The following is a 120,133-nucleotide window of genomic DNA, read 5'->3' on the forward strand; positions in this document are numbered from 1 at the left end:
TGTCTGTCATAACATAATTGTTTATAATTCATTTGTCTGTCCTTTCTCTTCCTTTCCATTGGAAATTATTTGCACTGAATTCAGTGGGGCTTATTTTCTAAGGTGTATTACCTAAGTGGAATATAGAGCAATTGCTGTTAATACCATATTCATGCTTTTAATTGACCAGCTAATTACAAACACACCAGAGGAGATTCAACTGAAGGGATTTCTTTGCTGGAGAAGCGTTATTTATTGCTCACATGCTGATTAAAATAAAAACCATTCTGGAACAAAGGTCTTAAAACCACGAACAATTTAATGCTTGAAATGTTCTACAAGACAAGAAGACCTGGCTAAATTCAGAACATACATTTACAGCACAATCCCTTAAGTACAGTGATCACTTTACATGAAACTTTTATGCCTTGTTTCTTACGTCACAAGTTCATCCTAAATCCAGTTCTAGGAGGTGTGGTGTGGGACAGATCTATGGTCTAAAAACACCTAAAAATTTAGATTTGTTTAATGACAAGTGTGAAACTTCATTGGAGGCCAAATTCACTCCTCTTTCCAACACTGACCTTTTAATTCAACATCACTCTTGTTACTTGGGCCTTTTCCTGCATTTTCTTTTTTTATTGATTTTATAACAGTGACAACAAAACTAACACAGGAAGGTAGACATTAGTGAACCAGTCACTCTGTACAACTAAAACAACATAAGTAAAAACAACAATTGTTCACTGTCAAAATTAGCCCCTGTATAGTAAATTTTTCATTGGTATCAAAGTTTTAAAATGCTAACAAATAATTTGAACCCAGTTCAGATTTTTTTTTTTTAAAAAAAGTACAGACATACCTTGTTACAGCCTTATCTCCCTAACATAGTTCTCAAAATTGAAGGCTTTTATACAATATGTTTCCTTTCCTCCTAGGTCATCTCCTCCAGTAAATTATCTAATTGAAACTGACATCTAATGTTCCTCTATTGCTTTTAATATCTAACATTTTAATCTATTTTATCAATTTTCTCTTACATTCCACGAATTCAACAACTAGATATTTTTAAGCAAATCCTTATTGTTCTTGTAGAATTCCTTGGCACTTGCTATAGTGGTGATTCTCTGCTGCTGTCTTTTGTACATTGGATGGATTAGGCTCTTATGGGCTTAACTTGCAAAGATGCAGCTAGCCACGTGGGCCGTGGCCTCCTGGCCATTTTTCCAACAGAAGTCTTCTCCTGTTGCATAACGTGCCCGTACCACTGGAGCTGTGCTTCCCTCATTTTCTTTGTTATTGGTGTAATTCCAAGTCTTTGTTGTATGTCTTTGTAACACGATTGAAAAGTGTCAGGCCAAGCATCCACCGGAGCATCTTCATTTCTATCACATGAAGAGTTTATTCATGTTTCCGAGTTGTTGGCCAACATTCTGTTCCATAGGGCCACAGGGTGGATAACTGTGGTGTACACTTTTGCCCTCAGATGTTCAGGTATTCTTTTGTCACACAGGACTCTTGTGGTTTGCCATTACTTCATCCATTAGCTCTAGATCAAGCATTTGGTAGGGCATCCCCATCTGCTGTGGCCAGGGATCCGAGATATTTAAATTGGGTGGTCTTCTTCAAGTCCTAGCCATTTTGCATTGTTACATCTGTTTGAGGGCCACATTTGAGGTATTCTGTTTTTTGTAAATTTAGCCATACTCCATAATCAGATAATCTATTGTTCCACTCATGTGTTTGTTGTTGAAGAGCTGTACATGATTGGTTAGCAAGAGCCACATCATCTGCATTAAGTAGTGTCCAAGGATGTGGCATTTGTAAATCAGCTGTTACTGTATCCATGCAAAGAATAGTTAGCAGAGGCAAAAGTGCTGAGCCCTGGTGAACGCCAACAGTTATAGTGAATGGTGGTGAAATCCCTGCTGGACATTGAACTTGATTGGTGGCTTTACAGTACAGTAATTGTACCCATTGAACATACTCTTCAGGAATACCATGAGACTGGAGCGCTTGCCATATAAGTGCATGTGGCACTTGCTCAAATGCTATTTTGAGGTCAAAGTTGATGTTATCTGTAGGTATATATTTTAAATCATATTAATAACAAGGAACGTTACTTCTGTATATTAAATTTTGTTTTGTGTTATGAGATGTTGTTTTAAATCTGTTCACTGCCCTGAGCCTGGCCTTAGGCTAGGAAAGGGTGGGATAGCAAACCTAATAAAATAAAATTTAGAAATAGCAATAAGGGCAGGGTAGGAGAGATGCACTAGAACCTTCTAGTTTGATTGGTGGGTTCTCTGCAGCCAAGACATAAATAGTAAGGAAGACAGGTGACAGATTAAGGACAGACAAAAGGACATTCTCCTTCACTCAATGAGTGATTAAACAGTAGAATTCACTGCCAGTGGAGGTACTGATGGCCATGAGAACACAGGGCTTTAAAAGTGGATTACAAAGATTCATGGAGGAGATGCCCATCAATGGCTACTTGCCATGGTGAGTTAGGGGAGCCTCCATACTCAAGAGGCAGAAAACCACTGAAATTCAGTGTTAGGAGGCCATATCGAGGAGGGACTTTGCCTCTACACCATCTTTGTTGGCAGCTGTGTAGAACAGGATGTTGCACTAGAGCAGTGGTTCTCAACCTTCCTAATACCGCGACCCTTTAATACAGTTCCTCATGTTGTGGTGACCCCCAACCCTAACATTTATCCATTTTACAGATGGAGAACACTGGTGCAGAGTCTTATGCGACCCCTGTGAAAGGGTCGTTCGACCCCCAAAGGGGTCCCAACCCCCAGGTTGAGAACCACTGCACTAGAGGGACCACTGGTCTGATCAACCGGGGATCTTCATATGTTCCCGAGATCAAGCATAGTGACCTCAACATCATAATTTCAAGAGTGCAAGCCATTTCCCTGTTCACTCCAAAGTGGTATTGATACAAGCCCTGCAATATCAGAAGCAATGCACATCTTTACAAAAGTACAGACTTTTGACAAAAAACAGTCCATATATACATATAACAGGAACTATAAGCTGCCTGTATAAGAGTAGCAAAAATGTTACTACTCATTGTGCCACTTTCTGCCCACCCACATGGAAGGGAGGGGGTTTAACATACCTCCCCCCCTACATTCACAGTAGCCTACATCCCGTAATACTTTCCCACAGCTCACACAGCAGTACCTAAGCAGATCTCATGCTACATGTCTTGGTTTGAAACCCATTACTAAAACTGAGCATTCCATCTTAGCCATGCAAAAAACCCCAGGCTTCCCACCACCACCACTGAAATCAGTAGGACAATTTTGGCTACTTGGTCTACTGCTAGCCACGCAGAACGAGATCCAGTGTTTCAGATTCATTCAAGTACATGTAATATTTTACAGTATTTTTCAACTGTGTCTAGTAGTTTCCCTTTTAAGATGACCAGGTTTCCAGATGTTGAGGTTATACAGTAATTGCAGATAGAAAACGTTTACATCTTTTCCAGAAAGACATGACATTTACAACAGCAACAAAAAAAATACTGATAATGGCTCAGTCTAGCAGTTTCCGGCCCCAGTGTTTTCCCTTTTAACCATGTTTTCAGCAGTTAAAAATATTTTCAGCTGTTCCAGCTGTAAACTAATCCATGACTGAGATGCAACCCAACTCCTACATTCGAAAGCTTCTCGTTCTTTGAAATGGCTGGAAAGGTCTTTTAAATGCCCACATCAGCAGCATTGGTTTCCGTTTACTTTTTTCAGGAAACAGGACAGCTTCACTTTCAGGGGTAGGAAATCGCTCCTTGTATACCTCAGGGTAGGATTTCTGAAACTACAAAGGAATATAGCAGTATTAGTCATTAGTCATTAAAAGCAGTAAGGTTTCAGTCTTCGATAACAAGAAGAAATGTGTTTATAATTCCATTTATTTCACTAGATTATTTCTACAAAGCAGCTTAATTTACAGTCATTTTAAGTTCTTGAATTCTATATCTCTGGCAGTACAAAATATTCATATTTGCCCCAACAGGTTATGTTTAAAGAAAACACACACATGCACGCAAACCAGAACGTGGTAACACTACTGCGCCATTCCAAGGAATCCCATGTATTTACTTATGATCACCAAAATGCACCTGGACCTCAATCATTAAAAAAATTACAAACTTGTTGAACCAATTTTAAAAACCACATTTACTGACCTGGCAGCAGTTTACAACAAAAAGCCCCAACGTTTGTGACTCTCCACAGTTTGAGTAGGGACTTCATACGCTTTAAAAACTGGCAAGAGCCCTGCTATTTCAATGAGAAGTAAATATTTCCAGCCAGTAAATATTTATCAAGGAATAACACAACTGTGGGAGGGTTAACGTCTGCCATCCGAAGTCTCTGTGCCACAACTGCTGTTGCTACCACTAGAACCTGGTTTATTTCCAAGTTGAGAGGGAAAGATACCATTGAGAAATCTGTTTCAGGACCTTCAAGGTCTCAAGTTGAGATCTTTTACATAGCACCTGAACCTTTTAACTGCCGGGATTGAACCTGGGAACTTGTGCATGCCAAGCAGATGCTCTACTAATGAGCCATGGCCCTTCCCCAAACAAATGTATACACTTTTTTTTGGCATTTACATCAAGGGAGCTATTTACCCATACAGCAAGTTTATTTTCCCATGCATGGTTTAGATTGTTCATGGACTACAATTCCCATCAGCCCCTGCCACCATGGCCAATTGGCCATGAACATCTGAACAATTGGTCCATGAACATCTGGAGAGCTGCAGGTTGCAGACCCCTGGTTTAGAACATTCCAAGGCTACAAATATTTGCAAACCTATTAGTCTCATCATAATCTTAGAAGGGTCTATAGATCAAGAGCTCAAACATATCAAAAGTAGATTTGAAGAAGCAAGGGTGCATAGAAAATAAATGAAACCAGAGGCTTATTGCCCTGCCAGCTTATCTTTTTGGAATAGAAGAATTCACTTGGTGGTCCTCAGCCCTCCATTTGCAAAAGGGAATCAGTACTGAATACTTACCTTACAGGGATAACAACTGCAAGACAAATCAGACAATAAGATGCGAAGCTCTCTAAACAGTTAAAATGCCACACAAATGATAAGCATTTCCTTTAGAAATTGTATAGAAGGAAGATAAAGTTTTTCAAGGAAGTCTGAGAATTTCCTTTACCCGCTTCAATTTCTTCTTCTTCTCTTTGACAGACACTCCTGTATCCTTTGCAATTTCTTCCAGCAAGCTTGCCAGTGGCTCTTGATAGCCATTTGTTCTCTGGTATTCAAATTCATCAGTGCTGATCTGATGACAAAATGATGGTGGAGGTACAGTGGCATCGGTATCTGCTCCTGGATATTTTATCTAGGTAGAAAGACAAACAGCTCAGATGTTTCATTTCAGCATTAAAAGTTGTATACGCGCATTTCGTTGTGGGTAAAATTGGTGGGAGGATCGTTAACAATTTCAGTTAGGCCAGTCACACCACATTATGGTCAGAAAACAGTGAAGATGACTACGGACAAAGGTTCAAGCAGAAAGTGCCAAAGTGGAATTACAGACGGACATCAAGAAGACAACAGTACTGACTGCTGAGGAATTACACAACTTTAAGGGTAACAGTGAAGAGATAAGTTATAAAGATTTTCTATTTCTTGACTCAGTCATCCACCAAAAGGGAGACCGCAAACAAAAAAATCAGAAAGAGATTGAGACTGAGAAGGGCAGCCATGAAAGAGTTTAAAAAGATCCTCATGTGTAAGAATGTGTAACTGACAACCAAAATCAAAATAATTCACGCTGTAGTATTCCCCATTATTATTTATAGGTGTGATCGCTGAACAGTGAAGAAAGCAGACAACAACAATAACAACAACATTTCCTTTATATTCCACCCTCCCCCATCAAGAAAGTCGATTCATTTGAAATGTAGTGTTGGAGGAGAGTTTTATGGATACCAAAAGACAAATAAACTGATTGAAGATCGAATCAAACCTGAACTCTTCCTAGAAGCTGAAATGACTAAACGGAGGCTATTGTCCTTTGATCACATTATGAAAAGACATGAGTCACTGGAAAAGAGAATAATGCTGGGAAACATTGAAGGCAGCAGGAAAAGAGCAAGACCCAACATGAGTTGGATTGATTCTACAAAGGAAGCCGTGGCCCTCAGTTTGCAAAACCTGAGCACAGCTGTTAATGACAGGATGTTTTGGAAGGAAACTGAAGGATAGGGTTGCTGTAAGACATACCATGTACAACTTTTAAGCAGTGTTTTGAAGTAATTTTAGAATGCAGGACTTGCAAATTGAGTTCCTGGAAGCTCAACATGTTTTAGATATCAATTCTTGTTTTGCAATATGTTAATATGGCATTTTAGAGGTTTATTGTCCTTGGGGGCATTACTAATAGTAGGATATAAGTTTAGTAAGATAAATAGTAAGATAAATTACAAGGGTATTACAATGGAATTTCCCCTTATCTTGATTCCAAAATCCGTGGAAAATCTCTTTTCATTTTTTTTTAAATTCATGAGAATAAATTGGAGGAAGGATCCCCGTAACTAAAAACTGTAAGAAGAGATCAGCAATTGTTTCCTGACCTTACAAGTCTCAGGAGAAACTTTTGTGAAATCTGGTTGGCCCAAAGAAGCTTTCTCAAAAAAAAGGACAAATTACTATCCAGAGACTCAGTCTTAAGATAATAATAGTTAAAATGAGGGAACAAAAGGTATTTGGTAAACTTCAGCAAAAAAATACAGAAATAAAAGATGAGCAACACTAAGCTATTTGGCTATTTCTTGGACAAAAATAATGTGTTTAACTCTAATAGTCTGGTAAATGAGTGTTCTTGGGAAGAAAATTTACAGCTTTACCTGGACTCTTCGAAGGTGGGTTACATGCTCCTCAATCGTAGCTTTTAAGACACAAGGGACATTTAAGATTTCCTGATAATTGTCCATCAAAAATGATACTAGTTTAGTCGCCAACAATTCATCCAAGACCTCTTCATCTTTGGAATAAAGAATAGAGCGAGAAAAGGTTTGAACCATCTGAAACAAAAAAAAAGGGGGGGGAGAGGAATTAGTTCTCAAAGTAGCTTCCAGGGACCACAACACATCCAGTCACTTTACACAGGATTGTACCGTATGTGTGATAATCAGTTGCGGAGCTACAAGGGGACAGGGGGTGTGCCGTGCACATGCCTGGGGGGCGCAGAAAATTGCCCCATGCCCCTCCCCCTTTCCCCCGCCCTGCAGCGCCCCCCCACCCCCTTTCCACACTTAGCTTAGTTCCTTTCCCTTTTCAGAACTTTTTCAGGCTGCAAAAGGCCTGTTTGCAGTAAAAATGGCCTGAGGAACTACAGTTCCCAGGAGACCTTGGGGCTCACAAGGTCTCCTGGGAAGTATAGTTCCCATCAGTCTGTTTTTACTGTGAACAGATATTTGCAACCTAAAGACTCCTGAAAGAAGGAGACTAAAACAAAGATAATGGGAAGTGAAAGAGGAAGAGCTCTCATGGGGGGGGGGACAAAATTAGAATGCGCACCGGGCGCAGTTTGGTCCAGCTACGCCTCTGGTGATAATTCAATAAAAGTATTTCTTTGGAAGGACATTCTCAGCCAGCTGCTTTTTGCCTCTCTCTGATGCCCCATCAGAAGAAATGGGAAGCAAGAGTGAGAAGGCTCTCAAATGGAACTTGACCCAGGCACATAACAATGTCTGGTTTTTTCCTGCCCTCTCTCTGGTTACTATCTTGTTTGTATGCTGGCGCTGTTCAAATGGATAGTCTTGTAATGCAGCAAACAAGGTTATTTATGTATACATTTAAATTTTGTGCTGCCTGAGTTTGAAAATCAAATACTGAAAAACAACTTTGTCAAACGCATAGCTCGAAATATTTTCCAGAATTTCTTCTTCGTATGAGCATAATTCTATTCACAGATTAAATACTATGCATTTTACTTTACTGTGATTTTTACCCCACTCAGCCAAAGACTGGACTCAGGGTCAATATAATATAAAATACACGATTCAATAAGCAATATAGATTAATCTAATTCAATAAAAATAGTTAAAATACTCATCCCTATCAACATGAAATTTGTTATATATACATACATACACACTGCCAAGTCGCAACAGATTTGCTAAAGAAAGATGTCAGAAAAGCTTAATTTTTTGCTTCTGTGTTCACTGCATTAAGGGTGAGGTGTTAAGCATGTCCCTATGCTACAGCCACTACTTGTAAGAAGGGAATGTAAAGAACTGAGTCAAATGGGGATGATGACATATGAAGCTCTATTCCCATTGGAGAAACTAAAATCCAATAATTCTTCAGGCTCTGATGACATACACCAGAGTTCATGGGAAACTCAAATGTGAGATAGGTTATATATATATGGGTTAGTAGATCAACTAGCACTAAATTCAACCACTGCACCAGAAAACTGAGAGTAGCAGATGTTACATGGGAGGGCAACAAATCATCTGGATGTTTCCAGATGTGGTAAAACCATCACCAAAGCAATTCCAAATTATCTTCACAAGACCTGACTAGGTCTTTCCATTCCAGTGCTGGAACATACCAGTGCTCTTGTTCCGACTGTATCGCAGAGAGGTGGCAGATCCTTATTCATATTGATCCTGGCCATCATAGTCATCAGCAGCTGTACTTTCCGGCGATTTTCCGGTGGCAGAAGTAGACAGCAAAGCTGCAGGGCTTCGGTGGCCAATGTCTCCTTCTGGAGGAGTCCTGAGTCAAAAGACAATTTCAAAATGATGACATCCCATTCTTAGGCACATCTCTGTATTGAGAGAAGCGTTTCATTTTACCTTCTTTGTGGTCAATAGTTCAGTTAGTAACAATTTGAAATCAAAATGTGTAATTCAGTGGAAAACATCAGTTACAAAAGGGACAAAGAAGACTTTTTTTTTCATTAGCTGCACTTTAAAAGTTTGATCAGTTCACTTAACACCTCCACTCTGGACTACCTTTTCTTTCTTTCCTTGTTAGAAATCTGTTTACTGATACGTATATTTATCTTTCACAGAATAGCAGAAGTTTGAATGTCCTTCTCCTCTTCTATGTTCCACAATAGCACAGTTTTGGAAATATTTCCACGTTATCCCCTTCCTGTCAAAGGTGTAAAATTGCCTCATTAATTACGACTCAGCTGTTTCTCCAGTGTTTCCATTACTTCCATATGAAGGCCATTCACGTTCACTGTATGAATCACGAGGATACACTCATAGCTTCTGAAGAAGCCTGCTCTAGTCCACAAAACCTCGTATTGTAATAAAATTTTGTTAGGTGCCATAAGACGCCTGTTTTTGATTCATATGCATTCAGCCTCTAGTTTGCATACCATCTGTTGGCTCATTTGCCATTCCGTCTCTTACTGATGAAAGGCATTTTTTACCCGACCCAAAGGAAGGAGCTCAAGATTTTCAGATTTTGTAGTTCTTGGTCAAATGAGCTATATATGAGCTTGTGTTCAGATTACCCAGGCATAGATTGATTTATTCAAAAGCTGATTTTTGTTCTGTGGAAATATGCCACAATATCCATTCTGGAAATGATTTGTCAAAATGTCTGGTAACAAAAAATAAATTTTAAGGGTCCTTATCTATCAAGACAAACTAGGCAGCCCGTGAAAGAAAATACTTGCGATCCTGCATTTGCTATTTGCCTTTTTCCTTTTAGAAAAGTTCAGCTTTTTAAAGATCTATAAATTTTATTTTAATCTATTACAACTTTATCTATGGTTTTAGCTGGGGATGTCTGTAACCATTATTGTATGTCCCCTTGAACCATGAGGAAAGGAGGGACATAGATGTGTTAATAAATATGTAAGTTTTACACTCTCATCTATGACTGGCATCTTCAGAAGCATGTCACAGTGAGATGTGACATGCCTTTGAAGGTGCCGGCCTTGGATGCAGCCAAAACGTTTGGAGCAAAAACCAGGTCCTCAGGACTGCACAATCCAGAAGGGTTTGGAACTAACCAAAAGGATGCTTGCCAAGATCAGAAGTCGAGGTCAAAGCAAGCACGATCCAGAACTGACCCAAGGGAAACTGGAAACATGAAAAAGTATGTATTCAGTGCAGACATCAAAACCCAGCAGTCAAAATAGAACATAGTGCATGATAACAGGATTGATTCCAGCTTCCATTATAGGAGTTAAAATCGAATGAAAGTACAAAAGGATGAATTGGGAAAGGTGAGGAAAATCCAGTTGATCTCAGAAGATAACTTCCAGACTGGCAGAGGGTGTAGCAGATGGAGTTCCTAGTCCCTTGGAACCTCTCTGAATAAGAAAGGTGAAGGAAAACTTTATAGCAAGAAGGAGGCAAGTTACCACCAAGTCTTAGTTACCGAACCAAAATGTGGAAAACTCAAAAGTAACTCCTAGCTGTCCAATCACACAAGAAAAATCCTTATTAGCTAAAAGTGCTGATTAACCAAAGAACTGTGTTAAAAAGTCTTTGTGTCAAAATCTACTTTGACTCAGAGGTCCTAATTAATAATCTAAAAGTCTTAATGCTTAGATGGGTCCATATCACTCTGGGTTGATTCCGTCATTCCCAGAAGCACTTTATGGAATCAGATTGGATAAACCCCACTCTTGCTGCCTCCACTGATTCTATGCCTTTGTTGTACAAGTGACTCAGAACTGCATTTTCTGGAGCCCGTGTGGCTGGCAGGCATGAGCTAGTCACAGAGCTAAGACACAGAGGGAAAGAGAAAGACCAACAAAAATGAAGGTCTGCTGGCAACAGGTTGAACCTTCAATGAAGTGGGGCTGAAGAAAAGAACATGGCCACAGAAAAGGGTGAATCTACATGCTGCAGCCCTGACCCAAATTAAGATTCTTTTGTAGTTAATAACTTTTTAAAAATACAGGTGATACGTGTCTGCCATGGATTAGAATGCACTACGTTGGCCCACATTGTGCAAAGAGACAGCTTACCTAACACACTGACAAAGACATCAAAAAACTGGAAAGTAAGAAGAGGCTCTTTCATGTGGCCATAGTAATCAGCTATAGTTCTGAAGACATCTCTTTCAAATCCCAAGTAAGTAGGTTGTTTCAGATCTGGACACCTGGGCCCTAATGAAAGAGAATATTCTTATTGAACTTGTACTGGTTGAAGAAATACCACCAAGCACAGTTCTGCTAAACAGCAGAGCCAATTTCAGGAAAAGATTTAAGACACTTTACTTTTTAAAAATCGTTAAAAGTTGAGAAGCATGAAAAATTATAAATATATGCCATGCTGATGATTACATGTTCTTACCTGTCCCATCCAATCCCTATTTTGCCAATCCATTGATTCCTGCGCTAAGAGACAATTCAAAAGCGAAGAAGCCCTATGAGATAGCGTTCCCACTCAATTTGCACTGCCTCAAAATACACGTGGGGAATTTGCACTGCCTCAAAATACACATGGGGAAGGGGGAGCGGTGTCACATGTCTGAAAATGCTCCTATAGCAGTGATGGCGAACCTATGGCACGGGTGCCAGAGGTGGCACTCAGAGCCCTCTCTGTGGGCACTCGCACACACATCTAGGCTGGCCTGGGCCACTGAGCACGACATGCATGCACTGCGGTGAGCAGGAAGGACTCGGCTGGCGGGCCTGGTGCCTGTGCTCTGGGTGGCTGCTGCCCAAGGGGGGGGGGGCGCAGAGGAGGCAGAGATGCTAGAGAGGCACAGAGCGGTGCGCGCGGGACTTGCTGGAGACTATAGCAGGCTGGCCCCTGCTCGAGCAGGTGGGACAGAGGAAGAGGGAGCCAACCAGTTTTTTCTAAACTAAGACCTCAGCATTCAGGTTAGTTTAGTCAGGTTAGCACTTTGCGGAGATAAATAAGTAGAAGTTTGGGTTGCAATTTGGGCACTCGGTCTCAAAAAGGTTCGCCAACACTGTCCTATTGCATAATCTCTGCCCACAAAAGCCTCTGAGCCTTATCCAAAAAGGGGTGGGTGGGTTTGAAACTGCTGGTGGAAGCGGTGTGGGCTTCCACTGGTGGAAATGCCCTCCCTAGGGCACTTACGCTGATGGGAAGGCAATCCTGCTGCTGTGCAGGTGCCGCTGCCCTCCACAGTGCTGGTGCATGGCATTGGACAACCGCAGCATCATAGAGCCATTGCTGATAACGTAGCAAGAGTGGGCTGCGGGAGGAGCTGACATTAATCAGCTTCCTCCTGCTCAGTCACCGTGTTATACTGGCAACTGGGAGTCCCACCTTATGGGACCTAAGCCGGCAGCGTGAGGCACTTGTGGTACAATCGAGCTTCTTGGCGGCAGTGCTGACAGGAAGCTCTTTTGGGAGTAACGTGTGGCTGGCCGGGCGGCTTATTGGCAGGACAGTTAGTCTCTCAAAGGTAAGTCTGAGAAGCAAACAGGTCAGCAACTCAACTTTCACAAACCAACATGTTTGGCTCTTAAAGTGCCACTTTCTCCATACATTTTTTTCCTTTTGACTGGCAGTGGACGAAGTTGGCAGCCTTCCAGGCAATACATTTATTTTAAACATTTTCAAGACAATGTTTCTGTAAGGCAACAGGGGGGGGGGCCCCAGTTAAATGGGAGGAAGTTCCAGAAACGCATCAATTGCGGTAAAACGCCTTGCAATTGGATACCCTTATAAATAGCATCAATTAGCTGCCCCCTAACCCTAAAAACCAACATATAGAGTCCATCAAGAGACTCTGAAGGCCGCTGTGCCTTCTCTCAAAAAATTATTTCTTGCAGCTCTTACAACATTACAAAAGAGATGGGTCCGTATTAATTTCTTCTGGAAAGCTTTAACACAGAACCAGAAAGGATATAGAGAAAACCAGCATGTGGATGGCAACAGTATGGCCCATTATGCATGGAACGCTTATCTTGGGGTTCTTCGATGCGCAGTGTGGTCTCCTCATGCTTCTCCATTTACACTGCCTACTGCGCAGCTTGTCTACTGAACTCTCCCAGGTCTGTGCTTTTTCCTAATTCTCTTAATTCCACCCACCACTTTTAAAAGCAAGATTGCTGGCTTTGTTAAAGCTCTTTAAATTGCTGTTATATCGATATCGCTGTTATTGCTATATTGTAGCCCCTTTCCAAAAATAACCCCCCCCCCAATAAAGGAGGCAAAGCAGTTCCCTAGACCACACTCTGCTGAAGGGGGTCATATCCTAGACCTGATATTCTCTCCCACCACCACTGCTGCCGCAGGAGGAGAAAGAGGTTTGTTATTTCAATATTTCTTGTTACTTCAATAATCCCATATTAGATCTATCATTATTTCAATGGATCTAATAGGATACAAATGCTTGAAGTTTAAATAAAGTTTTACAAAGCCCCAGAGGCGTAGCTGGGCCAGAGTGTGCCCAATGCACACTCTGTGTTTTCCATTATCCCCCTCCGTGGCACCTTGCCCTCCACTCCCCCCCCCCTCACTTACCTTAGTTCAGCCTGGAAAAAGTGGCCTGTTCCCTTCAGGCTGAAAATGGCCTGGTGGGAACTACACTTCCCATGAGACCTTGGGGCTCGCAAAGTCTCCTGGAAAATGTAGTTCCTGCCAGGCCGTTTTCAGCCTGAAGGGAACAGGCTGCTTCTCCAGCCTGCACTGGATTCAATAAGGTAAGTGTGAGGGTGGGTGGGGTGCCGTGGGGGGGATTTTCTGCACACACACCCCAAGCATGTGCCTGGTGCAATGCGCATCCCCCGGCCCCCTGGTAGCTCCACCTCTGCAAAGCCCTCCCAATCAGCGGGAAGGACAGAAGTAGAGCCGGGGAGGGAAGGTGGAGAAAAAAAGGCCAATGCAAAGAATAACGCTGGGCCATTTCTTTTGTCTTCCCTGCAAAGCAGGGGAAAAGGTTGCTCTTTGCCCGCCTTCAAAAACCGCAGAGATTATGGGCTCTGCCATTCAGTGAGTGGCGGGGGCGGGGCGGGAGGTGTATGCCCCAAACAGAATCTCCCTTCAATGAGAGGCAGAGAAAAAGCATGTAATTAGTCATATATCCTCACAGGTTTGGGGATAACTGTTAGGTGTTGCTGTGCTGAGTAAAAGTTCTGCAGGTGGTTATACTGGGAGACACAGTCCAGTTGCTGTTTTTAATTTTAATTTCTGTGCAAATTCTGGGTCACTACGCTTGTGCAAGTGAATACCTGAAACATTTGAATCAACTTTGGGAGACCACAGAGTAAACCAAAACATGACAGTAGGACAGTATAGAATATAGGAATCAATATGATTTCTAGTGATAGAGTATAGACCCCTATTAGGTCTATTACACAATTGTTGGACAGAAATATACCCAAATAAGCAGCAATTTATTTGCATTGTCTCACTTGGTCTCTCTTAATTTGCTAATTCTCAAGTGCCCCTGACTATGGAATCAAAACCCCCAAGATATTTAATGCCACCTCATTTAGCAGCACAGGCTCCGGCCGGTAACCTCCGGACATTATAGTATTCCAATAATTCATGAAGAGGAGGATTCCAATCTATTACCTTTTCTTATGAACTCTTGGAGAAAAACCTTTACAGTTTCTGTGTGTTTTGCCACCAAGTCACATCTGACGTATGGCGACCGCTAGTGGGGATTTCAAGGCAAGAGATCTTCAGAGGCTGTTTGCCGTTGCCTGCCTCCTCAGGCAGCAATTCTCTAGGAAATTTAGGCTGTACCCTTCCAACACCATTTAATAATATCAGAAGTTCAAGGTCATTTGGGAAGAGGCCGAGTTTCACCAGTGCTTCTGTTTACAGCAGGGGTAGGGAACCTGCGGCTCTCCAGATGTTCAGGAACTACAATTCGCATCAGCCTCTGTCAGCATGGCCAATTGGCCATGCTGGTAGGGGCTGAAAACTTGATGGTCCTGGTATCTGAAAACCCACAATTCTACAATTCCCCCGGTTTACAGGAACTCAGGCAATGCTGACAGAAGCCTCAGTCTTGGCTCTTCCCAAACAACCTCAAACTTTCAATGATACTGGGGTGGATTCAAGCATCCTCCAAGCAACCTTCCTCTATCTAGCCTGTGTTGCCTTCCTCTAATGCAGTGGTTCTCAGCCTTTCTAACGCTGCGACCCTTTAATACAGTTCCTCATGTTGTGGTGACCCCCAACCATAACATTTATCCATTTTACAGATGGAGAACAATGATGCAGAGAGTCTTAGGCGACCCCTGTGAAAGGGTCATTCGACCCCCAAAGGGTTGCAACCCATAGGTTGAGAACCGCTGCTCTAGTGTAAGTGCTCTTCTTTCGACAGAAGAGCCACTTAATCTGGAGAAAGGCTTTACAACTGAGCTAAAAGGAAAGGTGAGGTATAAATATGTTAAGAAATGAGAAAAGAAATTTTCCTCAAGGGAGTGGTAGGATGGGGTAGAATCCACCCCACTGAGCAGAATGGGAAAGAATTCTACAACTGATGCCTCTCATTGGATGAGAGGTTTGACCTTTCTTTACATAGAAAGGGAAAAATCACTTCTCACTTCACTGCAGAGATCAATACTTACAATTTGCCAGACACTTCATTGCCGACAACACCCAGTGAGGTAGTTCTTCTGCATTTAAAAAAGATTTTAAAAGTTTAAATTGTGAAAAAGTGTCAACGCAGATTACCCAAAGCACAGAGAGCAAGCAACAGACACAGGGAAGGCTTAATGCTATGGCAGCCTGATTGCATCCCTCAGACAATGTGTAACAGAGCAGACCTTTAACACCACGGCTTGAAGAATCTCCTTTCAACTCTTCTGTCTTATTAAATTTTGAAACAGCTAGCTTGATTATGAATTCTGCTACTCTTCAAAGCTAGCACAATTTTTGTGTCAATTAGTGCTAATACAAAGTATTATACAGATTTCCTTCTTGTTTTTGAATTTTGTAATGGCCAATTTGGCTGTAAAACTTTTCCATATTTAACATGGCCTTTCAAAGGAGTAATGCCTTCAGCTTGTAAGTGCTTCTGTCAGAGATGAGTCATATGGATTTGGTTCAAACTCAATAGGCAAAACATCTGGGTATGTTTTTCTACTGAACAATAACATTGGTGCTATAACAGAATCAGTAGCTAAATGCCTATATCAAGTTGTTAAGCTATGCTCCGAAATGAAGGGGAATGCTGGACAATGTTTTCCTTTCTGGTTGCAGTTCTTTTGATACTCATGTCTATCCTATTATTGATATACCAGTACAGGTTTGATTGATTGAATATCATCTTCAATCAAACAAAACCTTAAATATGCATTAGAATACATTTATTCCTTTTATACTTTCTGCCATTCATTCCTCCAAGGTCAGCATTCAGATTTCAGTTTACTTAGAAGAGGGGCCTGTCTTTTAAACTTATGCCTCTGTGAACTTTCATGTGCACTAATGGCTCTATTTAAATACTCTGTTCCCAAAACATCTCTTGACAATCTTTTATTACTTCTCTAATAATTTAGATGTCTGTTTTACTGAGCTAAAAAGTCAGCACAACAATTGGAAAAGCAACATCAGCTGGCTCTTCTTACTTGATTTATCTTCTAAAATGACAACTCCTTGCTTGTTGATATGATACACATTCTGGATTATATGCTTCGGGTTCACAAGTTTGGTGTCCAGCACATCTTCTAGGGAATCCAAGCCTAAAATTTTTTGCAAGCTGTGTTAAAGAAAAGGATCAGACTAAAGATGCAATTATTTGGAGGCATACTACGACTAACTACTTTACAGTCTCATTGCCACAGAGAACCTAAAACTAATTGTACAGTTTTCATCAGCAGCTTGAAGCCGCATTGAGCCATTACTACTGTGTTTCCCCGAAAATAAGACAGGGTCTTATATTAATTGTTGCACCAAAAGATGCATTAGGGCTTATTTTTGGGGTAGGGCTTTTTTTAGGGGAAATACAGTACCTTCACAATTCATTAAGGTGGGCTCTCGGCAGCCCCATTGCTTCCCCGTCACATGTGATGCAAGCTGCATCCTCATTGGCAGGGAGCACCCTGCTGGATCACACCATCCTGATCTGTAACTACCAGTAGGGCTTATTTTTGGAGTAGGGCTTATATTATAAGCCTGAAAAATCATGACAGGGCTTATTTTATGGGTAGGTCTTATTTTCGGGGAAACACAGTAATTAAAATAGCAATGCGTTGGACAGAGACAGTTTTCTCCATGTTTTACTTCCTTCATCAGGCCCCTAAGATGCCAAAAAAATTAATGCTCAATCCAAAAGATTCTCACTGACAACATGCCATGAGCAAGGGGAACCACCATGAAGAAGATTTGGGTGAAACTGTCACCAACTTCTCCTCCTACCACAGAGCAAGCTTTCCACTGGCACAAGAGGGGAGAAGAATAATTTTACCCAATCCGTCCTCTTCACTACAGATCTCCAAGACTTGCAGGATTCTGTTGACGTACCTTCCTGAATTCTCCTGCATCAGCTTTTCTGGGGCCCTGGGAAAGGCTACCACTATGAGTACCTCTCAAACACAATTCATAGGATCCTACCCAGTAAGTCATCTTTAGAACAAACAAAACCTTGCCATGTTCCATCAAACAAGCAGCAATACTCATTTTTGCAAAGCTTTGCTTTTAGGTTTGGGTTGATTTTGCTTTCTGTAATATCTAAAGATTGACAGTCAATGTGGTGTAATGGTTAAGGTGATGGATTAGGATCTGGGCTGTGGGGGTTTATTTGTGCATTTCTGTGTAGCTACGCATGGGTAAATTTTTTTTTTAAGGGACTTGTCTCCATGCGAAGGCACGACAGCAACCTGGATTGTTTCCATGGGCTCCTATTGCTGCCTGCACAGATGCTTGGGAACGAGAAAACAGGAAAACGGGTTCCTTTATCACCACTGCAACCCATTATACATTTGCTGTGTAGAAAGGGCCTCAGCATAGAAACCATTCCCAAGTAGTGGAATAATAATTTACTTGTGTGGGGATCAGCAGTGCATGTTGTTAAAGAAGTGTCAGCATTTTTAAAAGGACTGAAATTGCAAATCAGGGAGTAAAATCAATAAGCAATTCTATTTACAGATTCTGTACTTGGTATGGAACCGCTGTTTCTTGGTAAAGCACTGCCTACTGCTTATTATACCACCTTAGTTTGAAAAGCAACTTACTGCGATAGTGTCATGGATTTCCATATATCTTCTATATTTGCCTCTGTTAACTGTCGACGGTGTACAAGTCTACACACTGGTACCTCTCCAATTGCTATACTGTGACGTTTGAACCACATTTCAGAGTTCTAGAGAAGTAAAGTTTTTTTTAGTTTCTGATACTTTCATTTAATGAAGACATTATTTCTACAACAATTGCAACCTGATCCTAGTCCAAATAAATTTAGTCACAGTTATGTTTCATTGAAATCAACGGTACAAGTTCTCTCTAATCAGGGAACTGTTGATTCTACCAATATGCATCACATTTCCAAACAACGCTGCACTGAAAATAATATTCTTGGATTATTATAATGTATTTCTTGAGAGTTAGTGGTTGTTCCACCAGTATAAACACTGATTTGCCATAAGTCTTACCAACTTGATTGGATTCATTGGTATGTGTTCTTGGAAAGTATCTTTTTCAATATCATCCCAGTTTGGAAACTTAACAATTCCTTCTCGGAACAGGGATCGTTTCGGGTATGGTTTCAATGGTGAGAAAGGAGGAAATCTACAATAAAAGGGCACTGTCAAATTATTGTGAAATCCATCTGTAAAAACAATGGGGGGAAACCCCTCATCTACCTCTGGTTATTATAATCCAGCTTGTTTCAGAAATACATCACACACAACAATGGCCATACTAACCTCAAACAAGATGCTGAAATAGGAAAAGTGCTGCTGTTGATTTGTTAGTGTGGATTCTTATGCAATGGGTTAACCAGCACAAATATATTTAAATGATAAATTAGAAAGGTCCATACAGAGAAATGGAAGTGCAATGCTAGAAACAAATATGCTCTTCAAAGAAACAAGTCCCTATTTCTCTTCTCAAGTTGCTTACAGACTTACACGTTTGCTCTCAGTTAGCATAACTCCAACAGAATTGTATGCTCTGAGCTTGAAATCAGTTTGAGTACAACCAGGGACGTAGGTATAGATTTTTTATGGCGGGGTTCGGGGGGGCCACACCCCCACCCGCCCCTAGGGCATGGCCATGCCTCCCCAAGCCCCGCCCCTGACCTAGTGCTTATAAAAGCAGCTCTCCGAGGTCGAGGATGGCAGACTCCCCTGCCCTGCCCCACCCCTCTGGGCAGAGGCATAAAGGGAAAATGGAGCCTGGTGCAAAATCTGAGTTTTGCGCCCCCCACCCCCACCCAGGCAGCCACTGTGATGCTGGAATCCACCCCCAAACAGCATCACTTTCAATGGTGTTTAAACTACAGAGCCCAAATTCTCCTTTTAAATCCACCTTAAAGGGAGAATCTGGGGTCCCCAGTTAAACAACATTGAAAGTTATGCTGTTTTGGGGTGGATTATCCCCCACCCTGAAACAGCATCACTTTCAATGTGGCTTAGTGGTTAAGAGCAGAGTGCATTATTCCTAATCTGGAGGAACCGGGTTTGATTCCCTGCTCTGCCACTTGAGCTGTGGAGGCTTATCTGGGGAATTCAGATTAGCCTGTGCACTCCCACACACGCCAGCTGGGTGACCTTGGACTATTCACAACTTTTCGGAGCTCTCTCAGCCCCACCCACCTCACAGGGTGTTTGTTGTGAGGGAGCAAGGGCAAGGAGATTGTAAGCCCCTTTGAGTCTCCTACAGGAGAGAAAGGGGGGATATAAATCCAAACTCTTCTTCTTCTTCTAAACTGAGGACCCCAGATTCTCCTTTTAAATCCATGCCCGTAAGGGGGTGGGATTTAAAAAGAAAATCTGGGAAATTTGGGGGGTGCTGTCAGTGGTGTAATGGTTAAGCTTAGAAGCACCAAACTTTCCTACGAGGTATCTTTAGGAGTCTCTCCTAATGATACTCACCCAGGTTAGGAGTTTGGATTCAGGGGGGGTCCCAAAGTTATGGGAACCCTCAAGCGAATTAGTAGCCAACCTATTAGCTTTCCCATTGGAAGCAATGAGGGATGAGAACACCCACTGTTGAATCCATGGCTGGTCCCTGTTGACACCAAAATCTGGGTATCAACAAGAGACTCTCTGATAGTATCCAAGGATTGGTGAGATTTGGTTCAGGATATCCAAAGTTATGGACCCTCCCAAGACTAGGCAGCTATCTCCTATTAGCTCCCATTGGAAACAATGGGGGATGGGGGCAACCCCTTTGTTGAATCCATAGCTTTGGACCCCCTGGACCAAACTTCACAAAACCTGGGTGGTATCAATAAGAGACTCTTCTGATAATACATCCCAGGTTTGGTGAAGTTTGGTTCAGGATGTCCAAAATTATGGACCCTCAAAGGTGTAGCCCCCATCTTCTATTAGCTCCCATTGGAAACAATGGAGGATGGGGCACCCCCTTTGGGAGTCCATAACTTTGGACCCCCTGAACCAAACCTCACCAAACCTGGTTAGTGTCATCAGGAGAGTCCCCCAAACAATCCCTGAAAGTTTGGTGCTGCTAGCCCAAACAATGCGCCCCCTGCAGGCCAAAAACCAAAAAACACTAAAATGTTTTTAAACCCCACAAACGGGTGGGCAGAGCTTCGGACATGAATGGGGGGTTTCAAACCCAAGAACCCCCACTTACCTACGTCCATGAGTACAACCCCAATGAATGGCCTCGGACTAAGTCAACACTTCTCATTCTTTTTCTCCATTTGTGAAACTGTGAATGACTAGCACAACCAATTATTTTGAAAATAAATGAAAAACCTATTAGACTTCTGGCATCAATGTCTGCTATGCAAATAAACTTCTAAAATGTACCACAGAAATCTACATATATTTGAGGAAATGTCTAAAGGGACCCTTTTAAAAAAAAAGAATTCAGAAGATTAAACTTTGTTTGCACAATAATACAACAGTCCAGTAGGGAGAGCTCCAAATATATTCACTATTTTAAACTAAAATCTGGAATACAGCCCGCATTATGACTTTGTTTTTGTCACCAAAAAGTACAAGAAATGTATTCATTCAACATGACAATCATACGAAGAATGGAAAAATCTTGTAAAAGCTGCATAGTTGAAACCAATCTGTTAAACAGTTGATAGCAAACAGGGTTATCAGTGCTGAACATTAAACATTTTTGTCGAAGGCTTTCACGACCGGATTCAATGGGTTGTGGTGGGTTTTCTGGGCTGTGTGGCGATGGTCTGGCAGATCTCGTTCCTAACATTTCATCTGCATCTGCAGCTGGCATCTTCAGAGGTGTATCACAGAGGGAGTCTGTTAAACACTGTGTCCAGTGACTAGACACAGTGACTGGGAAGTCTGTGACACACTGGACATAGTGTGTAACAGCCTTCTCTCTGTGATACACCTCTGAAGATGCCAGCCGCAGATGCAGGTGAAACGTTAGGAACAAGATCCACCAGACCACGGTCACACAGCCCGGAAAACCCACCACAACCAATTAAGCATTTTTGTTTTTTAATGTAGGGTTAGTAGAGAGCTAAAGTTTGAGTTTTTACCATAAACGCAAGTTGAAATCATAAAAATGTTCCTTAAATGCACATTTTAAAGAAAGCTACATACTTTAAGTATCAAAAATGTATTTAGAAAGTAGAGGGTTTTGTCATAAGAAAGGCTGTTGAGGGTCAAAACAGTGAAATGGGTATAAATCCAGATGTCAACACCTGACTCTGCTGACTTTCTTAGTTCCTTTCACCCAGCTTCATCATTGTTTATATATAAGGAACTGGTTTGTATAAAGACTATGCAGAGACTGATCACAAGTTCACAGCTGTTAATATTCGTCTTTATCTGGTGCTGGTACTCTGCTATAACTTGCTTTTTGCCTACAGGCAGGAACTAGATGCAGGTAAGCTAATGAAAGATCATTCAGTGACTTATGATTCACATGTGCATTCTAGGAAAATTAGAAATATTTGACAGAGCTCAGTTTCCCCCAAACATTCCAATACACAGCCTTAGGATCTGCTATTGCTGTACCATTAATTCCAGTCACCTACATTTACAACCATCATCAAGCTTGAACTGCTGCAGCACCCTTTGCCTAGTTTGTTACTGAATTACTCAGAAGTGGCATGTCAAAGACTGGTTGGGTTTTAGAAAGATTAAAAAAACCTATGTGTGCTTTATCTATATACTAACAGTAAAGTCAACCTAACCTCAGGATATTTAAATCCAGAGACGGGAGCTGTTAACAGGAAAGACATATTTTTCTACAAACCTGGAAATAACCCTAGGTTAGCAGAAAAATATAAAATCTAAAAAAAATGGGAGGTTTAATTTTTTTTAATGATAAAAAGAGTGTCGGTAGCTTTGAGCAACATTGCCTCAGTGGGTGTTGCTAGGCAACCACAGTATTCCGGCCTGGGTTTCTGTGAGTAAAAAGGCAGAAGGAGAAGAAATTTCTTTCTAGGCCTATTTTGTGACCTTTGAAGGACTCACTGAAGTCACAGCTCTAGGTTGGGAAATTCCTGGAATTTAGGTGTGGAACCTGGGATGGCAGGGTTTGGGAAGGGAGATACCTCAGTGGGAAATAATGCCATAAAGTTCCAATCCATAAAGCAGCCATTTTTCCCAGGGGGACTGATCTCTCTGTCATCTGGAGTTCAGTAGTAATTCCAGGAGATCTTTGGGTCCCCCCTGGAGGTTGGCAACTGTAGGCCTGGCATTAACCACTGGGTGACTTGATACCTCCTGACTTGCATGACTAAACTAAGCCTGGCTGCTTGCTACTGTTCAACAACACCCCTCCTATGAAAGTCAGTATGCTGTAACGGTTACAGCTTCAGTGTACAGTCTGGGAGACCCAGGTTCACATCCCTATCTGGAAGCTCACTGGGCGGTTTTGAGACAATCACATACTTTCCTCCTAACCTACCGTACAGGGTTGTTGTGAGAACAAAATAAGAGAATAATGTAAGTTACTTTGGGGGTTGCAGGGAGGAGGAATAGTGCAGGGAGAAGGATACAGGAGAAAGTGAAGTTTCTCAACCTTCCTAATGCCGTGACCCTTTAATACAGTTCCTCATGTTGTGGTGACCCCTAACCCTAACTTTTATCCATTTTACAGATATAGAACACTGATGCAAAGAGTCTTAGGCGACCCCTGTGAAAGGGTCATTCGACCCCCAAAGGAGCCGCGACCCCCAGGTTGAGAACGACTGTTCTAGGTAGAGGCTGATGCAGAAGGTGGAAGAGGGAAAGCTTAACATAGAGGGACATGTAAAGTAAGTTGGCTGTTGGGTAGGGAGGACATGGGGTTGCCAACTTAATTTTAGGACATTCTTAGAGATTTGGGGATGGAGCAGAGGGTGGGGGAGGTTTGGGGGAGGGGCTAAGAAAGATAAAATGCCAGATTCCATCCTCCAAAGCGGCCATTTCTTCTAAGGGAACCAGGGTTGCCAATTTACATATGGGGGCCTCTTCCCACCAAGGCTCCACCCCAAAATCTCCAGGAATTTCCCAAGCTGGAGCTCTCTACATGGGGGAGGGGGGGTACTTAAATCTGTTGTTAGGAGGTTCGTTGTGATTCCAGGAGACTTCCAGGCCCCATCTGGAGGCTGGCAATACTATGAGAGAAGGAAGCTGGAAAAGGAAAGTCTGTGGGGACTTGTAGGAAACGGCAACAGAAAATAATGGGGGAGGGGGAAATGAGACGCCTCCCATACATCCTGCAGTATCCCACTTGTTTCATTTTATTCTCACGCTAGAAGTAGACTATAAAATGATCAGACAGCATCTTCGATCATTTTATAATCTGCTTCTAGCCCAAGGAGTGTTTTTAGGGTTATTTAAGCTGCCCAACATGTTATGCTAGAGTTTTATGTGCTTTTTTGCTTATTTTAATGGTTGTTAAATAATATGTTATGTTTTATCTTTTTAAAAATCACCTCAAGCATGTCTGTAAAGAGGAAGCATATTATTTTTAATCTATTTAAATATTTTAAATAATTATTAAATATCCTGATTTTGGGGGGACTGGGGAAGAATATATTGGTAGTGATGACTATGTTCTGTTCACTTTCAACTGAATACTTAACAGTGCACTTTATTGGGACAGCCCCCCCCCCCCCAATAGAATTGAATCTGCTTAGATGGTTCTGTTATTTTGTTGAAGGTAATATTATTTAACCTAAATGCTCAGAGATTACTGAAAAAAACTCAGCAGAAAAAGAATAATGAGGTCGTGTCTATAAAGTAGGGTTGGAGATTCAGACGGTCCAAATCTGGATTTTGACCGAATCTGCATTGATTCGGACGGATTCGGACGAGCAGGGTCTGAATCTGAGCTGTCCGGATCACCAGCCAAATTGCGATTTAAATTTTTTTGGTGTTTTTTCACATTTTGGCCTGCAGGGGGTGCATTTCGAAACATATCAGCACCATAAATTCAGGGTATCATCAGGAGACTGTCCTGATGATACCCCCCAGGTTTGGTGCAGTTTGGTTCAGGGGGGCCAAAGTTATGGAGCCCCAAAAGGGGTGCTCTTATCCCCCATTCTTTCCAATGGGAGCTAAGGAGATGGGGGCTACCCTTTTGAGAGTCCATAACTTTGGCCCCCATGAACCAAACTGCACCAAACCTGGGGATATCATCAGGACAGTCTCCTGATGATACTCTGAAATTTTGGTGCCGATACATCTAAAAATGCGCCCCCTGCAGACACCCCCAGAAATTTGCCCAAGATTCTTTGTTCTGCAGTGACTTAGCTGCATTGCTGTCAATGGGGAATTTCTGATAGAGGGCTGTGGAGTGCACATTTCTCATGGTTAGAGCTTTTTTCAGAATTATCTTCAGGAGAGTCTCTGGATGACACCATCCAGGTTTGGGGAACTTTGCTTCAGGGGACAGTGGGAGATGGGCCCTACCCTTTTTGGGTCCCATAGAATTGAACATGCGGGTGCCTGCAGAGGGCGCATTTTTTCACTTGGTCACCCCAAAATCACCACTACATCATGGCACAAGTTGTTAGGCACATGTCTGCACAAAGCAATCACACATCCCAAGCTTCATGGCCCAACAGTGCCCAAAAACATGGTCAAAAAGCATGGATCCTCACGGATCCTAATGATTTTTTCACTTGGTCACCCCAAAATCACCACCACATCATGGCACAAGTCCTTAGACACATGTCTGCACAAAGCAGTCACACATCCCACACTTCATGGCCCAACAGTGCCCCCAAAACATGGTCAAAAAGCATGGATCCTCACGGATCCTAATCCTAACTTTGGTCCCCTTCAACCAAACTTGGGGGATATGATCAGGAAAGTGTCCTGAAGATACCTTGAAATTTTGGTGTCACTAGCTTAAAAAAAATTTGTTGTAGACCCTCCATGTGCAAGAGCATTGAAACACACAAAACTTTTTTTAAAGCTAGTGACACCAAAATTTTAGGGTACCTCCAGGAGACTCTCCTGATGATACTCCCCAAGTTTGGTGAAGTTTGGTTGAGGGGGCCCAAGTTATGGACTCCCAAAGTCCTTCCCCCATTGTTTCCAATGGGAGCTAAGCAGATGGGGGCTACCCCTTTTGAGGGTCCATAACTTTGGCCACCCTCAACCAAACTTCACCAAACTTGGGGTGTGTCATCAGGACAGTCTCTTTATGATACTCTGACATTTTGGTGCGGATAGGTCCAAAAATGAGCCCCCTGCAGGCACCCCCAGAAATTTCTCATTGAGAGACATGGAGCAAATTCACAGAGAAACGACAAATCTTGGGCACATTTCTGGGGATAGCCCCCATCTGCTTAGCTCCAATTGGAAACAATGGGGGATAGGGGCACCCACTTTGCAGGTCCATAACTTTGGCCCCCCTCAACCAAACTTCACCAATCTTGGGGAGTATCATCAGGAGAGTCTCCTTAAGATACCCTGACATTTTGGTGCCGATACCTCTAAAAATGCGCCCCCTGCAGGTCGAAACACAAAAAACACCAAAAAAATAAAAACGCATCCGAGAATCTCGGATGCTGCTGTAATTTCGGGTGGATCCGACCCCACACACCTGAACTGGGCCCGAATTTTTTTCTAATCTACCAACCCTAGTAAATAGTAGCAATTCACATTCCACAAGACCAGAGCGACAGATAAGAAAACCAGCAGGCTACAAAACAATGAAATGAACTAACTAATTATATAGTTGGTTGGTTGGTTGGTTGGTTGGTTGGTTGGTTGGTTGGTTGGTTGGTTGGTTGGTTGGTTGGTTGGTTGGTTGGTTGGTTGGTTGGTTGGTTGGTTGGTTGGTTGGTTGGTTGGTTGGTTGGTTGGTTGGTTGGTTGGTTGGTTAAAGCGTTTATATATAAAAGCCTTTATTGGCATATAAAAAAACTAACTAGAGTCGGTTCCATTATTTTCCAAACAGGGAACGGTCGTGTGACTATCAGTCACGTTGATTTGTTGTTCAAAATAACATGACTTTCAACCAATAATATTCAGATGATACAAGATGGTAACCATGGTTTGTGCATGGAATTATGTTAACCATGGTTTGTGCATAGAAAAGCTAGAATTCCATGCTGCATGATTTTTCTTATATTCTTCACCTTATGATGTTAAAAAACATTGTTGTTCATATAACCCAGGGTGGTGTTCGCTTAGTTATATATTAAATAGCACATTGGTGCTTTTATGTCCCAGCTCTTTTAGCCTCTTCACAGTTTTTGGTAGTCTTCTGACTAGTCTTTGGTAGTCTTCTGACTGAAAAGAATTGATCAGCCAGCCCTATATATCACTTTTTTCCCAGCCAAGTTTGTGCTCTGAGCTCTCTCTTGGTCCCACTAGTGAGACCCAGATTCATATTCTGAGCCGATGACCAACCTTTGAACCATCATCAAGCATGGATTACTGTAGTGCTCTTAGCATGCGCTTGTTTTGAACAAGTAATTAGAGGGAAATATGCAAAAGACTGAAAATGTTCTGGAAAAGTTTCAAAACAATCAGAGCTTAACCTTCAGATCTGCCCCCAATATCTGCAAAGGCAAGAAGGCCAAGTTCACTCCTGAAAGGCTCCTAAGTGCCCATCAAGTCAGCTGTTATGGAAAGAACAGCAGGGCAGGCACAACTCTGTCCACTGTCTCAGGCATGGTTTATATTCTATTCCCAGACGAGTGTAGATGCTCTGGGAAGAGCTCACTATTTTCCTTACTGCCACGTTGATGCTAAAAGGTGTTGACTCAAAAGCATTCAGGTTTGGTGAACTTTCCTTCAAGAGGTTAAATTTTATGGACCCCGAAAAGGGAGAAGATGGGAGGCATGCAAGGGAGGGGAGGGAGGGGGGCTGGCATCTAGACCTGACCCACCCACCTTAGCAGAGGGAGGGAGGGGTGTGAGGGGTGGCATGCAAAGGAGGAGGAGTGAGGGGTGGCATGCAAGGGAGGGGAGGGAAGGGGCATGCATGTAAGGGAGGGAAGGAAAGTATCTTGGTTTTCTTCTAAAGTGTAATATTCCATGTGAAAGCCCACCTGGTCCCAGGACTACAACCAATTTTGTTCAAACCTGTTTCGAATCCATCTGGAAAATCTATAACAAACAAATGTCGCAAATTAAATCTGGCAGCTTTCCTGCCTGCCAATGTCAATAACCTTAATCGGATTTTTCTTACTGTTTTAAAATACATATTTTTGTAATAGATGACACATTTCAATTTTTCCCCCCTGCTTGTAGCATTATATGCAGGAATGCTAGCATGTCTTGCCCGTCTCAATAAAGAAATCTTAATATTTATTCTTTGTATTTAACATGTATAAACATCTCTCTTTAGTCATTTGATATCTTCTGGAACAGAATACCTACTTTTACAGCCTAGGTGCACGAACTGGTGCTGACTTGGGAAAACCTTAGGGTATGATACTGGTAGTACATTCAACAGGAGCCAAAATGCTGTCCTATTTTAAATGATTTCTCCATGAAGGTATTCTTACAAACAAGTTTGAACTAATAAACTAGTGTGTGAGACTGTCTCATCAGATGCCTGATACTCCCAGCACTATATATACATTTACAATCCTGTAAATGCAAGGATTCTCAGTTTAGAGCTTTAAAGCTAAGTACCAGCACCTTGAACTCCCCTCCCTTGCATGCCACCCCTCCCTCCCCTTCCCTTGCATGCCTCCCCTCCCTCTCCCTCCGCTAGGGTGGGTGGGTCAGGTCCAGATGCCGGGCCCCCTCCCTCCCCTCCCTTGCCTGCCACCCCTCCCTCCCTCCCCTTCCCTTGCATGCTTCCCCTCCCTCCTCCCTTCCCTTGCATGCCTCTCCTCCCTCTCCCTCCGCTAGGGAGGTATTCATAGATCTGGTATTCAATCTGGAGCCAACACAATCTGGAGCCAACACAGCTGTCAGGTCGTGTGTGCTCTCCATGGGGTCCCAGCAAAATTGGCCAAATCTGAGGACATGTAAATCTGCAGATGTGAACCATGAAGGGCCAAGAAGGATCATTAGACAAACCTTAAAAACATTCCAGGTGTGCAGAAAAATCAGAAACCTTTTAAAAAATGCATGGAGGGTATTATGAACCCCCAAAATGATAAAAGGAGGGCCTGTAGCTTTTAAAAGATACGCCCTTAGTAGCCCTTTTTAGGTAACCATAAAGGCATGATTAACCCAGGCAAGGGTGCTTGCTACTGTTCAACAACAGCCATCCCACAAAAGCCAGGGAATTGTAGTTTCAGACTGGGTCCTCAAATCTCTATTCTGCTGTGGAAACTCACTGGGGGCCTCACTGAACTGTAGTGAGGATAAAATGGAGGGGAAGAAAATGATGTAAGCTGCACTTGGTCCTCAAATTGGGTCTTTCTCCTGTGGAGAAAGGCGGAACTTAAATGAAGGAAATAAACAAGATGGAGGGCAAATAAAAAGTAGATTAGAGGGTGGGTGAGAAGGTATCAGAAAATTCTAATTCCTGTAGTTATTAGGATGAGGGAGGATTTATTGCTGCAAAGTGATAAGCTGTACTACTGCAGTCAAAACTCTGCTCACAACCTCAATAGAAGTTAGTGTCAGGCAGCCAGCTCATGGTTGACTCAGCCTTCCATCCTTCAAAAATGGTAAAATGAGTACCCAGCTTGATGGGGGTAAAGAAGATGACTGGGTAAGGCAATGGTAAACCACCCTGTAAACAAAGTCTGACTAGTAAATGTTGTTATGAGACATCATCTCATGGGTGAGTAATGAACCAGTACTTGCATAGGGGGCTACCTTTACCTAGGAGGGAAGGAGGAAATAGGGTGGGGAGGGGCTACAGAACAAAGTTTGGATCCAGCCACCCAAGTTCCTTATAGGTTCCCGCCCAGTGCAATTGAACCCAGCTCAGCTGGCACCATGAAACTGGGCTGCCAGGGGGAGGAAAGGAAGGAAAACTGAAGGCAAAAGGACAGGTAAAGATAGGTTTGCTGGTGGTTAATAAGAAATGAAGGAAGCAGGAATAAGTGAGAGAAAAACGTGAAGTACCCTGAAAGACCTACTACATCCCCCACTTAACTGAGGATATTTAAATCCAGAGACTGGAGTGCTGAATGCACAAGATGGATATTTTGCCAAATTTGAAAAATGCCCTAGATTTGCAGAAAAATCTGAACTGTTAAAATACATTGTGTGGTGTCTAAAAACCTAAACACTGCAAGAAGAGTACCTTCAACTTTAATAAACAGATGTGCTGAGGGGCTGTTCCTAGACAACCATAATAGTTTGCCTAGCAATCCAGGCTTGGGATATGCTTTGTTTCTGCCAGTAAAGGACACGGGGGGCTGTTTTGGTCTTTGAGGGGGGACTTGTTGCAGCCAGCCCTGGCAGCTGCCACCAAACAACTTGACACCACCCAAACTGCTTCGCTCATCCAAGCTTGGCTGCCTGCTACTGTTCAGCAACAGCCACCCCACAAAAGCCAGGGCAACGTAGTGATCAGAGTTTCAGATGGGACCTCAAATTCCCATTCTGCTGCAGAAGTTCACTGGGTAACTTTGAGCCTGTTATGCATTCTCAGCCTAACCTACCTGCAGGGTTGTTGTGAGGAGAAAATAATGTAAACTTCATTGAGGAGAAAGGAAAGAAGTAAATTACAGCAATAAGATGGGGAGAAAATAAAATGTAGGCTGGTGAGTGGGTGTGAAGGAGAGAAAGAAGTAGAGAGTTGCTTGGATGAGGGAAAGATTAAATAAGTGTGGGGAGATGCTAAACAAAGTGAGGTGTTCCTGCATGTCCCACCCCCTTATACAAATGGGCCCTGCTCAGCTGGTACCACGCAACTGGGCCACAGTTTTCCTAGGAAGAAGCTGCCAGAGAGAGGGAAGGAAAACTACAGACAGGGAGCAGATAAATGTAGGTTGACTGGTAAGTGGAAAAGACAGAAGGAAGCAGGAAAAGGGGAGATGGTATGGAAGCTTTGAGTAAAAGAGGATATAGTTAGGGAAAAGAAAATGAGATGCCCCCACAAGTCTTTGCACATCTTCCATTTGTGTGTATTACACACACCACCACCATTCTTCCAAGAAAATTGGGTCTTTGCTACCACCTGCTACCCAAGTTCCTTTAACTGGAGCAAATGTCAGGACTGAAACTAGATTGGTTGTGGTGGGCTGTGTGGCTGTGGTCTGGTAGATCTTGTTCCTAATGTTTCACCTGCATCTGTGGCTGGCATCTTCAGAGGTGTATCACAGAGAAAAGTCTGTTAAACACGTCTGTTACACACTGGACACAGTGTGTAACAGACTTCTCTCTGTGATACACCTCTGAAGATGCCAGCCACAGATGCAGGCGAAATGTTAGGAACCAGATCTACCAGACCACGGTCACACAGCCCAGAAAACCAGTTGAATCCAGCCGTGAAAGCCTTAGACAACACATGAAACTAGATTCTTCATGTTCTCCTCTACTGAGTCACAGCCCCTAATTAGTCAGTATCCAGGAGAGGGTTTGCTAGAATTGTCACATTGACACTTTATACAAGTCTGAGCTAGCTCAAGTAATTAAATCTTAGACTAAGCCCCATAATCTGCACTTATAATAATGAAACACTGAAAGAACAGAATATTTGAAGTGAAGAACTTTCTCCCTTATAGTGAAACAAATAAGATTTAAGATACTAGAGGCATTTAAGTGGTGCCTCCTCTCAAGAAGAAAAAAACTGTGGGAGAATTCAAAAAAGACTGTATTTATTAATTTCATTTCCTACATCTTTGTTATTTCCAATCAGTTCAGTGGTCAGTGTGTCAAAAAAGGTTACATTTTCCATCGTAATCATGAATAACCACCAGGCCATGCTATGCCCTCTGTCAGGCATGCATACATTTCTGGGTTTTTTGTGAAGTTAATACAGAAACAAAACATATGTCTGAAGCTTTCTGGGAATACAACTGAAATAAAAAGCAGTCTGGAAAAGAGGACAACTGAAGTGGAATTAAAAAGTATAGTCACTGGCTCACCAAAGGCTGAAATGAACAAAGATCGTTAACAGTGCTGTCCCTTAAGCATTACATTAAGAATATAATCAAAACACATTGAGAAGGCTGAGAGAAGATGGAAGAGTATTTCCTTGCACTGGGTCCCAGTCTTCTAGTACTGGAACTTTCTTCAACAGCCTTCAGAGATGAGGCATGCTCCACCAGAGGAAGGCTCAATTTGACAGACCTTTAGATCCAACTGATAGACATCACAATAATAATAATACCTTTCAGTTATATTTCCATTTATCAGAATATCACTATAGCTGTAAGTTGCAGGAACACATGATCTGCGATTAGTGAGCAGTAGTTAAAAATATATAGCTGGCTCTTTATTTACATTTCTACCCAGACAATACTGCTGGTCAGTTATTTACCTGTACAAATGACTGTTGTCTTCAAAATCCTCTTTGCCCCATCTTCCTTTGATATCTTCAATTACATGATTCTTCAGGAACTTTTTAAGGAGCTGAACTGTTTGAGTACGGGATACTTCTGGACTAAAATTCTGGTTGTGCCTGAGCAGGCTGTGCAGCCAGTCTACTGCTTCAGATGCTGTGAAGCAACGCTCATAGCTTCTGAAATGACAACGATGCTTTCGTAGCGGCATGCCACCTCGAAAGAGTTCAATAGTCTCATTCCACTGAAAGGAGAAAACAGAGAAACACAAAAGCCTTAGAAAACTATTTCCAAGTATTATTTAGCAACTATACTGTGAAGGCTGGCTAAAGACCCCTGCCCAAAACTGACCTTCTGCTAATTTGGGGGGAAAGGGGAAAGGCTGATATCCTGGTTTCTTTTACTGAATTTAATATAATTCTGTATTTTGTCACTCGTCATTTGAATTGTTTTACTGCTGCTATTTTAATAATTTATGTCATTCTAAATTTCTCCTGCTTCTTCAGCTTTCATTGAGAAAAGGAGTTTGGATTTTATACCCCACTTTTCTCAACCGCGAAGAGACTCAAAGCAGCTTGCAAACTCCTTCCCCTCCCCTCAACAGACACTTTGTGAGATAGATGAGGCTGAGAAAGTTCTGAGAGAACTGTGACTAGCCCAGCTGGCATCATATGGAGGAGTGGGGAACAGACCTGGTTCACCAGATTAGAATCCACACTCATGTGGGAGAGGGGAATCAAACCTGGTTCTACAGAGTACACCTGCTCTTAACCACTACCCCACATATTGGGAGCTTTAATTGGTTCTTAATCAATAAGAATGTGGGAAATGGCCTTAAGATAGATAGGAAGACAATCACCTTTCCTGCTCATCTAAGGTGAGCACAGCTGGATTTCTAGCAAAAGCCTTTCTTCCCCAGGAAAACAATTAGAGGTTTTATCGATATGTTGTGTGTGTTAAGTACCATCAAGTCGCTTCCAACTGATGGCAACCCTATGAATCAATGTTACACTGATAAATATTTTACCTATGTCCATTTCTTTCTCTCATAAGATATCTCTTACTGCCAAAAATTTAGAGAAGTCTGTAGATCTGTCATCTGATTGGTTCCTCTCCCCCCCACCCCACTGGTACATATTTCTGAAAGGTGCTACTACCCCTAGGTGATATGCCCCCTCTTTCCCCCCTAGAAACGCCATTGGGGTGGACTGCAGTGGCCGCCTGCCAGCGGATCCTCTCCTCTGCCAGTGTCAGTGCCAAGGGAGGTCAAATCCACCAGCATGGCTCCACACTGCTCCCAGTGGCGGATTTGGATGGGGCCATAACAGCATTATAAAATCCCCCACAACATATGTATTGTCATAGGCTAGTGGTGGTGAACCTATGGCACTCCAGATGTTCATGACTACAATTCCCATCATCCCCTGCCAGCATAGCCAATTGGCCATGCTGGCAGGGGATGATAAAGAATTGTAGATCATGGTATCTGGGTGCCAGGTTTCCTAGCGATCATAGGCTTTCATGGTCGGGGATCCAACTGGTTGTTGTGGGTTTCCGGGAGAAACAATATTGGCGTGGTCTGGTAGATTCCCCACAACAGTTTGTAGTTTTCGGCAACTGTTCCAGGGCTGCATCATGATAATTTCATATTCTTATAGGAAACTGAGGATCTCTATCAGCTGTACCCTCAATATGTGGGGGAAAGTGTTTAGTGATGCATGTTATAGCTGTCTTCATCTGGAAATGTAGCAACAAGCTTATCAAAAAACACTTCTCATATCTTCAATTGGGACAAAAGCTAATTTGGGACAAAAGCTAATATCAATTGGGACAAAGCTAATGCTCTTTCAATTTAGGACAAAAAAAAACTTTGAATTAATATGTTGATATTTGTTTTATATTTCAGTCTTCAAGCCAATATTTTTTTTATTTTACTGGTAGGAATGCTGCGGCACAGATGCAGTACAATCTTACCTTTTGTCTCAGTGTGTGGAAAGGCAATTCTCACAGTCATACCAGTCTTCTCAAAAGTGTGCGGGCATTTTTCTTGCGGGCTTTTTTTTATGGTCACCACTCTTATCTGGTCAGCACCACAGTCAAACAAAATACTCAGAAACCAACAGTTATCTCGTTTGATTCACTAACATCAGAACTGCTACAAAATATACAAAATTCCCCTGAACTGTAATGTGTACTCTAAGTTCAGTGTCTGCTGGTCTTGAAATTCGGTTTAATGTTTATTTCCAAACTTTAACATAAAACTTGTCTCTACTAGAGGCAGGGGAGCAAGTAAAGAGATTTTAGCTCAAGATTTACTTATTTATGCCATCATTTTGTACATGTATATCCAAAGAGCCATTCAAGGCAGGTTATAACGCAGTTATAAAAACAATATAGAATAATAACTAGTAAAATTGAACAGCAATAACAGAAGTTCCCAATTATATAAAATTCAGAGTACAATTCCCTTCAGACTGTTCCAGCAATTAATGACTACTTTAGAAACAGTCGTTTACTTACAGGTAAAGAGGGATATCCTATTGGCAGGGGAGAATCTTAGTAAGGTTTCAAGTAAGAATTGAAGAAGAAATAAGAAGGCATAGATACAAAAAAAATAGCAAATTACCACCAGCGAAATCTTAGTATAGCAGCAACCTTCTGTAATATTGCGTAGGTGACTTCCTGCACACTACAGCTATTAACTAGCGTGGCATTGTTCAGTGAGCACTCTATATATTTCTTCCTTAGATTTGACTGTTACATGATTATGTTTCCCTTTGTAGTTACTCTTTCACAATTCCTCAACCATGATTTTAATATCTATGTTCCCCTTCCACAATAAAACAAATGCAACGTAAACGCATAAGATTACATAAGTAAACCCAATATGGGAAAAAGTACAGTCAGGTTCATGGAAGCTTCTGCTGGAATCAGATCAAAGGTGCCACAAGGCTCCTGGTTTTATTACTATACAGCAAATCCTCAGGAATTGTTACATGCAATCATTTGATTGCTGGTTAGAAGAGAGCCTTGGCAGGCTGGTAGAATTCCAGCTGGTGAGAACTTCCTCCTCTTTCCTTTGAGTTCTGAAACCCAGTCAGCAATATCAAGAAGAGGTGCCCTTGCACATGTAAAGAGCAGACGATCACTGGGAAGCCAAATGGTCCTGCCTCTCCTGCCACCATGCCCTATTCACCACATGAGGGCACACAGACCTTGTTGGAGAGAAAGCAGGCACGACTGCCTTCTTTCTTGTTAGCTGTGTCTTGATCTGGTGGGCAAAGGTGCGCCAGCAGGACAAAGGCAGATACTGCCATGCTTTTCCACTTCAAACACACCATGATTCAGTCAGCACAGGGTAAAGTTAGACATTGCTGTCTTCCTCTCCAGCCTGGTCGAAGCCAGGCACCACTGCACTCAAGTTCACAGGTCACCATTTTTTTACTTCTTCCAGCACTGGGAACAAAGCTATAGAAACACCATTGTATGCCATCTTAGCTGGGCACAAGCACTCTGTAGAACCACCAAGAGCACAGTTGCTGAGAGCATAAGGCAAAGCCAGGTGCTGCTGTGACCATTGCATTTATTTATTTAAAACATTTCTGTGTTGCCCTTCCACCTAAATAAGGTTCCCAAGGCCTTTTTGCAGGTTGATGCCACACAGCACTATACCCAAGCTCCTGGTAACCAGGTACACCACAGCTGAATCAACATGAAGCTAAGCTGGGCCACCTCTGTTCCCACTTCACAGGGCTGTAAGCAAAGTGGGAACCGCAGAGAAAATGAGTGCTGCTATACTCTGTCCCACCAGAAGATCTCAGGAGATTTGTAGATTAATCTACCATTTCCTAGACCATCTCTGTTCTAGAGTGCTTCGTTTGGGTCCTAGTGCTTACCAAGTTCTGTCCCCAAGGCAAAGGACCAGAGCAGAGCATTCTAGAACAAAGACAATCCAGGAAATGGCAGATTACTTCATAAATCTCTTGAGATCTTTCGATGGGAAAGAGTATACCGGTAGCATACAGTAAAACAGGAGTGCTGAACTCATTTGTTACAAGAGTTGGATTTGACACAAATGTGGACAGGCCTGGGGGGGGGGGAGATGGCTGCCTCTAGCAGACTCACTAGCTCCAATTAGCACTTGGGAGGGGAGGTGGCGACGTCAGCTGGCGAGCTTGCAGTGGGCCTCGCTAGCAAATAACAGCACTGGAGAAGGTGGCCAGCATGGGGGGGAGGGGGCGTGTTGTTCAGCCAGCAATCCCACAGCAGACTCGCCAGCCCAGAATGATACTGGGGGGAGGTGGTTGGCACTGGGGGGGTGGTGGCAGACACAGCAGTCAATCCCATAGCAGGCTCATCAGTCCAGAAAGGTACTGGGTGGTGGTAGTTGGCTCTTGCAGGGGGGGCTGCCACAGCTGGAAAGTGCCAGATCAGCACTATGGGGGGGGGGTCTGCTGTTTTAGATGGCCACAGCAGGTCACCATCCCAGAATGGCACGGGGGGGGGGGGGGGGTGTGGCTATCACAGTTTGTGAGTCCACAATGGGCGAACGTGCCCAGATGGGCATGGGGAGGGTGGCAGGCCAGCCCAGACTCCAAGTGGGGTGGATGCCTGGACTGACAAGGCCGCAGCGGGCTTGCGAGGCCAGGTGATGGTGCCTGGACTGGCAAACCTTCAGAGTGATGGTGCCTGGACTGGCAAACCTTCAGCAGGCTCCTGAGACCAGATCGGGAGCGGGGTGTGAGTGTGACTGGCGAGCGAGCAGTGGGTAAAGGCAGCTGCTGCTGTGCCCGTGTCCCTTCTCCCATAGGCTACTGTGCTCATCTTTGCTAGCCTGGGCTCCCAGCTTCATCTTGCGTGCCATCGACACCCGTTACCTTACCTGGTCGCCTCAGTTTGGGCGGAGCTTTAGGGCGATTCAGGTGAGTCAATGGCCAACCTGCCCCTATGAAGAGGCGTGCGTTGATCTCCCCCCATTCTCCTTCGGCTCTACAGACGCGATCTCCCCCCCCCCCCAGCGCCCCTTCTTTGCAAAGCCCCCCTTCCGCCACTCACCAGGCGCGTCGCTCGGTAAGGCCCCGGTCCCACTAGGCGAGGCTCCATCGGCCGCCACGACGGGGCTCCCTCAGCAGCCTGTCTCCACGGAGACCGGCCTGACACAACGAGGATTTGAATCAGGGGCCGCTTTGCTCTGATTGGACCCGACCAAAGTCACGTGGTGTCTGGGAAACTTCCGATTGGAGGCGACCCTTTGAGAGACGCGCTTTAATCCCGTCCCATTTTTTTTTCCTTGCTGCTCCTCCTCCTTCTCCCCCTCAAAGTGTCTGGAAAGTGCTGCTGTCTTAGTTAAGTCTCTTGATCAATCCGCTTCACGTGTTAGCCTATACTGACGACAGAAGGCAACTTTGGGAAGGATTTCTGGGCAGTGGCTCAAGTCGCAAGCAGGGCACGCGCGCTCTGGGCTTGCATTGTCTTTCAAATGAGTATAGCTGGGACAGCTTGCTTCCCAAGGCACACCTTATCTCACCCCCGCCTTCACACGTATGTGTTGGGCGCTGTTTTTAATTCATTTAATTCACAGACGCAACAGGTGAGGAGTTTTGCCTGGAGTGTTCCTGTTCATTTGTACTAGCAGTTTGTAAGAGAGTACAGAGATAGGGAGTGTCCCCTACTGTACAAGCGGGTCTCGAACCAGCAGCACCGGTTTGTTTAATTCAACCTAATTTCATTCCACTTAACGGTACAAGGGATTGGTTAGCTCTGGGAGGAAGGCAGCCGACTGCAAAATCACCGTGAAAAGGAAGCCTTGTAGCATTTTAACAAAATTTCTACTCCAGCGTGAACTTGCATGAACTAGAGTCACGCTACGAAAACAGGCACCATGGAAGGCAGAAGAATTAGTAATCACACCTCTGTTCTCCCGGCCCCACGCGCTGCTTTTGGCTTGGAGGGATTTTGTGGCCTATAATAATATTTTGAAGACAAAATAGTGTATTGAAAGGGTGCGACCTTTTTGCCCTTCTGGGCACATTTGGGACTTTCCCATGCCATGGCAGCCAGCCGCAAGACGATTGCCATGGCATTATAAACCTATTGCTGCCAAAGCAACCTTTTGAATTATAGACCAGCCAATGGAATCTCCAGTAGTCAGCCCAGCTGGCCAAAAGCCATACCTGGCCCTGCTCCCTTTCTGAAAACACAGGCAGCATGTTTAGGACCTGGTGTGATGGGGCTGTAATCTGTCCCTTTCTCATTCACAGCACTGGACCCCTGCTATTGAAACTGTTTTGTATATTAATGGCTATATTTATCATTAAATTCCACTCTTTAACACAGCTTACTTGGCGCCTTTACTTTGCAAGGTAATTTATAGTCTAACCTTTTTCTAAGGTTTCTAGGTAATAAGCTATGTTCGTAGCCCTTCACCATTAAAAAGTATCTCCCCCCACCCCCATACTGTAAGACATCTTCCCACAACACAAGAATGAAACACACTTAAGAATCATGGACTTTAATATGGTACAGTTTGTACAAAATACATTAATGTTCACAGGCAATGTACTGACAGTGACCTTTATGGTCCATTAAGTTTTCATTACATTTTACTCCATGTCAATTAAAAACAGCCCACAACCTAACCTATTTTGTATCTTGTCAGTGTTCAAAGTACTGCCAAATACTTGTCAGATACACTTCATTTCTACAATGAATACATAGGCACGTCTTTCCAAGAAACGGCCATTAAGTACTCATTTCTTTGATCCATAGGAAATATTTCTCATATGTGCAAAGCTGCTAAAAATGACAGGCCAGTGTTTTCCAATCAGTAGGCTTTACCTTCCCTCCCACATCACCATTACAACCCAAATAATTTATAGTAAAAATACAAGGCTTTTGTTGTTGTTTAGGAAAAACATGTACAAAACATACAGGGTGCTGAGCACCTAAGCATCTTGATTGTCAAGTAGTACAAGTCAGAAAAACTCAGGTTTGTTGTAGCAGTGTGCTTCATTCAGCTTTGTTTTTGCTAACACCATTTTTAAGAGACTTGGGCGGTCTCTTGCCTTTAGTGTAGGCATGGTACCAGAAGTGTAGAAACAGGATTAAAAATACCAGTCCATATAGCCCAATAATGAACATAAAGATGGGGTACTGATATTGGCAGTTGTCCATTAAGTAGATGTGTCCTATATGGGAGGTAACCATAATGAACTGGATCTAGAAGAGAAAAAGTGCAAAATGATTAAGTTGTGCATTTGTTTTAGTCAAACATAAGGCACAGGAAAAAAAAACATCAGTAGAAAGTTTCCCCAAAGAATGGGATTCCAGAATAATTCTACAAAACAAACTTTTCTTGCAATATAGGACAATTAGACAAATAATTTCACTTTACACCAGGGCCAACTGTGGCCCTCCAGATGTTCATGGACTACGATTCCCCTGCCAATTGATCATGCTGGCAGAGGCTGATGGGAATCATAGTCCATGAACAACTGGAGGGTCACAGTTGGACACTTCTACCTTACCCTGTATTCCAAGAATGCTAGGATTCATCTTTTCATGTTATGCTAAGATGTTTGTTTGTGCTGCCTTTAGGAGTTCATTAAACACATTTTTAAAAAAAGGTAGCAAGATTTTAAAACTTGTAAAGACACAATTAGGAACAATTCACTGGAAAAAGTGAAACATATCGAAAATATTTTAAAGAACACATCAGATTCTAGTGTGCAACACTTCCACAAATATTTATTATACTTCCATCCTGGCTATGGAATCCTGGAGTTAGAAAGTAAAGCTGGCTCCATACACTTCACCAAGCTCTTGCCAAGAAAACACTTCCATGCAGGAATTGGTAAGAAATGCCACACCTGGGTTTCTTGTGTGTCCAGATACTGAGAATGAGGGAGCAACAAGCTGCAGTTTCTCTGCACCTGCATGCTAGATGTACATTCCACCTGTTATAATCGATTTATGTATTTCATGTTAGCTCTTATAACACCCTCAAGCAAGTGAAGAGTAAAAGCCACATATCTATTTAGAAAAGCCTAACAAAGGCTCCCTCTTATTTGCCTTGCACTGAGCCACACCATTAGACCATAAGGGCTAGCGTGGCACGGTGGTCTATGGTTGTATAGTGGTTAGAGAATTAGACAAGGATTCAAGAGACCCAGGTTTGAATCGCCACTGTGCCATGGAGGTCAGTGGATAACTTTAGGCTAGTTACTTATTCTCATCCTAACCTGCTTCAAAGGGTAGTGATTGTGCCGCTAAAAATGGAAGATGGTCTGGGAAGACACCTAGGGGGCCCCACTGGGAAGAAAGCAGAATATAAAAAACTACCTGGTACTGTCTATCAATGGGGCAATGGCCCTCCACAGAGAAGTTGTTTCCACTCCTGCTACATCACAGTCTTTTCAGCAACAAGTTCCTGGGATTGAACTTGGACCTTCACCAATGGAAAGTTTATTCTCTACTACTATGACCGGTCTCTTTGGGTCAGTATGAAGCAAGCCTCTTATGTCAGAACTTTTCATTCCTCTCCAACAAGCAAAATGGGCACAACTACCACATACTGCAAAAAGCATATAGGATTTACAGGAACAGAAATCTCACACCAGAAAACCCCCCAAGGATACACTCCAAAACAAATAAAGATGGACAAGCATCCACCATTTAGAGCACAAACCCTTCCATATATTGAGGTCTCATTGTAAGTCTCTAGCTAAATGATCCTTGGTTGGTCTGTTTAGCTGTCATAAATAGCAGCCAATTATAAATCTCAAAATGACGAGTTGCTCTTTTGTGGAGTCACTGTTGTACATACCAACAGACCAGGGTGGGTTAAGATCATCAGTCCATACTGTTTAATCGGAAAAGCTGAACTCTCCAAACTTTGAAGCAGATACTCTTCCTTTCCCTGCCATTTTTAACTTGGAAACGCCAGGCATTACCTGGGGCTACCTACAGTCAAAGTATGGCTGGCTAGTGATTTACAGCTTTTCTCGCCTAGTTACTGCACCACTTCAAAAGGACTTCAATATTAAACTTCATGTTTGAAGCTCTTTTATAGCTTTAGGTTAAAATCTCCAGAGCCAAGTTGGTGAACAGTTAAAAGTATGACCCATCATTGGTCAATTAAAATTGTGTGTTGTCTTAATGAGAACTTCCGTGATTGCTTATTATAAGCAGGCCACTATCCCACAGAACTTCCCTAGATAAATTTGTTACAATGCGCTACACACGAGGCTGCCCTTGAACACAGGTCAGAAACTTCAGTTGGCACAAACTGCTGTCTGATGATGATGCAAGGGCATGTTGTGATGATGATAAAGACGTAAAATTTCCTGAAATTTTCTAGCTGGTGAGGTGGAAACTAAAATATATGCAATGCTCAATTTCTCCCAAACCTAAATTTCTTTCCCTGGTTGAACATAACATGCATCATCTGACAGCATATAAAATTGTCCTGTTTCAGTGGTGGCAAACCTATGGCACGCGTGCCAGAGGTGGCACTCAGAGCCCTCTCTGTGGGTACGCGTGCACAGAGTTCATCATGTAGGGGGAGTGGAAAATCACCCCCCCAAGACTTTTTGTCTGTAGTAGGAGAGTTTTTTCCTCCAGTGTTCCTCCAGATTTATCCTAAAAACTTTTCATGCTGTACATTCAGTGTGCGAAAACCTTGCCTTAAAAAAACATTTTAACTACGGTATTTTCAAAATAAAATGATCTTACAGGAATTGCTTTTCATTTTTCTCCCAAAGTTTCCAGTTTTTCTACTGGAAAAATTGGAAGAAGGGTCTCAGATTCATTTTTTATTTTTACATTTCAGTTTTTACCTGAAGTCCTCACTCAGAAAAGATATTTACCCATTATAGAAAAAGCTATACTGGCTTTCTGAATGTTTCTGGACCAACCTTAAGCTGTTGGCTTTCAGACCTTAGAACTGTGATACATAGAAGCTTATAACTGTGAACTGTGAGACAGACTCTTTTCCCATAGGATGCCTCCCCCCATTTTAAGATCAATTGGTAAGGTCTATACATGATGCAGTCCCATATTGGAAAGATTTCCATTGCCCCATCTGTCTAGTCAAAAGATTTTAGAAACATTTAAATTCAGAATTGTATTTATAGGTCCTGATTTCAAATGCATATTATTAAAAAGTGGTACTTTATTGTTGTTTATATTAGTTTTTATTCCTAATTGTAAGCCACTTTCAAGTTGTCAAAAAAGTAAACTACAGATTTTGATAAGCTTCTTAAATCTGTGCATAATACTGGAATGCCACTGGCCTGGTCTTACAGGTTTAAAAACAGGATTTGAAAAGAGTCCTATATGATTTAAGTTTGTATTTACATTCAAGACCTATACTTTACAGAGATGTGATCTTTTTTTCTGGAAGAGCCAGGTTAAATGGTAGAAGCCAAGGGCATACAATGTATTCAGGCATCTTAAGGTCTCACATGGCATGCAGACAAGATATACAAAACACTGACAGACAGGGATCCAATAATTATTTCTGTCAGAAGAACATTGCTGGCTTGGCTTGCCTCCCCATCCCACTGCAGCCCAAAATATTACTCCTGTGGGAGAAGAGAACCTGAGGAACAGCACAAGAGCAAGTTGGAGGGTTGTGCAGAAGAAAGGGGGAAAGGTTGCCTGGCTTTCCAATAGCACAAGCCTATCACTGGATCCAAACCACAGGTAGACAATACTTATTAAAAAAACACAACCAATACATGATTTGAAAGGTACTTACAAGTTGTATAGATGTCATATGCTTTTTCCACCATAAGTACTTATGAAACGATGGCCCCAAGGAACTGAGGGCATAGTAAGTATACATAATTACATGCACAATGGCATTTATCATACCATGGAATGTTCCTAAGCCACCTGGGAGAGAAATGATAGAGTCTGTTGCCAATGGTGTACCTATCAAATTTATAGAACACATCATCATACAGACAGATAGCTAAGAAACAATCAGTTCACCTCAGGGAACCTAAGAATCTCTTCATATGATTCAAGAGTAGTCCAGTTACTGACAAACGCAGGGGAGTAGTAACTAGTTGCAAACAGAAAGAGTTCTAGAGAAAGTGAAATACCAAAATAGTTTGCATATTTATTTCAGGGAGTTGGTAAGTTTTTATACAAAATAGTTTTATAAGTAAAACAACACAACAGGAAAACATCTCATTGACATGCAACTTGATTAATTTAATCTGGAGCGCTGTAGTCACAAACAGCTCCCAGGTTCAAAACTAGGTAACCAGACCTGTTTTGATTATTTACTAGCATCGTGTTAGCCAAATGTCATTTGGTTCTTTTCATTTTTTGCCTCTAACAAATCTATTAGACAAAGTATCAGTTGCTCATCACAATTGTTTGTCTCAACAGAACTGAGTCATAGGTGGCATTACATGAATAAATATTAGAAGTTGCTTGGTTAGAAGTTAGAATGTTAGAAGTCACTAGGCATGTGATAAAAGCAGTCAAACTGCTTTAAAAGAAAAGATTTGGAAGATGTTATTTGAAGAAAAGCAATGCCATCTCAAGAACCAGAGACAATACTAGCCCAGGCATTGATGTCAAGACAATAGTGCAGTTCACGTGTACTTTGTGACAAGGGCAACAGCATCATTTGAAAGGTGGGAAATATTCAGACATTGTTGATGGCCGATGTGAATGCTGATACCACATACAAAAAGAAGGATACAGGTTTCTTCCACTCTAAAGTTTTGCTTTGTGTCCCCCACCTACCCCCAAACCCAGCAGCTTTTATGAGAGGAGGAGCGGTTGCTTCCATACAACATGATCATGCAATCATCCACCTTCCAAGCCTTCCCTGGCTTCACTCATTATTTGCCAAAATGTGCTTTACTGAAGGATTGTACACAAAATAAGTTTGCTCATTACACAGATAGGAAGGTGCAGACTTTCAGATTCCCCATCCACATTTGGTACCATTCCCCTTTCCACAAGCAGGCTTTTTGCTAGCTTTTAAAAATAATAAGTGTACTGCTTTAGTGCAACAAACCTATAGTAATATATTTACTACCAATTAAAAAGAGGCAAGCAAAACTTCTTGCACTGGATGGCAAGAAGGGGCTAATACAGGGAACGGCCCTGTGTGTATCCTCACTGCGTTTGCAGAAGTAATGAGAGAATAATGGAGGATTCTACCATTGTACAGTTATGGGTTTATCTTCAGGCAATTACAGCCTCAGACTCTCCGGGATGATTGATCCAGATCAGCTCACTAGAGAATTTCCTAATAAGCTTAATATCTGCGTTTGCCCGGTCAAAATAATTTTCCATGAAAGCAGGTAGGAATTTTGTGCATCTTAGATGTCAGCTCCAACTGGATCTGAAACCCTAGTCATGGCAATGACTACAACCTGAAGGAATACGTATTGCAGAAAAAAGCAAAAACGTTATGACTTTCTATGTTGGAAACGGATTTGAAGGGACAACCAACCCAGATGTCTTAATTTGGGGAAACACTGCAGGGGGAACTCTCCAGTGCAGCAGGGTTGTTTTTTGTTTGTTTGAATGAGTGAAATGCTTTTCAATATAAGGTTCTTGTCACTCAAAATGACAAGTATTGTGAAGATTTCTATGCAAGACATCTACAGCAGTTGATAACTATCATTCCAGTATATACTGCAGGCGTACATCTTCAGGGATAGGTTCACTTACAAAAAAGGCCAACTCGGTCCATAATTAACAAGCATTTGCTATATCATTTGTCTCTCCCGTTGCTGCCAGTAAGGTGGGCCACATGTTAAAGTTGCTTTTTAAAAGGTGAGAAATTCCCTTAAACATACTGAATTGTTTTTAAAGCACACTTTACAGTTAAGTACACTGTTTCAACTCTCAACTACCTGCAGCAAATTTGACTCCAAACCACCAGGTCCAAGGCATGATTGAGTGATGGAAGACATGTAGGAATGTAACTTGGCCATTTTTCTTTCGCAGGACAAAGAAGACCTGAAATAATTTAAACAGATCTTAGTGCAACTTGCAACTGAAGTTAAATGCATGTACTAGAATAGACTGTACGATCGGATGCACTGAAAGACCATTCTCTCTCAACTTTCATTTCACCCATGAAGATGCAGACATACAAAAGAAATTTATGAACTACTGAAGACCTATAAAGCCTGTATAAAGTGCCATCTGATCCGATGTCAGGACTATTCAGTCTCACAAGAACTAGGCTAACTCATTTCATCTCTTGGGTTGGATCCAACTATTTTTTTCTTTGGTTGAAACTGAAGGAAGGAGGATTTCCTTGCACACCCACCATGATTAGGAGGGGGATCATGGGATTTGCATGTACAAAGGTCATCTGAGGTGTCGGCTGAAGTAGCGAGGGAAAGTGGATGAAATAAAATGATAAAGCTGGCTGGATACAACCCCTGATAGCCTCCATTTCTAGAGGACAATCCGGTGGGGGGGAGGGGGGGAGGAGAGAACCAGAGTTGCTTTTGCAGTTTTGCTGTTCATTAGGTTCAGATCTACACATGTCTTCAGCATCATGTCAGGTCTGAGTTTTCTTCAACTTAAACTCTGGGAGAGAAGAAGAACTAGCCTCACAATGCTTTATTAACTTTCAGTAGTGCTTTTTATGTAAGCTTGAAACCTGTGGTACAGATAAAATTTCACAGTAAACAGAGTTGCATGTAGCTTAGACTTTCTCTTTTTTTACATAAGCTGCTACAGGAACACAGGCAAGAAAATGAATGTCAAAAGGCAACATGTAATACGGTACCTTTTTGCTCATTATCATTGGTTGATTTCACAGTTGCCAATTCTTTAGCTGGTTGTTGGCCTTTCAGTACAATTTGAGCCTTACCCAGAGGCCTAGGAAGTTGTAATGTATTGGCATAGTATTCTGTTATTATTATTATTATTATAAAAAGGCACAAGTTTTTGCACAAGAGGTCTGAGAAGCATTCTTAATGTACCATCTCTCTTCCTGGTTGTTACTCTCTATGACTGGCAATTTTTTCTGGAAAGGTGAGAGGATGTGTTTTTAACATCACACTTATGTACCAATACCTACCTCCCAATTTACCAATTTCTAAAAAACTATTCAGGAAAGTCTCAAAGAGGCCTGAAAACCAGGCAAATATGGAACTAAGTAATCAGGGCAACCACAGCAAATGGCTAGTTAGAGTGTACAAAAATTTTAACTGCTATAATGAATGAGGGAGAGGAAGTCAGGAAAACACTGACCTTTACACGACACTATTTTTTTCCCTTTATATTGAACATATACACAGAGCAGAATCTCAAACCGCACTAAGTTTATTAAATTCTGAAGCCACAAACTTACTGTGTCCAGCAATTCGATGAATTTGGAGAAGTAATATAGCCAGCAGACTCGAAGCATCTGCAGAGAACAGAAATAATTCCAGTCTAAAAACAGCACCTTTGAAAGCAGGAACTTTTTTGTTGCAGTTTGAAAATCTTCATTAAAAATGTCAACTGTAATTAAAGAACTTAGTGATTTCAGCACATTGTAGAAAAGCATCAATAAGGAAATCTGCATGCCCGCTTTTTGTTTACTTTCTGAATGATTGTACCTATGCCACAGGACACTTGTAAAGCTTCAACAGGTTTAAAAAGGCAACATACACAGTTATCCCTTTTACATCCCTTGTGACTTTCCCCATTGCAGTTTTGCTGTATTGCAGGTCAGCATAAGAAATGGAAATTGTTTGGGAGTGTTGTGGAAGGGGCAGGTGACATGAGAAGGCTAGCAGATGACACAGAAAAAGTTTGGAAACTCAGAAATGCATAAAATATATGTAGAGTTCTGTATAATGTCAACCTATTTTATCTTTTAATACCACAAATATACACGATTTCTTTTTAAATGTTAAAATAAAGGGGGGGGGGAATCAAATGTATTCTCTGGTACGAAAGGAGGACCAAAAGAATTTTCACAGATTTCTAGATCAATGGGGGAAAGCGGCGTGCTCCAACTTTCTGTAATGCTCTGAGTGGCTTGGGCTCATGCCCATCATGGTCAGTCACAGTTTTTATTATCCATATCCACTCATTTGCAGCTCCTTGCATTTTAAGTGGTAAAGCCAGATAACTTTTTAAAAAAGAAATCCTGGAACATAATGGAGCACAACAATTCTGCCACTTACCCTTAAAGCCATAGGTGATGAAGAGTAATCAACAAGGTCACAACCATATGAATAACCTGTGGCCCAGCCAGACATGAGAAACTGCAGGAAGAGAAAGATATTTCAATTTGCACTATGTTAGAATGAGCATTGCGGAGCAGTATGATGACCTGTGCAGAATGGCACATGTTGTATCTGCCAGTAAGAGGTAGTACAATAATAGTAATAATAATTGAGGTACAAGGCAAGGAAGGTGAGAATGACCATTCGAAAAAGTGAGCCATGAGTCTCAGCCCTGATGGCCTTTGTAAGAATGGGAGTGGCCTTTTTCAATAGAACAGAAAACTCCTTCACAGTGGACAATAAAACTGGCCAAGTCTGTGGGGGTTGGGGTGTTGTGTTACTGTGGCAACCAACATCAACAATGGTCTCTTCCCAGGCACCTGGTGGAGTCTGGCTAGAGTCTCCCCAACCCACAGTGTCTTTGGAGCAAAGGAGAGCCCATTGCACTGTTTCGAGCTCTCCCTCAGCCCTCTTCCAAGATTTAGGCATGCTTTGCCACGCCAGAAGGCAATGTCTCCCCTTGCTTCACCAAGACCGGTGCAGTCTGATATTAGGACTGGCTGTCTCTGTTTGCAGTAGCCACCACTTCAAGCATTTCCTTGTCATCTTCCAAGAGGAAGGTAATTTCCTCATCTTTGCCTTCCATCATCATGGAGGCAAGTGGCTCTGGAAAGGTGGCAGAACAGCCAAACAAGGGTTGAGCCTTTTCCCATTCACAGGCAACAAGACAGAGAAGGAGAAACAGAAAGAAAAACACAGCTAGGACAGACACAGGGGAACAAGCAACAAAGGAAAGGAACCAAGCACTGAGGAAGAGGAGGAATGGAAGTTAAAGTTCCTGAAGCAGGAACAGAACTGAGGGATGGAATTACCCAAAAGGTGTCCTCCAGCTCAGTGGGAGAACAGTTGAGGTACAGGGTATAAAATTCCAAAAAGAAGGGAGAATTGTTGAAAAAAGGAGTTTTTGTAGATGGGGTTTTATTCACATTCCTGCAGTAGCAACCCCACAAATGATAAGCAAGGATTGCCTCTGCAGTATTAGACGTGAGATTTCATATTCAGTGAAGTGGAACTGCTTTTACTTCTTTAAGCTTTCTATAGCACAAAAGCATGAACACGAGTATATACAGTCAGGCAACCAATTAAATGTATTGTCAAAGGCTTTAACAGCCGGATTCAACTGGTTGTGGTGGGTTTTCTGGGCTGTGTGGCCGTCCCACCACAACCAACCAATTAAATGTTTCTGTGGGCTAGTAAAGCTTGTAAACTTACAGTCCCATCCAAAGTGGGGGGGGGGGGGCTAGAAGGCCTTGACGAAGCAGCGCAGCCTTGCACTGGCGCATTCACCATCCTGCCAGAGGTCACGGATCCCACAGCCTCACCACCACAAAACACAGAAGTTTGAGTCACAGCAGGACTGTGTTGGCATCCTGTGGGGAGGCGGGGATGGAGCTGACATCTGGCAGTTCCGTCCTGGGGTTTAGGGCTGGCTGCATGATGCACCTGATCTTGGACATATGCTGTCCTTTTGTCAGCATATGTAAATCCTGTGGTGCTTTCAGGCAGTGGGAAGGTTTTGGGGCTTTCCTGAGCTCCTTGTGCCACCAGAAGGCCCCATTGGCGGGAGCAAGGCAGCTCCACAATTGTGGAGCATCCTACCACCTCCAGATTTGGATGGGGCTGCCCGTCACATAGACATTCATAAACCAGAAGACAATATAACATTACAGAAGTGATGATGTGTAGGTCTTTGTGAATCACTTCAAGCACACGTACCACCGAGCAGAAATCAAGCCTTTTAAAATAATTCTCATAAAATTCGTATTAACTCTTATCAAATCAAATCTATATTGAAAATACATGCAAGTCACCTCTGAGCATTTTCACACTCTAATCAGAATATAAAATAAGCCCAGCAGCACCAGCTTAATTACAAAATTTGTAGTCTAGTTTATGGAGGATTTATGTGAGTTCCTTTAGTAGATATGATGCTAATTTGAAGCCAGAAACCAAGTTTGCTGTTGTTGGCTCAATAACCCTTTTTGAATGGATGATTAGCATTAAGAATATTTTAGTAAGCAAAACTGTAGAATATGCATTTCAGTCATGCTGAGCAGACATTTGATTGCATTCTGATAGGGGTCTTAGACCAAACTAGTTGGGGAACTCTCATATGCCAACTCCACAGTCTCTTATCTGTGTATCAGAAGTAGGCAAAGTGGTGATGATATTTCACACCCCAGGATTTCTCCCAGAAGAGGTTCACAGGAAGGTCTTGGGTGCTCACATCCCGCTCCAAACAATATAGAGTGAAATGAACAAACCAGCCTGCGGGATTCAGCTTAGTTAATGTCTTCATTTGCCTTCATAGTAAATGGGCTTAAAGGAGAGAATGCCCCAATTCCAATCAACCATATTGGGTTGTATCCAGGCCAAGTTTTCAGCAAAGATAAGGAACAAAACTTTCCTGCCTCGCCCTTTCCTGCTACAGCCCTGTTATTTCCCACAAAACACTGTCCCTGAGGGACAAAGGGACCTTCGGAAAGGCACAAGGGGCAAATCACAGCATCTTGAATCCTCTGGAGCAGGAAGACGGAATTAGCAGAAATTACAGAAAATTTACTCTGGATACAACCCACAGTGTGGGGGGTGGCAGGAAACATCGCCAGTAGAATTAAAGCCTCTGTTTATACTGATTATATCTCACAGAGTTGGCAAAGGAAACTTTTAATGGCAGGGGCTGGTCATCTTATTGTCGAGTGAACTCGGCAGTCCCAACAGGACTTCTGCTGCCACGGCATGATCATGAAGAAGGTGAGAGATAGAGCTTTGGCCCTTCTAGCTCCTTTCCCAAGCGTGGAATGGGCTCTTTTCTCCTTAAATGGCTTAGCCAGGTGGAAAAGTGTGCACTGTCATTCCCAACTGCGAAGCTGAGGTATGAGGTGCTGCCATTCAGAAGGCAGCCCCCCCCCCATTCCGATCTCTGCAAGAAAGGTCAGTTCTGCCAGACAAGTGAAATAAATAATCTCACCCATCTATTCCCATGTTGTACTTACTTCGTAAGTCATATAAAGTGAAAGAGCCACTACACCAAAGTTGTAGGCAACCATTAGTTCTCTTAGTTCAAAAGGCTTCCTGTTCTCCATGAGCTTTGGTCCCAAATTAGTGACAAAATATATATAGGCTGCAATAATAAAAGTCTGTGGAAAAGGTGAAGCCATGAGCGGGTAACCTTCAACTCGCGGATCTAGAAGAGAGAAGGAAAAGCTCATCTTAGTGCTTACCAGTTCTCAACTATCTAACATATTTTCCACTTAAATGGGCTGTATATTTTAATAAGGTCATAAATCACTAAAGGTGCAGATGCATTCACTTAGGGAATTTATAACAAACTTTTCAGCAATATTAAAATCTAAAACAGTATAAACTGCCACAACCAATAAAAACAGTCAAAATAACTAAAGTTAATATTCTGCAATCTGAAATATCTGTACGCTGAATGCACATGAAACTACTGATGGTCTGTAAGAGAAAGACAAGTTTATCTAGGCTGTCTTACAATCACCCAGATCGCAGGTTTCACAAACTGTTTTCCATTTTTGTAATCCTAGCCTTACTGCATTGTTTACTGGAGGCCCTCCTTGCCTTGGAGGCCCTCCTTGCCTTTAATTGAATTGTGTTCCACATTTTGTAAATCTCCTTGAGTCTTAGGGAGAGGTGGGCTCCAAATTAAGGTAAGAATAACAGTCTCAAAAACAAGATGGAAAAAAGAGTAAGAGATGCACCAAATGAACTATGAGCACACAGTTTCCCACACACTGAAGGTGAGAAAAACAAAATTATTCATCAGTTGCAGATGAAAACAAGTCAAGAGAACCTCTTAAACAAGGTTTTCTAGCCCACCTCAATACTTAATAATGCTGCCCTTTCCACCCACGCTTCATCTTGTCCAAGTTTTCCAGCGTTGTATTAAGGTCTTGGATAGATAAATGGGTTAATCCTTCAAAGTGGGAAGTGGCTGTATCATCCTCAGCCTTCCCACAAGACCACACCCTTTTAATCATACTACACCCTGTTAAATCCAGTGAGAATTGCAGGGTTGCACAATGCAAGAACAGTAACTGAACTTGCTTTGTGCGTCACGCTGCCAACAGCACTGATATGACTACTCCAAATGCAAAGTTTATTACCTCACTCTTGGGGTGCAGCTAACTGTGTTTTTGCTTTTTTTCCCCCCTACCATAATCAGCTTTTAGGCAGGTTACACATTCAATGTAAGACAAACTATAGTTTTTAGAAAATCAACCTAAAGATACCTGAAAACAAGTAAATCAAAATAGCTGCAGTGAAAACCAGATAAATCAGTGTTCATGATCATTAAATGACTGAGCAATTAGAGGGGTTTAGCCTGACATGCAAAATAGGTGCGTGCACCCAAACATGCTTAGCAAATGTACCAAAGTATGAAGCAACTACTACAGTCTCTGTCAGCAATAGTCAGCACCTATATCCCATTAAAGGCTTTTGATATGATTTGAATATTCGGCACCACACCTGGCTTAGGATAGCAGCCAGTAGGAAAGAGTGTTGGACAAAAATTTCAGGTTCATATGGGAGTTTGCTGTTTTTGTTCACCCTAATCATGGGGCCCTGTACCGATTTCTTCATTTGAAAGCATTGTGTTCCTAACAACACAGAGAGCAAGTCGGTGGTGAAAGCTTTGCTTCTGACGCATGACATGAAAGGGCTCAGTCACACTTCTAATTCACTATGCACTGTAGAGTGATAAACATAAATGTGTGGACTTCCCACAACATACTGAAATGCTACTATACTAAGTTACAGGTAAAATGAATATACTAAAATACAGGTGTACATTTTTCTAAACTATTCAATTTGTATTTGTGGTAAATTAGGTTTCACAATTATACCCAATATTACTAAAACACCCGAATCTTTCACGTTTGGGCCAAAAAAGGATATTTGTTCCAATCATTTCTCTCCCCATCAAAATTATTCCTATTAATGGGAACACCATTAGAATAATGTGAAAATGCGTCTCTTTCTGAGCTGGTATTGTTTAACATCCTACACTGATACACAATAGAAATAACACAAACAGCAAATACTAAACAAGTACTGATGTATAGTGGTTCAGAGGAGGTGGATTTTAATCTGGAGAACTGGCTTTGATCCACATGAGTGGCAGAATCTTATCTGGTGAACAAGATTTGTTTCTCCACTTCTACATTCCTGCTGTGTGACCTTGGGCTAGTCACAGTTCTCCCAGAACTCTCTCAGTCCCACCTACCTCACAAGGAGTCTGTTGTGGGAAGAAAAAGGGAAAGGAGTTTGTAAGCTTTTTTAATCTTCTTACAGGAGAGAAAGGAGGGTATAAATCCAAACTCTTTTTCTAGTGTTAAAAAGTTCTATCATACCTCATCCAGTCTTCCCCCAATAGTTACAGTATTGTCAATTCTGCCTCTTTTCTGTAATCACTGGAGTGGAGTTTCAATAAACTATAGGGCATAAGCTCTTGAGCAATGAACAGGGGCATATTGCCCTAGGGACATGGAGACACCCATGTCCCCGGGCGCATGCTTTTCAGTCATGTAGGGGGGCGCCGGACACCCTCCCCCACGTTACGAAACAGCATGTGTAACCCCTATGCCCAGAATGGGTTGGCCCAGAAAATGCACCCGAGCTGCCCACCATGGCACCCTGCCCCCCTCTTGGCCTCCCTGAAGGGAGAGCAGGATCTGGCCTCCAGGGGCACTGGGGGTGCCCCCTGGCCTATTTGCTTTCAAAAGCTGACCTTCATGGAGCCCGGGGGGGGGGGTGCTCAGAGGAGTTGTCTCCGGACGCCATTTCCACCCCAATACGCCTATGGCAATAAACACAAGTTAACTTCTCTGTATACACAACTTTCTTTGCAAGAGATTTATGTTGAAGGAAGGGGCACAACTTGGCAGCTGTTTAGAATGAGGAAGGTGGGAAAGGATTTATAATATTGGGAAAATTGGCAGCACAAGGGGACAGTTTTGGTGAAAATATCAGAAGCATATTTCTCACTATCTTGAACTTCAATTGCAGACAGCATGTCCAAAGACAATATGTAACATACAGAAGATGAGTGATCAAGGATAAAAAAGCAATCCTATAGCAGCAGTACTGGGCATCATTAAAAAAGTGGGGGGGAAAGGACAGAAGACACACATATAGTAAGGATTGGCTCCCATAGACGCATTCCACTAGTGGAGGTACTTTTTTTCCAGAAGAAGGAATCTTTCTCCAGTGGAAGAGACTCGAAGTCTTTCACATTAGTGGAAGAAGGTTTCTCCTACTGGAGGAAACTGCTTCTGCAATCGGAGTAAAACTGTGAGATTCAATTCCAAGTGTTGCAGGGAAAAGGAAGGGACACTCTAAGACCGTGGTGGCGAACCTTTGGCACTCCAGATGTTATGGGCTACAATTCCCATCAGCCCCTGCCAGCATGGTTCGCCACCACTGCTCTAAGAACTAGGAACAGTCAACATCACAGTACTTCAAGGAGGCCCCTATCAAATGGACTAGAAGTTGACTCTTCAAAGCCAGAAAATATGACATAGTGTCAGGAGAAACAGAAGTCTGGAGTTCAAAACTGAAATGAAAGAAACAATTGTGGCCTCCATACTTATTATTGCACCCATTTCAGAATATGTTTGCTAAACCTCTATGTCCCCCTCCCTTATGCTTCAGCAATTTCCTGTTTCCTTCTTCAGTCTCTGCTTTTATGGTGCCTTTCCCCTCTGCAATTTTGATCCGTTCTCCTGCTAGTATTATATCAGTTTTCTTTTCTCTATCTCAATTATGTACTATTTGTCAAACTATTTCCTATCACTGGAAAAGTGCCCCCTTTCTAAATTCAAATTGAAGAAATTAAAATTTCTTTCAAAATTCACTTTTGTGCAAACAGATTTTGCCAGCTATTGAGATGAACTACATATGCAAAAAAACCCCACCCAAACAACCCCAAAGCCATACAACCTAGCTCAGGAGTCTGCAACCCGTGGCTCCGGAGCCACATGCGGCTCTTTCAGCCTTATACTGTGGCTCCGCGTGGCCTGGAGGTTGGAGGGTAGCATGGGTGTGTCCCTCCAGGAAAGGTGAGTGGAGGGGCTAAACTCCACATGGAGTTATCTCTCTGGCTCGGGAGATCTTTGGGGCCGTGGAAAACAGGTCCAAGTGGCTCTTTGGGTGGTAAAGGTTGCTGACTCCTGACCTAGCTCTACCTCTTACAAAAACAGATGACAAATACTATTTAATCAAATACTTCTCCTCTGTAAAAGGTTCCCTGCTTGATGAAAATCAGGATGTCAAACAGAAGTGTCGGGTAGAACCTTCTCTGTGAATACAAGAGACGTCCATTTTCCGGATTCTTTTGAAAAGCAGGAGCATTAAGACATGGGTCATTCCACACTTGTATAATAGTCTGGTTGAAAATCACGAGTACCGTCATGTGTACTCTAATCAGCCACTGCCTCAGTCCTATATTTTATCAACAGGAGGCAAGATAGGTCACAAGTGATAGTGGAGAAACTGATTGGGTATGCATACAAACAGCCATTCTCATCACCCATGTAGGGGATGGATGTGAGGCCCATGAACCTTTGTGACAGGGGGAGATACAATCCTGATCTCTCTGGATAGAGGTGTGACCATGGCACTCTATCCAGAGAGATCAGGACTGTATCTACCCCTGTATCTACCCACAAATATTACATCTAGTGTGATCTGAGCCATATCTACCCCTGCTCCGCCCCTCCCCTTCCCTCCCAACCCTTTGTCTGGGACTGATGAGGCTTATCTGGTGAACTAGTTTGTGCACTCCAACACATGCCAGCTGGGTGACCTTGAACTAGTCACAGATCTTTGGAGCTCTCTCAGCCCCACCTACCTCACAGGGTATTTGTTATGAGGGGGGGAAGGGAAAGGAGTTTGTAAGCCCCTTTGAGTCTCCTTACAGAAGAGAAAGGGGGGATATAAATCCAACCCTTCTTCTGTTCCACCAGGCATTTGGTTGAGGCTGTCACATCAATTAGCCTTCTTTATAACATCAGACAGTCTCTCCTCAGGAATGGAGGGGGAGGGTTGTGAGTAAAGCCACCAGCCATTGGGTTTTAATGGATTGTAGTCTAATTTATTAGAGTTTCTTATTTTATGGGGAGAGTATATCAGTTTAATAATAATGATAATAATAATAATAAAAAATTGTTAACAAGACCATTTCCTTATGGAATAGCATTGCATAAAAATTAACTATGCCCTGTTCCACATAAAGACCGAAGTAAAACAGGAACTTCATCCACCATTTCCTTCTGCCCCTCTCATGTGCTCTAGAACCACCACCCCTTCATTGTAGCCTGGTTTGGACTAGATAATAAGTGTGGGGCATGGAACACATGGGGGAGAATGATGGGTAAGTTACAATTTTATTTAGGTTTTTATGTAGAACAGGGATGAGCTTATCATTCAAATAGATCGTTTATAAAATTCCACACTCTGTTCAGCTACACTTGAAAGTTTATTATATTTTTCTTATACCACACACAATTTTATGTTAGAGTAAAGCAACCTTTATTGAAACAAAAATGATTTAAATCTGATAATTTGAATACCTATCTTTGATAGCAATTCAATAATAGTTATATTTGCAGATCGTTTCTTCTTATCTGTGTAAATTTCAGAGGAAGAACATGATTGACTCCTGTTTTTGCTTAAATGCTCTTTTTTAAAAAAAAATCCTTCAATTTCTTTACTTGTTACAAATGTTTTCAATGTATCAGAAATAATGGGACAACTTGTATCAGAAGTAACATTAAAGTGAAAAAGTTAATATCAAGCCTCTTGAACCTCATCTTTAGTTAACAACCAATATTTCATACCATCCCCACACCTCAGACAATGTATCTAAGTGGCACTATACAAATAACTAATGTGATGTGTGAGTTAGAATGCTAGTCAAGGTGTGAAGAGACAGAGTCAAATCCCTACCTGCCATGATACATAATGGGTCAATTTGGACCTATCATTCTCTGTTTAAACTACTTCACAGGATTATTATAAAGTTAAACCTGTAAGAATGCCTTCAATGGAAGAAAAGAGGGATTCATATGTGCTAAAATAAATGAATACATTTTTTCCAATATCACATAGTATTCATGAATATCAGGCTCAAGACTCACCAGCACTTTTAATCCATTCATCGTAAAGTGACACAGCCGTTGATGTAAGATTGCCTAAAGCCATTTTCGCCGAGGTAAGTTGGATTTACGATTTCTCCTGATGGAAAAAAAGGGATATTTAGTATCTGTGCAGAAAAGGGATATAAGGTTATTTTTAGGGAAGTGCTAAGAAAGCTGAGAGGGTGAGAAGCTACCTTTAGCACCCTAACTATACAACTGAGTCACATTATCCCATGTGCATTTCCGCATAAACCTTAACGGTGACTAGCTAATGAAAAGTAGGCCCTGTTGGCTGCGGCTGCAGCTCCTTCTCAGTTTTCCAGTTCACACCGTCATATTAAATGGTAACCAGTCTTATAATCAAATAGCATTTACAAATCCCACAGTGGTAATATTATGGACAGAGGAAACTTCTCAACAGTTTAAACACATGCATTCCATTTCCATCTCCTGAAGCAACAAGATGGGATTCAGATTTAGTCAGTTCCTCAGCAGTTTGCAGGGCATAGTCTTCCCACAATGCAAAGGTAATAAATGCATTTTGTAAACAGGAAGTTAGTTTATAAAGCATCGAAATAAAGTATACGCTTACGCTCAATGTCTTATTCATTCTCTAAGTAGTCATCCCAGTTATTCTCATTACTTCTGGCCACAAGCACGAGTGCAACAGCAAGGCGCACACAAGCTCAACTGCACATCTGTCCCTATAATGCAAGTAGCATGGGACCCTGGAAATCCCTAATTACAGCACAGGTTTCTGGAAAGGTTAGTCAGCCTATTCAATTCATTCTTCATTTATTGTATTTGTCCGAGAATAGCCATACCATCAGAATAACATATGAATCTGTCTGCTGGTGCCAAGAACGGAGTCTAAGCACACCTGCATTGAGCTGCCCTGGTCACGTTGGTCAAGCAAGCAACTCAACCATCACTGCAAGCAAAACTCATGAAACTGAACCTTGTCTCCCCAGTTCACTCATGACATCATCGTTATGTGATGGTTATGTGAACACAAAGCTCTCTTTTGCCTCCAATTCTGAATGACAGTCAACTCAATGCACACAGTGAACATATACTTAGGGGATGCGTATACATTACTCAGTGGCGTAGGAGGTTAAGAGCTCGTGTATCTAATCTGGAGGAACCGGGTTTGATTCCCAGCTTTGCCGCCTGAGCTGTGGAGGCTTCTCTGGGGAATTCAGATTAGCCTGTACACTCCCACACACGCCAGCTGGGTGACCTTGGGCTAGTCACAGCTTCTTGGAGCTCTCTCAGCCCCACCCACCTCATAGGGTGTTTGTTGTGAGGGGGGGAAGGGCAAGGAGATTGTAAGCCCCTTTGAGTCTCCTGCAGGAGAGAAAGGGGGGATATAAATCCAAACTCTTCTCTTCTTCTTCTTCTTCATGCACTAGCATAAAAAACGGAATGTGTGTGACTGTTAATTCTCCTAGACTTCTCAACAGATTTCAATACTATCTTTCATGGTATCTCCTGCTACCATGATCTGGGAGCTGCACAAGGTATTGAGGACTTTTGCTACATTCCAAAGCTTTTGTGATACCAAAGTACTTCACGTATTGCAGCACTTAAAGCTTCTCATCACCTTTTACTCTGTCTCCAGACACAGTTCCAAGCAGCGTTCTCGCCTTAGAACGTTCTCAAGGGCCCAAGATTGCCTTTGCCATGATTGCCATTTGAAGTCTTGCTGGGTGTTCCTGACATTGGAAACCAGATGAGCAGCTATCAACAGAGGAAGCACAAATTGTTGAACACCCTACCTGTTCACTTTTTCCCCCTTCAGGTACTAGAACCAGATAAAACTTACAAGAAACTTAATATCTGTGAACGTCCATGCCTGAGAACTTTTTGCAAAATCTACCTGCTAAGACCAATTTTTTTGATATCTTTGCCAAACTGGGATACCTGTGAGCTTTTTATTGATGTTTATTTATTTTTGCAGGAAGGAGGAGCTGTCAGTTTTTCAAAAAATCTACCTTGAACCTCAGAGGAAATATTGTTAACTAGCTGAACTGGACAAAACAGATAGTTTTGAAAACTCTTTCTGTATTCTATCATCTTTATTGTTCAACAGCAATAAACTGGATATTCAATGGTAACAGAAACAAATTGGATAAGGTGTACAAGAGGAGCTGGTAGCCAAGAAAACTTCTAGCACTTAATATTTTCCTCTGAGTTTTCACAAGCACCCTCACCAACCTTACTAAGAACAAAACATCCTCCTTGATCTCAGATTGCAAATGCCTTAGCAGACCAGGTGCTCAAGAGCAGCAGCAGCAGCAAAAGGCCATTGCTTTCACATCCTGCATGTGAGCTCCCAAAGGCACCTGGTGGGCCACTGCGAGTAGCAGAGTGCTGGACTAGATGGATTCTGGTCGGATCCAGCAGGCTCTTTCTTATGTTCTTAAAACAGATTTATTACAGTCTACTGAAGGAAAGCTTCCCTTTTCAGTTAAGAACAGACAGCTTCTCCCACCTGTGCTCAGCCCATTCCACTGGCTTAATATGGTTGATGGCAAGGGAAATCAGTGCCTCATTAAAAAGACATACAATTACCCTGCATTTAAAGATCTGAATACTTTCCTAGGAGGGTAAAGACCAGGAATGTTTGGAACAGCAGATCAGCATTGTATTAAAAGGCCCTTGATGGCAGATAATCACATATCTGTGGCCTTTTAATGTCTGCAAAAACATAATTTATCTGAACTGTGTAGTTGTAGATGTCATCTCTGAAGGGTTTTTGTTGAAACAGTCCAAAAAATACAGATGTGCCGTGTGTTGGAAGAAGGTAGCCTGCATTTGTGCTGGATGAGGTGGGTCAAACCCTCAACTAATGACACCCAGACACCCTCAGCAGAACAACGGAGGCAGATGGGTGTGCTGAAAAGCCTTAGAATACAGATCAATCTTTATCCACGCCCTTGCTTTTCCTGATGGAGCGCTATCTCTTTCAAACATGAATTATCACATGCTGAAATATAAACAGCTAATGCAACAGTCCGTAGGCATGAAGCTATCACCACTACTTGATGTCTTAAATGCAACATGAATATCTATGGCATGAACATGTGTAGATAACTGTCAGAAACAAGTTTCAGATAGCAGCCAGGTTGGCTTGAAGCAGGACAGCCAGATTTGAGTCCAGGAACAAGACTTTTGGGGATATGAGCCTTTGAGAGTCAAAATTCCCTTTGTCAGAGGAGGAGGAAGGGAAGAGTTTGGATTTATGGCCTGCTTTTTTCAACTGTAAGGAGTCTCAAAGCATCTTATAAACACTTTTCTCCCACTCTCCAAAACAGAAACCTTGTGAGGTAAGAGAATTCTGAGGGAACTAATTAGCCCAAGGTCATCCAGCAGGTTTCATGTGTTGGAGTGGGGAAACAAACTAGGTTCACTAGATTAGAGTCTGCCACTCATGTGGAGGAGTGAGGAATCTAACCCTGTTCTCCAAAGAAGAGTCAGAAACTAAAGAAATATGGAGCATTGGACTCAAACAAGAGGAAAGATTCATATTATTATTATTTATTATTATTATTTATTATATTTATAAACCGCCCTCCCCCGAAGGGCTCAGGGCGGTGTGAACAAACAGATAGAGCACAATAAAATCAATAATCATTAAATAATGGCTCTATATACTTAAAACCAACCCCATTAAAATGCAGCGTTCTAACATCAGATATATCGATGGTGTCCTTTTAATACATCCCCTAACGGAAGAGGGGGAAGAAGAAAAGATAAGAGAGACAGCAGGGTCCACAGATGTTAAGAAGGGGGGGGGCATCAGCGGCCAGACTCCCCAAAGGCCCGGTGGAACAACTCTGTCTTGCAGGCCCTGCGGAAATCATTAAGATCCCGCAGGGCCCACATAGCTGGAGGTAGAGTGTTCCACCAGGCAGGGGCCAGAACTGTTAAAGGCTCGCTGAAAGCCTGGGTGGAGGCCTTGCCGCTGTCGATGAAGCGCCAGGGATCTATCAGTAATTTGTCGGTGTACTCTGCCGTCAGGCATGAGGTGATTTAGGTTTATATGGGTTGCAAGGCGGTCCCGTAGATGCAGGGAGGTCCCAGGCAGCACAAGTTCGCCTTAAAGGTCCAATACCAACACTCCTTGATGATGATCCTGAATTCAGCCGGTAACCAGTGCAGGCGGTAGCAACACAGGTGAAATATGATCTCTGAATGCACCTCCTGTGAGCAGGCCGGACGCCGCACATTCTGGACCAACGTTTTAATTTCTGGAATCAGCCGCCAAGGGAAGGCCTAAATGAAGCGAGTTGCAATAGTCTAGCCTGGAGGTGATCCGTTGCATGGATCTGAGTAGCCAGATCCCGTTTGGGAGAGGAAGGGGGCCAGCGCCGTCGGGCCTCAAAGCCGGAGTTTATGAAAAAAACGCAAGCCGGGGAGCGAGTACATAGGCTTTCACCTGGGTCTCCATTGAAAGAGATCGAATCCAGTGTGGTAATCCCCCCAGGCTCTGACGTAGATGGAGGAGGCCGGTGCCAATGTAGCCCCCTCCCACACCGGCGGCTGGAAATCCCCAACCCCTCCTCCCCGGCCTAGCCAGAGGATCTCCGTCTTCGATGGATTCAGTTTTAACCAGCTCTGCTTCAACCAACCAGCGACCGCCTCCAAGCAATGCTGGAGAGCTACAGGGGCAATGACTGTTCCCCCCTCCATCAACAGAATGAGCTGAGTGTCATCAGTATATTGATGACAGGTCAGCCCAAAGCTCCATACCAACTGAGCAAGGGGTCGCATATAGATGTTAAATAACAATATATGTACAGTCACCTTATTAACACTGGTCAGATTACTTTCTCATTATAGTTTCATACCACACTACTAAGTATCTTGTTTAAAATTCTACAACATCCTCCTCTTTGAAACACTACAACACCTTCTTCTGATTAGAAGATGTTACACGGGATTATATGCTGGGTGTGTGGACCCTTTTGGAATGTAGAGAGGACACCATAACAAACTGGCTTTGATGGAAGGTGTGAACAATCACAAAATGATGGTCATTGGATACTAGTGTGCCAATCTTACACAAGTTTGCCAACCTTATGCTAGCCCACAGCATGAAGTGATAGTATATCAACTACTGTAATGCACAATCATTGTCTGATGAAGGTACATTTTCCAGTTTTGTCTTTAGGAAGAAACACCTTTTCATAAATTCACGTCTTACATCGGCATTAAGTTCAGCTTCTGCTATAAACCAGATTATTTTAAAGAGAAAATTATACTCTGACATACTAAGAATTAAAGTCTGATTTTAACATCCTTTGTTATCCACAGTGTCATCAACGGATTGGTTCTCTTCAGTTCAGTGCTACTGTTTTTACAATTGAGCACTAATCAAAGTAGAACCAAAGGCTCACTATACTCATTGGACACCACGTTCTTCCTCTCCTCTTGGCTATCTTTTTCTTCACTGCCCAGTTGTAATGCTGACCATGATTTCAGTTGACCATTTTTTTTGTTTGGATTGCAATGTCTGCTCTTGCACAAGACTCATGTTTTTCGTTTGGTTTTCTTTTTAAAAAAAACTTTCAAGTGCTTGGATTTTTCCACAACACTGAGGGTTCCCTTGTATTTGTAGAATCATCCCTCGCCTTTGTGTGGATTTTCAAAATTCATACTCTGATGACAAACTCAGAATCTAAAGTGTCTACAATATGGAGGTGGGAAGTGTCATCAAGTCATAGTTGGCTTTTGGCGGGTCTGTGGGGTTTTCAAGGTGAGAGATAAGCACAGGTGGTTTGCCATTGGCAGCTTCCGTATAGCAGACCTCCTTGGTAGCCTTACTATAGGCAACATGGTTTAATGCTATAGGTTCAGTGGTGGGATCCAAAAATGTTAATAACAGGTTCAGATGGTGGTGGGATTCAAACAGTGGCGCCGCCGCACACATGCACCTCCAGTCCCTATTGGGCAGGGAGGCTGCTTTAGTAACCCCTTCTCGGCACTCAGAAAAAATTAGTAACCACTTCTAGAGAAGTGGTGAGAACTGGTTGAATCCCACTTCTGTATAGGTTGCCTTGTATAAAAAGTATTTGTACGTCAAAGGGACTAAAAACCTAGCTTTAAAAAGCACTTCATTTATTTCAAAGAGAGAGAAAAAAATCACAGGAGTCCCCCCCCCCCCCCGTCAGAATTCATAACATTTTTCATTGGAAAAAAATTAAATATGTTCCTAGGTTAGGGGGAACCTTTCTCCCCAAAATATTCCGCTTTTTTCTGGGCCTTTGCAATTTTACCATTTAGTTCCATGTTACCTCTTAGCAGGAGCTACTTCCTATGTGTCAGACAAAGGAAGGTCTCTAGCATCCATTATATGATGATATTTCATGCATGATGACAGGGAATGGCCACATGCACATCTAAGGTACTATCACTGAGGTATAATCACCCTCCATTTTGGATCAGGTTTTTAGACCTATTTCAAACAGAGTTTAAGTCTAATTTGGGGGCAGAAATTACTCTGATGACACTGGTAGATGACTCACGGAAGAAAGGCAGATTAAGTAGCAGAGGTGCTGCAGGTTCAAGAATGGCATCTCAACAATAAATAGTACATTGTGCATGTTTAAATGCCATCAAATTGTTTCTGACCCATGAAGATGCTATGAATCAATGTCTTCCACAAAAGTGTCTTAGTCATCATCAATTGTTTTCCTAACTAATTGTTAGTTAGGAAACTAACTCTCAACACCATTGTTTATATCCTCAGCTTCTTATGCATGTATTCATGAGGGAAAGTTACCATAAGAATCAACACCACTGACTGGGGGAATTAGCCACCAGGTGCCAGTATGGAACGCTGCCAATGGCTCAAGGTTTCACCCATCTATACTCTGTCTCAGAAAAAGATGGTAGTAGGATTGTATATTCCTCTGACACAGAACTCAACATGTTGGACCTCCTCTGTTGTAGAATGTTCTGCCTTGATCCTGGTGCCCACTAGTTTGCAAAGGGCAAATACTGGTGACAGTAATTCAGTTAACTATAAAAGCTCTTGTATTAAAGTACCATGTTCAGTAATGCACAAAATAATGTTCAGCCAATGATAATTCTCATATTTGCTTGGGACCATATTGTAATGTGGAAACATACAATTTTCTCTACCACTGAACCTCAATTAACTGTACCAACATCTTTACCTGAGACAGAGTAGAATACTATATATCGTTTTAAATAACTTGTATTACCCTGCTTTCCTCCCTGATTGGGGACCCAAGACAGCTTACAATCTTGTTTTCCTTTATTTTATCCTACCAACCACAACCATTTCTTCATGGACACCCAGCAAACTTCCATAAAAGAGTGGAGATTCAAACCTGGGTCTGCCTCATTCTCATGTGACATTCTGACCACTATAACATGCTGTACATGAGGCTATTTTTAAAGAGTATTTAGACACTTCAATTGGGGAAGGGCTGGAGCTCAATAGTAGAGCAACAGTTGAATGCAGAAGGTCACAGATTTCAACCCTTGGCATTTCCAATTAAAAGATCATGGAGCAGCTGATGTCAAAGACTTCTAAAAACCATAGACAGCCAAACTACACAATACCAACACTGATAGACCCAGCTTTCTGTGTGAAACTGTCAAGTTCAACAAACAGTTTTAATTGGTGCAAGTTGCTGACTACATAATACATGCCTTAAAAGACCCACTCATGTAGGGGAGTGGGGAATCAAACCCAGTTCACTGCTCACCATGCTGGCCCATGAGCACTACTTTGGGGAGCCCTGCTATAGTATTCCCTATTGTTGTTTTAGGGATTTTATTGTAAACTTTTATTTTACCTCAGAATTTTGAACATAAACATACTGCACAAGAGTATTCTGTTATTATTAAAAGTAATAAATTATTCAATGAACTTGATTCAGTGAAATAAAGCCATGGTCTCCAAAAGTTACATGGGTATAAACAGATCTGACTCATTTCCCCTACAGTGCATTTAAATATACGTTTAAGATTATTGCCTCACGAGCAACTTGCCAAACAGCCTAATGAACTTGTACAGGCAAGAATCTGAAGTCCTCCTAAATATGGCACCAAAACATTTATTCCCTTCCCTGAACACCAGCATGCAAGTGTTCTCTGGAAGGAATACAAGACTGTAAAGAAACAAAATGAAACACCCAGGTTCTAATTTGAAAAAAAATATTCACACATTGTACTATAAGGTTTTTATTTATTTATTTCCATCAGCAACAAAAGCCACTAGGTAAACCAAACAGAGGACTTACATTATCAACTTGTAATTACAAAGAACCATCACTTTAGAGCTCTATCCATTGTTTCAAATGATCACTCAGCAAGTTTAGTTGCAGGGAATACTTTTCTGAAGTTACTCAACTTGCCAACTTGCCAACAAATGCTGTAATCAATTATGTCACTTAGCAACATGCAGTAAGCCGTAAAATTGCCACAGCCAGGCAAAATATTTGCTCTTACTTCTAATGCTAGAACAGCAGCTTGGAGTTGCAACCTAGATAATATTTTTAATTGTAGGAACAGCTATACATTGCACACCAGCCATCATTTGTATTCATTTTTATTTTTAAAAGAGGTGCTTAAATAAGCCTGCAATGTTTCCACATTGTGTCATGCTGGAATCCCAACACAAATATATGCTACAATCAACTCAAGATGAAGAGACTGTAAAATTGTTTTAAGAATTCATGGAACAGTTTGCACTTAAGCTTAGCAAAAATGCCAAGATTCTGAAAATCCAAGGTTTGGGGGACAAAATAAATTAAGTCTAGTTATAAAGCTTACACTCCTTCAGAAAGGCCAAAATTTTGATGATTTGAGGACCATTTGTTTGCAAAATCAGTTTATTCTTCTTGCAATAGTTGATTTGAAATGTATTGTTTTTGATGTTTCATATATTTGAAATAAGAAGAAAATTTATGGAACATTCTGTGCGCCAGATTATTTCTCAAAGATATCAATTTAGAATCTTCATTATCATATGTTTACCAAAACCTCTCTGGGAAACAGTGAAAGAGGCAAGGTTATTATGTGCTCAGACTGTGTGGACCTTGGTGCTGAACTGCAACCATGAATACAGCAAGGAAACTTCTTGGCTTTCTTGCCTAAGACAGGTGTTGCAATCACAGTCAGAGTTACTGTAGGATTGCCAATCTCCAGGTAGGAGCTGGAGATCTCCCAATTACAACTGATATCCACATAAATCACATTTGTTATTTATAGCATATACTCTACTTTTCCTGGAGAAAACAGCTACTTTAGAAGGTGGACTGAATGACATCATACCCTACGAATGTGCCCTCCTTAAACCTCACTCTGCAGGTATAGTGCTTAAGAACAACAGACTCTGATCTAGAGAACCAGGTTTGATTCCCCACACTTCCATAAGAAGCCTGCTGGGTGATCTTGGGCTAGTCACAATTGTCTCAGAACTCTCTCAACCCCGCCTTCCCTACTTCACATGGAGTCCCTTGTGGTGGTGGTGGGGGAGGTAATTGTAAGCTGCTTTGAGACTCCTTGAGGTAGTGAAAAGCAGGTTATAATAGCCAGCTCACCTTCAAATCTTTGGGGGAACTCACATGAGAGTCTTTCTTCCCAAAAAACAGTTTCTGCTCAGAAGTCCTTGCATTACCCTTTCTGCCAAGTGTTCTTCTTTCCACTGACCCCTCATACATTTTAGCCATTATTCCAAAATTATGGTGGAGGAGACATCCATGCTCCTCTGAACAATAATTGTCCAACAGAATCCCTTGTATCAGCTCAGTTACTGAAATGTACATACATTTGCCAATGAAAACACACACTGGGAATTCTACCCATTTTCTGCAATTTCTACTTATCAACCATCAAGCAGAAGAACGCAGAGGGAAGCTACTGTCTCCAAGGAACTGTCTTAGTTAAACTAAGATACATAGAACACTGACCATACCTTTATGAAAACAACCTTATCTAATTTCAACATTCTCTACACCTTTTATTCAGGGAAGATCTTACAACATACTGGCGTAGGCTGTATAAAAACATTATGGTAATATAGGAGGGTAGATCCAGATTATAATCCTTTCCTCATATATTATTTGATATATAACCACAGGATCGGATGCATATATTTCTTGTTCAAAGAGAACGTGCCAGTTTTAACTAGGTAATGCTATCTCAATTTGGCTTACACCAACTTCACTATATGTCTCTAGGGTGATTTTAAAAAATTGCCCCACCCTGGATGGTCCAGGCTAGTCCAATCTCACCAGATCAAACCGAGTAAATATGGATGGAGGAGGGGAATTGACCTTAGAGATGTGATCCTTCTGTTGCTCTGAAGCTATGAAAAAATGGGAATATCAAAATAAATACAACACTTTTTCATCAATTATAAGCTTGCTTTATCACAGTAAGTTAAAAAAATGGGGGGAACACTTCCTGTTTTGTACTAATTTGCCCTAAATATTCACTTCACAGAAACAATACAAAAAAACCAGCAACACCCATTTACTACAGATGACAATGAGGCTAATGTACACATCGACTGTTTCAAACCTCTTCCAACACTTTGACAAACTAGTATCTGCCTCTAACAGACCTCAGTATAAAGAATTCTCAGCGAATCTGCATATGCGGTCAAACGTAATGTACCCACTGAATCATACTGAAATTCATCTGATATTTCTAATAGTTAACTATATATTTCCAATATACATAATATTAATTAAAAATAAATTGTTAATTCAGCATCATCGTTCCTTATTTCTATACAATACTTTCACATTGTTCATTCCTATTCCCAACACTTATTCTAGTTTCTCTTCATTCTGTTACTATGTCTATATTCATAAGAGTATTCATATACTTAAATGGGAGCCACGCTTCATGAATTTTTTCTAGTGAATCCTCTCTTAAGAGACTAGTCAATTTGTTTAATTTGACAACAGATCAAATTTTCTCAGTCTACTCGTCCACATTCAGTATTGTCTGCTTTTTCCAATTTCTGGCCAAAACAATTCTTGTTGTTATGATCCAATATAAAAACAAGGCACTATTATTCTTTGACATCAGTGCCTCTGTTATTCCTAATAAATAGGCTTCTGGTCTCATTTCAAATTTCTTCTTCAATATCTTGTGCACCTTTTCAGGCACAGCTCTCCAATATTGGTTTACTATCCTACACTGCCAGAACAGGTTTCTGTTTGGGGGAGTGGGAGAAAAGTGTTTACAAGATGCTTTGAGACTCCTTACAGTTGACAAAAGCAGACCACAACCTCTCCAATATTGGTTTACTATCCTACACTGCTACAGCCTCAACAATACCAAGTTTCTAGACCAAGGGTCTGCAACCTGCGTCTCTCCAGATGTTCATGGACTGCAATTCCCATCAGCCCCTGCCAGCATGGCCAATTGGCCATGCTGGCAGGGGCTGATGGGAATTGCAGTCCATGAACATCTGGAGAGACGCAGGTTGCAGACCCCTGTCTAGACCTTATGGCTGAAAAGATAGGCTCTGGTGTTAAGCAATTGCCTTGTGAAGCCAGAGCAGCTCAGCATTATCTCCAACGTGTCCGGGTTTTGGTTATCTGCCTCACTCATTAACCCTTCCTGTGACCAACTACTTAAAGGTTATGTGCAGAAGTTTGCACATTTCATGATATTACAAATCAGGTTGTCCTGATTTTTTTTATGTACTATGTTTTTTTTTAATGGACCAAATACAAAACCTCATGAACTTGACAGGGGATGGGTGGCATAAAAGTTTAGAAATAAATAAATGTAACCTACTCTTATCATCAGCTGTGGCATTGACCTGTTTATTCTTTCATGGTATATTATTGGTACAGACACACAAGGTTTTTTCCTTTCTGAAGATGGAAAAAAATGCAGCCTTCCACCTCCAGAAACAGAGAAATTGCGGAGGGGTTTCACATATATTGTCCTCTGATCAAACCTAAACTCATTTTACAGGCTTAAGAATACAGAAGACATTATTTATAGTTAAGTCAGAATATAAAGCTCTACTCTTTGACATACTCATGAGATTTATAAGTACAAATGCCTTAGTTTTGTTCAAACAATTTTCAATGCACCCAATACTACAATGAGACTCTTGTACAATGAGACTCTTGTATATTCTGTAAACTCATGTATCATTGAAGTAGCATATCAAACATGCAGCCCAGAGGCCAGGTCCAGCCCTTTGAGAGAGTTTAACAGGCCCACAAGCCACCTGAGGCAACCCTCCCCCCCCCATCTTGCTCTTAATTTGACCTGGTAGACCTGCTGCAGGCTCACGAGCTAAAGCATCCACCCAACCTATTCTGCTGCCAACAGCGGACGTAACCACCTCCCCCCACCCAGTGCCAATATGGGCTGAAAAACCTGCTGTGTGTTCAACAGTCCCCCATCCCACCCTGTGCCGAGCTGGGCTGGTGAGCCTGCTGGGGACTGCCAGCTGAGGCAGTCACTCTTCCCCACCCCCAGGTCGACCAAGGCAAATTTATGCCACATCTGGTCCTCGTAACAAATTAGTTTGACACTTCTGAAGAGGAAAGGTGAAGATGAAAATTTAACAAAAGTAGTTTTTACATTTATTTCACTTTATAGTTCACCACCTTTCTTCTTGAAACTCGTATTACAAAATTGAACACAAAAGAATGTTTACTCTGGATTTAAAATAGAGTTTCATGATAACACTGACTCATAACATACAGGACAACCAGCAGATCTGGATACCAAGTTAAACTTAATTTTCAATGAAGTGTCACAGGGAATTCCAACTGTTAGCTTGTGAGCAACCAGTTGCTTGCTAGCCACTGCGGAATAGCTCATGCATCCCCGAAAACACCCAGGAAAACACAGTAAAAATATCAACTCTAGTCTTTAAAAAAGTACCCCCCTTTTAACTGACTTCCTTCTCAGCATGGAAGAGGGGCAAGCACAAAGCAATTTCCCCCCCACTCTGTATGATCAGTCATTTCACTTTCTAAAACAAGTTAAACAAAAGCAAGCTATTGAGAATCATTGATGATCTTGTATATGTAACATTTTAACAGACATTCTTAGCTCCTGACGACTAGCCCTGCACCAAGACTCATCCCTACCCACCAGGGAAACATTCAAGAAGAACCACCCGAAACCTAAAAAATCTACCGTAATATCTTCTATTTCATGTTACCTGCAAGGCTTTCTAAAAGGCATTTCAGATATTAAAGAACTTCAGCAATATAAGCAGCATGAATTATTTCTATTCTTCTGTGCATGAATACTGTTCAGGTTGAAAGTGGGGACTGGCATGCACTCCACAAGGAGAGGATACACTGACACCCCCAACCATGGTGGCAGGGGCTGATGGGAATTGTAGTCCATGAACATCTGGAGAGCAGCAGGTTGTAGACCCCTGATATAGAAGCATATGCACATATCAGAAGGGTATGGCTCACTCTGCAGAAATTGCACACTCCTCCCTTACATAAGAGGTGGTCCTCTATCAACCCACCAAGACTGCTGATCTACCCAGTCCAGCAATGTCCACTCAGACAGGCAGTTGCTCTCCAAGATCTCAGACCTAGGTCTAACCAGCACTGTTTTCCACGATTGTTTTAAATAACACTGCATTCAGATATCCCTGGCGATCTTCCACTCACTGAGCCATGGACCTTCCTTGAACATCTGCCCTTAACTGATTTCAATTGGAGCTTATGAGTATCTCAGCTTCCTTGATAGTGTCAAAACCAGTGATCTGCAGATAGCCTTACATACAGGCACTGGCGAGGCTCAGACCAAACTGACTAACCTATGAAACAAATGCAATATATTTTTGTGGTTCTTAAAGATGTTTCTCAGCTTCTGGTTTTTGGATTTTGTGATGAGCCATACTTCTCTAATTCCTTTCTTTTGCCCAATTTCAGGTACATCCACTCAAAAGTAAGCTAGAATATGCCTTCTACTAATATTTCCAGTTGTATGCATTGCACACAATTATAGACTGGAAAATGAAACAATACTGGGTCATTTTAAAAAATTTTCCTAGGCTACTCACTTCCAAGTCCTTCCAACTGTTTTCACATGCAGTACTAAAAAGCTTATTTAAGTCTCTTCCAAACTATATTTCATGTGAATATTTCCAATGCACATTATAATGCCACATCACAGAACTAGACCAAGACAGCTTACAACAAGGATCAAATGACTGGAACCAGGCCCTTTACTATTATGATGAGCTACCACAACTAACATTTTAAAAGGCTCAACAAGGGACATAACACCCCTACTAATTTGTTTGTTTGTTTATTCAATTTCTATACCGCCCGATCCCCAAAGGGATCCAGCTACTTTTTTACTGAGTCAACACCCATTCATGTTATGACCCCAGACATAACTTCTCTGCAGCTGCCTCAGAGTTTCCAATATCTAGTGGCCTTTTCAGTGCTTCTAGAATTGCTCTCAGTCTGGGCAGTGGAAGAATTCACAGCAATTCTGCCCCAATTGAGCAGCATCCATTCTTTGTGGATGAAAAGGATTGAAGCCAACCCAAATGGCCATCAAACCACACAAAGAAATAATTTGATTTGGGTTGAAGATCCAGAACTTCTGCCACATAAGAAACCATGAAGACCAGCTGATCTCTATTTCGTGAAAATCCAGAATGGGCAATATAAGCTGCGAACACTTTCCTGAAAATTCCTCTGACTGGAATTAAAAGGGGGCCGGAAGATAGCCTTAAGCCAAGAACTAGACAAGGCCCACAAATGTATTCAATCACAGTGTGAAGAGAAGACAGACAGGCACAGAGTTTCACTGCCCAAAAAAAGTTTTGACTAGTAAAATGGAATAATTCACTACTGTCTTTAACATCCATCTGGCATCTTAAAAGAAAGAGATTGTTGGGTAGGCCCAGAATCAGACAGTATCCCCTCCTGGGAGCCGTTTTCACCAGAGCATAAACTTCATTCTTTCAAAAGAGCTTGTGGCTAAGCTTAATAGTCTGAACTGAAGAGGTAAAGATTCCCAAAATGGCTCTGCAGAAGCTATCAAACTTGACTATCAATCATTTTAGAATATAAATACTATGTACATCACCAATAGGAACAGAGCTGTGAGTGTAGTATCTGAAGATCAGGGCGATAGCCTAGAATTGAATGGATTCAGAGAACAGGACTTGAAAAAATTCATTCAGGCTATTCCTACCTTTAACATCCACAAACCAAGTACCTAATCTCCCAGTCCAGAGAAGTTACTTAACTGAGATTGGTATTATTTACAAAGTAGGTGGAACCTATTTTACCATTACTTTAAAAACAAGTCATGTATCAGGAAATCATTTACCAGGATCTGAGGAAGATGACAGAAAAGGAATTTAGGTGGAGTTATAGCATCAATAAATTAGTCAGGGGCTATTCTATCTCAGAGATCAAGGGCTATCCATCCAAAGCCTTCTCATAGATTACTCAGCATAAAGATTGCATATGGCTACACTACTTGAGATACAAAGGCATAAAAGGAAAGTCAAGTGAAGGCTGCACAACCCTGCACCAAAAGGGATTCACTCCCATTAGCAGTTAGTTGTTTTTTAAAATAAAGTTGACACATAAGAACATAAGAACATAAGAACTAGCCTGCTGGATCAGACCAGAGTCCATCTAGTCCAGCATTCTGCTACTCGCAGTGGCCCACCAGGTGCCTATGGGAGCTCACATGCAGGATATGAAAGCAATGGCCTTCTGCTGCTGCTGCTCCTGAGCACCTGGTCTGCTAAGGCATTAGCAATCTGAGATCAAGGAGGATCAAGATTGGTAGCCATAGATTGACTTCTCCTCCATAAATCTGTCCAAGCCCTTTTTAAAGCTATCCAGGTTAGTGGCCATCACCACCTCCTGTGGCAGCATATTCCAAACACCAATCACACGTTGCGTGAAGAAGTGTTTCCTTTTATTAAGTGTCCTAATTCTTCCCCAGCATTTTCAATGGAATGCCCTAGGTTCTGAAGTATTGTAGGAAAGAGAGAGAGAAAAAAGTTTCTCTCTGTCAACATTTTCTACCCCATGCATAATTTTTATAGACTTCAATCATATCCCCTCAAGGCGATCCTCCTCATCCAAACTAAAAAAGGGAGTCCCAAAGCGGCTTGCAGCCTCTCCTCCTCATAAGGAAGGTGCTCCAATCCTTCAATCATCCTCGTTGCCCTTCTCTGCACTTTTTCTATCTCTTGATATCCTTTTTTTGCAGATGATGGCCAGAGACTGAACACAAGTACTCCAGAGTGCTTGATTACCGGCACCATATTCATTTTATATAAAGGGGCATGACAATCTTTGCAGTTTTATTCTCGAGATTCCTTTTTTTCCTAATTATCCCCAGCATAGAGTTTGCCTTTTCCACCGCTGCCATGCATTGGAGTTGACATGTCCCATGGAACTATCTAACTAAGAGCGCCCAAATCCCTTTCCTGGTCTGTGACTACAATGGCACTGACCCCTGTGGCGTGTGGCAATGTGAAGTTTTGGATTTTTTTGCCCTACGTGCATCACTTTACATTTAAGCTTCACATTGAGACTGCATTTGCCATTTTCTTAGCCCACTCACCCTGAATTTATCAAAGAGTCCAGCTTGGAGGCTCTTAGCAATCCTTTGTGGTTCTTACCACCCCTACATAATTTGTTATCATCTGCAAACTTGGCCACCCCCACACTACCCACCCTACTTCCAGGTCCATTTTATGAATACAGTTAAAGAGCACTGGTCCCAAAAGCGGATCCTTGGGGGACCACCACTCCTACATCTCCATTGTAGAGAACTTCCCATTTATACCCACCCTTTGTTTCCTGTTCCTCAACCAGTTTTTAATCCATAGGAGGACTTCCCCTCTTATTCCTTCATTGCTGAGTTTTCTCAACAGTCTCTGGTGAGGAACTTTGTCCAAAAAAAGCTTATTTGGAAATCCAAGTAGACAATGTAATCACTGGTTCCCCACTTATCCACATGTGTCTGTTTACACCCTCAAAGAACTCTAGTAAGTTTGTAAGACAGGACTTGCCTCTACAAAAGCCATGCTGACTCTTCCTCAGCAGGTCTTGCTTTTCTACATGTTTAATAATTTTATCTTTAATGATAGATTCTACTAATTTACCAGGAACAGATGTCAAACTGACTGGCCTGTAATTTCCCGGGTCCCCCCTAGACCCTTTCTTAAAGATTGGTGTGACATTGGCCATCTTCCAGTCTTCAGGGATGGAGCCTGATTTCAGGGATAAGTTGCATATTAATGTGAGAACATCAGCAATTTCATGCTTGAGCTCTTTAAGAACTCTTGGATGAATGCAATCTGGGCCAGGGGATTTGGTAGCATTTGGTAGCATTTGGTAGACACAGATCTATGCCCTCCTCAAACCTGAGGATTAGAAGCAAGCTTAGAGAAAAAGAATAGCTGTTCTCCCATGATACAGGGAAAATTTCAGGATATCATCTGGAGACTGTCCTAATGGGACTCCCCCAAGTTTGGTGCAGTTTGGTTCAGGGGGTCCAAAGTTATGGACCCTCAAAAGGGTAGCCCCTATCTCCTTAGCAAAGAATGGGGGACGGGGCACCCCCTTTGATGATCTATAACTTTGGACCCCCTAAATCAAACTGCACCAAACTTGGGGGGGTCCCAGATGTTTCCAGATGATACTCTGAAATTTTGGTGCTGATAAATTCCAAAAATGCACCCCCTGCAGGAACATCCCAGAAATTTGCCCAAGAATCTTCGTTCTGTATTGAGTTTTCTGCATTGCTGTCAATGGGGGTTGCAGGCTGGGGGGGGGGCACATTTCTAAAGGCACAGTCTCAAAACTTTCAGGGTCTCATCAGGAGACTGCCCTGATGATACCCCCCAGGTTTGGTGCAGTTTGGTTCAGGGGGGCCAAAGTTATGGACCCTCAAAACTGTAGCCCCCCCTTTCCTATTAGCTCCCATTGGAAACAATGGGGAAGGGGCACCCCCTTTGGGAGTCCATAACTTTGGACTCCTTGAACCAAACCTCACTAAGCCTGGAGGGTAGCATAAGGACAGTCACCTGATGATACGCTGAAATTTTGGGTCTGATATGTCTAAAAATGCACCCCCTGCAGGCACCAATGTCCTGGTGCAAAAAAAATTTGGACGTGGTGGAGTGGCTGCCCATGGGGGGGGGGGGCATCCAACTCAGGTTTTGCCCAGGGCTACAGTTTGCCTCGTTCCACCCCTGCTTTTACCCCCTCCCACACTCACAAAGGAACAGATCCCATAATCTCCACTGCTTGTGAGGGCAAGCAAACAGCAACCTTTTCCCCTGCTTTGCAGGGAAGATGAAAGAAATGGTCCTGTGTTATTCTTTGCTTTGGGCTTTTCTGCTCCACGCTGCCTCCTGCGCTCTACTTTCACCCTCCCCAGTGTTGAGGAGGGCTTTTTAAAACTTCATTTAAACTTCAAGCATTTGTATCATATTAAATCTATCAAAATAATGATAGATTTAGTACAGGAATACTGAAATACCAAACTACTGAAACAACAAGTGTCTTTCTCCTTCCACAGGAGCAGCAGCGGCAGGAAGTAGGTGGGGGGGGGAGGAGGAGGAGAATATCAGTTCTAGGACATAGTCTGTTTCTTTAGCAGAGTGTGGTCCAGGGAATTGCTTTGCCCCTTTTATTTGAGGAGGGGTAATTTTTGGAAAGCCAGTAATCTTGTGACTACCAGGTTTCCCGAGATGTGTGCCTTTAAGAGCGAACTGATGGGTGGAGTTAAAAGAACCAGGAAAAGAAGTTAGAACTGAAAGCCGGGAGAGTTCATCAGGCAAGATGCGCAGCAGACAGTGGGATGCCTCCTCATGCGTAAACAGAGAAATGCAAGGAGACCCCACTACTGCCCTGAGAAAAGCATGTTATGCATAATAAGCCACTGTCTTCAACAGAAGCAGGGGCTGGCAGACATTTAACAGACACCTTGTCAAACTTGCCATTTTTGAGGTTGCGGAGTAGCTGATCCCCACAGAGCGGTTAATAAGGTAAGATGCTAGTTACAAAACATAACAAGAAACCCATCATTCTTAGCACTTCAGTGACATGCAAGGTTTTATCTCTACCGCTTCTTTTCCTTCATCTGCAACATCTCAGTGTCAAAAGGAGCCAGGTGCATTTCTAGCCCAGCCCTCTTCCTAAGCAACAGGTTAGCCCACCTTATTACCATCACCCAATCCAACACAAACCGGAGTAATTGTAGAAGAGGCCTATAAAGCAAGTCAAACAACATGCTACACCCTACCTCACCCTTTTCCTCCAGCCTCCAAGACTTGTCAAACCCATTTACCCTGAGGGGAAAAATGCCTTCAGTTCCAAATGCTGCAATCTGTCAGATCCCAAGAAGAAAGAGCTGGTTGCGGAGTTGCCTCCACAGTCATGGGACATTCCATTCAAAAACTAACTGTGGCCAATCCTGTTTGGCGTCCAAGTTCTAAAAAGCACAGGATAAGCGGGCCTATTCAGGTCCTACATTCCTGCACAATCCTTTCAACTTGATAACCGATGAAGAAGGACCCTATTTCTAATTAAATTTCAGGTTCAGGTGTAAACACTCTGAAGTGTGAATGAAACAAGCAGATTAACAAACATGTACTGATAGAGCACATTAGCAGTTCTCACTCACATTGTCTATGCCAGGGTCTGCAACTCACGGCTCCGAAGCCGCATGCGGCTCTTTCAGTCTTATACTGCGGCTCTGCGTGGCCTGGAGGACGGAGGGTAGCATGGGCAAGTCCCTCCAGCCCTCCAGAGCAGCACTGGAAGGAAAGTTGAGTGGAGAGGCATTCAGTAGATCTTCGGGGCCATGGAAAACAGGTCCAAATGGCTCTTTAGGTGGTAAAGGTTGCCAACCCCTGGTCTATGCAAACCTGGGCCATTATGGCATAATGTGTAAAGTGCCTCTTCAGCTATTGGCTGGCACAACCAAGTCTTTGTATATCTTCCCGGCATCTCTGTGGGAGAGACAGTCGCTATTCCTACTTTTACAAGATTTGTCCAGGGCAAATCAACCATTTCACAGCTGACCAAACTTGAAAGCAGGTTTTGCAGGTCCAATCTCTCTCATTTCTCTAGACTTGATCAACTAAATATACCTGATCAACTAAAATTAGACGTTAAACCAAAAAAATGGGTCATTTCTTTAAAAAAAGAGGACAGAAAATCCCAGCAGGGAGGATAGGCCCAGAATGAGTTATTATGCACCATCTTTCACTCCAAGAGAGGTGAATGGAAGTCGTGAAAAGCTGGAAGGGATAGGCCAAAAGAAATATAGCACCTGACCAGACAGTATTGTGAGCAATACTGTGTTATTACAGTTATGGTTATGCAATTTGATTCATGCCTCTGAGCATTCCACTAGGGCTTGGATTGGTCAGTTTTCAGTCAACAAAGACTCAACAAATGTTGGTGGAATGCTTTCAAGTTTGCTTGATGAACAGATGTCCTCCCTCCAACTATTTGACTAGTTTAACAGATCAGCCAATATGAATTACTACATTACAAGCAGGCTTACAACAAAGTTTCTATACAAGGTTTGGCAGATTACAAATGAGTTGTACTCAATGCTTTTAATACCACACCTGCCAACAAGGCAGTTGAACTGCACACAGAGACTACGTTAAACAATTCGGCCAGGTGAGTCTCTCCGCCAGCACACCCTGAGCAGATCAGTGGCTCTTTTACACATCCTTTGGGGTGTGTGGCAGTGCAGGCGACCCACCCATTTCCTTGCAGATAACATCACTCAGCTCCTCGCAGGATGTTCCATCTTTCCCACTCACTTGCTGTACTTGTAAGAACTGAACTGGATGAACACATCGATCCAGACCAGAGACCTCTCGGTGCCTGTCCAACTACTTGTGCCTTTTAACCGCATAACTTCCGAATGACGAGGGCAGCCCTCCCGGGAGTGCCTGTGCCTGGGGGTTTAAGAGCAAGGAGAAGCCACACCGCAAGACAGACAGGAGAGAGGCTGTTACGGGCCAGTCAGCCAACCACGCCGGCTCTCCTCCGCGCCCCCACCCGGGCCAGGCAAGCAGGCATTATTAGGGAGCCAAGGCGGGCGGCTCCAGAAGCGAAAGCTTCCGTTTTGTAGGTCAGGCTGGGGACACCTTGGCGGCCCTCGCATTGGGCCTCGCCTCGTTGCCTGGCTAATCCGATCACTGCCAGGCAGCCGAGCCGGAGCAAGACGAGCGCCCGTGCGGAGAGCGCCCCTGGCCGCTTGGGACTCCGGGGCTGGGCTGGGGCCAGCGAGGCTGCGCCCACCTCCAAATTCCCCGGCAGGGGCGCGCCAGAAAGGGACCACCGCCCTTTCCAAGTTCACCGCTGTGCAGACCACGGAACTGCCCCGCCGCTGGGCTCCCGCGCCTCTGTCCCTCGACTGCTGGCCGCCCCCTGTCAAACGAGACCCCGGGCCGGGCCGGTCCCCTCCCGCTCCGGCGCGCCCTTCTCCATCCCCGCAGCCCCGGCGCGCCCTGCCCTGCCCTGCCCTGCCCCGCCTTCTGCGCTCCGCCGCCAACCCGCCCAGCGGAGCCACTTCCTCCGCTTCTTTCCACTGGAGCTTTGGCACTTCCCAACGCATAAAGTTCCGGGGAAGTTGGCGCAATTCCCGTATTCCCCACCGGTGCGTTTTTTCCATGGGCAACGTAACTCTCTCCAAGAAGGGTCACCTGCCGGAGTGAAGGCAGGTAGGCGAGCGTGAGCCTCTCCCTCACTCACCCACTTCCAGCCAGCCGGGGCCCCTCCAGCGCTTCGAACGCACCTGCAGCCAGCCAGCGAGTGCGCCAGGGACGAGGAAGCGGCTCCGGGTCTCCCTCTCACCCCACATGGCTCAGCCCAGCACTGTGCCCGCCCCCTCCGAGGGCCACTAGCGGAATCCGCCTATGGGATTGGCCGCAGCCAGCCGTGAGTCATTTTTCTCTCCCCCCACCCGCGGTTTTAATTGCCCACGTGATGCCACAGACTTCTTTCCTGGCTCTGTTTTAGTAACAGGACAGGTGGAGGGCGTGGAGCTTCGCTTGCGCAGGCTGAGCCTACAGAAAGTTCACCTGAGGGGTTGTAGGAACATCGTTGCTGAGGTTGCAGAAGCGCAGATTAATTTGCGTTGTGCTGCAGATTAGCGCTGCTATTGGTGCTGGCTCCGATGTTAAATATTAGCCGACCTCAGTTTACTATTGTGTAGGTTCGCATCTACAGTTTGCTAGGTGGGGTTTAGTGACTGAGTATTGACTCTCGTTCGTTTTGTTTAAATAGTTGCAGCTATGGAGCTGGATGTTTGTTGCTTGCCTCGGAACAGAAAGCTGGAGTATCAGTCTCTTCAAAGGGGGGGAGGGAGGGTTATTAAAGTGGCAAATGAGGCTCTTTGTGAGCTAGTATAAAATGATGGATGTTGGAATGGGATCCCAGCTGGCAACAGAAGACCAAAAAAGGGACTTTGTGGTGATAGTGGGTGGGTTAAGAAAAATGTGAATGCCGTGGGCAGTTCCTATTTAAAAGAAAAATTGAGGACTGACCTTAATTAGAACTGGAACCGGAAATAAAACTGCCACTATTGTACTATGGTGAGACCACACATGGAATTGTCTGGTCAGTTCTGGTCACCACACCTGAGAAAGGATGTTGAAGAGCTTGGAAAGGTGCAGAGAAGGGCAATCAGAATGACCGCAGGGCTAGAAAAGCTGCCCCATGAGGATCAGTCAAGACAGCGAGGGCTGTTTAACCTTGAAAAAAAAGGTAAAGATGATATGTGACGGATTGACTCAATCAGGGATGCCATAACCCTCAGTTTTCAAGACTTAACAATAGGGTTTTTGAGAGGTCATTAATTCCTAGGATCCCCATAAACCAGAAGTGTACCCAGCCTCAAGCAGAAGCAAGCCTTTATTGGCATAGACAGCAGTATACAACAATAATAAAAAACGGATTAAAAAGCATATACAATACAGGAAATACATGTTAGGTCGAAGGAAATCTACTGGTGTTTAGTAATTGCCACTATCATACAGATAGAAGGATCAGGGTTGTCCAACAAGTAGTGTAATCTAATTAAGTCGGGGAGATCGGGTAAATGTAAAGGAGTAAGATTCACATACTTGGATCTGATTTCCTTGAATCTGAGACAGTGTAGTAATTGGTGGGCCAGAGATTCAACTGAGCCATCGTTACATGGGCACAATCTTTTAGCCTTTTCTTGCTTATTAAATCTGCCATGTAACAAGGCAGAAGGCACAACATTAAACCTGGCGAGCATTATGGCTCTCCTTTGAACCAGGGTTTTATTAAAGCAATGCAGGTAGTGTGCCAAAGTGGCCCTGTTCAAATGGGAGAGAAAAAAAATACAGGGGGGGAAGCACGTTTTTCTTAGCTCGCGGTGATTAGGGTAAGAGAACTGTCCTATATCCAATAGTTGACAGCTTTTAATTTTCTATAAGCTTCTGGAATAGGACAAAAGGGGACACAGAAAGTGAATCCACTGACAGTCCAATAAGAGGCTATTTTTTCTTCAATTATAGAAAACCAGAGGAGTTGGAATGGGTGTCAAAGAGAGCAAGGACGGTGGACCAAGGAAATTACAGTCCGAGAGAAAATGAATTCGCAGCCAGAATCTAAGAGTCCTCAGCCATAGCTGGCTGATTCCAAGGAGTTTTGACCCTAACTCCAGACAAAAGGGGCTTGCATAGGGGCATGCAATTTGGCAGTCCAGTTATCTTGTAGAAAAAAAATTGGATTGAAGAGGAATTCAAGGAGTGGTTAATAAGCTTGAATCCAAATTGGGACTCCATAAAGCAATCTCGAGGGTGACTTTGGCATTAAAGAAAAAAATTTGAGGGGCAGGAAGATAAAGGAGTGGCCACTGCTGTAAAAGCGTGAAGTAATGCTGACTATACTGTTTAGATGTAGCTAGGAGGCTGGCCTTCCTCTGGGTTGCCTTACATGAAAGGTTAAAAAAAGGAGGAATGAGAGGCCAAGGTATTTATAGCACTTAACCTGGTATTTCCGAGATTTGGGTTGCTTTTTCATTTGCCCCATCGCGAGCTTCTTAAAGCCTAGAGAAGACCAATACTTTGGTTTTCATGAAAGAATAGTAATTGTCAGTCCTGTTGGATTCACAGTAATCCACACAGCGCTTCGATTAAAGCGATCTGAGGCCAACTCTGTGGATCAAGAGAGAAGGACAAGCGTCAAAAAATGCTGCATAGAGCAGAGATTGATACATGGGATGTACCCAGTTTTTAGGGGCATGGCTGTTCCACTGCTGAGAGAGCAGAGAGGAGGTCACTTAAGAAAAGATTGAAAAGAGTGGGGGCCAGGATGCAGCCCTGTTTGACCCCTTTGGAAATTGGAATACTGTCTGTCAAAAGGCCTTCGTGGGAACACTTGACCCGGCAACTGGTATTTGTGTGCCGTTGCCTAATTAAGAACAAGAGTCTGGCATCAATGTTGAGGGCAGCCAGTTTTGTCCAGAGAAGTTCTCTCGGCACAGAGTCAAAGGCAGCCTTTAAATCAATAAAGGCAGCTTAGAGTTTGTTATCTGAATTGATTGAGTATTTACTGGCTAGGTGTAATAGCACCAAGGCGTGGTCCAGAGGAGATTTCCCCTTGCGAAAGCCTATTTGTTCAGCCCCCACTGCACCAGAGTGGGAAAGCCACAGCTGAAGTTTAAACCAGAAGTGACGATATGAATAGGGAGGTCAGCAGTTCTATTATTGTTGCTGCTTCAACCTTAAGCCTAGCAGAATATCTTTGTCTTTCAGGCCCTGCAGAATTCAGCAGAATCTGGGAGGGCCTGGGTCTCAGTTGATGGAGATTTCCACCTGGCTCTGGTAGAGGAGAGATGGGGGGCCAGGTTGTCCCCAGTGGAGCATAAAACCTTTCAGGGATTGTAATGCAAGGTGGTGATCACAAGATCATGAGCAACCATTTCAAATGCTCTAGTAATAACAGCAGTGCTGACTTTCCTCGATCCAGTGGAGATGTGTGTGTGGGTGACCAGCACAACCTCTTCCCCAAGGCCAGGCTGGAAGTCAACTTGAAATGGGTCCAGGGCCGAGGTATCCTCAAGAACAACATGGAGCTGTTCCACCACCATTCTTTTACCCAGGAACAGAAGGTTCAGTACTGGGTAGTAATTAGATCCAGAGTTTTTTTTCTCCCAAGAATCACAACCTCTTTCAACCTAGAACATAAACTCTCTGGAAACATCCCTGAACTCAGGAACAGGTTGGCAATATCCACCAGAGAATTCCATACTCCATCTCTGCTTGCTTTTGCCAATCATGATGGGCTCACACCTAAGTGGCAAGTAGTTGACTTCACAGCAGCTAAAATTCTGCCAATATTGGCTCTGGAGAGCCAGCTGAAATGGTCTAATATGGGACCTGAAAATGGCCAAAGGGCCCCCTGTTCAGTTAGTGTAATAGTACTGGCAAGGAGGTCTTGATGGAGTGATAGTACTTATCTACTTATCACTAAATTCTTAGATCCCTCCAGGAGGGACATAACAGTCATTACCCTATATACTTGGGTTGGGTGTGCGCTAACAGATGTAATGGAGGTTACCCAATTTTTTTTTAAATGACCTTCTCTGCCATCCTATAGGACTTCATAAACATACTATGAGATGTTCTTGCAGTTTCGCCATGAGTATGTCGCCAAACTGTCTCTAGTCTTCTAAGTGGGTTGCCGGCGGGTGCTAGCCAGCCAGGCCAAAGTCAAGACAGACAACAAGCAAGGGGTAGTCTGGAGTCAGTAGGCAAAGACATAGTCCAAAACAGTCCAGAGTCAGAGCAGGCAGAGAGCAAAGTCGTTGTCCAAACAGTCCAAAGTCAGGGTAGGCAGCAGGCACAGGTGTGATCAAGGCAGCCCAGAGTCAAGGCACACTCAGGAGGTCAGGGAGAAGGACGGGGGTGAGAGGAAGACCAGGCACATGGAGCTTATCAGGAAGTACACTCATTGCACCCAGGCAAAGCCAAGCCCAAGAAGGGTTTATATTATAGGGGATCCTGGCTATTCAGGATAGGATCTTGCAAGGACTCAGTCCTCGTCAGATGCAGATGACTCCATTTCGCAGAGCCTTCTGCAATACCTAGCAGCAATGCGAGCACTTCTCCTTTTACTCTGTAACTATGGCCTCTGCCTTTTGTCTCCTTCATGCAACTGGCTCATTCCTTGGCTGTTCTAAGATTCCTGATGGCTCTCCCAGCTGTGTACAATTAGGCTCTGCCTCAACTCTTAGGGAAAGGCATGGAGCTGGCTTTGCTATTTGTGTCTCTTTGCAAGGAGCCAGCTCTGAAGACTGTGTCTTCAGGCTCTACATCAGAGTCTTCAGCATCCAGGGACTGGCTCATGACACTACGCTCCGACTTTTATCATCCATTACTCCATGATATACTGAAGAGCTAAGTTGATGCAAGTGCAAAGAAGGTGTATGTGTATGAAGGGGGGGATGTTGGCAATGACTTTATGCAGATGGCTATGCCAGTCTTCTGTCTAATTAGTTGCTGGGTGGGTGGGGTATTGGATCCTGCAGAGCATTCTGGAAACCAGTTGGATCCATTAGTCTCCAAGGGCAAGCATAAATATGCTCAATGCCTATGCAGGGAGAGGCTGAGAAACCAAGACAGGTCTTCAGAACAAAGTGATATGACCATGACGCTCTATAAACACAGGTCAGATCTATGTCCACCCCCAAGAGCAGAGAGAATCCCAGTGCTGCCATGAAAGACACTAAGTCTGAAGCCTGTAAGGAAGAACCTGCATCTGCATGGACATTGAAATCCCCCAGGATTGTCATTTTGGGAAACCTCAAGGCCCAGCCCAACACCACCTCTGACCTCGCCAGGGTATCTGTTGGTGCAATAGGCAGGTGGTGCCCCAGCAAAGTAGCCAAATTCTCTTCAGTATCCCATGCCAGGCCAACATCATCAATGCTAGAGATTGTTGGGATGGAAGTATCCCTAAAGGAGAAATGAGCAACACCACCCACATCTCAGCCTGGCCCTTTGCCCATGACTGATGAAGGACCAGAAACCTGGGGAGCCAGTACTTTCAGAGTGACTGTCTCGCTGTCCTTCACTGAGGTCTCAGTCACATAATCCTGGTCCACCCTGTGCATTGCAAAATAACTCTGCAATGTTTCTGTCTTATTATTGGTGGACCTGCTATTGCACAGCATCAGGGAAGGGTTCATTTTCCTAGCCCCATCATTCCAGAAAAGATAAAATTATGTTAAATCCTGAAATCCTTAATCAAATTTTAAGTTTGAAAAACTACATTAAAAATCTGTCAAGTGTGGTTACATATATCAGCATTTTACACTAATGTAAAAATACTTTTTTGGCAAAATTCCACTTGTACACATTGGGATGTCGCCCACTTACAAGTATGTGACAGCCTAAAAATCCCCTATAAATCTTCCGTGGCAGAGTGAGGATTATGAAACTGGATCTCCCAGACACTACTCTGTCCACAGTAACAGATAAACCACAGTGGTTCTCCCACTGGATGTTATGTTCATCCTTTTTATTGTCAAATGCATTTTCGTGTAGCTTGACTACAAAGACCGCTTATATTTTCTCCTTTCCTGGCCTCCTTTCCTAACCCTCTGTCTTTGCTAAAAGAGCCTTTTTTCCTTTTGAACTGTTTGCAGTGTATTTGTGCCACTGTACCCATGCACTCACTCTCCACTGGACTTGCATTTCCAGACGCTTCTCTAAAACACACACTTTGTCCCAGCACAGTATGTCATGGGTGTTGTCAGGGTCTGTTCCCCCGCTGTGTCTGACAGGGAGGATGATGGCCTGTCATGCCGGTCTTTTGACTCCAACGGAGGTGAGACCCCTGAAGCCAGACCCGGCAGCAGTGACTCATTGGAGGATGAGGAACCAGCTGCAGCCACACCGGCCTCTGACGGCCTCACAGAACCAGGGCCAGCTCAGCAAGCAGAACAGTCCCAGAGCTCACCTCCAGCCCCCCACAGCTTGCAGTCCTCCTGGTTCCCTAGAGCAGTGCCGGCAACAGCTGCAGCGGGACCGGACAGAGCAATGGCGATCAGCCAGACTGGCTGCTTGCAAAATGTGAGCGCTCACAGACTTGGCTCTCTGAAGCATGACAATTAGTCCCACATGGATAAAAGGGCTGGTTGCTGCTTCATGCCTTTGTAGATGGCAACATCTCATGTTAATGGCTGCCCTGCTCTGAACTGTGTGTTAGACCTGACTTCTGGATTACAACTCTGTTTATGGACTTTGCTGAACTGATTCCTTGTGGACTTCCTTGTATGACCTTTGCTGAACTTGTGGACTTGCTTTGTATGAACTTTGCTGCACTGGGGCTCATGGACTTAGTTTGAGTGGACCCAGCTGCACCAACGGAGTGGTGAGCTTCGGTGAGTTTCTTTGCCTATCTTATATGAAGTAAAGCTGTGAGTGTTCAATACACCTTGCCTCGTGCCTCCTTTGTGGCCAGCCCGTGACAGGTATTAGGACTATATAGCAATTATGCATTTATTAATAATGACAAGCACAACCTGAAACCTTAGTACATAAGGTTGATATGTGTACAGCAATGTATGAACATTTTCATTTGGGTAGGGATAAACAACTATGAAATAGCTCTTATACTGACGAGGACATGGATACTTGTAGTGGGTAGGGTTGTTTTGATTGCACAAGCAACCCAGCTTCTTCAGGAAACATAGGAATGCTGACAGAGCACCCTGAAATTTTTAAAAAATGCACTCCCTTACAATGTTTCAGAGGAAGTCTGAGACACCTTTACAAGATGAATGGCGCCCGGAGAGGACGTAGCGGTCTGGTGCTCCGGTATTTTTGAAACCTTTTTAGGATTTTCAGTGTTTAGGCAGCGGTTGAGGGGTTTTCCTACCCTCCACTACTTGAGAGACTATAATTGGCATCCTGCTCCAATGAACTCAACGAACTATTATGAACTGTACAAACTTAGCAAATTGGTGTAGGAGACCATAACTCTGTGATGGTGTGGCGGTTGGTGCAGGCTGATGCGTTCCGGTGGTGGTGGTTCTCCAGCCCCCAGGCTCGACAATTAGTGACCCATGTAGTAACTGAGGTAACAGGGAGGTCCGTAGGGAGCCACTGGAACAGGCAAGAGGCGGGGGGGTCAGTGGCAGGGATCCCCGTGCAACTTTGACCACAGCCATGATCTTGTGGAAGGTCGGATGGAGCCTACGACGTTCACCCATCTCAAAGGATGCCTAGATGGAGTTAAAGGGGTCAGTGGCAGGGATCCCCATCTCGACATGGTAGCCCCTACAGTGGAACCTAGAACATGACAGTGAGGGGGGGGTAGCAGAGCCCCAGAACAACTTTGAGAGGGGGGGGCTGTTGGCAGAGCCCTAGAACAGCTTTTGAGAGCCTTTTGCGCTGTGAAACCCTGGAGAGCCCCCCTCCTCACTGAGGTGAGGCCGCATACATTAGGCTCATGGCGGCTGCTCTGCACAGACGCTGGAACTCATTCATGCTGGATTCTTCAGTGCATGACACTGCAGACTTGGTGTTAAATTTCATTTAGCTCATGTAAGGCATTAGTAGATTTAGTGTTCTTAAAATCTGACCAGCAGGGTTTTTTTCAAAATAGTGTTTAGATTAACAATATAACCTAGGTTGATATATATTTACCGTATATACTCATGTATAAAGTCAATTTTTCAGCACATTTTAATGCTGAAAAAGCTCCCCTCAACTTATATCGCGGGTCATTAAAATTTTTTTTGTGTGTTTTACTTTTACACTTGGCCAGCAGGGAGGCGCTGTTTTATGCTAGCGACACACCAAATTTCAGGAGTACCCTCAAAAGACACTCCTGATGATACCAGCCAAGTTTGGTAATGTTTGATTCAGGGGGGGGTCCAAGATATGGACCCCCAAAGGAGGAGTCACCAAATTCCCCATTGTTTTTCAATGGGAGCTGATAGTGAATGAGGGCTACCCTTTTTGAGGTCCATAACTTTGGATCCTCTGAGATTAAACTTCCTCAAACCCTGGCTGGTCTCATAGGAGGAATCTCACTATGTCCTGAATAGGTTTGGTGAAGTTTAGGTCCAGGGGATCCAAAGTTGTGATCCCAAAGGGGTGTCCCATCCCCATTGTTTACAATGGAAGGCTAATATTAGAATTTCCATTTCTGTGATAATATCCCTCACCAAAATCTAAGTTGGGTTCACATTTAGGACATACAGATGGTGATGAGAATCCAGTTTTGAAGGATTTTTTAACTCCTGTGTTTTAGCTTGGTTGCTGATTGAGGCTAAAAGGTTTTTTGTACTTTTAAAGTTACTGTTGAGACCATATTGTTCTTGGTAGACCCTCTTTCCCACTTACAAGAGCCAGTTTACTGTTTTTTCTTTGAAATAAATATTCAAAAACATTTAACTACTACGATGCCTCAATTGATGTAATTTTATTGTGAGGTATCTATTTTTTTATTTTGAAAGAATTTACCAGAAGCTGCTGCAAATTTTCCACCCTAAACTTATCATTAGGTCAATAAGTTTTCCCAATTTTTTTGTGAGGTAAAATTAAGGGTGCCTCATAGGCTTATATGCCTAAACTTATACCTAGAGGTATATCTGGTTACATTGTAATGGTGCAGTGTAGGTAGGATGTTGTTGCTGTTATTAGGTTATATTAGTTAGGTTTCTAGATTCAGGTTTATTGAAATTAAGCCATCTATTTTGTTTAACCTTATGCTAACATCCAGGTTTAAATAGTTATATTAATTGTAAGGAGCAGGGGCGTGGGTATAGATTTTTTTTATGGGGGTATGGGGGTAGGGCCACACCCCACCCGCGCCCACCTAGGGCATGGCCACACCTCCCCAAGCCCCACCCTGGCCTAGAAACATAAAAGCAGCTCTCGAGGCCGGGGATGGCAGGCCTCCCCCCTGCCCTGCCCTCCCCTGCCCCCCACCGAGGCTCCCAGCCGGCGGCCGGCAGTTCCTTCTGCCCTCCCCTCTGAGCAGAGGCATAGAGAGGGAAACTTCAAGACCCGGTGTAAAATCATGCCCTCCGAGGGCATGCCACTTTGTGTTGCTGGAATCCAGCCCCAAAACAGCATCACTTTCAATGAGATTGTTTAAACTAGAGAGCCCAAATTCTCCTTTTAAATCCACCTGAAAGGGAGAGTCTGGAGTCCCTAGTTAAACAACATTAGAGAAATGATGCTATTTTAAGATGGATTATCCTAAGCTCCTAATAAGATAATGAAATACACTTGAATTCCATTTTCTTGAAATGTTCTCAGTGGCATAGGTGTTATAAGAGATACCTAATCTCCTGAACAGCTCTGATGTGCTCTTTTGTGAAACTGTTACCTGATTTATACTATGAAATTAGTAATTTTAGCAATTTTAACTGTATTTCTTAACCTTGTTTTGTTTTAAAACTTTGTCCCGTTTTTATATGCCAATAAAGGCTTGTGTTGGTGGGGTGGATTATCCCCCACCCTGAAACAGCATCACTTTCAATGTGGTGTAGTGGTTAAGAGCAGGTGCATTCCAATCTGGAGGAACCAGGTTTGATTCCCTGCTCCTGCCACTTGGCTAATGGAGAGGCCATCTAGGGGAAGTCTGATTAGCCTGTGCACTCCACTACCTTAAGCCCCAGCTCACAGGGTGTTTGTTGTGAGGGAGGATGGGCAAGGAGATTGTAAGCTCCTTTGAGTCTCCTACAGGAGAGAAAGGGGGATATAAATCTAAACTCTTCTTCTTCTAAACTGAGGACCTCAGATTCTCCTTTAAATCCATGCCGAGAGGATGGATTTAAAAAGAGGAAGAATCTAAAGGGGAAGGAGAACCCTGCTTGTCAGGGAGTTGCCAATTGTTGGCTAGAAGTACCCAAAACTTTCAGAATGTCTTTAGGAGACTCTCCTGAATTATACCACCCAGGTTTCAATGAAGTTTGGTTCAGGAGGGTCCAAAGTTCATGGACCCTCAAAGGTCAATAACCCCCCATCTTATTAGCTCCCATTTGGAAATAATGGGGGGATAGGGCACCCCCCTTTAACACAGGAGTCCATAGCTTTGGACTCCCCCTGAACCTAACACCTCACAAAACCTAGTGTGGCACATCAAACACTCTCCTGATAATACATCCCTGGTTTGGTGAAGTTTGGTTCAAGTGTCCAAAGGATTATGGACCCTCAAAAAATGTAGCCCCCCATCTTCTATTAGCTCCCATTGGAAACAATGGAAGAGGGGGACACCCCCTTTGGGAGTCCATAACTTTGGACTCCCTGAACCAAACTTCACCAAACCTGGGTGGCATAATTAGGAGAGTCTCCTAAAGATACCCTGAAAGTTTGGTGTTTCTAGCTTAACAATTGCACCCCTGACAGCAGGCTCCTCCCAAATTTCCCAAGTATCATCTGGAGAATCCCCCAAACAATCCCTGAAAGTGTGGTTCTGCTAGCCCAAACAATGTGCCCCCTGCATGCCAAAAACCGAAAAAACACTAAAATGTTTTTAAAACCCACAAACGGAGGGGTGGAGCTTCGGATATGAATGGGGGGGTTGAATGCAAGAACCACCCCCCCTTACCTACGTCCTTGGTTGTGAGCAAGGTTATTGTGGGTGGGTTGTGTGGAATTGTATTTTTGATATAGTTCTGTTCTTTGTGAAATGTTAGGCTCTTGTGAAATTGTGAAATGTTATGTTATTGCTGCTAGGAATTATCTATTATGTTATTATGCTATACCGTGTGGAATGTTAGATTATTGTGGTTATGTGATCATTATATTGCTGTTATTACGAAATATTACATGTAATGTTAGTATTATTATATATGTTGAGTTCCTTGTTATGTCTTGTTAACCTGATACATTTGGGAGGCTATTGCATTTGACTACTTGCCTTATATTTGTATATTACGTTATTATATATTATTATGTATCATTTTGCCGTTGTGCACTGCCCTGAGCCCTCTGGGGGAAGGCGGTATATAAACTAAATATCGAATCAAATCGAACCTTTACACTAAAAGCCCAAACCAGAGTTTTGGAGGATGAATCTTTCACTGGTTGTGGCATGGGCTCATGCAGATGGAGGTGCCCACCCCACTGGTGAAAGGGGCACCCCCTCTAGTGGTAAGGGAACCAGTGGCGAGTACACCATGCCACTGGCCACCACATATAGAGGATTGGCCAGAGAGAAGGGATTCCTGGTTGTTGTTTTCAGGAACCCTCCTTTATTTTACTTTCGCTGCCACCATTTACTTAAGGATATCTAGAAAACCCACACTTTCTTCCTAGCCACCAGTATTTTTCAAGGATCCCCACCTCTCAGTCACTCTTGCTTGAGGGAAGTTCCACCACAAGGGTCCCTTAATTAATAATTTGGAGGGGAACTCACAATGGTTGGGGTTTCTAGTCAGTCACCCATGTTATCAATCCCACACACTCTGAACCGCATTGCTGGCACGAGGGAATTTGAACAAAATTAAAAGAAGTTTATTTTTGAAATAAAGTCTCAACTTTGCTTGGCTCAGAAATAATCCACAAAGAAGCTTTTTTGATATTTTGGTGGTTCTTCAGACTTAACATTACACAGACTTACACTTTGCATGAGTGTCTTTCAATAAACAATTGGCTTTAATATTAGTTACTCTTTATCACAGGAACACACCTTGACTTTATTCTTCTACCACCACTACCCACTGTTTCCACACACCCTCAGTCCTGGCCCTGCTGAGGGTTTCAGCCATTACACAGCCTCCCTCACTCACACACACTAAACCCTCTCTGCTTAGAGGTTTGGGGCCCTCTCCAGACTTGTATGGTACCAGGGGCTGGACAGACTCCTAGAGTCCAGTCAGTGTCCCACTGACAGAAGCCTCCTGGCAACAGCTTGGCTCTGCACCCAAAAAGCCAGAAGCCCTTCCTTGGCCTCACTTACAAGCTTCCTCAGCTTGAAGAAGAGTTACTAGAATTCTGTCAGCTATTTGAGCTGGATCAAGAATCCCTCTTCTACAAAGTCCAGAACTGAGAGACGCTCAACTCTTCAGACTCTGCTCTCCAAACTGAACACAAGCTGTTCTCAAACTGATCTGTTGGATCTCATCTGTGCTACTGAGCAGGAACTCCAAGCTATTCACTTCAGCACACACAAGACTGTTCTGCTGTCTCCTTCTCTTCTGACAGGATCTGCTCTCTGTCCGAGGCAGCACCTCCCCCACTTTCGTCCTTTCCCTCCTGTGCGCCACGCTGCTCTCAGCAGCATCACAGCCTCCCAAAGGCGCCCGGCTGTCCCCCCATCCAAAAGGCGCCCGTTGAGAGAAAGAGCACCTGGGATGCTGCTGGCTGACTGAGGCATTTGGCCTGACAACAGCAACTTCAGAGGCAGACTGCGCTGTCGCTCGCCCCTCTCAGTGAGGGAGTGCTGAGGAGACCGGCAGCCTACTCTCCTTGAGTGGCTAGCCCGGGGAGAATAGGAAGGCAGGGGAAAGGCCCTATCTTGTCAGCATTATATCACCCCCTAACATTGGCCATAGGCAACTGTGCCTCCCAACGACCAATCACATTGGTTCTATGTAAATTGGGGCCTGCTGCCGTGTTACTTTAAAGTGTCACCCAGGCCTCTATAAGCAGGACTGTTTCACACCAACCCTTCAAGGTGGGGCAAGTCCGTTACAGCACCCATGTCTTGTGGGAGTGCTGTGGAGGCCTGTGACACCCATCTGATGTGGAATTGCATGCAAATGGGGGAGGAGTATTCCAGGGGCAGGCCCAGGGATGGAGTTCACAGCAGACGTGTGTGCTTTCAGCCCCTGGACACCACCGTGGCAGTCCCAATTTGCACCACGAATTTTGTGGCACAAGTTTCTTACCTTTATGGGGTTTCCTAGGGACAGGAGCAAGGACGTAGGTATAGATTTTATGGGGGGTTCGGGGGCGGGGCCATACCCCCACCCAACCCTGGGGCATGGCCACGCCTCCCCAATCCCTGTCCCCGGCCTTAGCACTTATAAAAGCAGCTCTCCGAGGCCAGGGACAGCAGACTGCCCTGCCCTGCCCTCCCCTGCCCCCCACCAGTTCCTTCTGCCCTCCCCTCTGGGCAGAGGTGTAGCTAGGGGAAATGGAGCCCAGTGCAAAATCTGAGTTTTGTGCCCCATATGTGAATCAGCCACTGTGATGCTGGAATCTACCACCCCCAAACAGCATCACTTTCAATAGTGTTAGAGCCCAAATTCTCCTTTTTAAAATCCCCACCTTAAAGAGGAGAATCTGGGGTCCCCAGATTAAAAACAACATTGAAAGTGATGCTGTTTGGAGATGGTTATCCCCACCCTGAAACACCATCACTTTCAATGTGGTGTTGTAGTGAAGTTAGAAACAGGTGCATTCTAATCTGGAGGAATCGGGTTTGATTCCCTGCTCTGCCACTTGAGCTGTGGAGGTTTATCTGGGGAATTCAGATTAGCCTGTGCACTCCCACACACGCCAGCTGGGTGACCTTACAGCTTTTTGGAGCTCTCTCCAGCCCCCACCCACCCCTCCCGTATGGGGTGGCTGTTTGTGAGGGGAAGGGAGAAAGAGTTTGTAAGCCTTTGTGAGTCTCCTACAGGAGAGAAAGGGGGATATAAATTCAAACTACTACTACTCCTCCTTCCTCCTCCTCCTCCTTATTATTATTAACTGGGGACCTCTGATTCTCCCTTTAAATCCATGCTGAAGGGGGTGGATTTAAAAGGAGAATCTGAGGAAATTTGGGGGATGCCTGCTGTCAGGAGTGCAATTGTTAAGCTAGCAGCACCAAACTTTCAGAGTATCTTTAGGAGACTCTCCTAATGATACCACCTAGGTTTGGTGAAGTTTGGTTCAGGGGGTCCAAAGTTGTAGCCTCAAAGGTGTAGCCCTCATCTTTTATTAGCTCCCATTGGAAATAATGGGGGATGGGGCACCTCCTTTGGGAGTCCATAACTTTAGACCCCCTGAACCAAACCTCACCAAACCTGGGTAGTATCATCAGGAGAGTCTCCCCAAAAATTCCTGAAATTTTGGTGATGCTAGCCTAGAAATTGCACCCCTTGCAGGCCAAAAACCAGAAAAACACTATAAAATGTAAAAAAACCCACAAATGGGGGGGGGCGGAGCTTCAGACATGTAATGGAGGGGTTTGAACCCAAGAAACCTCCCCTTAACTACGTCCTTCGGAGGATTTCATGGTTTTCCCTTTACTTATGCCACCATGCTCCCCCACATCAGTCTGGATTGGGCTGCAATTTATTTATCTGATAAATTCTTGTGCTTGAGCATTTGTTACACTTAAATTCTTCTCTTCCTTCCTCCCGCCAAATCCTTGTGGCATGCAGAAATGTGGGGTAGCAAAATGTCCCTCGGCAAGGTATACTCATATAACACATCCAATTATACATTGGCATGACAGTAAAAAGTCTGGATATTAAAAATTATCTTGGTTTATTTTTGGTCATTATTATTGAGGAGGGGGAGTGGAATGTATAGCTTTTCAGTAGCTGGTGCCTGTATTTACTTATTTGACAGTTTTGTTCCACCTCTCCAGACATGCTCAAAGCGGCTTGCAGCAAGAGCATAAAACCATGCATAATAAAAAAACAAACCATACCAATAAAGAGAGAGGAGCCAAGATGTCTACTGGCTGAAAGGACATTTATTATGTGCTTTTGTGCTTTTCCTACATCAAGGGCAATAATTGCCAGGCAGGGTTGAAAATAACCCAAGACCCCTTCTAAATTATTAGTAGGACTCCAGTGACCAATGCATGAGAAGAGTGGAAGATTGCTCTGTCTCCTTTTTTAAAATAAACATTTTTATTTTTCAATTTTAACAGAAAGAGAAAGAAGAGCCAATAAAACCTATAGAAAAAAAGATGGATCTTTTCTTGAATACAATTCTAGGCACTAAAAGAGGCAGCACAGTTACATGAACAATATGCTACCGAGTCATAAAATAATCAACGGGTATTACTTTTTCCTAAAAATATATAAATTCAATTGAATGAATTACAGCATTAATAAGAAACATTGGTATAGAATTACTATCATTAATTTCTACAGATATTTCTTGCAGAATATGTATCTGCCTCAGCAAAAAGTATAGATAGGTAGATAGATAAAACTTCAGGCATATTCTCAATTTTCCTTGTTAATTGTTAATCTTATTTTTGAAAAACATGAGAAGTACATCTTCCATTTTTCTTGGAATTATTGATTCAATCTCCTATTTACAGAGTTCACTAGCTTTGCCATTAAGTTTCCTCTGTCTCCTAAAGTGCTGAAAATATCAAGGCTAGTGTGGAACTGATGTTAAAATGCCAATAAAAGGAGCCTATAACAGCAAATCAGGGCATAAAAGTACAACAAATAGAGTAGTGCAGTGGTGGGATCAAAAAATTTTAGTAACAGGTTCCCATGGTGTTGGGATTCAAACTGTGGCGTAGCGCCAATGGGGCTGGGCGGGGCACAACGGGGGCGTGGCTGGGCATTCCGGAGGCAGGGCATTTCTGGGCAGGGCTGTGGCAAGGACGCAGCCGCTGCAGTCCTTGAAGCGAAACCGAATTGCCTTGGCGCGGAGAACTTGCTTGCGCATGCTGGTGCACCTCCTGCTAGACTTCTTCAAGTTCTGAGCGCTACTGCTGAGAGGAGGGGCGTAACTAAGGCAACAATCACATGGCAAAATCACCAATTAGTAACCCCCTCTTGGCACACACAAATAATTAGTAACCTACTCTCGGAAACCTGTGAGAACCTGCTGGATCCCACCTCTGGAATAGTGTAAGATGATACTGACAAAATAGTCCTCCGGCTAGAAGCAGGCCATAGAAAACCTTAAAAAGATGGAACCCTATCATTAAAAAGCAGTCCAAATACCCAATTTGGCCCAAGCTCATGATAGCTTGTGAGCTAAACAGGATAGACCAGGGTCAGTACTTGGATGGGAGACTGCAGAGGAAGACTCGGGTTGGTATGCAGAGGAAGACAATGGCAAACTTCCTCTGTTCATCTCTTGCCTTGAATAGCCCATGTGACCGTTGCAATGAGAGTTGCCATATTATGGCACATTCTCGCTCTCTTTTAATTAAAAACCTTGTTAGAGAGAAATGTTTGGGCCTGGCACCTTAAGGAAGGCAAAGTAAGTGTCAGGTGAGTCTCAAGGAGGGAGTGGGTTTCACAGCAGAAGCGCCATCATAGAAAAGTCTCATCTATGGAATCCATCACCGCCTGCTCAGTGCTGCAGCCCACAGTCAGAAGTACAGGAAGCATTCCTCAAGCAAGGATCGCCCACTTCACTTGGCGCATCCTCACATGCAAAGGGGCAGCCTGGCATTCACTGTTGAACTATTATGGGCCAGCAGAAAGATGAGAGCACACTACCAGTGTGAACTGCTTGCCAAAGAACTGATTGCGGAAGAAATCTATTGCTTTATAATGAATGATCAAAGCAATGCAAACATTCCTTGAGCTCTATCCCTGATCTGAAAATATTTCTTAATCATGTGTAGATGAACTCTCTCTCTCTCAAGATGTAGCTGGATGATGATATGCATCTCGTTGGATTACCTGCTCCCCCCCCCCCACATCATAACACCCAAATAAGATGTTACCCAGAATATGATTGGAGATTTGAACATAAGCTTCTAACAACTAAGCCCAGAACCGACATTTGCTACCTCTTACGAACAGAACACTGACTTACAGATTATCTTGTGAGGGTTAAGCATTTCTGCTATGCTTTTGCTCCCATTGTGGAAGTGCATCATGGGCTGCATGGAAATGGCTTTGATTACCATCTTCCTCGTAGGTTTCCCTGCTTTATCTCATAAGAATGCTTTGTACTTTGTTTACAAATATACAGGCTGAACAGCTGTTACAGGGATGTAGAAGCAAGTAGGCAGAATGTGTCTGATTCATTGTTGAAATCCACAATCTTGGCCTTCCAGCGTTCCTTTGGTTATTTTGAGCAGAAGCAAGTGAGGCTTAAAGTAGCATAAAATCTGACAGTGCTTCAGGATATAATACTATCCCTCCTGTTTTTCCCCCCAATATTTTGATACTGAATGTCAGAATTGGGTTGTCTTATTTCTTACAAGTTTACTGAGTGAGGGGAAACTTCCAAACGCTCAGTACTCATTTTAAAGTCAACCTTCCTTTAAGGATTTGAAGAAAAAAACCTACAAGGCAATGTAAATATATTGGGATAGTGACGTTCCACTAGTGGTCAATACTATGTCATGACTAGGCTTTTTGTTTACCGTACCTACTTTTGAAAGTAAGAGAAATATTTGCCCTCTTATCTGCAAGATGTTGCTGCAAGGAAAGCTTCAGGGTCTTGTGGAGCTCTTTGAAGGTGTGACCTTCTGGACAAAATGAAAAAGCTGTTAGGGTGGAACCTCATAATTGCCATGCTATTGTAATATGAAAACATAGTTGCCCTATAATTTGCACTTTCTAGCTTCGCTAACTTCTTTGTGACAGCCAGTCATTTTTAACTGGGCCTATCTTTTGATTAATTGTGTAAGCAGGCATCAGGAAAAATGATTTCAGTCACAAGCCTTTATTGGCATAAAATAAACATACAAAATCAGCATACAAAATTTGCCCATTATTGCTCACAATTATAGACACTGGTACTAAAATACTAAATACTAAAATATATACATGGTCCTTCTGTAACTATAGGACATTCCTTCAGCTAAGTTAACTCACTTAAACGTCATCGGATACTGACAGAAGCTAGCAAAATTACTGCTGGCTATATGTGGTCATAATACATAGACATTGGTTGGTATTCATCTAGACTTACGTCTATTATTGTTAGCAGAAATTTTGCTACATTCTCACACACTGTAGGATCCATGTTAGTCTCAAAAGCATAAGGTATCTTAAGAGCATCAGTTAGATTGTTATACAGAAATGGGATAGGTGCAGATTGTGACATTCTCTGATTTTTTGCAAACCTTACACAATGAAAGAGGGTATGATCTAGGCAGTTCCACGTTCTGACCCATATTGCATGGACATACCCTCCTCTGTTTATCAATTTTGTTGATATCTCGCCATAGAAGCAGCATAGAAGGCATTAGATTGAATCCTGGCCAGTGTTAAAGCTCTTCTTAATTCTAGGGTTGGTGATCCACTGTAAATAATTGGCCATGTGTCCTTGTTCAGATTGGAAATAAAAGAAAAGCAGAAAGCTCAGGGGGGAACACGTTTTCCTCGCAGGGCTGTTATCATATCCCCGATACTCTTGTTCTAATAGCTTAAGTTTTCAAGCAGCTATATGCTTCTGATAAGGGAGAAAGAGGGACTATGACTCTAATAGAAAAGCCAAGAGTGTTGATTTTTCCCTCAACTAGTTCTCTTTCAGCCACCTAGAATTTTGCATAGTCGGAAAGCATGAGGTGTACTACAAACTACAGAGTGATCCTGCCAAATAGTGGATAATGTAGCCAGTATCTGAGCAGTTCTCAGCCAGGCCATCGTGGCATACATGATATTTGCCCTCGAGTTCTAAACATAGGGCTGCATATGAAAGCACAATTTGGTAAGCCCATAATTTTCTGGAATAAACTCGACTGGGCTGTGTTTATATTTTTTTTTATATCTCCCATCCAAATAGGTGCTCCATAGAAGAGCTGAGAGTCATGCATTTAGCAAGCATTGAACACCTTCGTCATGCGGATGGTGTACCACCTGGTGGCCCACAGTGAAAAAAGAAACGCTGAATTGCTAGGGGTAACTGTTAAGTTAGCTGCAGCGTGTGCTAATTTCCTATGTACTGCCCAATTAAGGTTGCTAGTAGAGTTATGCCCAAGAATATTTGAACTGGTTAACCATTGTCTCTATGGGTCTGTTATTGATGTGTCCATGTATGACCTAGGGGGGTCTTCTAGCCGGGAAGACCATTACTTTGGTTTGGTTTTCTATAAAGTTAATTACCAGTTCGTTTCCTCTCTTTACAAATATTCCCAGCACAGCAATTTAAGAGACGAGTGAGACCAACTTTAGTGTGGGAAAGAAGAACGGTGTCCAGCATACAGTGACGCCGGGCACGTGTTTAGTGCTTAGTTTGGGAACATGCCCATTGGCCTTCTGGAGGGTTGGCACTAGATCACTAAGGAATATATTGAACAAAGTGGGGGCCAATGTACAGCCTTGTTTGACCCCTCTGGTTGTGATGATATTTTCTGTGAGCGGTCCTTTTGTTGCGGCTCTTATTCTGCAGCTAGTGCAGTGTGTAGCTGTTTTATAAGAAACAGTAGTCTGGGGTCCATGTGTAACGCCACAATTTTCTCCACAGTAGGAGCTCTACATATGGAGTCAAATGCCCCTTTAAATCCAGGAAGGCTGCAAACAGTTTACGGTTATTATGAGTTATACTTTTGTTAGCTAAGTGTGCTAAAACTGTTACATGATCCAGTGTTGATTTATTTTTAGTGAATCCAATTTGCTCGGTCCTATTACTTCTGCTTGCTTGACCCAATCTTCCACTCTCCTAAGGAGTAGTTTTGCATATAGTTTGCCAATTACAGATAATAGGCTTATAGGACGATAGTTTGAAGGATTTGTAATATCACCCTTTTGTAGATTGGGACAACTATAGACGCCAGCCACATCTTTGGGATGCGGCCCGTGTTATTTACATGGGTAAAAAAGGAAGCCAGAGTTGTAGCCCACCACTCGGGTGAGGATTTAAGTATTTCTGGTATTATTGCATCAGGACCTGGGGCCTTACCGCTTTTCAAACCACTGATTAGTTTACTCACTTCTTGAGGATTAACCTCAGGCCAATCTGGTAGCTCCTCTGGTATTGAGGTGGAATCAGGGTATTCAGTTAGGCTAGCATTGAACAGATTAGAAAAATAACTGAACCATCGGTCTAGTGAAATATGGGGCAACTGGATACTGCACGTTTGGGCCCTTCTATTTATGATCTGCCAGAATTGCTTAATGTTATTTGTTAAAGTGGCTTGATATAGTTGTTCCCACTGCTGTTCGAATTGATTTTTTCGTTTCCATTGTACCATAATTTGAAAATCCTTTTTCAGTTGGGTTATATTGCTGAGTAGCTTTTCCTCACCTGTGCTGCGGTAACTTCTATATAATGATCGTATTAAGTTGTTAAATTCAATACAGTAGCGATCAAACCATTCTCTATGACCGTTTACAGCCTTAGATTTGGTCGAGGAGACGACTTGAAGTTCCCCTGCTAAATTTGAAACTAGTTGTTCAAAGTGATGTATTCCGCGGTCTGGTGTGTCAGCCTGTAATATATTCTCTTTTAATTTATTAAATGTAAAAGAGCTAAGTAGTGTTTCTGTAGCAGCTGCCACCTGAGGTGACCATGTTATTTTCTGATGCCTAAAGTTGGTGGGGTCCTCTGTATTAGTCTTTACCTCAAATGAAAAAGTTACATTGAGTGGAAGATGATCACTTAGCAATAAGTCCCCAACGCTAAAAGATGTGACACACTGGTGTAGATAGGGGGATGTTAAGATGTAATCGATCACGCTAGCACCGAGCGAGTTTACCAAGGTAAAGCTATCTGCATTCCTATAGCACTTGAGGCCGTTTAACCATAATTTGTTAAATTTGATGGCAAATTTGATTAACTGAATTCCTGCCGCATTCACGAGAGAGTCCTTTGAGGAGCGAAGAGCTGGGGTTAGAAGAAGCTGTACGGGATCATCCTCCTGATTCAAATGGGCCAAAGTGGTAGAAAGGTCCGTACCCACTCTGGCGTTAAAATCACCTACCAGGATCACCTCCGTAGATGGTTGTTTATTTTCTAAATTTTCTACAAATGATGATATCCTACTCCATGTGTTGATTAGGGAGTCTCGTGTCAATCCAGCAGGTATATACAAGTTCACTATAGTCATGTGAAGAGCTTCCCCCTCTACCAAAACAGCCTGTGCAAGAGGGGGACATGAGTCGAGAGGAGTTGCTTTGATGCTGTTGGCTACAAATAGTGAAAGTCCTCCAGAATAACGACCAAACTTGGATACTCTTGTAGCAGGAAGAGAGTATTTGCTTGGTAGCCATTTTAAGGCAAAGCTCTGGAATTGGACCAAGAAGTTTCTTACGTAAAAGGCTATAAAGCGTAGAATTTTTTTTTTTGTAAGATAAGTGAGAGGAAATCCAACGATTATCAGCATTTCCTTGATCCCATCCGGCTATATTCCACGAGATGAGGGAAATCACATCTCTTCTCTGACTTGGATTTGGAGATACTTCCCCATGCTGTGTTGGTCCCAGATTGGCTAAAGAGATTTTGATAAGGGTTGGCTGTCACTGAAAGTCATTGGTCTATAGTTTGTAATTTCGTGGTCATTTTGGACCACACATCCATTACCTTAGTAGCCCCTAATCCGGGTCTGGCATGGAAGGTATGTTGTATCTGAAGCCATGTGGAAGAATGGTGAATATTATGGAAGATCTCTTTGGTGGGGCTTAGCTGGAGTTGTATTATCCAAGAAGCTCTTAAATGCATGTATTTCAATCGGTACTTGAATGGAAATCTCCAGATGATCTGTTATTATGTCTATAACCCTGATCTTGGTCTTCTGAGACGTAGTAACCACCTCTGACAGAGGGATGCTGATGTTTGGGTGGGCTTCTGTTGATTTGAAGTGGGGTCATCCTCTAGCTCTTTCAGTTCCTCGAACCAAGATTTCTTTGGAGTTTTTAGGAGAGTATCTTTATCCAGTACATTTGTGGACCTGGAGGTTCCTACCTCCCAATGTAAGGGGGAGGTTTGATGATATATACATTCCTCAAGTGCTAGAGAGGTAGCCGCCTGGATAGGTGTTGGAGTAAGATCAATATTTGTTGGGGAACAGTGTAGTATTTCACCGTGAGCTGCTGTGGGTGGCTTTGGCCTTCCAGGCTCTGGCATTGTAATAGGGTGGTCTGTGTTCTATGGCGAGGTGCAGCCTCAAGGCCTTTGTAGTAGGGCTGGTTGAATAAGGGTTGCCTTTGGCCTGACTGACAGTCCCCCCCCTTTACTTACATGGGCACACAATTTGCTTCATTAGGAGAGTTATCTGGAGAACAGTAACTTTGAATTGCAGGATTATGGGCAAGTAAGGTTGGGCAAGAGCTGGGAATTTCCAGAGCATACTACATCCCCCAAGGCCTCTGGAACAGAATTGGGAGCAGAATTGAGGGCGCAAAACATCCTCCACTCTCACAAGGATATGTTGGTGGGAAGAGTGGATTTCATCCAGGGACATCTCTGCTGTTTCCACTTCAACCGCTAGTTCTTTGATTCCTACTGGTTTCCAACAGCAGTCGCTTTGTTGAACTCCTTTGAATTTGCATTTCTCTTGTCAGGTGTAGCATGGGTGTCCTCAATGAGTCTGTGGATAGTAGTATTCCTAAAGAGACGCATAATTTTAATATCATTTGCAATTTTGACATTATATTGCAAGCGAAGCAGGAATGACGACAAGTGTTAATTATTCCAAGACACCCTTCTTAGGGTATAGAAAGGTATTCTTTGAGCCAGCTATGCTGTGTTCGAAGTCATACAAGTCCTTAAGAACTCTTTGCTCAAAATTATGAAACTATTTGGAATGCATTTTTGAAACTACTGAGAGTGAAACTAGATTTATCACCATCCTACTATGCACACCAACAGTGTGAATCTGGGCCGAATTCATACGAAAATAACCTGATTGTCAGGAAGAAACTTCTCTTTCTACCAGTATTCACTCCTATGTACTACTGTTTTGGATTCTGCTCTTGCCTTAAGAAATGCCCCCGTTATGGGCAGTTACTCTCATCATGGCAATAAGGGATCTTTGATAAAGTAGCAAGGTGCTTCTACAAACACTGAAGGAGAACTGAGATCTTGATAGAGTGGAAACAGAAGTAATGTTTACTCAGGGAAATAGTACAAATATCCGGGTTAGGGAGGATTAGAAAACTGTAAACTGTTCAAATAATTTAATGCATTCATTAAAAAAAAACCTCACGTGCTAGAAGCCCACTGGAAGATCCAGGGATTGAAAAAAATTCAAATTACCATAGCAAGAGGAGAGGAGGCAAGAAGATTAAAAAATGGAGCAAGGGGGAAAGCACACATGGCTATAGTTACTGATCTGTGTAGGTCAAAGCAGGGGATCAAATGTCTAGGCAGCAAATAATTTTTTTTTAAAAAATGAAAAGAAGCAAATAAATGTGTATCAGCGGCCTCTCCGTAGCTCACCATCTTGGATAGTCCATGGCATGTAAAAGCTTGCTTTGGATGCAGATTCAGGCCTCAGGTATAGGACAGGCAGCCAAACCCAAAATATCCTTTTCCTCTCAAGACAGAAAGGAAGTGACAAGGAGGAGGCGCCTGACTGGACGAAGGAGAAGGGTGGGTTCCAGATTCTGGGGAAAATTCCAAACAGGGCGGCTTTTACTTGTAGAGGAGGTGCATCCAGAGGCAGAGGCTTAATAAGGCAATTCAATAGTCAAAACTGGAACACACTGGCAATGGCAGAAAACTCTTCATTTGGAAATGCTAATATGTCAAGTTGATTGTTTGGCCAAAGGCACCTTTGAGCGTCCAACTACTGGGTGAGTTGAAGCTTTTCTATTCTAGTTAGCATGATAAGGTTTGGCATGGTCCTACTCTGCTGGCTCTCTGTTATTTCAACTGAAAATGGCCATAAACCCTGTGGAGAGGAACTGTTCCCAGCCTAAAGATAGTGGGTGAGACAGGTCTTTTCCGCACAACACAAATAAAATGTCTTGCAGACATTTTGAAAGGAACCATTTTGATTTTTTTTGTCCACACAGCGCGGACATTGGCAGGGAAAGCGGTTCTTTTTCCCACCTCCCCCAGCGCAGCTCTTACTTTCAGTTTTCACTGAGCAGCTCACACCTGCCATTTTCTACCCTCTTCAGGAAACTCCATGCTGCTGCCATTTGCCGAATGTTCCCACTGCTTACAGTTCATCCGCTCATCATTTCAGTGTATAAAGTTTATTAATAAAGTTAGTTCTTCCTGTGTATGTGTCATTGTTTCCCCTTTTTTGTTTTATATGAGATATCTTTGAAGCTGCAACAACATGATATGAGAATCAGCTGCGATTATTACTGGCTTGGTGTCAGTGGGATTCTATCTAGGTGATTGAGATACATTCCCAAGTCAATGTAACTGCTTAAAATAACAAATTAATGCTGCTAGAAATATATATGTCACCAGCCTTTTATATATATCCACTGCCATCTGTGCATTCTTTCCTTGATCTCTACTTTATGGCTTCACACGCTTTGTAGACAACTAGGCTTTCCCTGGTACCTCTTTCTCATGAGAACTGTATTACATCCGTTATCTTGTAGGGCAGGAAGCCAGGTGGCTTTCTTGTGCTATCTGCCGCCAACCTTGGGGCGCCTCAGCTCTGAAGACTGTTTTTCTCAATCTCTTGGGAAAATGGGAGGGGGGCTTTCATGGGGGATAAAGGGGACTGTGAATGCCAGCTACATCAGAACTGGCTTTGCCAAGTATGGTGCTTCGATGCCTTTTCAATAAATGCTTCTGATCAATACTTCAGAGTCCATTTATTGGCTTACAGTTGCAAGACCTAACACTTGGTCAGAAAAGTTGCACGTTGGGGTTTCAGCCCCAAGTCAGCTCCCAAAAAGATGGTCGTAATGTGCTTCTGATGGTTGAATCCCTTGACATTCTACAATTTTTAAAAACCCCAATTCTGACAGCTGCAGGAGAATAAGGGATCCCCCACCTCTCCTCCAACGACTCTGTTCCTATAAGCCTAGTTAGAGTGTCATACAAGGATTTGGGTGGCTCAGGTTCGCATCCCCACTCTGCCATGGAAACTTCTTTAAAAATAAAGCAAAATCCTTCATCTTTTGTGTATGGTACTGTCAGACATTCTTTTCAGGAACCAGATAGCTGTGAACTAGAGGGATATCAATGTACTATGTTTCCATTACTAATGTAATTGCAACTTTTTCATTTTTTAGTTCTTTGAATTTCATTGAACGGGCATTTTCAAAAGTGTGACCATCGTCCCTCCGAACATTTTTAGGTTATTTATTACAAAAAGTTGACCTTAAGGGCAACTTTTCATTCTTAATTTTTCTATAACTGGAATCATAAAACATCCCTGACAAGCATTTGTTCTTGAAGACTGCCAGTGAGGGGGAGCTCACCACTTCCCGCTGAAGAGCTCATACTGTAACAACTTCTTCCTAATATCCAGCCAGTACTTTTTCAGGTATAATTTCTACCCGTTATTGTGAATCCTATCCTCTGCCGCCAACAGGGAAAATCTCCCTGCCTTCTTCTAAGTAACGACCCTTCAAATGCCTAAAGAGAGCAGTCATGTCCTTTTGAACCTGCTCTTCTCCAGACTGAACTAGGCTTGCCAGTCTCCAGGGGATAGCTGGAGATCTGGGATTACATCTGATCAGCAAGTGACAGAGTAATTCACTTGCAGAAAATCACCACTTTGCAAGACAGAGTCTCTGGCATTATGCCCAACTGAGGTCTCTCCCTTCCCCAAACCCTGCCCTCCCCAAGTACCCTCCCTGAACTCTCCAAGTACTTCAGTGGCAAACCTAGACTGAACATTTCCAAATCCCTCAGCTTTTCCTCTTTTTTTTAACAAACAATTTTTCTTTCACTAATTGAAAAGATACAGAAAAAAGAAGTTAAAGGTAAAAAATAAGCAAACATACCAATCATAACAATCTTCACATTTGAAAAAAATAATTCTAATGAATACACATATTGACTTATATAATCAAAATCAACTATAATCTATATCACAGTGGTGGCGAACCTTTGGCACTCCAGATGTTATGGACTACAATTCCATAACATAGTCCATAACATCTGGAGTGCCAAAGGTTTGCCACCACGGCTATATCAGAATTAAATATTAAATAGATCTGCATATTTAATCTTATTGATAAAGATGAACTAACATTGACTGGTAAATTTAACCATTAACTGTTTAGGCAGCCTAACTGATTTTAACTGTAATTGTATAAATTTTAAAAAAAATAATAATAAACAAATGCATATAGTTATAAATGCATAATAAATTATTACAGTGACCCCAAAAGTCCTTACTGTCATCAAACTATTAGAAAGTTACATATGCTTAACTTACAATTATGGGTGTATACACAATATTACTGAAGATATGAAGAGTAATACCATAAATAATCATGTAGATACCTTGGTAAGTCTTCCATTGTATAAAAATACAAGTATTTCTCTTTGAATTCATGTTCTAATCTTCTATTTACAAACTAGTCAATTTGGCCATGAAGTATTCTCCGTTTTTTCTTCCAGTTTTCTTGATTGGGGAATCTCCATTTTCCAAATGGATGCAACTGAAACTCTGACTGCTGTTAATAAATATAAAAATAATTCAGCATTTCCTGATGATCGTTGTTGCTCTCCTCTGCAAAGATGAAATCATGAGTCTCGACACCTGCAAGAACTTGGTGGGCTTCGCTGCAGATTTATTTACTGCTACCCCTCCTTGTTCTAACCCTCCGAGTCAAATGGCTAGTAACACACAGATATGTTAATTGTCATCATCAGCCATGAATCTGATTGGTCAAATAAGCTCAGGCCAATGCAGACCCTCGGCCATAACGTTTAGCATTTTCAGTCTAGTTTTGTTCCTGGTGCCATATTCATGGCTCCTTGATCCACACTTGGAGCTTTTGATTTTGTACCTGCTTTATGAGCCAGACAAACTGTCTGCCGATGCTGGCTCTTGGAAAGAGTAGCTGTTGAATGCTGGAAGATTTCAACAGGAGAGGGTAACATCTGGCAAAACTGAACCAGTTCTATCGCTATGTAATTAGTCCTTTGTTTTGATCCTGTTCTTAATAATATTCTTTCACAGTTTGAACAAGTCACTTTGATTATATATTGTGATCCTTTGTCTTCAGGTGGCTTCAATCTAATTCCAGTACTTCGGCCTATGTGGCTATGCCTACTAGATTAAATGTTTTGTAACACTTAAGCAACAAGTGGCCTACCTTTCTTGACTTTCATCCCAGGAAGATTGGAAGCTTTCCCCTTAGCTTCTAACTGTTTGGGTAATTGCTGACCCATCCCAAGAACTCTGAGTTCTTGACAGAATCTCACTGAACTTACTTCAAAGAAACCATGTATAGCTGGACATGTTACAAGGCATGATTGTTGTAACACCTAAATGTATGCAATACAGTAGAGGAGTGAACAAACATTTTTCATCTAAATATATTATTTGACGTGCTCACAACCAGTTTAATTGACACATTTTTTTAGCATCACAAGCATAAGAAGAATCATGCCAGATCCGATAAAGAGATGAGATGCCTCCAGGAAGTCTGTAAGAAAGAATAAAGATAAATCTCCTTCCCCATTGTATACTGTCTTTGATCAATTTCATTTAGCTATTTCGTTTAGCTATTTAGGGAGGGGGTTTCATTAATCTATTTAGGGAGGGGGGGGGCTCCTTGGTAAGATGTAATGCTATACTGTCCGTTTCCCAGAGCAGCTATTTCTCCAGGAGAAATAGAATAAGTGTTTTAAATAATTACATTAATCATGAATAAACTATTTATTTATATTTGATTTTATTTCTATCCCGCCCTATCCTCGAAGGGCTCAGGATAAGTCACAACATAAATTACAGCAACAATCATAAAATATTTTAAAATCCAAAAATAGTTTATTACAAGTCTCTGAAATAAAGGTATCACTTTGAAAGAGATCCACTAATGGTGTAGATGTGAAGGATACCAGGTGTCTGATGCCTGTAAATACTCAACTTCCGTGGATGAGCTTCATGTGATACCTTTGCGGGCAGAGGCGTGGCCCTTCCTGCTCGTTACCCTAGCTCCCAGAATAATACAACAGACAACATATGTAGTGTGGGTAAAAAACTGGCCATAGCCGCAACTTTATTAACTGAAAGCACAGGAAAGCAAAATTGGCGCAGCATGGGTGGTGATCCAGGCATCTGGGCAGCCCTAGTGCTGTCTCCCAGAGTAAGCCGATTCCTCCAGCCCGCCTGCTGGAGGAATTTAACAAGCGGGAGATTGAAGTGAGACATTCCAGACCGGCGAAGTGCCCATGACTGGAGCCCCCTCTCCATCCCCCGCTAGGGGCGCAAGCTTCTTAGCCCCCAGCGGGGCGTTCCAACCGTGTGCTTGCTCCACCCCTGCCTCTTAAGGAGGTGTAATAAACAGGGAGCTCCCCCAGCTCCCCTTGCCAGGGGATCACCCCCCATGTGCAACCCGCCAAGGCTATGACAATAACTTAACCTTAGAATACTCCAAAAAACAGGGATCAGGTGGGTGGGAAAGTCCCTTGACGTCCTGAGGCAGAGTGGGCCCTGAGCCACGAGGCAGGGCCTTTTAAGGGCTCTGCCTTGGGCCCACTCTGATGATGCGCCTCAAGTATACCCGCTGAAAGAGCCTGCCAGTCGCCGGGCGGCCCAGCCCCTCCGCAAGCGTGCGCGAGAAGCTGGCCTCGATGTCGCCTCGGCCCTCATGCGCGATGCTGCTGATCGGCCGCGACATAGCGATCCGGGCCTGAAGCCCTCGCCGGGCCCCCATTTCCTCCCGCAATGGTGGCTGCGTTTCAGGCGCGGCCGCTCTTTATTACAGAGACTTGATATTATTGTATTTGGGATCCCGTGTGTGTATTATTCATTGTTTTGTTGTTATTTATAATATGAATACTTTGTTGTTGATTAAGAGTTGTGGTTCTGTTATATAAATGTTTTAATTATTTTCCTTTAACATAGAGTTTTAAAGTTCGCACTAGAGCCAGACAAAGTATTCCCTTCTGTAAATTAGATACTGACTCTGGCTCATTATATATATATATTTAAGTAAGGCTTTTTGGTCAGAGAATATTCCTTGGTGCCTTCTAAGCTGCTTTAAGACGAGGGCAACCACTGGCATAGGGTAGTAGAATGACTGACTATTGTGGGTTTTCTGGATTGTGTGGCCATAGAAGATGCCAACCATCAGTGTAGGTGAAATGTTAGGGGCAAAAACCACCTGACTACGACCACAGAGACCGGAAAACCCACAACAGCCAGTTGATTCTGGCCATGAAAGTCTTTGACAATATGATAGTAGGGTGACTGTCAAAAGAAGGGCTTCAGCAGGTGCACCTTTTCTCAGTTTGTGCAATAACTGTGAAATGGTCAGCAGCAAGATCTTCAAATAAAAAAAATCAGCATCCTTCAGATTCAGAAGGCAGCTCTGCTGGGATCCACATGAATACTACGTTGATACATTACATTGTCCTAGTTTTCCGGGTGGGGTTTGAATGGTCATGAAAGGTCCATGACCAGGTACAGAACTGGCAGCTGTGATATTAAATGTAATTAAATAATAATAGATATTGTTTCATGTCGAAACTCTGAGCAGTAATTAATTAACGTGTAATTAAATAATACTAGATATTATTTCACGTCAAAACTCTGAGCATCAATAATTAATTTAAGCGTAATTAAATAATAATTATTATTATTATTGTGCAGACTCTGCACAAAGGAAGCAGACGAAACAATAGATCACATACTTAGCTGCTGCAAGAAGATCGCACAGACGGACTACAAGCAGAGGCATAATACTGTTGCTGAAATGATTCACTGGAACTTGTGCCACAACTACTATTTGCCTGAGACAAAGAACTGGTGGAATCACAAACCTGAAAAGGTCACTAAAATGAACACATAAAACTACTCTGAGACTTCCGAATTCAGACTGACAAAGTTTTAGAACGCAATACTCCTGACCTCACGATTGTGGAGAAAAAGAAAGTGTGGATGTTGCAATACCTGGTGACAGCAGAATTGATGAGAAGCAACTGGAAAAACTTACACGATACGAGGATTTAAGGATTGAACTACAAAGACTCTGGCACAAACCAGTAAAGGTGGTCTCAGTGGTGATCGGCACATTGGGTGCAGTGCCTAAAGACCTTGGACGGCATTTTAAAACAATCAGCGCTGACAAAATCACCACATGTCAGCTGCAAAAAGCCACTCTACTTGGCTCTGCACACATTATTCGTCAATTCATCACACAGTCCTAGATGCTTGGGAAGTGTCAGACATTATGATTTAACACAAAATCCAGCATAGTGATCTTGTTTGCTGTGTATAACTGTTTTTGTTACAACCACCACCACCACCACCACCACAAACACAACAATAAACAACAACAATGACGAACAACAACAAACAACAGATATTATTTCACATCAAAACTCTGAGCATTAATTAACTGGTTCAAGAGAGACAAAAATGGAGGTAGTTCAGGAATTAGAGCTTTAAGGCATCCCCTGCTTATTAGCAATGTGGAAAAAAAATAGGCAAAAAATAGACCAGGGCACAATGCACATTTGCACTGCACTGGTGAAGGTGTTCACAGAAGCATTTAGAACAAGCAGTTTTGTGATATTGGGGAATTTACAATGGGTCATAATAGTTGATTCTGCCACTACTTTCCCTCTTGTACTGACAATCTGTTGACAGGATTAGCTGCGTAGTAAACAATATTTGTGACACACAATTGTTTTGTGAAGAGGCAAAATGCACATCTGTGCCTCAGTGTATTTAGGTGTAAATCCTTAAATATTGCAATTTATCCATATTTATTGGTGATGGGTTTTATTTTGTGTCATTCTTTGAACAAGGCTTCTTTTAAAGGAAATCTTGCAAAGCACACTATAAATATTTCTAGAAAAGGAACATCAATAACCCTAAGAGGAAGACTGAAAACCATAACCCCCATAAATAACACTAAGAGGAAGGCTGAAAAACATAACTGGGGGTAAGTTAGATAAGACAAAAAAGTCTTCACCAGTTAGCAGAAGACACTAATAGAGGAAGACAGATGAATCCTCCTATGGAGGGAGTTCCAGAGTTTTAGGGCTATGATGGAGAAGGCACTTTCTCAGTTCATCACCCATCTAACCTCAAATGGTGGAGCAACCAAAGCAGGATCTCCATGGTCCATGGATAACCTGAGTAAATGAGTAAGTTCATATTGGAGAAGGTGGTCCTTAATGTATGTTGGTCCCAGCACTATATTTTGAATCTAGATGCCTAATTTCTGTAAACATGTAGCAAATATTCAGTCTTGATATCTAAAGAGCAGTAAAGAGGAGGGGCAGCGGGTAAGCTCATCATCCTTTGAGTGTGATAACTCAAAATGGTGAAGCAATAGATCAGCAGTTCTCAACCTGTGGGTCACGACCCCTTTGGGGGTCGAACAACCCTTTCTCCAGGGTGGCATAAGACCATTGGAAAACACATATTTCCGATGGTCTTAGGAACCGAGACACAAATCATGTTGTGGTTGGGGGTCACCACAACATGAGAAACTGTATTAAAGGGTTGCGGCATTAGGTAGGTTGAGAACCACTGCAATAGATTGTCCTCTTGCTATTAGCTAATAAAAGCAACGTAGAATCTAGGTGGAGTATCTAAACATTCATATAGACAGAGTGCTAAATGAGTACCTCTATCTAGCAGGATATATTCTCAGATTTGATGGTGATAGTGACTCCAACCCAGGGGGTTTAGTAGTACCTTTCAGAGTAAGGGGCAGGGGCAGCAGCACTACGTGGGGACTTGGTCACAAGGTTTCGCCAACCTCCCAGAACCAAGAGGAAATGAGACTTACAAGTCTTATTCCTTCACACAAATCATTTTTGTCAAAACTAATATGTTGTTTTTGTAGCATATACTTAAATCAATTGCCTTGCTAGCTGTCTCGGATGTTTTTAAGAATTTCATGGAGATACTTCCAGACTTTCCCTGTAGAGCAGAGATATCCAAACTTGTTTAACGTAAGAGCTACATAGAATAAACATCAGATATTTGAGAGCCACAAGACATGAACAGATATTACAGACACTCTTTGCTGCTCTTCAGATATTAAGACTGAGTATGTGAAACATATTTACATAAATCTGGCTTCAAGATTCAAAATAGAAGACACTGATTAAAAAGTAGAGAGAATACAGAAGACTGTCTAAGCACGAGACTAAGCAAGGACATTATATGCACATTGTGTTACAGATTAAAATGCTCATCACCATGAATCTCTGGAGACATTAAAGGTTTTTAGCTAATGAGCTCACTCAGAGTGGCAAAGTTGAAGACCTTTCCAGCGTCAGGGTTCTGCATGTACATAGCTATACAGGACTATTACAATATACAATAAAAATACCAATTTTTCTGCATTACACTGAAAGATACATTTCTAGCATGTCGGAGGACCAAACTTAAGGCAATGTATTTTTATTTCTGTTTTTAAAGCTATTTACAGGGAATATAAATGCCACCAAGAAGCTGTTAGATCTGTCAAAAATGTATGTGTTAAAGAAAAGGTGTATTTATATATTTACAGGGTTGAAAGGTATAGAAATAGTTGCAACAAGAAGAAGAAGCTTTGTTTCAGTCAACGCCTGCACTTGGCGGCAGGGCGGGCAGCAGAACTGAGTACAAGCACTGGCTCAGCAGATGCCTGGACTCAGCTCTCAACCATCACTTCCAAAAATTGGCCAGAGAAATCTATTCGAATGTCTCTCTGTGTGCATGTGCTTGCCTGTGGTCACACTGTCGCAGTTAACTATGGGCTTCACTCACACTGTTGCCACTCTTTCCAGTCTCTCTGCCCCATAGCAAGGTGGAGCAGTGCATCCAGGGACAAGGACACGCACAGCAGGAGAGAGAGAGAGAGAGACCTGGTCCACCTCCAGCCTCCCCAGCCACGAGCTGCACAATATGTGGCTGAGAGCCGCATGTAGCTCGTGAGCTGAAGTTCATTCACCTCTGCTCTGGAGGCTTTATTGCCTTTTCCCACTCTGATGCTACTTCCTGGTTTAGCTCTTGGTTTTCTCAGAGATAAGATCTGAGGAGTCAGGAGCACTTTGCATTTTTGCACCATTTTTGGCTCTTCCCAGTCTCTGATTCTTGGTATGTTGTCAAACCAAAATATAATTTCTCCAGAATATAATTTCAGGCTGCCAAGAAGGTGCCAGAGGCATTACTAACATTCCTGCAAAGTATTTTTAGCTGGTCATCAAAAGTTACCTGTTTTTAATTACTTTCTCCCATTATGATAAGAAGCTCTGTGACTGTGATGACTTCTTGCCTGGGTGATATCACCTGCAACCATTTTCCAAATATCTAGGCCAGATCTAAAAGCAATTCTAAAATTAATCTGCTGCCTTGAGCGGTTATTTGAACTGGAAAGGCAACATATAAAAGCCTAAAGAAATACATGATACAGTCTTATTCTTTCTGGTGTTGGCAAATCAAACTTTTCTTGAATATCAGCTTCTCCCACCAGGATTATCTCAAGTTTTACCTTGATTTAGTTACAGCTTGTTTTACCTCATCCACTTGACGACATTATTCATGTACTGATTTAGGACAGAGCTAGTCACTTCTGGAATATTGCTTAATGATATCAGTATCAGTATTTTGATGGCACTCCATCTCTCAGTAGGGATGGTCTCATTCAAAGGCCAAATGTAATTATGTAATATCAGTGGAAAAGGGAAAGAACTTTGGGAAATTTCATACTTCATGGCACATAGTGGCTTCCGGGAAATGTGGGGGGGGGGGCTATAACTGGGAGGAGGAGAAGTTCTATTGCACAAGCACAGCCCCATCTATATTTCTCTGGATCAGACCAAATATTTGTTGATGACATTATGTTGTCTCTAGAACAATTCTGAATTTTTTTATTTAAATGGTTACCCAAGTTATGTAAGTCAGAATGCAATATAAAGACAAAATGGAACTGTTTGTAGTAAGTATGCTAGTTAAATGAAGAGCTCATCTTTGTATGTATCTTTGGTCTTAACTACTCTGGGACCTGATCAATATACAGGAAAGATTTTACTAATATTAGTTACTAATTTGCTAATAATAGTTACTAATATTAAGTCTAGGAGCTCTGTGGCACAGCGTGGTAAGCTGCAGTACTGCAGTGAAAATTGTGCTCATGACCTGAGTTCAATTGTGACTGAAGTCAGTTTCTGGTTGACTAAGTCTTCCATCCTTCCAAGGCCAGTATAATGAGTACCGAGCTTGCTGGGGTAAAGGGTAGACAACTGTGAGAGGCAATGGCAAACCACACTGAAAACACAGTCTGCCTAGTAAATTTCGTGATGTGATGTCACCTCAGGGTCAGTAATGATCGGGTGCTTTCACAGGGGATTTACCTTTTAATATTAAGTTTGACAGTGCATGAAACTTGTTTCCTGACTCTTACACACCTCCTTCCTTCTCTCTTTTTCCCAGGGGTTGCAAAGAATGAACGCTGCTTTAAACATAACACTAGTTATCCATGACAAACTAATGCAGTTGTGTGGCTTAACTTGAGCTAGCTTTTCTCCATATACCAGAAATCTAAGGTCTAGTTCAGGGTTACCAACTTCTGGCTTGAGACATTTCCTGGAAATTTTTTCAGACAGTGCCTGGAGAAGGAATTCTGCAGTGATGATTTGATGTCACGTCGAGGTCAAGAATTAGCTCCTCCAACTCATCCCCTTCCTCTTACCAAAATTCAGTTTTAAAATTTCCTATCTAATATCACCTAACAATCTCAAAAATGTCTAGTGGGTTTTTCTCAGTATTGAGAAGAAAAGTCCAGTCTGAAAACCCATCTTTCTCTCACTCCCCAATTGCCTTATTGTAGGTTCCCCCCACCAATCAAGTCTCATCTGACTTGTGGTGATGGGGTTGCCAAGAGACAAGAGACATTCCACCTCACAACCCTGGTATTCCTTGGAGGTCTCCCATCCATTCATTGGTCAGGGTCAGGGCTAAGAGTGTGTGATTGGCCCAAGGTTACCAAGCAAGCTTCTATGGCACGTGCGGGGATTTGAACCTGTGTTTTTCAGCATTTTAACCACATCCCCATGCTGACTGTATGGGCTAACACTGGGGAAATGTATGTTTTACTGCATCCATTGCCTGCACCTACTCTTGGGCTTCTGTTTCTCACCAAATTGTTCATCCTCTTTGCATTTTGGAATTCCATTTTAATTTCAGGAGAACATCAGGGCCCACTTGAAGGTTGGCATGTGGTGCTTCCCCTCCCTGCGCAGGGCCCTTGGGCGATGGAACCTTCCCTCCCTCCCTATCCTGGGGGTTGTCCTCCCCAGAGATGTTCTTTTCCAATTGGCCCGAGGGGCCAAGAAACAATTTAGCCCACAGGGCGCCTGGTGTTGAAGGCTGCCCCCTCTGGCTTCTCCAGCTGTCTCTTCCCTAACCCACCCCCCCGCGTGTCAGGCCCCGCCCCGCCGCAGTTGCCTCACTAACGGCCGGAGTTGGCTAGACAGCTGACGCGTAAGCACCACCCAGTGTTGCCTCACTGGACTTAGAGCAACTGCTGCCTGACAGAGGAGGTGGCCCTGGCACAATTCTCCCCAACGCGCCCTCCTCACTTTAGCTGCCTGGCCCTTTTTCACCACTCCACACCTCCTCCCTATCGCCACTTCCTCCAAGCTGCAGCAGCAGCTCCTGAGCTTCCCTTTGCTCTCCCTTAAATCCCCTTCCCAGACTCAAAACCCTCCCCCTGCCCAGCTGCAGTGCGTCCCTGCCGAGCCGATCGGGCTCAGCTGCACTCCGGGCACGGCCGGAGCTACGGAGCTTCGTTTCTTTGAAGCATCGTCGCGTCGAAAGTTCGACGCATTTCCGTGCCGGTCCCGAGGAACCCCCCTGCCCAGCTGGCCTCAGGATCGCCGGCTTTAGACTGGGGGTGGCTACTATCGCTCCGCCTGTGCCCGGACAGGCAACAGTAGTTTTGGGAATTTTAAAATTCCTTTCCACCACAGAATGCAGATTAACCTTCCCTCAATCAAAGCTTTTCTCAAGTAGTCTTGCCAGACATCATGTCACCAGCCAGAAGTGTGGTGAATGTGTAATCCAGCTTTCAATTTGGGGTGAGGGACTAAGTATATTTAAACACCATGTCTCTATTCATACATCACAGGATTATTTCATCACACTATAGAGAAAAAGGAGGGGGAGGAGCAAAGATATGTGCCAATTCAGCTAGAGGTCCGTGGACATTCAGGCTTAATGCCAGCTTGCTGCAACATGTAGCTGCAACTGAATCAATTTATCTGTGCTGAAATACCAAACTGAGGAAGAATATCCACTATACAGAAGTCTGTTCTAGACTTGTCAAATCTGATGTATCATACTGGAGTTGATTGATTGGATTCTTACACCCATCAGTTCTGCTACTGGAGGACATTTTTCCCAACTTCCCCTTCCAGTAACAGACCTCCAGTTTCTCCTTTACGATATCCCTGTGGGCTCCCTGTTCCCCAGGAGAAGTATTTCAGGGGACATTCTGGGCTGTAGCAAGAAGGAAGAAGAAACGTTGTTCTCCACTGACATGAAACCTTCCCATCAGCGGAGAGTTGAGGAGGGATCTAAATTACTGGTGATCAGCTAGCTGAAAAAATTAACACAATTTGAGGTATAGAGAACAATGTGTATAAAAGATAGGTCTGTTTTCAAGAAGAATGTTATATTTAGTTAATAAATGGATTTGCATAAATGCGTTAGAACCGGGGATATTGGTATGGAAATATCAGGAAAAAAACTGGGAATACATTATCATATTAATTAAGCAGTCTTCATTATGTCAATCTCTTCAAGAAACACAAAGCAAGATGTTATGTCAGTGGTGGTTGATTCAAAGTAGATTAAACAAGTTTATTAGATATCTCCTACTTTTGAAAATATCAATTTAGAGTGAAAATCAATTTAGAGTGAATTTGTATCTTTTGTATCTTTTGATTATCTTTGATGGAGCTGTCCTTAATACCAGTTACTTGAGTCCAATTTATCTTTCACGTAATGTGATATGAAATATGATATATATTTTTATTTAAATCACTATAATTATTACCTGGTTGTACCTAAATTATTAATATGGACTCTTCTGATGATCATAAATTTGTTTTAGCATGCCACTTTTGGAATTCCAAGAAGACTGACTGGGTGCCTGAGGACTATTGAAGGTTCCAGGAAATTCTTCATGATTTTGAGGTACTGGTGGGAATTGTCCTTGTGTTCTGGAAATTGTAAATTCAGCACATTAATTCACTGAGGTCAAATCTGATGGAAAGATACATTCTCCCTAAAGCTGGTTACAGAAGGCCAACTGCACTTCAAGAAAGTTGTGTCAGCATTTAATAATGGGCATTATGGGCTCCTTCGGCTATGATACTAGATGACTGCTATGCTTTGAGTCGAAATATGCCAAAACAAATTGGAGAGGTGATCTTTCTAGTGCTGAGATACAGAACAGGAGAAAAATAAGTCTGCACCAGTGGGCAGAAGAAGACATAAGAGAGCAAAATGCAAGGTTGAGATGTATTGTCCGAAGGCTTTCATGGCCGGATTCAACTGGTTGTGGTGGGTTTTCCGGGCTGTGTGGCTGTGGTCTGGTAGATCTTGTTCCTAACGTTCCGCCTGCATCTGTGACTGGCATCTTCAGAGGTGTATCACAGAGAAAAGTCTAGTGAGAAGGGAAAGTTTAAAAAATGGACTGAGAAAGCCACTTGCAATACAATGCACTCAACCAATACAATGCACTCAACCACACCTTTGCATAGCATAGCAAGTTCCACCCAAACAATTCCCACCCACCCCTGCCTCCCCATAAAACAGCCCCAGCAAGTGCAACCTTGCAGGGCTGCAGGTAATAACTCCTTTAAAACCTGACATCGTCTTTCTCACCTGTAGTCAGCCAGGTTGCCATCCGTCAGGAAAGCCCCTGGAGCTCAGTGGGCTGCTGGGGGGGGGTGTCTGCAACCCAAGGTGGCACTGCTGGGGCCCCCCATGTGGTCCTGCCCCCAGAAGGATCCGGGGGAGGGGGAAATGAGGCCACCCAAAGCAGGGTCGACCCCTGACCCCCATTCAAGGGGAGCGGACTGAGGTTAGGATTATGCTGAAAATCTGCGCTCCGGCAACTCCCTCCCGTTTCCCACCCTTTGCCACTCGCCTGTTCAAGAGGATCCACCAGTGGTGCTCTGCCCCCGCCCCGCGCCATCATCACTGGCATCAGCCAACCAGGCAGCTGGGACAGGGAAGCCGGAAGTGGCTTGGGATAGCTGTCTCGGGCTATACCTCACTGGACTGTTCTTCCCAGTGACATTTTAATTTTGCAAACATGTGCTTTTAAGCAGCTTGAAATTATCCCTAGGTACAGCTTATTGCATGGGCAGCTAATAACTCATACCACTCCTTTAGAGTTGCAATTTCTGACATTCCTTAATTCATACTGCTTTACATCAATAGGATTTATGAATTCTTTCATGTTACATCTAAACTTACAGTATGGGCTATTCCCTCATTTAAAGTGACCCAAGGGTAAATCTGTACCTGGTAAAGGGTACAGAAATATATTCTAGCTATGCTTCGTGTTCTTGGAGAGTCTGACCATAATAGAGTTAAATAAGCCACTGCAGAACAGGCTGTCAAGGCCAGGTTTTCTGATGTTTTGGAGGAGCTCACAGCTGCAGGTTGAGAGGAACCAAGGCTCAGGGGCGCAATAAGCTTAAATATAAAATGTTGTTTAGTTGAGTAATCTTATTACACTAAGTAAAATGCCTTGGGAACGGGTTTAAATGAGAGCTGGAGGTTTGGAAAATGGCTCTGGGATGATCCTAATATGTCTGTATAAGGCTGTATAGGGCACAGGGGCCCCCCAAGGCTGTGTACTTTCACCACTTCTCTTCTCTCTGTATACCAATGACTGCATCTCAAATGATCCATCTGTTAAAATACTGAAATTTGCAGATGATACAACAGTGATTGGTCTCATTCGAGACAACGATGAAACTCCAGACGATACAGACGTGGACTGGTCTGGCAACAAATAGCCTTACCGTGTTCACTGGAACAATCTAGAACTGAACACACTTAAAACCCAGTAGGAAATGGTGGTAGATTTCTAGGGAGAAACCCCTCCCATCCTACCTCCTCTCACAATACTAGACAACACAGTATCAACAGTAGAGACCTTTAAATTTCTAGGCTCCATCATATTCTCCATATGACCTAAATGGACAATTCTCCATTATCAAAATGGTTACAAAAAAAAGCACAACAAAGAATGTTCTTTCATGCCTCAACTCAGGAAGCTCTTCAAACTGCTCCAAGGAGCTGCTGATACAGTTCTACAGAGGAATCATCATTGAGTCTGGTCAGCTGCACCTCTATAACTGTGTGGTTTGGTTCTGCAACCCAACAAGATCCACACACAGACTTCAGAGAATAATCAGGAACTGCAGTAGAAAACAATTGCTGCTAACCTGCCTTCCATTGAGGGACCTGCATACTGTAATCGGCCGTGCAAAAGCGGCTGTGGGAAAAATATTTACATTGACCCCTCGAGATCCTGGACATAAACTGTTTCAACTCTACCTCTAAACGTTTTCCACAGAGCACTGCACACACCAAGACAACTCAGGACATAAGAACAAAGTTTTTTCCCGAATGCCATCACTCTGTTAAACAAATAATTCCCTCGATAATGTCAAACTATTTATTATATATTTATTATATAATTACTGCACTACTTTTTTCATCATTCCTATTACCCATCTCCTCCCAATTATGACTGTATGACTATAGCCTGTGCTGACATTTCATTTTATTTTATGATTTTACATTCTATGTTTTTTATTACTATTGATTGTTTCCTGATTGCTTACTAGACCTATATGACAATCATTAAGTGCTGTACCTTATGATTCTTGACAAATGTATTTTCTTTTATGTACACTGAGAGCATATGCACCGGAGACAAATTCCTTGTGTGTCCAATCACACTTGGCCAATAAAGATTCTATTCTATTCTATTCTATTCTATTCTATAAGGGAATGTCAAGAAAGTATCCATCTTAAGTCTGTTTTCTCCTTGTTTTTAAAGCAGAGGGCAACACTAAAAATGGTAATCACAACCACTGAGCCCCACAGCCTAAAGTGGAACAATCCATTCTATCAAGCCAAGAGTCTATCACCTAATTTCATCTCATTTTGCTGTAGATGAGGATACTGCAGATGGTAATGGGAAGCTGGCAGAGCCGTAGCAAAAGGGAACTGTGCCCGGGGCATGCACCTGCCCTGCGCCCCCGCCACGCCCCCGCCACATCCCTGCACCAGTGCGCATCTGGTGCGTCACGAACCCCCCACCGCCTCCTTGACACTATGCCACTGAAAGTTGGCATGCAGCTCTGAGAAGTTTCTGAGTAACAAGAAAGAGGGATGGCTTTAGCTATGGAGTTCTGGAATGAGATCCAAAAACAAGAGAAGTCTTCAAACAATAATACTGTGAAGTCCATGATTACAGAGAAGCATTTTGAACATGTAGGCAGAAGTGACACAGGCCAGAAGTAGATCCAGGTCTTCAAATGGGAATCAGGACTTCAAATGAAGGCTGGGGTGTGACTTGAAATGCGAAGGCGGTGTGCATGAATACAGATATCAACCCACCTTGAGTCTAGCCCATTTCTTTTTATTCTGGCAGTTTTTTAAAAAAGCTTGCCTCCCCCACACAGAATATAGGTGCACGTGAAGAATGATTCAGAATGAAGAATGATAGTGGGGATGGACTCTGTGCAGGACTGCCTTTGAAAATTCAGCTCATTCAAAATGCAGCAGTTAGGCTACTGTTTGGAGTCAGTTACGCAGAATTGTATCACCCCTGAGCTGAAGAAACTCCACTGGCTTTCTCATCTGTTTCTAACTTTAAGGCCTAACATGGCTTGGCACCTGGGTATTTTATTGATTGATTGATTGATTGATTGATTGATTGATTGATTGATTGATTGATTGGATTTTTGTATCGCCCCATCCCCGAAGGGCTCTGGGCGATGTACAACATATCAATACTGTAAGACAGTTAAAACCTTAAAAACCTTAAAAACATTAAGGCAGCGGTAAAACCATAAAATGAATTCTAACAGTTATACAACAAATCACAGCAGAATAAAATATAAGTGGCGTCCGACATTCCAACTTTAAGTTCCCTCTTCTCCCCAAAAAGGGGGAGGGAATGGTAGGTCTCCTCGGGTGACAAACGGCCCAGGTGTCGGGGGCCAGAGGAGAGGGGGCACAGTCAGCGGCTGGTTTCTCCAAAGGCCCGGTGGAACAGCTCCAGGTGCCCTTTTACAGGCCCTGCGGAACTTCCACCTAAGGTCCCGCAGGGCCCTGGACAGCTGGAGGTGGGAGTGAGCTGCTCACCGCAGGCCGGGGCCAGAGCCGTAAAGGCCCTGGCCCGCGTGGAGGCCAGCCGCATCGCCGAAGGGCCAGGGACCACTAGTAAGTTGGCCTCAGTTGATCGGAGAGGCTGTGCAAGGACATATGGGGTGATGCGGTCTCGAAGATACGATGGTCCCAGGCCACGTAAGGCCTTAAAGGTCAACACCAACACCTTGAAGATGATCCGGAACTCTACTGGGTACTTGAAGGACCATCTCCTTCCATATGGTCCAGTCTACCAGCTGCCTTTTCACACGCCCTTGGTGTTCTCTTTCTCAAGGTAAGGTGGCTGGTAACCAAAACCAAGGCGCTTTCTGTGGTACCTGTGGAATGCCCTTTCTCTTGAGGTCTGTCTAAATTATTTTCTTTTTTGATGCCAGGCCAAAATGTTTCTGTTCATCCAGGCTTTTAACTAAGGAGCCAGTCTTTTATACATCACTGTATA

At 42.9% G+C, this 120,133-nt stretch overlaps 2 protein-coding genes across 9 annotated transcripts; both read right to left on the reverse strand.

Moving 5' to 3' along the window:
- Nucleotides 1-280: 280 nt before the first annotated feature.
- On the reverse strand, nucleotides 281-37,086 carry DEPDC1B (DEP domain containing 1B). The gene is made up of 11 exons (XM_048504525.1): nucleotides 36,970-37,086; nucleotides 31,893-32,158; nucleotides 18,524-18,659; nucleotides 18,107-18,234; nucleotides 16,502-16,632; nucleotides 15,503-15,550; nucleotides 10,964-11,104; nucleotides 8,576-8,742; nucleotides 6,864-7,040; nucleotides 5,168-5,353; nucleotides 281-3,810 (listed from the first exon to the last, which is right to left on the reverse strand). Exons 1-11 carry the CDS (start codon nucleotides 37,015-37,017, stop codon nucleotides 3,649-3,651), a joined length of 1,590 nt encoding a protein of 529 aa, XP_048360482.1. The 5' UTR covers nucleotides 37,018-37,086; the 3' UTR covers nucleotides 281-3,648.
- Nucleotides 37,087-38,409: 1,323 nt separating this feature from the next.
- Nucleotides 38,410-78,225, reverse strand: ELOVL7 (ELOVL fatty acid elongase 7). 8 transcript variants are annotated; one of them, XM_048502588.1, is made up of 9 exons: nucleotides 78,109-78,188; nucleotides 57,951-58,062; nucleotides 56,348-56,444; nucleotides 50,180-50,370; nucleotides 47,082-47,162; nucleotides 46,259-46,315; nucleotides 44,802-44,907; nucleotides 42,674-42,810; nucleotides 38,410-39,132 (listed from the first exon to the last, which is right to left on the reverse strand). In XM_048502588.1, the coding sequence occupies exons 3-9, from the start codon at nucleotides 56,409-56,411 to the stop codon at nucleotides 38,923-38,925; spliced, it is 846 nt and encodes a 281-aa protein (XP_048358545.1). In that variant the 5' UTR covers nucleotides 56,412-56,444; nucleotides 57,951-58,062; nucleotides 78,109-78,188; the 3' UTR covers nucleotides 38,410-38,922. The 8 variants fall into 8 exon arrangements, with proteins under 8 accessions (XP_048358545.1, XP_048358547.1, XP_048358544.1 ...); XM_048502590.1 differs by having other exon boundaries at nucleotides 57,951-58,087; nucleotides 78,109-78,170; XM_048502587.1 differs by lacking the exon at nucleotides 57,951-58,062 and having other exon boundaries at nucleotides 78,109-78,225.
- Between the last annotated feature and the right edge of the window lie 41,908 nt (nucleotides 78,226-120,133).

The sequence above is a fragment of the Sphaerodactylus townsendi genome, linkage group LG07 (assembly GCF_021028975.2).
Source record: "Sphaerodactylus townsendi isolate TG3544 linkage group LG07, MPM_Stown_v2.3, whole genome shotgun sequence".
Taxonomy (NCBI): domain Eukaryota; kingdom Metazoa; phylum Chordata; class Lepidosauria; order Squamata; family Sphaerodactylidae; genus Sphaerodactylus; species Sphaerodactylus townsendi.

Coding starts and splice junctions, on each gene's coding strand:
- DEPDC1B (XM_048504525.1), bottom strand. CDS start 37,017: ATGGAGCCTCGCCTAGTGGGACCGGGGCCTTACCGAGCGACGCGCCTG. Junction 16,633..18,106: donor AAATCCATGACACTATCGCA/GTAAGTTGCTTT, acceptor TCTTTAACACAG/CTTGCAAAAAATTTTAGGCT. Junction 7,041..8,575: donor CAGTCGGAACAAGAGCACTG/GTATGTTCCAGC, acceptor TTTTTGTTTCAG/ATGGTTCAAACCTTTTCTCG.
- ELOVL7 (XM_048502587.1), bottom strand. CDS start 56,411: ATGGCTTTAGGCAATCTTACATCAACGGCTGTGTCACTTTACGATGAA. Junction 50,371..56,347: donor TGAATGGATTAAAAGTGCTG/GTGAGTCTTGAG, acceptor TCTCTCTTCTAG/ATCCGCGAGTTGAAGGTTAC. Junction 47,163..50,179: donor CACTTTATATGACTTACGAA/GTAAGTACAACA, acceptor CTCTTCCTGCAG/TTTCTCATGTCTGGCTGGGC.